At 41.5% G+C, this 144,179-nt stretch overlaps 1 protein-coding gene across 5 annotated transcripts; it reads right to left on the bottom strand.

Moving 5' to 3' along the window:
* Window positions 1–52,168: 52,168 nt before the first annotated feature.
* Window positions 52,169–116,319, bottom strand: LOC147434066 (homeobox protein HD1-like). 5 transcript variants are annotated; one of them, XR_015185235.1, is made up of 7 exons: window positions 114,842–115,152; window positions 114,026–114,502; window positions 90,593–90,713; window positions 90,119–90,315; window positions 89,923–90,054; window positions 52,474–52,599; window positions 52,169–52,400 (listed from the first exon to the last, which is right to left on the bottom strand). XR_015185235.1 is itself a non-coding variant. In XM_086489873.1 (7 exons), exons 2-7 carry the CDS (start codon window positions 114,359–114,361, stop codon window positions 52,315–52,317), a joined length of 993 nt encoding a protein of 330 aa, XP_086345999.1. In that variant the 5' UTR covers window positions 114,362–114,502; window positions 114,842–115,156; the 3' UTR covers window positions 52,169–52,314. The 5 variants fall into 5 exon arrangements, 4 of the variants coding, with proteins under 4 accessions (XP_086345999.1, XP_086346001.1, XP_086346000.1 ...); XM_086489873.1 differs by having other exon boundaries at window positions 52,474–52,594; window positions 114,842–115,156; XM_086489875.1 differs by lacking the exon at window positions 114,842–115,152 and adding an exon at window positions 114,587–114,795 and having other exon boundaries at window positions 52,474–52,594.
* Window positions 116,320–144,179: the final 27,860 nt, after the last annotated feature.

The raw sequence follows: 144,179 nt of genomic DNA, 5'->3' as shown, positions 1-144,179 counted from the left end.
CAACAACGGGAGAGACCCACTCTGAATTCTCCACTGGATAAATGAAAACTGCTGCTAGAAGCTTTCTTAACTCCTTGAGTAAAGCCTGCTCCTTGATGACTCCTAGCCTTCGTAGCTTCTGAGCCTTAGGTGTGGCCTCTGGCTTCAACTCAATTTTGTGTTGAACAGCATCTACTCCACGCACATCGGTGTAGTCTTTAGCAAAAATCCTAGGAAATTTCCTTAGCACACATTTGAACTCCTCTCTTTCATCCTTTGTAAGTGTTGTTGATAGAATACCTTCCAGCATCCCTTCATCTTGAACACCTTCGTTCTCTTGAGGACCTACCTCCTCCAAGCCTTGACAAGAGGTCTCTTGGTTGCTTGGCTTAAACCTTACCCCCATGACTTCGACGGAAGACTCCTCTTCAGTAATGCTGCCGCTACTTTCTTCTTCTGAAGTGCTATCGGTCCAACCTTCTTCCGTCTCACTTTGAGATGATTCTTCATGGAGCTCCTCTTGGCGTTGCTCCTTCATGTCAAAGACAACCTTCTTATGATTGTCATTCCTGCAAATTAATTTCCCACTCCACCAATCCTGCAAAGCTTGCATTTTCATTAGCCATGGTCTTCCTAGGATAAATGGATAACCACTTCCCTTGGTCGACATAACATAAAAATCCACCGCTTTCTTAATGCCAAAGGCCTCTACAAAGACATTTTTACAAATGCCTACACACCTAGCCTTGCTATGGTTTGCCATCTTGACTTTGATTTCAGGTGTCTCATGGATGTGCATGCCTAATCTTTGCATGAGTCCCTCTGTCATGATGCAAATTTGTGCACCCCCATCCACTAGACCTTTCCTAACCAATCTTCCTTTGATGTAACAGTCTAGCACCGGTGCAATGTCCTCATTCATTTCAGCTTGTGCAATTTTTACAACAGGCACACTCTCTTTTACCTTTCTCCTAGTGCTAACTGCCCTTGTTAAATCCCTCCTTACTTGTGGACATAATGCAAGAAATTGAGGCCATGAAATATCCGGACCCTTACCTCTCATGTCTTCCAACAAGTTGTACGGAGCCATACCATGTCCAAGAGGGAAGTCTTGGAGGTTGATACGACGTCGAGTCCTCTTAGTTTCCTTGGTCTCCTTTGTCTTTTTGCCTTGTCCATGGTCACTCTGTGATGTGACTCCTTCTTTCTCTTTACCTTTCCCTCGGCCACGCTTAATGCCATTGGCTTCCATGTCAACCTCATTTGAATTTGTCACCTCTACCACATGCACATTTGGATCTGGAAAAGGTGGAACTCCTTCTACCCCTTGTGGAGGTGGTCTTGGTCCATTTGGCCTTTGTAGAAGCCTTGGTTGTTGACCAGCTCCTTCTCCTGCATTCATCACTGGGTAATTCAAGTTAGGTCTCCCTGGCTCTCCACGGGGCCAAGGCCAATTATACATCCCATGTCCAGACTCTCCGCAATTCCAACATTGCAAGACTCTCCTAGTTCATGGCTCTCTCTCTTCTGACTTCTTTGCTTGTCCCTTTGGACCTACAGCTTGTGCAAGGTGAATTGACAGGCTACTTAAAGATTCATTAACTTCTCAATCACTTCAGCCGTTACCTCAGGAAGCTCCCTAGATGTTGATGCTTGTGACTTACCTTTGGGTCTAAGAACTTCTATTGGAACCTCTCCCCTTAAGCACTTGAGTTTCCTATACTTCTCAGCAGCCCTAGTTTCCGCTGCATCAAAAGTAGCAGGTGCACCCGCCTCAACTTTTACCTTAAGGTCACGAAAGAGTCAGGCTATGAACCTCTCCTTCTTTAAAAATTCTGCACCATCACCAGGGTTAGCAACATTTCGTATCCATAGAGCCCAAAGACGTAGAAACTCTTGCTTGTACAAGTAGTAGTCATCTAAGTCTTTTTGCTTATGAGAAACAATGTCTTGCCCTAGTTTTTGAGTGTTTTGGGGATCAAAGAAGTATCTCTTAAAAGGATTCAAAACCTGTGTGTAATTCCCCTTAACTTCCTCAGGCAAAGAGTCAAACCAAGTACTAGCATCTTTCCTAAGGACCACCTCAAACATTTCTACACGTTCTTGATCGGTTACTATCCTCTTGATACGGCAAGACATCTTGAAATTTGCTAAAAATAATTCTGCATCCTCTCCAGGCTCTCCAAAGAAAAGAGGATATCCAGACATTTGGCGTTGGCTCTCCATTATTATGAAAGATTACAGCACGAGTTACAATAAGGGATACAATAGAGATTTAGAACCACTCGCCTGCAAATGAAGAAGTAAGAAAATACCACTCTAGGTTTTCTTCTTCAGTTATCCAAGCTTCAATAAGGTCTCGATTTGTTTGATCAAAACAAAAAGGTAGACTATTGATGAGCTCTAAGAAGGGTTGAAATTCTTCAAAGCTAAGGCGATAAACAGAAATCTCTAGAACTTCATTTTCTGGATCCAAAAGAGCAACCACGTCCCAAGTGATAAATTGCACTTGCTCTACAATTCCCAACGCACAAGCGGTTTGTATAAAAACTAGATCTTCATGCTCGTCGAAGTCCGTGAGAAAGTAGCAATTGACTAGGAGCTCCTTTCCTTCGAGTTCCACACAGTCGGAGTGAGGCAACCTTCTCACAATTTCATAAAGAACATCCTCATCAAGTCCAATCAAGTTTGCAAGATTTAAAGACTCCACTTGTGCTACAAAATTCCTGGACAAAAACTCCTTAGGATTATGGTTAAATCATTCACAAGCATAAAGAGATTTACAATGTCTCTATGAACAAAGTGTCATAGAAAGTAGAGAAGGATGAGAATTTATACAAATTTGCAATCTTCTCTATGCTCTCTTTATTAAGACAAGCTCTGAATAGCTCCCTATCTCCTTTGTTGAAAGCGAAAGGAAGACTATTAATAAGACGCAAATGAGGGAAAAATTCACCAAATGTGAGTCTATGAAGCATGAACTCTGGCCGCAAGTTTCCTGAAGAGTCTTCCTCAACGGTGAAATGCACTCGCCAAACGCCGAATTTCACTCTATTTACCAATCTTAGGACACACACTAGTTGTATAAATGCACGGTCTTCCTTAGTGCCCAATAACAAGAGGAAAATGGAATCCACGCGTAGGACCTTCCGTCTTAACTTCACCACCCTCTTGTTATGAGGGAGACGCCTTACTACTTGCTCCTGCAACTCAATTGGTAATAGAGCTAGATCTCTAAGGATTGAACTTTCACTGCACACACATTCCCAGTTAGAACAAATGATCGTTTTTTTGTTTCTTGTAACAACTTGGACAAAGAAAAAACAAACATACACACTATTTTGCCGGGCTGCACTTCATTTTAAAATAAAATGAACACATGTACATCAAAAGAAGTGTGGTAGTTGATGAGAGGTAAAATGACAGGGTTTGGTGATGCAAGAATTTCTCCTACTCTTTGGGCACCAAACATGAACACCATACGTTGTTGAAAATGGATTTTCCTACTAATTGCAATGTTTATTCTAATGTGTGGAGTGAAATGGAAGGGGAAAACCTCTATTCCTGGGCCATTATCCATGGTCTATGCATGACCTAATGCTTAAAACAAAACAAAAATATAGACGTCCAAACTAAGGTCGTACCTAATAAGAGGCAAAATAAAAAAATTTACTGAAGCGTTTATCTCGGCCAACCTAAGAGGACCTAAAATTCTACGAATGACACGTTGAAATTGCAACTTAGTACTAACAATTATGTGTACCTTTTGCCTTGCAATGGGAATGAAGGGATCATACAAATTCTCGTGATTCATGCAAGCTACTTGATTATGCTAAAGGTTGAGCCTTCACAAAACATACACAAGCTTGTCCTCAGTGGGGGCACCAATTTGGGGCGGTCTAGGGCGGGTAACAAGAAGAGTGGCCTCCAAGCAGTCTTCTAGGCTCCCATGTTGCTCAATTGGGTTGGGGTTGGAAAAAACAACAAACACACACACAAACCCGCAACCTAACCCTACACAAATTTGGGGCACCACATAGTTTTGGATGCGAACTAGGACGCGTAGAGAGAGAGAGAGAGAGAGAGAGAGAGAGAGAGAAAGAGAGAGCTCGGGCTGCTTTGAAACGTATCGGCAATGATCAAGCAAACACAACTATATATTTAAGAAAAAGAGAGAAAGGGGGAGGGGGTGCTTGTTGCATTAATACCTTCTTACAAATCTGTTATGACAAATCAAAGTGAGATTAGTATTTGTTCAACATAGCTTGCGTAAATTTCACCACAACACATCACAAGAAAAGCCACCCCAATCACTGTCTTAAGGCCAGGGGAGTCCTCTCCACCCTGTCGCCCTCTTACAGTATGTGGGATTTATGGCTAGATTGATGACAACACCAGAGACAAGCTATCAAGAACTTAACAAAAAACACCAAGACACTTACGCATCATTGTTGTCCATTACTTCACGTTGGAAGGGAGACAAAATATCCAAGCTTAGTCCAAATCCACCCTCCTTGATTCAGCAAATGTTGGGCTTACACTAGTAGGAGAAATGATAGATTTCCTACTCTCAATTGAATTATCACTCTTTCTCTTACAATGGCATAGAGTTCCCTTGCTAATCCCCTATTACAACACATGCACATGCATAAGACAATGAGCTTCCACTCAAGAGCTCCTTCTAGAGAGGTTGAGCTTGGCTTCTCAAGCTATAGCATAGTGCTCTTGCTTATGGCTTTCCCCTTTTGTGCTAGCTACACCCTCCTTTTATAGCAATTTTGAAGGCTAGGGTTACTCCTCTAACCATGGTTGGGTTAGATTTTCAGCAATTTATCTAATTTCTTTTGCTTGGAATTATCAAGAAGTTGGTGGGGAAAGAGAGAGGAGAGAAATGGAGGTGATAGGACTTTTCATAGTGGGTTAGTGTTAGTATAGTTAGTATTAATTTACAAATGGAATTGGATACTTACAATGGGAGTATCCATGTAGGATACAAATAAGGAAGAAAAACTCTTAAGAGGTAAGAAAAGGTGGATTTCTTACAAGGTTGATGCTCCAAGTGTCTTGAGTAGGGCCAATTTTGAGGCTTGTTGACGGTCCACTAGCTTTGACGGTACATTTTTTCTCCACTCTTGACCTTCCTTGAGAGACAAGGTAATTGAAGCTGAGTAATCAACCACCATGATGCTGTCTTTTAAGAGAAGACGCTGAATTTTGTGGTTTTGTTTATAGATATGGGTAATTTGGAGGAGGAAAAATGAGACTAGGTGGTCAATTTTGGAATGAAATTGTGTGTGGGAGGTATGAGTTCACCATGGTTTCTCTTATTCTTCAAGGTTGAGGAGAAGGTGAGTAGGGTGCAAAGAGGAGTGGTGAGAGAGGTGGGGATGATGCGTGGAGAAGTGTGTGTGAAAGAGGAAAATGATAAAGTGGAAGAGAGAGTGTGCCTGCATAGCATGGGAAAACTGGGGTCCACTAATAAAATCATAGCTCACAGCTCGTAGCTGAAACAAATATGAGAAAATTTGAGGCAAAAGTTCAGCCCACGAGCTACAACTTTTGTGTGTATCACCTTTTCAAATTCGGAGAGCAAGTGACCTTTAAAAATTCAGCAAAACCGATCGTTTTTTTCCACTGCACAAGGTCTTTGTGGGGTCCTTCTTTGGATGATTCTTTTGAATACCTCCAAGAGTGAGCCCTCCATAGTGCATGTATGCATGCCACCTACCCTTGACCTTATTTGGTAGATCTATAATTGAAGATATTGTTGAGATCATGATATAAGTGAATAGTACAACTAAGAAAATCAAATATTGAGGGGTCTAAAAAATATGTACATGTCAAATATAAATAATATAAGTGGAAAAAATATAAAGGGGTCAAAAGAAATCTCTCTCATTATGAGGCTACCATAAAAAGATAAATATTTTTGGTGTTCTAATTTTTTAGAAAAAAAACAAAATAGATGTAGGAAGGGAATAATCACAATAGTGAAAAAATATACACACAAATAAAACTAGTTTTTTTGGATTTTTGTTGGGGTGGAGTTACACCAAATATAAGAGAAGCTTACATGAAAAAATTTCTATATGGAATAAAGAGTATGAAAAATAGTAAGAAAAATTGTGGTAATGGTGAGACAATGTACAGAGCATAAATAACACACACCTAGGTAAAAATATTTAAATAAATACCAAAATAATTATGAAAAAATCTTTTATTTAGGCCCTATATACAAAGAAATATTTACATACGCATGGGCCATAATATACTTATATTTTTTATATTTTTTATTTATTTTTGGCTCAACTAGCCCAATGACTAGCTAATTGAGGGTTTTTTATTTCAGTAAGGAGATATGGGAAAAGTCCCCTAACTCACACGCACCTATATACAGTGAAAGGGTGAGGGTAACCACAGTGTTTGAGTGATTTGATAGGGTGAGATAACTCACTATGGCAATTACAGAGAGCCGAAAAACGGCTATCAACATCTTGAAATTTGCTAAAAATAATTCTGCATCCTCTCCAAGCTCTCCAAAGAAAAGAGGATATCCAGACATTTGGCGTTGGCTCTCCATTATTATGAAAGATTACAACACGAGTTACAATAAGGGATACAATAGAGATTTAAAACCACTCGCCTGCAAATGAAGAAGTGAGAAAATACCACTCTAGGTTTTCTTCTTCAGCTATCCAAGCTTCAATAAGGTCTCGATTGTTTGATCAAAACAAAAAGGTAGACTATTGATGAGCTCTAAGAAGGGTTGAAATTCTTCAAAGCTAAGGCGATAAACAGAAATCTCTAGAACTTCATTTTCTGGATCCAAAAGAGCAACCACGTCCCAAGTGATAAATTGCACTTGCTCTACAATTCCCAACGCACAAGCGGTTTGTATAAAAACTAGATCTTCATGCTCGTCGAAGGCCGTGAGAAAGTAGCAATTGACTAGGAGCTCCTTTCCTTCGAGTTCCACACAGTCGGAGTGAGGCAACCTTCTCACAATTTCATAAAGAACATCCTCATCAAGTCCAATCAAGTTTGCAAGATTTAAAGACTCCACTTGTGCTACAAAATTCCTGGACAAAAACTCCTTAGGATTATGGTTAAATCATTCACAAGCATAAAGAGATTTACAATGTCTCTATGAACAAAGTGTCATAGAAAGTAGAGAAGGATGAGAATTTATACAAATTTGCAATCTTCTCTATGCTCTCTTTATTAAGACAAGCTCTGAATAGCTCCCTATCTCCTTTGTTGAAAGCGAAAGGAAGACTATTAATAAGACACAAATGAGGGAAAAATTCATCAAATGTGAGTCTATGAAGCATGAACTCTGGCCGCAAGTTTCCTGAAGAGTCTTCCTCAACGGTGAAATGCACTCGCCAAACGCCGAATTTCACTCTATTTACCAATCTTAGGACACACACTAGTTGGATAAATGCGCGGTCTTCCTTAGTGCCCAACAACAAGAGGAAAATGGAATCCACGCGTAGGACCTTCCGTCTTAACTTCACCACCCTCTTGTTATGAGGGAGACGCCTTACTACTTGCTCCTGCAACTCAATTGGTAATAGAGCTAGATCTCTAAGGATTAAACTTTCACTGCACACACATTCCCAGTTAGAACAAATGATCATTTTTTTGTTTCTTGTAACAACTTGGACAAAGAAAAAACAAACATACACACTATTTTGCCGGGCTGCACTTCATTTTAAAATAAAATGAACACATGTACATCAAAAGAAGTGTGGTAGTTGATAAGAGGTAGAATGACAGGGTTTGGTGATGCAAGAATTTCTCCTGCTCTTTGGGCACCAAACATGAACACCATTCGTTGTTGAAAATGGATCTTTCTACTAATTGCAATGTTTATTCTAATGTGTGGAGTGAAATGGAAGGGGAAAACCTCTATTCCTGGGCCATTATCCATGGTCTATGCATGACCTAATGCTTAAAACAAAACAAAAATATAGACGTCCAAACTAAGGTCGTACCTAATGAGAGGCAAAATAAAAGGATTTACTGAAGCGTTTATCTGGGCCAACCTAAGAGGAACTAAAATTCTACGAATGACACGTTATAATTGCAACTTAGTACTAACGATTATGTGTACCTTTTGCCTTGCAATGGGAATGAAGGGATCATACAAATTTTCGTGATTCATGCAAACTACTTGACTATGCTAAAGGTTGATTCTACAAAAATACACAAGCCGTCCTCCGTGGGGGCACCAATTTGAGGCGGTCCGGGGCGGGCAACAAGAAGAGCAACCTCTAGACACCCTTCAAGGCTCCCGTGCTGCTCAATGGGGCTGGGTCACAACACAACACAAACCCCCAGCCAAATCCCAACTACACAAGGGGCACCACCTAGTTTAAAAGCAAACTAGGACGCAAAAGAGGAGAATCGTTAGAGCAACCCACAAACAAGCAAGGAATTTACACTAACCCTAACACCAATGGAACACTCTCACACACTAAAACACGAGAGAGAGAGAGAGAGAGAGAGAGAGAGAGTGCTCGGGCTGCTTTGAAATGTATCGGCAATGATCAAGCAAACACAACTATATATTTAAGAAAGAGAGAGAAAGGGGGAGGGGGTGCTTGTTGCATTAATACCTTCTTACAAATTTGTCATGACAAATCAAAGTGAGATTAGTATTTGTTCACATAGCTTGCGTAAATTTCACCACAACACATCACAAAAAAAGCCACCCCAATCACTGTCTTAAGGCCAGGGGAGTCCTCTCCACCCTGTCGCCCTCTTACAGTATGTGGGATTTATGGCTAGATTGATGACAACACCAGAGACAAGCTATCAAGAACTTAACAAAAAACACCAAGACACTTACGCATCATTGTTGTCTATTACTTCACGTTGGAAGGGAGACAAAATATCCAAGCTTATTAGTCCAAATCCACCCTCCTTGATTCAGCAAATGTTGGGCTTACACTAGTAGGAGAAATGATAGATTTCCTACTCTCAATTGAATTATCACTCTCTCTCTTACAATGGCATAGAGTTCCCTTGCTAATCCCCTATTACAACACATGCACATGCATAAGACAATGAGCTTCCACTCAAGAGCTCCTTCTAGAGAGGTTGAGCTTGGCTTCTCAAGCTATAGCATAGTGCTCTTGCTTATGGCTTTCCCCTTTTGTGCTAGCTACACCCTCCTTTTATAGCAATTTTGAATGCTAGGGTTACTCCTCTAACCATGGTTGGGTTAGATTTTCAGCAATTTATCTAATTTCTTTTGCTTGGAATTATCAAGAAGTTGGTGGGGAAAGAGAGAGGAGAGAAATGGAGGTGATAGGACTTTTCATAGTGGGTTAGTGTTAGTATAGTTAGTATTAATTTACAAATGGAATTGGATACTTACAATGGGAGTATCCATGTAGGATACAAATAAGGAAGAAAAACTCTTAAGAGGTAAGAAAAGGTGGATTTCTTACAAGGTTGATGCTCCAAGTGTCTTGAGTAGGGCCAATTTTGAGGCTTGTTGACGGTCCACTAGCTTTGACGGTACATTTTTTCTCCACTCTTGACCTTCCTTGAGAGACAAGGTAATTGAAGCTGAGTAATCAACCACCATGATGCTGTCTTTTAAGAGAAGAGGCTGAATTTTGTGGTTTTGTTTATAGATATGGGTAATTTGGAGGAGGAAAAATGAGACTAGGTGGTCAATTTTGGAATGAAATTGTGTGTGGGAGGTATGAGTTCACCATGGTTTCTCTTATTCTTCAAGGTTGAGGAGAAGGTGAGTAGGGTGCAGAGAGGAGTGGTGAGAGAGGTGGGGATGATGAGTGGAGAAGTGTGTGTGAAAGAGGAAAATGATAAAGTGGAAGAGAGAGTGTGGCTGCATAGCATGGGAAAACTGGGGTCCACTAATAAAATCATAGCTCACAGCTCCTAGCTGAAACAAATATGAAAAAATTTGAGGCAAAATTTTAGCCCACGAGCTACAACTTTTGTGTGTATCACCTTTTCAAATTCGGAGAGCAAGTGAACTTTAAAAATTCAACAAAACCGACCGTTTTTATCCACTGCACAAGGTCTTTGTGGGGTCCTTCTTTGGATGATTCTTTTGAATACCTCCAAGAGTGAGCCCTCCATAGTGCATGTATGCATGCCACCTACCCTTGACCTTATTTGGTAGATCTATAATTGAAGATATTGTTGAGATCATGATATAAGTGAATAGTACAACTAAGAAAATCAAATATTGAGGGGTCTAAAAAATATGTACATGTCAAATATAAATAATATAAGTGGAAAAAATATAAAGGGGTCAAAAGAAATCTCTCTCATTATGAGGCTACCAAAAAAAGATAAATATTTTTGGTGTTCTAATTTTTTAGAAAAAAAACAAAATAGATGTAGGAAGGGAATAATCACAATAGTGAAAAAATATACACACAAATAAAACTAGTTTTTTTGGATTTTTGTTGGGGTGGAGTTACACCAAATATAAGAGAAGCTTACATGAAAAAATTTCTATATGGAATAAAGAGTATGAAAAATGGTAAGAAAAATTGTGGTAATGGTGAGACAATGTACAAAGCATAAATAACACACACCTAGGTAAAAATATTTAAATAAATACCAAAATAATTATGAAAAAATCTTTTATTTAAGCCCTATATACAAAGAAATATTTACATACGCATGGGCCATAATATACTTATATTTTTTATATTTTTTATTTATTTTTGGCTCAACTAGCCCAATGACTAGCTAATTGAGGGTTTTTTATTTCAATAAGGAGATATGGGAAAAGTCCCCTAACTCACACGCACCTATATACAGTGAAAGGGTGAGGGTAACCACAGTGTTTGAGTGATTTGATAGGGTGAGATAACTCACTATGGCAATTACAGAGAGCCAAAAAACGGCTATCAACATCTTGAAATTTGCTAAAAATAATTCTGCATCCTCTCCAGGCTCTCCAAAGAAAAGAGGATATCTAGACATTTGGCGTTGGCTCTCCATTATTATGAAAGATTACAACACGAGTTACAATAAGGGATACAATAGAGATTTAAAACCACTCGCCTGGAAATGAAGAAGTGAGAAAATACCACTCTAGGTTTTCTTCTTCAGCTATCCAAGCTTCAATAAGGTCTCGATTTGTTTGATCAAAACAAAAAGGTAGACTATTGATGAGCTCTAAGAAGGGTTGAAATTCTTCAAAGCTAAGGCGATAAACAGAAATCTCTAGAACTTCATTTTCTGGATCCAAAAGAGCAACTGTTGGGATTAAAGCCCAAGTGGCCTCTTATGCGGATATGGCCGCCCGCCCGCCTAACTCACTTACCTCTAACTCTTTGTATATACTAACATATTCTTTGTGAATACTAAGGATTTGGGAGATAACCCTTCTAACATCTCTCTGCGTACTGTACTGTGTAAGCTCACTGTGTGTGTGTGTGAGAGAGAGAGTCGACCCACGCTCCGCTCCGCGACTTCAATTGGTATCAGAGCCTTGGTTCAGTGCGGATTTGCGCAATCGCGCGCGCGCGCACTTTTTCGGCAGATTCTGGATCCGGAGTTCGAAAATTCACACTCGGCGTTCCGGGAGCGTTTCCAGCAGGCGACCTGGGGTTTTACCCCCCTTTCGAAGCCGTTTATGCCCTCAGAATTTCGTTCTGAGCACTACAGCAGAAGATAGATTTCAGCCGCAAAGAAATCCGTCTTGTGTAGATTGGCAAGCAGGAGGTGGTCGACATCAATATCGACATCGACATACATCACTTATTCGTCTTCAGAGCATCATCTATAGACCAGGTACACATATATATCATCAGATATATATATTGCAGTCTGCATTGCTACTTCTTGTGCTTGCCAGGTTCCAGGGGAGGTGTGGCCATACGACGGCTTGACACCACTGGCATGTATTGCAGATTGATGTACTGTGATTGTGGGTCTGCTAGTTGTGAGTCACGCTAGCAGACAGACCGCCGCAGCGGTCATAGGACAGTGATTGGTCTATTATAGGATGTATGCTAGTTCTGGGCAGTTTGCTGAGCCATCTGAGAGGGTCGTGTGTGAGGTTTTTTGAAGCCAAGCACTGGGGGCTGGGTTACCCAGTGTGAGGTGGATTAGGTTGCTGGAGTTCCCCTCTACACGCATCCTCTTCGGCGACTTTTATCCCTTAGGATGTATGACTTTGTGTAGACACTGGATTGCATCTTATGCGTCAGGCCGTTGAGGCATTGTTCAGGGTTCAGTCTTGAGACAGATACAGGTTCTGTCATCGCCCAGAGAGGAGACAGTGTATGCTTACAGGACAGCATATTACAGGGATTTTTTAGATTTGTCATTGGTCAGCTATTTATGATTGTTTCTTGAGCTATCTTTTGGTTCCCAGAGCTCAGTTTACAGGGGAGACTCTGTCAAAAATTTTCAAAAATACTGACAGTTCCTGAGGAGAGGTGTTCAGCTTGTTGATTATAGCTTGTTTACTGTGTACAGAGGCCAGTTTACAGGGGAAACTCTGCCGGATTTTTCTCAGGAGTAAACAGTTTGGCAGATATGGCATCTTCTCACAGTGAGACTCTTTACAACATAAAGAAGCTGGATGGCACAAACTTTCCATTCTGGAAGAAGCAGATTTGGCAGGTTTTGGTGCAGAAAAAACAAGTGAAGCCACTGAAGCTCAAAGGGGAGAGACCAGAATTTATGGCTCAAGATGAGTGGGAAGAGCTTGACGAGTTAGCTTGTTCCACAATCATGCTGACACTGGCAGAAAATGTTTACTTCAACGTAGCAGAAGAGACTACAGCGTATGGCGTATGGCAAAAGCTATGTGATATGTACGAGAAACAAAGTGCTGCTTCTCAGATTTACTGGCTCAAGAAATTGGTGGATTTGAAGATGAAGGAAGGGACAGCCATGTCAAATCATCTGAATGAATTTCACTCAATTTTCAGCCAGTTAACAGCACAAGAGATAGTCTTTCCAGATTCAGTGAAGGCTATGTTTCTCTTTCTCTTAATCACTTTGCCAGACAGTTGGGATACTTTTCGTACAGCGTTAAGTAATTCTGTCGCGCCAGAAGGTCTTACAAGTGCCAATGTAGAAGGCAGCTTGCTCACAGAGGAAGTGAACAGGAAGAACATTGACAAAGGCAAAGGCAATAGTGCTTTGGTCGTTCGAGGGAGACAACAGTTTAAAGAGAAGAAGGGTAAGAAGGCACAAAACCGAAGTAAGTCTCGTGATTCGAAGTCAAAGGATGACATAGAATGCTACCATTGTGGCAAGAAGGGTCACATGAAGCGAGACTGTACGAAGTGGAAACAAGAAAAAGGCAAAACAAAGAGTTCTGAGCAAGATGAAAAGAAGAGTTCAGTGAAGATTGAAGAGGTGAATGTCACAGGATCTGGTTCAGACAGTGATTCTGGTATAGCAGGTGGTGACATCTTCCTTACAAGCAATCTTGATTCTGTTTTCTTGACTGCAGAGGATGGACATGCTATGAGTGATTGGATTATCGACTCAGGGGCATCTTTACATGTTTCTCCGCACAAAGAGTGGTTTACATCATATGTAGCTACTAAAGATTATGTCAGACTTGGCAATGAGCAGGTTTGTGACATACTTGGAGTGGGAGATGTGCAGTTGAAGTTTCAGAATGGCTCTTCTTTATGGCTCAAGAGTGTCAGACATGTTCCAGCAATCCGAAAGAGCTTGATTAGTACAGGGAAGTTGGATGATGCGGGTTATGTGACAGTTTTTGGGAACAGCGCTTGGAAGATCTCCAAAGGTTCGATGACTGTAGCACATGGCAGCAAGTCAGGAACTCTGTACACTTTACATGTTTCAGAGGTTAAAAACCATGTAATTAATGTGATTGAGCAGCCAAGTGTGTCACTGTGGCATCGTAGGTTGGGACACATGTCAAAAAGAGGAATGGAAATACTTTCTCATTATGGTTATTTGCCTGGCTTTTCATTTCAAGATTTCGAGTTTTGTGAGCATTGTGTTTATGGTAAGCAAACACAGGAACCGCACAGATCAAAGAGGAATCGTAGGGACGAACGGTTAGCTCTTGTACACAGTGACCTATGCGGACCAATGCCTAGTTTGTCACTAGGGGGAGCAGCGTACTTTTGTACATTCATAGATGACTATTCTCGCAAAGTATGGGTTTACTTCTTGAAGCACAAGGATGAGGTGCTCAAGGTCTTTAAGACATTCTTGCAGCTGGTGGAGAATCAGAGTGGTCAGAAGCTGAAGTGCTTGAGAACTGACAATGGTGGAGAGTACGTTTCCAAAGCTTTTCAAGACTTTTGTCAAGAAAAAGGGATTAAGCGGGAACTTACTGCACCATATAATCCTTCACAGAATGGGGTTGCAGAACGTATGAATAGGACCATACAAGAGAAGGTCAGAAGCATGTTGTCAAATGCTGAGTTGCCTGATGGATTTTGGGCGGAAGCAGTGGCTACAGCAGTCCATTTGATCAACAGGTCTCCTAGTAGGGTTCTGGATAAGAGTGCAGTGGCCGAGATGCTATGGACAGGCAAGGCACCTTCGTATAAGCATCTCAGAGTCTTTGGTTGTGAAGGTTATAGCCATATTCCTAAGGAGTTCAGAAATAAGTTAGAACCAAAGAGCAAGAAGTGTATATTTCTTGGCTACGGAGAATCGGGCGAGATGGGTTACCGGCTTTGGGATCCTGAGTCCAGAAAGCTTATTCGTAGCAATGATGTGCATTTCAATGAAGCCAAGTTTCACGCTAAGCCAGAGAAGACAGAGGAGATCAGAAGAGTTGTCTTCAGGGAAGATGGACCTAGTGCTAGCACATCAAGACAGCATGGTCAGGCTCAGGAACAGCCTATAGTGGCTAGAGAGGCAGAATCAGTTGTGGTGAGACGTTCTGAGCGTGTCTCCAAACCACCTGATCGTTATGTGCCATCTCTAAATTATGTCATGCTCACAGATTGTGGAGAACCATCTTGTTACAAGGAAGCATTACAAGTGGTTGACTCGAAAAAATGGTAGTTGGCCATGCAGTCAGAGATGACAGCTCTGCATAAAAACCAGACATGGAAGTTGGTTAAATTACCACAGGGCAAAAAGGCTCTACCTTGTAAATGGGTTTACAGGTATAAGATCACCGCTCATGATAGTCAGCCAAAGTACAAAGCAAGGCTTGTTGCCAAGGGCTTTAAGCAAGAACAAGGCATTGACTTTGATGAAGTCTTCTCTCCAATGGTCAAGATGACTACATTGAGATGCTTTCTTGCATTGGTTGCTATATTGGATTTGGTGTTGCACCAAATGGATGTCAAGACAGCGTTCTTGCATGGTGATTTAGATGTGGAAATTTACATGCAGCAGCCAGAAGGGTTTGTTGAGAAAGGCATGGAACATTTGGTATGCCAGTTGTTAAAGAGTCTTTATGGCTTAAAACAATCACCGAGGGCATGGTACCATAAGTTCCACCAGTTTATGCTTTCTCAAGGCTACAAACGTAGTGAGTTCGATCACTGTCTATATATAAAGAAGGCTAAGGATGGCAGTTGGCTGATCCTTATTTTGTATGTGGATGACATGTTGATTGCCGGCAAACACTTGGAAGAAATTTCAGCTTTGAAGTCAAAGATGGCAAAATCGTTTGACATGAAAGACATGGGTGAGGCAAGTCATATACTTGGTATGCGCATTGAGAGAGACAGATCAAAGAAGTTGATTTGGTTATCTCAAACAGAGTATATTGACAAGGTTTTGCAACGTTTCAATATGGAGAAGGGAAAGGCATTGAGTGTTCCATTGCCACCATATGTGAAACTTAGCAAACAAGATTGTCCTGTGTCTGAGGAAGAAAAGGCTGAAATGGATAAGATTCCATATGCGTCTGCAGTGGGTAGTTTGATGTATGCAATGATTGCTACACGTCCGGATATTGCATTTGCAGTGGGAGTGGTTAGCAGATATATGTCAAATCCCGGCAAGAAACATTGGGAGGCAGTGAAAGGTATCATGAGATACTTAAAACATACAAAGAGTATGCGCATATGCTATGGTAGTCAGGATTTGAGTGTCAGAGGATACACTGACTCAGATTATGCAGGAGACTTGGATAAGAGGAGATCTACATCAGGCTATGTCTTTACATTGGCTGGAGGTGCCATATCATGGCGATCTCGATTACAAGATTGTGTTACGCAGTCTACTACAGAAGCTGAGTATGTTGCAGCAAATGAGGCATGCAAAGAAGCTATTTGGCTTGGTAGATTGGTTGCAGACTTGGGAATCAATGCAGATATGCCAGAGTTATATTGTGATAGTCAAAGTGCTATACAATTGGCAAAGAATCCAGTGTTCCATTCGAAGACTAAGCATATTGATGTCAAATATCACTTCATTAGGGAAGTACTTGAAGACAAGCAGATACAACTGCTGAAGATCCACACCAAGGACAATCCTGCTGATCTACTCACAAAGGGACTTCCAGGAGAGGGCTTTGTGCATTGTCGTGAGTTATTGGGCATTGGATAGATGGCAGCCATGTAAATCTTTGTACATTTATGTTCATAGATTTACAGTTACTTAAAGTGCCACATTGGACTTTAAGTGGGAGGTTGTTGGGATTAAAGCCCAAGTGGCCTCTTATGCGGATATGGCCGGCCGCCCGCCTAACTCACTTACCTCTAACTCTTTGTATATACTAACATATTCTTTGTGAATACTAAGGATTTGGGAGATAACCCTTCTAACATCTCTCTGCGTACTGTACTGTGTAAGCTCACTGTGTGTGTGTGTGAGAGAGAGAGTCGACCCACGCTCCGCTCCGCGACTTCAGCAACCACGTCCCAAGTGATGAATTGCACTTGCTCTACAATTCCCAACGCACAAGCGGTTTGTATAAAAACTAGATCTTCATGCTCGTCGAAGGCCGTGAGAAAGTAGCAATTGACTAGGAGCTCCTTTCCTTCGAGTTCCACACAGTCGGAGTGAGGCAACCTTCTCACAATTTCATAAAGAACATCCTCATCAAGTCCAATCAAGTTTGCAAGATTTAAAGACTCCACTTGTGCTACAAAATTCCTGGACAAAAACTCCTTAGGATTATGGTTAAATCATTCAAAAGCATAAAGAGATTTACAATGTCTCTATGAACAAAGTGTCATAGAAAGTAGAGAAGGATGAGAATTTATACAAATTTGCAATCTTCTCTATGCTCTCTTTATTAAGACAAGCTCTGAATAGCTCCCTATCTCCTTTGTTGAAAGCGAAAGGAAGACTATTAATAAGACACAAATGAGGGAAAAATTCACCAAATGTGAGTCTATGAAGCATGAACTCTGGCCGCAAGTTTCCTGAAGAGTCTTCCTCAACGGTGAAATGCACTCGCCAAACGCCGAATTTCACTCTATTTACCAATCTTAGGACACACACTAGTTGGATAAATGCGCGGTCTTCCTTAGTGCCCAACAACAAGAGGAAAATGGAATCCACGCGTAGGACCTTCCGTCTTAACTTCACCACCCTCTTGTTATGAGGGAGACGCCTTACTACTTGCTCCTGCAACTCAATTGGTAATAGAGCTAGATCTCTAAGGATTAAACTTTCACTGCACACACATTCCCAGTTAGAACAAATGATCATTTTTTTGTTTCTTGTAACAACTTGGACAAAGAAAAAACAAACATACACACTATTTTGCCGGGCTGCACTTCATTTTAAAATAAAATGAACACATGTACATCAAAAGAAGTGTGGTAGTTGATAAGAGGTAGAATGACAGGGTTTGGTGATGCAAGAATTTCTCCTGCTCTTTGGGCACCAAACATGAACACCATTCGTTGTTGAAAATGGATCTTTCTACTAATTGCAATGTTTATTCTAATGTGTGGAGTGAAATGGAAGGGGAAAACCTCTATTCCTGGGCCATTATCCATGGTCTATGCATGACCTAATGCTTAAAACAAAACAAAAATATAGACGTCCAAACTAAGGTCGTACCTAATGAGAGGCAAAATAAAAGGATTTACTGAAGCGTTTATCTTGGCCAACCTAAGAGGACCTAAAATTCTACGAATGACACGTTATAATTGCAACTTAGTACTAACGATTATGTGTACCTTTTGCCTTGCAATGGGAATGAAGGGATCATACAAATTTTCGTGATTCATGCAAACTACTTGACTATGCTAAAGGTTGATTCTACAAAAATACACAAGCCGTCCTCCGTGGGGGCACCAATTTGAGGCGGTCCGGGGCGGGCAACAAGAAGAGCAACCTCTAGACACCCTTCAAGGCTCCCGTGCTGCTCAATGGGGCTGGGTCACAACACAACACAAACCAAAACAACAAACCCCCAGCCAAATCCCAACTACACAAGGGGCACCACCTAGTTTAAAAGCAAACTAGGACGCAAAAGAGGAGAATCGTTAGAGCAACCCACAAACAAGCAAGGAATTTACACTAACCCTAACACCAATGGAACACTCTCACACACTAAAACACGAGAGAGAGAGAGAGAGAGAGAGAGTGCTCGGGCTGCTTTGAAATGTATCGGCAATGATCAAGCAAACACAACTATATATTTAAGAAAGAGAGAGAAAGGGGGAGGGGGTGCTTGTTGCATTAATACCTTCTTACAAATTTGTCATGACAAATCAAAGTGAGATTAGTATTTGTTCACATAGATTGCGTAAATTTCACCACAACACATCACAAAAAAAGCCACCCCAATCACTATCTTAAGGCCAGGGGAGTCCTCTCCACCCTGTCGCCCTCTTATAGTATGTGGGATTTATGGATAGATTGATGACAACACCAGAGACAAGCTATCAAGAACTTAACAAAAAACACCAAGACACTTACGCATCATTGTTGTCCATTACTTCACGTTGGAAGGGAGACAAAATATCCAAGCTTAGTCCAAATCCACCCTCCTTGATTCAGCAAATGTTGGGCTTACACTAGTAGGAGAAATGATAGATTTCCTACTCTCAATTGAATTATCACTCTCTCTCTTACAATGGCATAGAGTTCCCTTGCTAATCCCCTATTACAACACATGCACATGCATAAGACAATGAGCTTCCACTCAAGAGCTCCTTCTAGAGAGGTTGAGCTTGGCTTCTCAAGCTATAGCATAGTGCTCTTGCTTATGGCTCCCCCCTTTTTGTGCTAGCTACACCCTCCTTGTATAGCAATTTTGAAGGCTAGGGTTACTCCTCTAACCATGGTTGGGTTAGATTTTCAGAAATTTATCTAATTTCTTTTGCTTGGAATTATCAAGAAGTTGGTGGGGAAAGAGAGAGGAGAGAAATGGAGGTGATAGGACTTTTCATAGTGGGTTAGTGTTAGTATAGTTAGTATTAATTTACAAAGGGAATTGGATATTTACAATGGGAGTATCCATGTAGGATACAAATAAGGAAGAAAAACTCTTAAGAGGTAAGAAAAGGTGGATTTCTTACAAGGTTGATGCTCCAAGTGTCTTGAGTAGGGCCAATTTTGACGCTTGTTGACAGTCCACTAGCTTTGACAGTACATTTTTTCTCCACTCTTGACCTTCCTTGAGAGACAAGGTAATTGAAGCTGAGTAACCAACCACCATGATGCTGTCTTTTAAGAGAAGAGGCTGAATTTTGTGGTTTTTTTTTATAGATATGTGTAATTTGGAGGAGGAAAAATGAGACTAGGTGGTCAATTTTGGAATGAAATTGTGTGTGGGAGGTATGAGTTCACCATGGTTTCTCTTATTCTTCAAGGTTGAGGAGAAGGTGAGTAGGGTGCAGAGAGGAGTGGTGAGAGAGGTGGGGATGATGAGTGGAGAAGTGTGTGTGAAAGAGGAAAATGATAAAGTGGAAGAGAGAGTGTGGCTGCATAGCATAGGAAAACTGGGGTCCACTAATAAAATCATAGCTCACAGCTCGTAGCTCAAAAAATAATGAAAACATTTGAGGCAAAATTTTAGCCCACGAGCTACAACTTTTGTTTGTATCACCTTTTCAAATTCGGAGAGCAAGTGAACTTTAAAAATTCAGCAAAACCGACCGTTTTTATCCACTGCACAAGGTCCTTGTGGTGTCCTTCTTTGGATGATTCTTTTGAATACCTCCAAGAGTGAGCCCTCCATAGTGCATATATGCATGCCACCTACCCTTGACCTTGTTTGGTAGGTCTATAATTGAAGATATTGTTGAGATCATGATATAAGTGAATAGTACAACTAAGAAAATCAAATATTGAGGGGTCTAAAAAATATGTACATGTCAAATATAAATAATATAGGTGGAAAAATATAAAGGGGTCAAAATAAATCTCTCTCATTATAAGTCTACCATAAAAAGATGAATATTTTTGGTGGTCTAATTTATGAGAGTAATAAAGAATATATGTAGGAAGGAAAAAATCACAATAGTGAAAAAAATATATACATAAATAGAACTAGTTTTTTTGGATTTTTGTTGGGATGGAGTTACACCAAATATAAGAGAAGCTTACATGAAAATATTTCTATATGGAATAAAGAATATGAAAAATGGTAAGAAAAATTGTGGTAATGGTGAGGCAATGTACAGAGCATAAATATCACACTTCTAGGTAGAAATATTAAAATAAATACCAAAATAATTATGAAAAAATCTTTTATTTAGGCCCTATATACAAAGAAATATTTACATACGCATGGGCCATAATATACTTATATTTTTTATTTATTTTTATTTTTTTTGGCTCAACTAGCCCAATGGCTAGCTAATTGAGGGTTTTTTTAAGAAGATATGGGAAAAGTCTCGTGACTCATGCACGCCTATGTACAGTGAAATGGTAGGGATAGCCACAGTGTTTGGGTGATTTTGGTAGGGTGAGGTAACTCACTGTGGCAATTACAAAGAGCCGAAAAATGACTATCACCAGTTTAGTGATCCAAATCTCTTGGGCCTTTACAGAAGTTGTTTGTACACATGCAATGATTCAATGGTATGAACCTTGGTCAATTTAGAGCAGAAATTAATAATTGCGATTATTAACTCTAGGCTTGAAATGAGCACTTTTTTTGCAATTTTTTCAAAGACAGTATTTATATGAGCTATTTTAAGCCTATGAATCAAGTCAAAACTTAATTTGGCCTAAAATGTCAAGAAAAAGTAAATAATCTGAGTTTTAGCCAACTCTTGAAATTTTTATCTCGAAGTGTCTTTGAGCTTACCAACTCGTTTAGACAACTCTCAGGCTTACTCTCCAGTCGAATTGAGTGGTTTCGAGTCTTTTCAAGCTATTTCTAGCCGTAGACTGAAATTCTGCAACTTCTAATAACAACTCACACTTGATTCTTTCAGAGAGAGAAACGATCTAAAATCCACCTCGGATCCTACTTACCCTACTCCTAGATTCTCATGCAATGGGGTTGTGGAAAGTGTCCACAAACACTCGTTTTCTTGTGTTTTATATGTTTTCCAGCGCCTTGATCTTAAGACTTTTCTTGTCTACCAATCATTCTTAAAATTCTAATCTAATTCTACAATTCTACAGTCCTAAAGGTACTCAGCAAGTACGATTACTTCCAAGCTACCTCTACACAGCAAAAGACGACAATCTTAAGCTATGCGGTTTCTAAAAGAAAGTTTTGAACTCTATGCAAACCTAAGGAAGTTAAAGGACAACTACACAAGACGCTCATTTTTTCCCCTAGTTTAGGTCCCTTCGACTCCCGACAGCGACGCCAAATGTGGGACGCATGTCTAACCTCACTATCCTATCTTATTGCGGTATTAGCGAGAACCACGATTAATTTGTCAAACCATGGGATGAAGCTGACTCGATTAGTGCATAGAGGCGACAAGAGGTTGTCAATATCTCGGAAAACAACTAACAACTCTCATCTAACTCAAGATACACTCAAGTGATTGAAATCACCAAAAGCAAATCGCTCATCAGTAAACAAATCACATCCATTACAACATCAAATGACATCCAAACGTAACGAAACTTCTGGGAAAGTTTATAAGACCTAAGCACACATACTTATGGTCTTAAATCCCACTTTAGGTCAAGTTTCAAAATGGCGATTATTAACAGCATTGGATTTTTGACCTAGTCGTTTTTGACCCAAAATGCATCTAAATGCTTAGGAATGATGTCCCAATAACCCGCATATGTTTAGTTTTTTATTTAAAACTGTAAATTCCTAGTTATGATTAAATTAGGCCGTGGGTTGGTGACACCAAAAGCTACAAAATACTGTGAACAGCTTACGTCAATGCGTAGAGCTCTTACCTGCGGTTGCAATGCAACAAACGCAATTGCAATGTGACAACCGGAGAGAGAGTAGAAAGCCCGAGAAGAAGAGAAGTGAGCGTCGTTAGCTCACGCTGTGTATTTCTTCTCCAAAAACTTACAAAAATTGGCTTTTATACCTTAGCCAAGGTTTTTGGGTAGTCAAAACTAATAATCTGGAGTTCTACCAAAGCTGCAAAATGACTAACTGATACAATCTGTAAGGTTGTAGCCCCTGCTAATTAATTACAGAGTTTATCCAAGAAAATAGGAGTTACAATATTCCCGATTTATCAAAATAATAAATGTTTTACAAAGAGAACTCCAAAAAATGGTGTTCGTGTTAGCTTACTTCTAACAGCTCATTTAGATGCATAGGATGAAAATGGTACGAGATTTTGGCTTTAAGTCTTTGAAAAAGTAGATATAATGGAAATTTGAGATTTTGAGCACCAAATTGGTTCAAACTTGGCTAGTGGGCTTAGCACATCATGTACTTTGGATGTATGATGAAAAAATATCAAAATTCTTCCATTTTGGCTAGAAAGTAAATAATCGCAATTATTAACTTTTCTATCAAAATCAGTATTTTTTGGTACAAATTGGTTCTAGGCATTATATAGACCCTCTGTATGAGATATGAGGTGGATCAAGAAATGTGGTCCATAACCCAAAAATTGGCTTGCAAAGACTTCTTTGCGTTTTCTGGTAATTTTCCAGTTATAGGTGCTCATTTTGGCTCATATTTGATTTTTGGCATGTAATAGGTGTGTACACATGATAGGTGAGGTGATGATACAATTTTCAAGCAAAAATAGTGCAAAAATAAATAATCGCGATTATTTAAGGCAATCACAATTTTTTTTCAAAACTTAATTTTTTTTTCATAAACACAGTCTATACACCTAAAACAAGTCCTAAATTGAATTTGGTCAAGTTTGGACTTGTCGGCATCACTTTGAGCTTTGTTGACCCTGAAATCTCTGATTTTTGTTATACTGCCTGTTGAGTTGGTCAGTCAGTTTTGAGGCTTTGGACTTGTCCGCAATATAGTCGTGAAGCAACTCATCCAATTCAGGCTCATTCGGAGTCAGTTTGACCCCGTTTGTCGAATTTGATGCTTTGTAGCCTTCGAGCCATTTTCTGCTTTTCGAGGGCTTTGCTTGATTGATTTCACGAAACCAATCCTATACATGGTATATGAACCTCATAGGCAAGCTGTCTCTGGAGTCAGATTGGAATTTTGGCATCTATCAAAGACCTAGCTTTTCTATTGTGGACCCCCTCGACCCCTTTTAAATGGTCAAGTGATGATATAGAAAGGTTCTATTATGTTAGGGCATGCTACATTTCAAATCCCATCTGATTTGTTCGAGCTGGCAGGCCGCTATGATCAGTTTTTGGTCGTAAGTCTTCACTTACTGCTCAGATTCTAGGGTTTTAGACTAGCTACCACCGTACTAAATGGATCATTGATAAGTAAAGAACTTACCCCTCATGTCTCGTGTGAGACAGCGCTGAAAACGGGCAACTGTAGACTCCGGAAAGTATGCACGAAAGAGATCGAAAAGCTCTCTTTGCAAAGGTGACAAGTGGAAATGAGGTTGTTTTAGCCTACCTGGGATATGTATACCCGGACTTCCCGAACCATTTTTTCCCAGATTCCCCCTTAGTCTTACTAGGCCGTGAAATCTATGTTAGACTCAAAAATTTCCTCGATCGGATTCATGTAGCTCATTCTGCAGGAATTTTACAAAAGTAGGTATGGCCGCCTAATTTAGGCTTCCCGCTTCCATCTTTTGATTTCATTGAAATTTTTGTGCTTGTCTGCCTTGTCTTTCTGATCACCATCGTGTCTTCTGTTTTTCCATCTGAGCTTCTTTGCTATCTATTATTAATTTTTTCCCTGTTTATTGAAAAAATCAAAGAAAATAACAAAATGCTCTAAAAAGTAAAGTGAAAATCCATTGATAAACATAGATTTATTTTTTTTTGTTGGATTTATCCATTGTCAAGTCTCCATATCGAGAAAAATGATTAAAAATAACTAAAAAGGACTATTTTTTAATGATTTCTGATAGTATTTACATTATTTACACTCATCGAGAATTTATTATCAGTGAATTTTCCCTTCATGATAAATTATAAGGGCATTATTAGGTAATTTTGCAAAAAATCACACGTTAACATCGAAATTTTTCCTCCCTCTTCAAACATTGCCCTTAATTACTTAGTGCCCTTCCACTCCTCCTAGATGGCGTACTCTAGGATGACTGTGTGCATGGGTTGAACAATCGTGTCTATGCATAGCCGTGGTTGGCTCTACCATGCTTTGAAGATCAATGTGGTTCAAACCAATATGTTGTACAAGAGTTGGATCTTGAGTAATAAACTCAAGGGTTTCTAATGTCGAGGTTTGTTGTTGATGTCTTCCAAAGAACAAATCTTGTAGCTTGTGTGCTCTCTGCTTGATTGTGCCATCAGGATGCTTCAGCATGCTGATTGCTTGAGCTGTTGGTAGCACTTTTGTCTGTCGGAGAGCTTTTTCTCGCCATTGGTAGCTTGGTTTGCTTGGTGCTGTATGGTGTGGTGGAGTCTTTTGACACTTAACTCGCCATTGCTTGATTGGTTTTATGGTTTGTGGAGAAGATAAGTGCTCCTTTTTCTTCCAAACCCAATTCCTGTTAGGTTCCTTGTCCTGAGATGGTCATCTTTGTGTTTTGACCTTTGGAACCTCCTTTGGTTTTGTCGATGATGTTTTTGGCACCCAGATTTGATTCGGCTTGTATTTAAGCTGTGCTTTTGGTACCCATATTTGCGACTCCTTGCATGCTACTTGTAGCATTTGCTTGTCAAGGGGATGGACAAGATTGATTACTTCGTGGTTTGTTTGCTCTACTGCCTGCTGATTTCCTTTCCGTTCCTCTGTGCTTTGAGCAATTGGAACAATGAGTTATCCGTCTTTCCGTGATAGCTTGAGCTGATTCGTATCCCAATCTGGTACTGCCTTGTATGTTCGCATCCAGGGAATTCCAAGGATCATCGTCTCATTCATGTGTTCATCTGGTAAGCATACAAACTAATGAGGACGTGAACATCCATGTACTATCACGTTCAAGTTGACTACTCCCAATGTTGGTGTTGGGTTCTTGTTGCATCCTTTGATAGTCGCTATTCCTGTCCGTCAATGCTTGTTGCTTTCTTGTACATGGAATAACAGGTTGAATTTTCTCTAGCTCCTATGTCAACCAAAGCATTGGTGCTAGGATTGTTGAGTTGTACTTTGATGTGCAGGTCCATTCCATCTAACCAGTCATCATCTGCTGAAATTGCACCTTTAGGTAATTTCCATTGTCGATCATCTATTTCCAGAGTGTTGATGGGAATCAATATCTGTTGATTCCTGAGAGCAGCTTTCCGTTTGAGTACCCAAAGCCAAGCTTCCTCTTGGGCTTCATCAATAACCTGCTATCGTTTAATTCTCCTTTGCTTGGCTGCATGCATTCTTTCTAGCGATTCATTGATTAGCGGCAAATTATATTTCTTTAAACGGAATCCACTAATCCAATTAGCCATTGGTTCATCATCTAGGATGGACAACTTTACTACTCCACTTGGAGATACATCTTCAATAATAAACGGTCCGTTTCCCTTTTTATTAAACTTGGGAATGTATTCCTTAAGGAATAGATTAAAAGTAAGTCCCCTTTCTTGAAGATTTTTGTTATTAGATGGGAATCGAAAAAATGTTTTTGTTTTCACTTTTGTGCATAGATGTGAGCTACAGCAGTTAGCCTTTGCTCATCTAGATTTTCTAAATCTTCAAGTCTTTCTGACAATTCATGTCCAGTCCACTTAAGATTCTTAGCTACCCTTAATGTCAAAAATAGAAATTCTATCGACAGTATGGCATGAAGACTATAAACAAGGTTAAAGAGTGTAGCATTTAAAGCTATTTTGAATGAAACTCGATAAGCTCATAGAGTATCATGGAGATTCATTTTCCAGTCGGTCCTTCCTGAAATAGCCACTTTAGTCAGTACTGAGCTAAGAATTTTGTTCATATGCTCAGCTTGTCCGTTTTCTTGTGGGTGATAGGGAGCTAATTTGTTATGGATGACCATAAACTCATTAAGCAAATACTCGATTACCTCATTGAGGAAATGAGTTTCCCGATCACTGACAATTTCTATTGGTCTATATCTTGTGAATACATACTCATATAAGAATGCGGCAGTGGTTCTGGCATCATTCTTTTGACTTGCTTCAGTCTCGGCCCACTCGGTCAAATAGTCCGTAGCTACGATGATATATTGACTTTGGGTTCTATAAGCAGGTGGCTGTATCGGCCCAACAAAATCTATATCCCACTTTGCGAAAGCTCTAGCACCCATCACTGGTCTTAAGGGCATGCTATCTATGCGTGTTGGCATTTTTGCTCGTTGACAAGCATCAACACCTTCGAACATATTTTTTGGCGTCTGCAAAAAGTGTTGGCCACCATATGCCTGCCATCAAGATTTCTCTTGCGATGGTCTCACTAGAAAAGTGACCTCCAGCTAATCCAGCATGTGCTTGTTCTATAATCAAAATATACTCATCTTCATTTGCACAAAGAGGCAAATGTTGATCTTTACCTCTCCGATACAATTGGTTCCCAATAAGAGCATAGTCTCTTGCTTTAGTTTTAATTTCTCTTTCACGATGTTTACTCATATCCTCAAGAAATGTTCAGCTTGATAAGTAAGTAACTAGACAGTTACTCCACTTAGGAATAGGCAACAGTTGAAACAATGTTACATGAGGTATGGGTTTTTGTTTTGACATTGAGGAAAATCCTTTACAAATGATCGAATATCGCTCCTCATAGTCGGCCAAAATACTCCAAGTCTCAAGATTCACTGCATAGTTTGGTCTTCCGCAAAGTGAAGTCCTACTATGGTAATATGTGCTTGACTTAGGTACTGTTTTTTTCTTCAAGATTAATGCATAAGAGAAATATTACATCTTGATTTCTTTTGTATAGCCTACCAGCTAGTAATTGATACATAGTCGATTGTTCGATTAATCCGATTGTAATAGGAAGTGGTATTTGTGAATCCACTTGAGCTATTGTCATCAATGATACCATGTTTTTCGACAATCGAGGTATCATTTCCACGGAGAACAAGTAGGCATCTAGTACATTATCGTCTACCCCTTTAGATGATTCTCTTGAAAAAATCCTTGACAAATGATCTGCTCTTTGATGTGTAGTGCCCTTTTTTACAACCACAGTGAAATCAAATTCTAGAAGAATGATGAACCATCTCACTATTCTTCTTGTGCTGCATGGCTTGTTGACCAAATACAACAAAGCTTGGTGGTCTATAAAGAACACAAACTTTTTGGCTAAAAGATAATGTCTATACTTTTTAAAGATATAGATCATTCCTAACCCTTCTCTTTCAGTCATAGTGTAATTCTTTTCTTCCATATTCAACTGTTGGCTAGCATAAGAAGTAGGAAAGTCAATTTTCCCGTCTCCCGGTTGAGCTACTATACATCCTATAGCAAAATTGGAAGCATCTACATGTATGTGGAATATCTTATTCCAATCTGGTGCTTTCAATATTGGAGCTGAGGTTAGAGAGTGCTTAATCTTCATGAAGGATTCTTCACATGCCTCGGTCCATTCAAAGTGTGTAATCAAGCTATACATGGGTTTTGCAATTATAGCGTACATGTAAATGAACCGTCTGTAATATCCACAATGCCTCATGAAGGCTTGAACCCCCTTGAGTGTTGTTGGTCTAAGCAAATCAGCAATGACATGAATTTTTTCACTATCAATAGCTATGCCATTTTTAGACACTATATGTCCAAGAATTTTTCCTTGTCTACCCATGAATGTGCACTTTTCAGGATTAAAGCAAATCCTATAAAGTCTACATTTTTTGAATACCTTTTTGAGGTGTTCAAAATGATCAGCTGGATTGATGAATGTACGCATAGATCATCCATATACACTTCCAATAATTTCCTAAGATATTCTTTAAAAGCATGGCTCATCATCTTTGAAATGTGGCTGGAGCATTAGTTAACCCAAAAGGCATAACCCGATAGGCAAAAATACCCCGTTTTGTTGCATAAGCAGTTTTATGCTAATCTTTTGGGTCAACCAAAAGTTCATTGTATCTTGAAAATCCATCTAAGAATCTATAAGCTTCTTTTCCTGCAACTTGTTCTAAAACATGCTCAGTGATTGGAAAAGGAAAGTTGTCTCTAATGGTAGCTGCATTCACTTTTTTGAGATTGGCACACACTCATAATTTTCTATTCTTCTTGGGTACTACCACAATTGGAGACACCCAATCTGTGTGTTCAATTTTGTAAATGAATTCGGCTTCCTTTAGTTTTTCAATCTCTTTATTTATCTTCCTGGAAAATGTTTCATTATACGTGTATGGCCTTTCTCTACTTGGTTTCGTATCATCTCTCATGGGTATGATATGTTGACAAATTTTTGGATCAACACCCTTGAGATCCTTGTAAGACCAAGCGAATATATCTCCGTATTATTTTAGCAAGATTAGTAAGATCTCTTCTTCTTTCTCTATTAGGTCGTTTGCAATGTAGGCAGGCCTAGGTTTTTTCCCTGGTTCATCCAAGTCTATCTTTTTCGCATTCTCGGGCGCTTCGTAGGACTCGCCTTGTCTCTGTAATTCCCTAACAGGTTGTTCAACTATGATTTTTCAATCTTGGAGAGTATACTTTTTGTAATGGGAGGAAAAACTCATTACATCCTTACCATCCTCTTCCATGGTTTCCATTTTGGTCGTATATATCTCCTTTAGAGCTTTTTTTAACTCTTGATATTTCTTTTTTCGCTCAACTCGTGTCATGATTGGCTCCTTATCTTGCTTGTTTACTTGAGTATCACTCCTTGTTTTTCTCGATATTTTTGATATTCCTAGATTTTGTTTGAAGGATATCTCCAGTGATTTTGTCCTTGACACAATTATGTGCCTTTTCTGCATCAGGAATTGGGTTCTACCAGAGACTGATGGCATAGTTTGTGTTTTCACGTTTTTGGTGTCTCTTTTTCGTCTATACCATTTTTTCCTTCTTGATTTCTGGTTAGGAGAGTCAAAAAACTTTTCCACCCCTCCTTTCAAGAGTAGCTTATCTCTCACGTGATCTTTTTCTGACCCCGAATCTTTTGAGGTAGCTGAGTGTTTATCTAGCTCAATTGTTGCATCGTAGTAGAGGTCTGAAAAGACTTGTTGAGCTTTCATCAAGTCCTTGGGATCCTCCATTTCTTCTTCAATGTTGAGAGTTGAAATCATTTGGATGGGAATTATGTCATAGCCATCCTCATTGGAAAGTTGAGTAGGCATAGACGTTGGAGAGGGGGAATGGGGAACACACCCGACACATATGCAACTGCCCCTATATAGCTCAAGGTGTTCACATCACCCCTGTCCTCTCAAAAACACCTTCAAAAAAGATGATTCACACTAGCAGGGCCTCGCCTGCACTTCGCCCAACGCACAAACACTCTGCACAATCCTCAGAAAGCTACCACACAGATCTTGCCCGCTTCTGGCACTTCTACAATTCAACACCTCTCTCTTTTTCTCTCTCACACACACAGGGGGCCCGGGGGGCTCACACGCTCACTCACACCGGCACCACACACCTTGGAGACGAGCAAATAAGAAAGGGGGGAAGAGGGGAGAGACGACACCAAAACCGACAATGATAGCTCCTGCTTCAATGAAAAAACCCATGTACAAGACACGTACAGTCTGCTCTAAGCCGCACCATGGTCATCACTGTTTCACATAGAGGGGCACACACCTCCCTCCACATTCGCATCCGTCGGCACACACCTCGACGGCAAATCCACTGCACTTCGACAGAAGTCGCTTCTCTTGGCTTCGCTCGTATAGCAGCTTTGCGTCTTAGTAGCCTTCGTTAGCTGCCTTCTTCTTGAGAGAGCACTCGCCCTTTCGAGCCACTTCACAGATGATCCTTCATCATCAGGTGTCAGCTTCGATCGCCGAGCGCACGAAAAAACTTTTCTGCTTTTCCTTCTCTTCCTCCAACTCCTCCACAGAGCGCTCGTCGCTCCTCCGCTTCCTCTTCCTTCCTTCTCCTGACCAAAAAAAACTTCCCTTCTGTCGAAGGCCAAAACCCTCCTCTTTTTCTACCTCCCTCTTTCCCAAAAAAAAAACTCCTCCAAGCAATAGCGCTAGGCGCCGTTGCTTCTTAGCTCTCTCTCTCAAAAAGCCTTTTTGGCCTGCCGAAAGGGCAAAGGCTATAGAGATGCATTCTCTTTTTGCTGACTAAAATATAAAAAAATTGAGTTGTATTTTAAAGCATTTTTTGATAGTCAAAAATTGCTCATTGGTTGAAATAAGATAGTGGACACTCATTTTAAATGAAGAGTGTGTAACTCTAATGATGCATATGTCTTGAATTTTGAAATATTAAAGATTTTGGGTTGTCTCTAATGAAAAATACGTCGATTTAGTTTTGAGCCTTTTGGGGGTTGCTGAAGGATCCAATGTAGTCACTGGTATGTCAGATGTCTTACTGGATTGCCGGGACCTACTGGGGGACAATCTCATGTTTCTCTCAAAAGATCTTGAGGTAAGATTTTCCAAGATTAGATTATTGAATATGCTCGAAATTAGAGTTTGGCAGCTGGCTCCTCTTTTCTCGTGCATCCTCCATGACCAGTTGTAAGGTTTGTAAAAATTAAAAGGTTTTAACTTTTTGGTGATTGGTTTCTTTACTCCAGAGGACAGTCGTCGTCGTCGTCGTCGTCTCTCTGTGTCTCTCTCTCACTCTTGCGCGCGGGGCTGTGCTTTCTTTGTCTCTCATAAGAACATCAACTTATGAAAGACATCTCAGCATCTGCGCATTCTGATGCACTCTTCGCCCCGTGCTCATGCCATCTCACCTTCAATTGCAGTATTCACAACGCAGGTCTTCTTGGAGATTTCTTTTTTGGTGATGAACGTGGAACAGCCATTGCAGGGGTGAGGTCAAATGAGGAAGCTGAAGAGATGGAACCTCTCTCTCTCTCTCTCTCTCTCTCTCTCTCTCTCTCTCTCTCTCTCTCTCTCTCTCTCTCTCTCTCTCTCTCTCTCTCTCTCTTTCTCTCTCTCTAGCATGCTTTTGTTTCGTTTCTGACGATGTTGAAGGTGCCATTTTAAGTGCTTCGCCCCATTCTGTGCAGCTTGTGCTGCCACGGAAGCACGGACCTGAGTACAGCTGCTCTTTCCCCTGCCTGCTTCTCCCAAAGGCCTCTCCAAGAGGATAGCCTCATATGCTTCCAAGACGAGGTCTACAGGATAGCAGTGGACATGGTGTTGCCGGAAGCACACCGGGTGGACATCCTGGATTTCGCATTCACGAAGCTTACAGGCGATTACAAACGCAACATTCGGCCGCCCTTGATAAAGAAGCTCAACAAGGATATGATTAGTCACTTATATAAAGCGAAGCATGGCATAGCGATGGCGTGCGATTACTTGAAAGGGGCAGGCGACATGTGGAAGCAGATAGCGGCAGCGAATCTTCCGGGGTTGTGGGTGGAGGAGTCTAGGATAGAGTTGCAAGTGGTGCTGGTTTGGGCATTGTAGGACAGAATGTTTGGCACAGGAAAGGATGCGGAGTCGGCTCTCGACAGCGTGATGGAGTTGGGGAGGGCGTGGGCGGGGTTTCCATTGAATAAGAAATACCCCCTTTCTCCTCAAAGACCCTGCAACGAATATCATAGTGGTGGATACACTGGTGTTTTATAGCCAGCAAACGATCTTTGAGAGTTTGACGGCTCTTCATGAGCCTGATCGAGGCATGCAAATGGATAAGACTTCCTGGCCATGGGAGCCGGCGGGCCTGCTGCACTACGGCGATGCAGCAGAACTAGTAGCTCGTTATGCATGGCTTGCACAGAGAGAGAGAGAGAGAGAGAGAGAGAGAGAGAGAGAGAGAGAGAGAGAGAGAGAGAGAGAGAGAGAGAGAGAGAGAGAGAGAGACTCGAATATGTGCGTGTGTGTTTGTTAGCCTTGAGAACCTCCACACAATAATGGCGAGCTTGAGGTATGGTGACCCTACCTTGTGTATCACACTTCCGGTTATATTGTTGTCACAAGACACATGTAGTATGCATTATGGAAAGTTTTGGGCCTATGGCAGTAGTTGATCCGCCCAAGGCAGGTCAAGAGGAGGGGAGGGAAACGGCACGAAAGAAAGCTCCAAACAAATCGAGAGGAAGAGAGTAATGAAAACAGGCTAGTCACAAGAATCCGACTCAAATTCCATTTGCATTATGTTGAAGGTTGTTTGGTGGTAGACTTGTTTTGTGATGCTGAATGGACTAGGGAAATGGAAGAGCAGATTTAGATGTCATGGTCAGGTATGAAGTCAACAGCTTGTAGGGTTTGCATTACTCTGAACCATTCTCTCTCTCTCTCTCTCTCTCTCTCTGAACCATTCTCTCTCTCTCTCTCTCTCTCTCTCTCTCTCTCTCTCTCTCAGCACTTAGGCAATTGCATGCGGATCATTTCACATGGCAATGAAGAATGTATGCCTCTTCAAAGTGCCCATAGGGTATGGAAAAGGGTGACCATTGTGTATGGAAAAGGGGAGAATCAAGATAGGATTGAATATCCACCAACACCATCAAAAATTTTAGAGAGAGAGTCTGAGAGCTCTCTTTCTCTCCCCCCACGTGATTGGGTAGGATTTGGTTGCTTTTTACTGCTTGGCTCACAAGCACGGATTGTTTTTTAATGGTTCTACTTTGTAGAGTTCAAAAGAAAAGCATTGAGTCAATTTCAGCTTGCTTTAATTGACTCATTGCAAGTGAAAAATGTAGCATTGGAGTCTATGTATGTTGTGACTTGAAGTCCATGTATGTTGTGAGTCTTGATCTCCATAGTAACTATCTCTCCACTGACTCTCAACTTTGTTGAGTGCAAGGGTGGCATCAGAACTTGCAAAGATTTAATTTATTTTCTTCATTTTTCTTTCTTATATTTGCTCTCTTCGCTAGCAAGCCCAATGTTTTTGTCAACTTTTTGGTGGTGGATAAAAATGTATTCAAAGCAAATGGCTTCTACTACTTGAAGATTGGATCGAGTACCATAAATATATGAAGTATACAAAGCATCGATGAGTATATCTACCGGTTTTATCAATTTTCCCATTAGTTGCCTTTGTAGAATGATCTCTTGGTGTTTTCAAGTTTAATCGCTATCCCAACATTGGGTGTCATGTGCGCTTAATTCACGAAGACTAAACTGCCTAGTTTCAATGGGTTTCGAAAGGGCATCATAATGTTTCAAATTGGCATCGATATCTATGAGAGATTCGACAATGTGTGTATGTGTGCAAACTAGTTGGAGAGACCGTGTTTGAAACTTAAATTTTAGTCAAAATAACCAAAGTACCACTCTAATTTGTGGAAATTTCCAAAATACCCCTCAAATTTTAAGAATTCCCAAACGCCTCGTAGTATCTTGTCATAAATTCTTGAAATACCGTTCAAATTTTCCAAATTTTCCGACATGCCCTTGGTTGTGAGGTTCTCCAAAAACAAAAATTTTACAAATTTTCATAAGCAGACTGATTGTCTATCATACAAGATGTGAAAACTAGAATTTGGGTTGGTTATGAATGTTTTGAACATGAATTGCTTGATTGTTTTTAGACATAATTCCCTTTTCTGTGAGGTAATTTGTGACACTCAAAAACGGATCTCAATTGTCAAAATCGAACAAAGATTCGAAAATCTTGAACAATCCAACCAAAGTAGATACAAAGATATTTTGAGAATGTTAGAAATTCGAAGGGTGTTTTGGAAATTTCCACAAATTAAAGTGGTATTTTGATAATTTTCCCTGAGTGTTACTATAGTCTCTTCCTCTCGGCAGCAGGCCTTCTGATTTATCACTTGTTTTTTCCCTCCATGAGCCTTTGAGTTTACCTTTTGTTTTTAGCCCCCAAACTTCAGCCATTCTTTTCTTTTTTTTAACACCACCTTCCAGCCACTTCTTTCTTTTGCACTTATACCCAAGGGTTTTTTTTTTTCTATTCATTTCCTGTGGTGTCGATGCTTCTATGCGATCGAACTCGCCCAATGAGCTTCCTCAGTCATGCCGCATGGGAACTTCATCTGCTGCTGGCTCCGAACCATGACGCCTTGACGGCCTCAAACGGTGTGCCCCAAACATAGAAAAAAGCATCCGACCATCCACATTCGCTACCAACGGCCGACCTCGACCAAGTATATCTCCATGCACCAGACTTCGATTCAGGTGCCGTCGACTCCCACTAGCATCACATGCTACATGCTACCCACCAGACACCTGGCGAGCTCGAGAAACACCAAATAGTGAGTTTCCCAATGCGGCCCAACTGCCTCGAAACTGGCCCCTATCAAAACTCGACTGTCCATAACTTTCCATCCAGAAGCCCGATTTTCAATCCGAAAAGACCGGCGTGCTCCACAACTCGAGCACTTCCCGTGTATCATTTCACACCCGCCTTGACCAACCACGTGTGCCCGCCGAATCCGACGAGGATCTGCAAACGTATCCGCCTTCAACTTGCCATATCTAGCACATCCGGGCTCCGTTTGACGAGTTGTCTAGACGAGCTTCTAGAGCATCTCTAATACCACATTTCGGGGCACATTTCCCACCTCTCGAACATCGTGAGTTGTCGTCATCATTATCCCACTTTGGAGGCCCTCCTGGCCTAAAAAACCACTTTAAGCATACATTTCTGTTGCCACTGTCTTGCTGAGGTCTCCCACACTGGCTTTAGCCCTTTTCCATGCACTTACCATCATACACATCATTGCATTGCACACTTCCTAACACAGACCAACTTTGGTTGCACCATCATTGCCCACCCCCTTGTTGAACATTTATGTTCAACCAGAAACAGGCCTATTGCTCTAAAAAAACTGCCACACCAAAGCAAACTCTCTGCACATCACAAACCACCTAACATATGCACAAAACCTTGCATCTGCTACCCGCTGCCTTTGTTCATGCGGGTTGCCCAAACCCCTGCTTTACCTGCCATCATCCGCCTGGATCAAACAACTGACATTGATCCCGTCCATCCACCTGTAACATGCTCACACAGTGCCGCACCAAGGCACATATCCAACTGCATAGCCAAACTGCCAACATCATATCTCTACCACTCCCAGCATTTCTTGGCGAATTGCCCACTTGCAACAAAGCACTTCTAAGACCATCAAATAGAGCACCTTCATGCTCACCATCCTGCTCAATCAACACGCGCGATGTACCTGACCCCCCCTCCCATCCATATAAAGCTAGATCCTCATCCAACAAATCTTGTACCTGCTCAACAGGCCACTTCACAGCTGCGCTTATCAGCATACCCTTCAACCACCACTCACAGACCTCCTTAGAAAGCTTGGACACGGCCTTGGGATCCACATCACTTATCACCAAGTGCACTTGCTGCATACGAAGCACCTCTATCTTTGGCTCCACACTCACCTTCACACCTGCCATGTACTCAACTCCAACATCATCAGGATCTCCCTCATCAATCGGCCTGTCAAGGTCGATAAGCACCACTTGCTTGTCGGCTTCCATCACCTGCTCTTCAAGCATCTCTTCTAATGCTACATCATGCTCCATCAAGGAAGAGAGAAACTCGTTCTCTATCGAATTATCCTCATCTTGATCTTCATCCATAAGCAAGGTTGCTCCATCCCTTTTGGCAAAGTTTTGCACCTGTTGTACCACTATCGCACACTCCACCACCACTTTCATCAGCATGGCCATTAACATGGCACCGCACATCACCTTCACCTGCATATCATCAGCTGTAGACTCGGGCTCCTTCACTTAGTCTCCATCAAACATAGCGGTTTGCACTGCTCCTTGCTCATCACACACATTCACTGTATCTCCATCCACTTGCAAGAGATCAAACTCATCATACCTGGACTGAGACGACTCGTTCTCCCAACTTGTGTCAACATCCAAAGAGCTATTTTCACTTGGCTCAACCTCGCTCTCTGTCTCAAGCTCAGGAATCTCCCCTAGCTTCACCGCTTCGATCTCATCTACAAACCGCACCCTTTGACCTTTATCACCACTCGATGGAGCTTGAACCGCCATACCTTGACTTGGCAACACATCCTTTGCCTGATCGGGAACAACCTGCATATCTTCCACAATTGGAGCCGCTCTAGCTGGCATCCTCGGCATAGGAACCACCCTATCTCTCTGCAACCACATAACCCTCGGTTCCTCTCGCACATGCACTTCTCTTTGCACCATCCTTGGCTCGGCTACCACTGCATCAACCTGCTTTGGGATCACAACACCTAGCAAACCCTGTCTAGCTTCACGCTTCTTGAGAATCTTCTTGGTTCACCCTTTCGCTATAGCCACCGCTTCTTCATATGACACCGGGCCGTCTATCTCAACCTTATCATGCACTTCTTCATGCAGGCAATCCAAAAACTTGCTCAGTTTTAAAAACCCAACATTCTCAGCAGCAGTTACCTTTATTAGCTTCCCTCAAAGGACTTCAAACTCCCATAGGAACGCTTGAAAATCCGCTTCCAAGTCTTGCTTCAAATTGTCAAGCCTTCTCTTTACTTCATCCAGCTGCGCATCTGCTACATATTTTCTTCGAAAAGCCACTTCTAGTGCTTCATGATCCACCTTTTCCTCATTAGGCAGGCCATCGAACCATAGCCTCGCTTTACCACGAACCAGGAGAGGAAACACCTGTACCGCACCTTCTTCCCTCGACAAACCACTTTCCAGCGCGAACAACCCATAGTCTTGGAGCCAGGCTCCTGCATCTTCGACCCCAGTGAAAATGGGAAATCCCGTCCAAGCCATTACTTCTCTAGCAGCACCTGCTCTTCAAAGGCTGCACCTTTGGCATCCCCAAAATCACCGCTTTGACTTCAACTAGGAGCATCAGTGCGCTCCTCAGTGGGGGCACCAGAAGATGGAGAGGGGGAATGGGGAACACATTTGACACACACTCAACTGGCCCTATATAGCTCAGGGTGTTCACAGCACCCCTGTCCTCTCGAAAACACCTTCAAAAAAGATGATTCACACTAGCAGAGCCTCGCCTGCACTTCGCCCAACGCACAAACACTCTGCACAATCCTCAGACAGCTACCACACAGATCTTGCCCGCTTCTCGCACTTCTACAATTCAACACCTCTCTCTTTTTCTCTCTCACACACAAGGGGCCCGGGGGGCGCACACGCTCACACACACCGGCACCACACACCTTGGAGACAAGCAAATAAGAAAGGGGGGAAGGGGGGAGAGACGACACCAAAACCGGCAATGATAGCTCCTGCTTCAGTGAAAAAACCCATGTACAAGACACGTACAGTCTGCTCTAAGCCGCACCATGGCCATCATTGTTTCACACAGAGGGGCACACACCTCCCTCCAAATTCGCATCCGTCGGCACACACCTCGACGGCAAATCCACCGTACTTCGATAAAAGTCGCTTCTCTTGGCTTCGCTCGTATAGCAGCTTTGCGTCTTGGTAGCCTTCGTTAGCTGCCTTCTTCTTGAGAGAGCACTCGCCCTTTCGAGCCACTTCACAGACGATGCTTTATCATCGGATGTCGGCTTCGATCGTTGAGCGCACGAAAAAACTTTTCTGCTCTTCCTTCTCTTCCTCCAACTCCTCCACAGAGCGCTCGTCGCTCCTCCGCTTCCTCTTCCTTCTTTCTCCTGGCCAAAAAAACTTCCCTTCTGTCGAAGGCCAAAACCCCCCTCTTTTTCTGCCTCCCTCTTTCCCCAAAAAAAAACTCCTCCAAGCAATAGAGCCGGGCGCTATTGCTTCTTAGCTCTCTCTCTCAAAAGCCTTTTTTTTTTTCCCTCCATGAGCCTTTGAGTTTCCCTTTTGTTTTTAGCCCCCAAACTTCAGCCATTCTTTTCTTTTTTTAACACCACCTTCAAGCTACCTCTTTCTTTTGCACTTATACCCAAGGGATTTTTTTTCCTATGGTGTCGATGCTTCTATGCGGTCGACGCCAAATGAGCTTCCTCCGTCATGCCGCATGGAAACTTCATCTGCTGCTGGCTCCGAACCATGACGCCTTGACGGCCTCAAATGGCGTGCCCCAAACATAGAAAAAAGCATCCGACCATCCACATTCGCTACCAACTGTCGACCTCGACCAAGCATATCTCCATGCACCGGACTCCGATTCGGGTGCCGTCGACTGCCACTAGCATCACATGCTACATGCTACCCACCAGACACCTGGCGAGCTCGAGAAAACACCAAATAGTGAGTTTCCCAATGCGGCCCAATTGCCTCGAAACTGGCCCCTGTCAAAACTTGACTGTCCATAACTTTCCATCCAGAAGCCCGATTTTCAATCCGAAAAGACCGGCGTGCTCCACAACTCGAGCACTTCCCGTGTATCATTTCACACCCGCCTTGACCAACCACCTGTGCCCGCCCAATCCGACAAGGATCTGCAAACGTATCCCCCTTCAACTTGCCATATCTTGCACATCTGGGCTCCGTTTGATGAGCTGTCTAGACGAGCTTCTAGAGCATCTCTAATACCACATTTTGGGGCACATTTCCCACCTCTCGAACACCGTGACTTGCCGTCATCATTATCCCACTTTGGAGGCCCTCCTGGCCTAAAAAACCACTTTAAGCATACATTTCCGTTGCCACTGTCCTGCTGAGGTCTCCCACACTGGCTTTAGTCCTTTGCCATGCACCTACCAGCATACACATCATTGCATTGCACACTTCCTAGCACAGACCAACTTTGGTTGTACCAACGTATTCACACATACATCCATTGTTGCTAAAATTTGTGTCCACTCAAATGGCTCAAACAAATGCTTTGGAAAGGGTTCAGGTACATAGGCTTCGTCTGTGCAATTCTAGAATACATTCTTCTCGTTTTAAACTCCCATTTTCTGAAGGTCCATATATCCAAATAGGAGTATCATTGTTTAACCAGGATGGAAGCTTAGTTTCAGCCGAAGAGACTGAAGCAAACTCTTGTATGGGTGTTTTAAAGACATCTCTATAAGTGTGATCTTTTAGATTTACCCTTGTTATAGATCCCACTTGCTTCCAGTACAGATAAGTGTTTCCCCAATGTTGGATAAGTTGTACCTATCGCATGAAAGGTCTTCTATGATTTTGTAATTGAGTTTTTTCTCAAAGTCTACTATGGTAAAAGTGTGCTTATAGTCAATTCCACAGGAATTGACTATCAATTTTTCCAATAGCCCTAATGGTCTCTCAATGTGTCGTCATCTAAATGCAATTTCATTCGAGTTTGTCTAATGGCTGGATATCCCCAGGATTCCCATATTGCTTTTGTGGCTATGGCTATGCATGCCCCACTATCCAATATTTCCATGGTTTCAATGTCATTATATTTCATTGGAAGGGTGGTGTTTCCTTATTCACCTTCGCAGTATTCTCTGACTTTGCTCGTTGGAACAGATCGAATCTCTTTGTTGTCCAATTTGTGTCTTAATTTGCCCAAATTTTTTGAGATTAGCCCCTTTATCCCCACCTTCTCTCAGGGGTTTTTTATAGATCCTACCATAAATATGGTCTGAGTTTTAATAGTTCTCCCAAGGTAAGAGTGCATTTAATGGGTGTAGACATGATTTAATGAATTTTGTCTACTTCTAGGGTCTATTCGACTCTTTTTACTTGAGTGTTCTTACACACTATGGATTCATCTTTTTTATCTCCTAAGTAAGAGGGTAATTTTTTCAAGGTCAATGGTTTTTCGACATTCTTGAAGCTTCAGATCCGCAATCCCCATACAAGGATCGTACGTCCACGTCCATATCAGGAGGTTGGTTGTCTAACCAAACTTCCTCTATAGGAGCTAACTTTAGAGTTAAGCTCCCATCATTGATCTCTCTAACTTTTTTCCATAAGTGTCTAAGCAGCCTTCCTCTACAAATGGAATTCCGTCTAAGGCATCTTCGTTGTCCGACACTATAAGTTCTAGTTCTTTTGTTTCAAGGTGGGATTCTACCACCACTTCAGATTTTACTTTAGTTTCTCTTAACACAAGCTCTTCAAGTATTGTGATACTTTCAAGCTTGGGTTTTTGTTTTTCCAACATTTCTTGCGTGATTCTTACCAAATTTCGATAAGCTTCAAGCTTAGCTGCTTCCATATCTAGAGAGGGATAGTTTTTTCATTTGTTTTTTATGTTTTGGCCTGCTTTAAGTCCTGCTTGGTAAGCTTCCAAGGCTGCATTAATAGGCTCAAAAATTTTATCAACCAAAATGGATCCTCCAAATTTCACGGTTGTTTCCTTGATTTCACTTCCAGTTTCTTTCACCTTTTCTTGGAATAGCTTTTTTGCTTTCTCCTCGATTTCTACCTGTTGTTTTTGTTTTCTCATCTCATATCTTTTGCTTCTGTTTCTTTTGATCCTTTGAGAGGAAACTTTCGTATTTTTCAAATCATCAGAGGAGTTGTGTTTCTTTTTCTTAGCCTAGGCTCTATTAGATGAGCTACTAGGTATCACTTGGACAGCTTACTATTGTTTTATCCTTGTTTAAAGGATTTTTAGGACAATCTTCCAGAAAGTGTCCTCCCTTTTTGTAACACTGTATGCAATAGGCTTCAACAGGCTTGAGGTTTCTGTCAAGCTCTGGACATTCATTTTACCAATAATCATCTGCACCACAGTTTTGACAGTTTCCTGTTCTTGGCTTCATCATGGGTCTTACCATGGGAGATCTAACACCTTGATTAGCTATATAATACATTGGTGTGAGCTCTGGTGGAGCATAAGTTACGGTTTCTTCCATTGGTGGTGGATGTGAATTATACCAATCTCCCTTTACCATTACTATAAATGGACTAGGCTCCGCTTAGGGTGTAACAAGCACTAATGCTTATTCATCTATGACTCCTTCAGAGTGCATGTACTTTATAGGCACTTCATTATGTCCTGGGTACGGAGGTTGTTGACCCAACACGGGTTGAGGTCTTTCCATACGCATTGGTGGTCTTTGAGCTTGGGCCATATTAGGCTATGTGTACATGGGTTGTCCTTGTGGCCTCATAGGCACGTACTGAACATTCCCATCATACTTTAGTCGGAAGTAGCACTCCTGGGTCTCATGGTTGGTCCATTTACCCTCGATTGCACACCATTTTTGTGGCCTAATTGGTTGTCCCTGTCGAGGTATCCCTTTCCTTGGTCCCCTCATATGTGCTTTTTGCATGTTGTTCATCATGTCGTTCATTTTTTTGAGCATATCTTCTATGGCTGAAAGTGGTGCTGCAGACAACAGCCGTTCCCACTTGTGCTCGTTTAGTGGATGTTGTTTTGTCACTTTGGTTATCCTTAGGGACATCTTCTTTGTTAAGCATATCACAATTGTCTCCTAAGTCAATAGCGTCTGACACACACTCTTCTACGGTTGTATGCTTCTTGCTATAGAATATAGCATGAAGTTCTTTATTTAGCAGTCCCTCTAGAAACAAAGATACGAATTGTTCTTTTGCAGGTATCTCTAGCCCTTGGCATCTGGCAATGTATTGCTTCATTCGAGTTGCACAATATCTAAGAGACTGTTTAATGTTGTAGATTTGAGCTACCGTATTATGTTTGATACCTATTTTGGAACAAGAAGCTACAAATCCTTGAGCTAATGTGTTCAAGTCCATGATTGACCTTGGTGGAATGTTTTGGAACCATGTCAATGCTTTTCCTTCTAATGTCATTCCAAACCCCTCGAATTGAGCATCGAAATCGAATATACATTGTACTCTTAGCACTTGCTTAAAGCTGGCTAAGTGGTAGTATGGATCCCCTAATCCACTGTATTTTCTGACCCATTTCTGAAAATCAGCTGGTCTGACACATCTGTTTGGTTCAACTCCCGGTCTCCTGGTAGTGGGTCCTGTTTCGAGTCCTTCAAACCAGTCTGTTGGAAATAGTGACTCATCATTAGAAAAATTCGGAGGTCGTTTGAAGGGACTTGTAAGAAATTGTATTTCTCTCTCTAGAAACTTTTTTTAAAATGCACTTGCACCTTGTGAGTACGTCCAAAAGGACAACCAGACACTTTAAAAAGTAGATTTATATTCCCAATCGTCCTTGAAAACGGTCACTTTTTTATTTAATGTGAGTGTCTTTTTCAAGAGGCAGGTGCGGCGCATTCAAGGCAGCTTACGTGATCACTGAAAGTTGAAAAGCCACAAACTGTCAAATAGTGATAGATTTTGAAGCTTTTGACACCACCAATGCATCCGGAACGCCAAAATACCCTAAAAACGAATGTCTACTTGTCTCATTCCGACATCCGGAGAGGCAAAAATGTCAAAAAACCCCAAAAAATGGGTTTTTTATTTAAGGCGCGCGAGGAGGCATTCTAAAATGCTAGAATGCCCCTCTGCGCGCCATTAGTACATAGCTCCTTTTAGTGATTTTTGGACAATTATCTTTCAAGAAAGCCTACCCATGTTTTTCTATTGCACTTTTGCACCATGCTCTCTCTCTCTCTCTCTCTCTCTCTCTCTCTCTCTCTCTCTCTCTCTCTCTCTGTCTCTCTCTCTCTCTCCCTCTCCTTTCTATAGCTTAGCATATTTAAAGAGAGAGAGAGTGAGAGACTCCCGTTACTAACGGCGCGCGTGGAGCATGTTTTGACCTCAAAAAACACCTCCTCGCGTCGTTAGTATAAGGTAACAGAAAGACTCTAGCTCTCTCTCTCTCTCTTTCCCCGGCCTTACTTCCTCTCTCTATAGCACTCACACATACACACATAAACACATACACTGGTGGATGCACAGTACTAAAGGCGCGCATAGAGACATGCACACCGGTTGTGCCTCTCTACGCGCGCCTATAGTATAGAGAGAGAGAGAGAGAGAGAGAGAGAGAGAGAGAGAGAGAGAGAGAGAGAGAGAGAGAGAGAGAGAGAGAGAGAGAGAGAGGGGCTCTTTGTGTTTGTGTGTGTGTGTGTGTGTTATATTTGTGTGTCTGTGTGTTTGTGAGTGTGTGTGTCTCTGTGTGTGTCTGTGTGTGTGTGTATGTTATATTTGTGTCTCTGTGTGTTTGTGTGTATGTTATATTTGTCTGTGTGTGTGTGTGTGTGTGTGTGTGTGTGTGATCAAAATGCACTTTGTAGAATTGTAACAATGGGTGTGCGTGCTCACTCTTATAGATCCGAAATTATGATCTCTAAGGCTAAGATGATGAAGAAAAAACCTATGTGATAGATGGAAGCCTTTTTAGAGATTTTTTGACATTTTCCTCTCAAAAATCTCTCTAAAAGAGGAAAAAAGGGGCTTTTTACTAACGGCGCGCGATGAGGCATTCCAAAATTTTGGAATGCCCCCTCGCGCGCCATTAGTAAAATGTTCTTTTAGGAGTTTTTGACATTCTTTGCCTCTTTGGATGTCGGAGCTAGGCAATTGGACATTCATTTCTAGGATATTTGGGCGTTCCGGGCGCATTGACAGTATCAAAAGTTTCAAGATCTTCCACCACTTGATAGTTTTGTAACTTTTTGAATTCTAGTGATGACGTAAGCCGTATCAAATGCACCGCATCTACCTTCTGAAAAAGGTGCTCGCATTAAATGAAAGAGAGTGATTGTCTTCAAGGACCACTAGATTATTAAATGAGGAGAGGGACACCTTTTATATTTTTGTTAATATCAATCTATTTTTCTACGTAATGTAGGCTCTTCTCTCATTGGAGGAGCTTATTTTTCTCTCTCTTCCAAAAGGCCCTCCAAAAGACCTCCGAAATCTCCTAATGGTAGCCCTGGACTGGTCTTAGTATCACCCAATTTTCTTCTTGATGAGGTGGTTTCTGGTTTCTTAACATTACTCTCAGATGATCTATCACGGTGTTCATCTCTTGGAATTGTTTTTGGTCCTTGTCCCAATATCCAATCCTGCATGGAATACCCTTGGTATTTGGTTCTACCTCCTTATGAGTCATCATAACAAATTTGTTGTTATAAAAATCCCTAAACAATTAGTAGGTTGGTAGCTTTGTTGATCCCTTATCTTTGATCTTGAAGATATAGATGATCTTCATCATTGTTAGTTGTCCTGATTTGGAATGTAAAGTCCACAGAAGATCTTTTACGTTTCTATCCTCTCAACAATAGGCTCCGATCCTAGGATTATCAGTACTAAGCCATTTCAAAGGCTTCAAATCTACTTGATCGTATCCCTTGAATTCTAAGGTTGGTGGTCCTTCTTTCGCTGACATATCTGGGATTATGTTGTTTACTTCTAACCCCCATTTGTCTATCACGTTAGGGTTTTCAACTTGTGAATACTGAGTTTTGTTTCTGTCCATGTACATTTTTCCTTGTTTATTTGCCTTTATCTCTTCTTCGAACTCAATACCATGGTCATCAATGCGAATAGCATACTCCTTGTTATAAGAATCCAGGTAAACCTGAGCTCGATCCATGGCGATTAGTTTTATAAAATAAAAGTATATGCTTATAGCGCACTGTGGTTCTGGTCTCTGAGTGAGTTGAGTAAGAAGACATTTCAGATGTTGAGTCTGAGAAAGTGTCTCTGAGACTTCTTCAAGGATTGTGTACAAGGAATTGTCTTGATTCACACTGTCTTCGGTGGATACTCCATTGGAGGTTTCTCCAAATATGCCTTGATTTCCTTGTACACAACCAGATCTAAGGTTCATAAATATTGGTGAAGTCCTGGATAGAGTACTTACCTTTGGATTGACTTGTCGTCAATTTCTACTTGACTTGATTGCAACTTCTGTCGAACTACCAATTCCTCCTCTGCAACTTGATTCCTGTATACATTTGATAAAGACTGTCTAATTTTTGCTAACTATTGTGATTGGTCTTTGTGTATCACTTCAATCGAGCTATGGGAGTCAGCAAATGACTTTCACATTCGACTTTGGCAAAAATCAAAGGATTAATCTGCAACTTAAAAACTGAGGGAACATGTACCAATTTGGATCCGATTGAACCCAAAATTGCCCGGTGGCTTTGTATTATACTGGCCTATCACTACCCTAGTAAATAATTGCGATTATTTACTTTTGTCAATTTTTTACACTTTCTGGCTTGGTTTGACAAGAATACACTCTGTTGAAGTCCCTGGACAAGTTTCAACAAGTTTGGACAAAATCTGTTCAGGTTTACCAACTGTTTCGTGTCCGCAGACTCTGATTTCAAGAATCTGGCTTACGTCTCACTTTTGTGATCCAAATTTCAGCAAAATTGATTTGTGTGGTCTAATTGATATGCTTGACCTTGAGGTATACTCAAATTTGCAAAATTTTCAAGTTTTGAAGCAGATGTAAATAATCGTGATTATTTACTCCAGCTATATTTTTGTAAAATTTTGTCCCAACTTTAATACAGATCTGTTAAGCACCTCAAGTTAAGGTCTCTAGCCAAGTTTCATCAAGTTTGGACAAGTTTTGGTCAAATGGTCACAATTTTCAATGCAATGATCCAAATCTTACCAAATTTGGTTTGTAGGCTTACAACATGGTAAAACTAGTGGTATGCCAACTTGGTCAAAAAAGTTGAAAATTGGGGCAAATATAAATAATCGTGATTATTTACAACTGGCAACTTTTTGCATCTTTTTTGTCAAATGAGCATGTACACATGTTGATCACATCAATATAAGCCTATGAATCAAATTTCAACAAGTTTGGACAAATTTCTCCCCAACTTACACTCAAGATTCAGAAAGTTAGTAAAAACTTTAGTTTTTACCCTGTTTTTTGTCAGTTTGGTGATCCAAATCTTTTGTGTCTTTACAAAAGTTGTTTGTACACATGGAAGGAGTCAATGGTATGAACCTTGGTCAAATTTGAGCTAAAACTTAATAATCACGATTATTAACTTCAGGCCTGAAATGAACCAATTTTTGTAATTTTTCAATGGACAGTCTTTTTATGGTTTATTTTAAGCCTATGAATCAAGTCAAAACTTAATTTGGCCTAAAATATCAAGAAAAAGTAAATAATCTGAGTTTTGGTCAACTCTTGAAATTTTACCTCGAAGTGTCCTTGAGCTTACGCACTGGTTCAGACAACTTTTGAGCTTTCTCTCCAGTCACATTGAGTGGTTTGGAACCTTTTCATGCTATTTCTACCCGTAGACCTAAAATTCTACAACTTCCAATAACAACTCACAATCATTCTTTTAGAGAGAGCAATGTTCTGAAATCTATCTCGGATTCTACTTATCCTACTCCTAGATTCTCATGTAATGGGGTTGTCGAAAGTGTCCACAAACGCTCGTTTTCTTGTCTTTTATGGTTTCCTTAGCATTGATCTTAAGACTTGTCTCCTCTATCAATCATTCTCAAAATCCTAGTCTATCTCTACAATCCTACAATCCTAAAGGCACTCAGCAAGTATGATTACTTTCAAGCTACCTCTACACAGCAAAAGACGACAATCTTAGGCTATGTGGTTTCTAAAAGAAAGTTTTGAACTCTAGGAGATCCTAGAGGAAGTTAAGGATAACTTCACAAGACGCTCGTGTATTTCCCTAGTTTAGGTCTCTTCGATCCTCGGCAGCGGCGCCAAATGTGGGACGCATGTCTAACCTCACCATCCTATCTTATTACAGTATTAGCGAGAACCACGATTAAATTGTCAATCCATGGGATGAAGCTGACTCGACTAGTGCATAGAGGCTTTAAGAGGGTTTAAATCTCTCGGAAAACAACTAAGAAGTCGCATCTACTTCATGCTACACTCAAGTGACAGAAATCATCAAAAACCAATCGCTCATCGGCAAACAAATGACATCCAGATGTAACAAAACTTATAGGACATGTTTATAAGACCTAAGCACATATGCTTATGGTCTCAAATCCCACTTTAGGTCAAGTGACAAAATCGCAATTGGTGAATTTTTGGCTTAGTCGTTTTCAACCCAAAATGCATCTAAATGCTTAGCAATGATGCCCCAATACCCCGCCTATGCTTAGTTTTTTATTTGAAAGTGTAAATTCCTAGTTATGATGAGATTAGGCCGCAGGCCAGCGATGCCAAAAGCTAAAAAATACTGTGATGTGTTTACGTCAATGCGTAGAGCTCTTACTTGCGGTTGCAATGCAAGAAACGCGACTGCAATGTGACAACCGAGAAGGGAGTAGGAAGCGTGAGAAGGAGAGAAGTGAGCGCTATTGGCTCACGTTGTGTTTTTCATTATCCAAAAACTTAACAATAACTTACAAAAATTGGCTTTTATACCTTAGCCAAGGTTTTTGGTGGTCAAAACTAATATTCCGAGAGTTCTACCAAAGATGGATAATGACAGGTTGATACAATCTGGAAGCTTGTAGCCGCGGCTCGTTAATTACAGAGTTTATCCGAGAAAATAGGAGTTACAATATTCTTGATTTATCAAAATAATAAGTGTTTTACAATGAGAACTCCGAAAAATGGTATCCTTGTTAGCTTGCTGCTAACAGTGTGCAAGATAATACGGCTCTTCAAGATGTAGTTTCTTGTTGTGTATGCGGTCCCAATGCATACCACCTGCCTCTAATTACTAGTGTAGAGGTCATAACCACCTTCATAACACACACAAAGTGGTTGTGGTCATCAGCAAAGGACGGGGAAGGCAAGGCCAGGGAAATTGAGATAAAGCTTGTATCGTGGTAGGGACAAGGGGTTAAGCCAGTCATGAGCCCCATGCGTGCCTGGCTGATCATCTTGTATGTACTTGATCTCTCCACTTTGCAAGCATAAAAAAATGGGAGGGCTCTAGGTCCTCCCCTTTTTGTACACCAATACGACTATTTACAGAGGCAAACATTGAGGAGGTGATGTAATAAGGAGCACGTTTTTGGTAGAAATACACTTGCACGAGACGTAGATGATGAAGAACTCACTGCGAACATGCTTGTGGATAGCCTATGTGCACGAAAAGGGTAGTTTAATAGTTCCTTTTCTTATATGCAGTATTTAAGGCTAGCAACGACATATGGGGGTTGCTCACCAACTGGTTTACACCATTTCAGCATGTGCAAATCTATTCTGTTCCAACCTATTTCTGAATATGTATTAGTTCATATTTTCTTCGTATGTTTTTAAATTATCAAATTGTAGGAAACATATACGGAGACCTCATAGATCTATGTGCGCGCGCGCGCGGGTGTGTGTGTGTGTGTGTGTGTGTGTGTGTGTGTGTGTGTGAGAGAGAGAGAGAGAGAGAGAGAGAGAGAGAGAGAGAGAGAGAGAGAGAGAGAGAGAGAGAGAGAGAGAGAGAGAGAGAGAGAGAGAGAGAGAGAGAGAGAGGAATTGTATGGGAGACATTCAGTACAAATACTTACTGAGGAAAACATTGATGCTCTTCATCAATTGATGCAATACTTTCTCGAACAATGCTTGATGGTGGGCATCATTGGAAATTGATGATCATGATGATTTTAGTTTTTTACTTTAGATCATTTTATTTTTATTTTATTTGATCCTCTGCTGAAGCCTCCATTGATGTCATGGCCACCCTCCTAGACGTGGATGTCTAGCTCTCCCGAGCTCGAATTGTATATTGGACAATGACAAATGGGATGTAACTTTGTCTCTAGCTCTATATGACACAACTGGCATATTCGGGCTTTTGTTGGTGCTCTCCTAAATCTTCCAACCTCAATGACAATGTGATGGAGCTCTATCTCTGGCTCTATATGACACGATTGGCATATCCTGGCTTCTGTTGGTGCTCTCTTAAATTTGTCAGTCTCAATCTCTAGCTGATGTGATGATGTATGCATCTGACCAACAACACATTGTATCCATATAGGCCAGTATGATCACATATCCATCCTCTTTTAGTTCAAGAATTCTCTCTATAAAAAGCCATCCTTGTGTCCAACTCAGTGTATTGCTTGTATCCATGTGCTTCTGTTATTTAGTTGATCAAATCTTCACGTATAAGACTAGTGATCTTTTTCTATGTGAAAGAAACTGAGGGTGCATCCAAGGAGTACTAAATCTATCTATGTTAAATCCTTGATGAGATCTGCCCGTACTAGCATGGTGTGGGTCCCTGTAGTGCCGCAATTGTTGGGATGACTCAAGGGCTAGCCAAGCATATCTGTCTCCGACGAGGTCCCATAAATTATGCATGAAGGAAGTTGATCTAAGAAGGGCCTTAACTATGAGAGGGGGGAAACTAGCTCTGCTCAAATAATCTCATGTGGCATTGAGGACTTAGCCCAAATCATCCGAGAGATCATAGAGACTAGATGCCCTCTATACATCTCCATTCATCAATGCTACCAAATCTTCCATGGTGGTCCATTGAGGGTCCCCAAATTTGAACCCCATAGAAAATAGTTTCAAATATCCACTAGAGTGTCAAAAAATCATTGCTCTATTTGAGGTTCATGAGCCCAAAATACAATGTAGGATAAGGTTTGAAAGATTTTAGTTGTCTCCCACCTACCCCATTCATATTTTTGTTAATATCAACCTATTTTTCTATGTAACATTGGCCCTTCTCTCATTACAGGAGCTCTTTTTTCTCTCTCTACTAAAAGGCCCTCCAAAAGACCTTTGAAATTTTTTGATGCATCTCCCTCTCCCCCCCCTTCTCACTAGGTAAGAGGTCATTAAGATGTCTACGATTACCTTGTCCCCCTACGGTTTTGAGGATATAGAGTGTGCCCATCCTATTGGTCGGCCTCTAATTATCCTTATCCTCAAAGGACCCTATAGGATTCATATTTTTTCTAATGTTCTTGAACTTAGAGATGTGATTCTTTAGGAAGTAGACCAGTATAAGATCCTCTTGATTGAAGATATTTGTCAACACATCTGAGTCGAAGAAAAAATTGTGTTTCCTTTTCTAGAGCATAGATGTATGCAATAGTTGCTAGTCTTTGCTCATCTAATTGCTCAAGATTTTACAGTTGTGCCAAAAGTTCTATCACTGTAACGTTTTTTTGTATCCGCTGTAATGCCATTTTTAGAGATAATATGTCCAAGAATTTTGCCTTATCTAGCCATGAATACACATTTCTCAGGATTTAAGCAAATCCTATAAAGTCGGCATTTCTTGAAGACACACTTGAGGCTCTCAAAATGGTCTTCACTCTTGGATGAACGCACAAAAGCATCATCCATGTAAAATTTGAAGAAGCTTTCTCAAATTTCCTTTGAATGCATGGCTCATTAGCATTTGGAATGCTTCTAGAGCATTTGACAACATAAAAGGAATGAAAATATTCCCAATTCCATGTAAAAGCTATTATGTGTTGATCTTTAGGATCACTGGCTATATGACTGTAACCAGGGAATCCATCCAAGAAGTTGTAATCTTCCTTCCCAGCCACTCTCTCTAAAACATTGTCAGTGATAGGAAGAGGCCATTTATCTTGTATAATCATAGCATTCACCTTCTTGATGCTCACACACACACTCAGTCTTCCATTTTTCTTTGGTACCACCACAATTGGTGACACCCTCCTTGAGTTTTTCTTTCTTTTCCTTGATTTTTTGGAGAAATGTCTCATTATAGGTATATGGTATTTGTTTCCTTCTTACGGGTTTTGCAAGCGGGATGGGACTACAAGGTGGGGAGCATCCTCCCATTGTGAATGACCGTTGCCTTGTATGAGCATGTAGGGGGGGTTTTGTTTTTCTGCCAAGCCAAGCGTGGGAAGCTTAAGGTGTAGTTTCAAGTCTAACATATTATTTCCTAGTCTTGGATCAATTGTATCCATTTCGTGAAAGGTTGTCCCAAAATGATTCTGCTATTCAATTTTAGATAAAATAAAATATGGATTATTCCTATTGGTAATCAATTCCCACATGAACTGACAATCACATTTTCTATTAATTCCATGGATCGTTTAATGTGACCATCTACCAATTGTAGTTTCATTATTGACTGGCTAAATGCGGATCTTTCATGGTCTTCCTTGATTGCTTTTGTCATTTTATGGCAATGCATCCCCCATTGTCTAGTACAATCATGGTGGTTACATCACTATATTCCACAAGAAGAGTTGTGCTTCCTTCATTTCCTTCACAATAATCTCTTACCTTGTGCATAGGAATAGATTTGATAAGTTTTCTTTGAGATTCTTCTAAGCACAACTCTTTGGATTTTTCTTTTGTCATAATCTTGTTATCCTCAATTTCTCTTGAGTTCTTTGTAGATATTTCCATAGATATAATCTGATCTTCAACAACTCACCCAATGTTATGGTGCATTGAATAGGTGTTGGCATGAAAGACTACAAGTTTTCCTCATCTAGAGTATGCTTTGAAGTGAAGAAATAATTTAACATTTAGCATGTAGTACTTGAACTATGCCTACACTAAAATTAACTTATAGCTATAGATTGTAATAAGGAAACATATATTTTCTTCTTTGTGCTAAAACTATAGTGTAACAACTCCTACGTTCCTACCAATATAAAACGAAGGATTTAGAGAATTGACTTTCTAGTGTATTCTTCCATGGATGGATTCTTGACAATATCATGGTTGAAAATTTATGAAGGTATGTATTGTCTTCTTTTTATATGAAAGTCTTGAAAATATTAGGATAATTTATTTAGAGAGATATTCTACTTATATTCCCCATTTGGAAATATCATGCAAAAGGTATTTTGAAGTGATTTCTTTTAGTATTCCTCTAACTTTTACAAAAACATGCGGTGCTATCTATTTTTAATTTTTGTTTGGTGTTTGTTAACGAAAGTTTTAAAACTATCTCTCAGTTTGATATATTTTGGTAAATTTATGCTGACCAATGTTATAATAGCTAGGAATGTTGTAAAGAATTGACCATCATAGTACTAACCATAGGAATTTGGTAAATATTAGATGATAATATCACAACACTTTTGGAGTTTTCATGTGATAACTCAGGGTACTATTCATTAAAATAAGTCGATTTGCACAAGGATATATAACCCTAAATTAATATTTGTCTTACACATACACTACATATTATACTTGGGATCCTGAATTGTTCAAATAAAATGTGGAAGATATATTACATTAATCATGCATGGAATGTTGCTGCACTTTTGTAAAAGGCTACTGAGTGTCCACTACATCTGTGTCCAAAGTGAGTGATGTGTCAATTGTTTCAAATGTAGCATCTGCAAAAGTTCTCTCCTGGCCTGCAAAGGAGACATCTCAATGTAATCGTTTCATATTTGAGAAGTAATATACAGATTATACTGAGAGATCTACCTTCTTTATTAGAAGACATCATCTCACTTTGCCAATTTCTCTTTCGTTGATTGATAAACCAATTATTTATTTGCTTCAACTCAAGGCCAGTTTCTTCCATAAGTTGAGCCTTCTCTTCTTCCTGCACTTTTTAACCACATAAACATAGCAATACTTATTTTTTTTTCCACAAAGATTCATCATAGTAGATGTTACAAAGCCACTTTCAATTTTGTATGTCTTCTCTCAAAGACAAAGTGATGATTTTGTGACATGCTATCTCTCTCTACGCAACATTGGACACTAACTTGCAATGCAGTAATATTTTATGGCCAATCCCATGGATTTCCATAACTAACCCTCTCTTTGAATATATTACTCACGACACAATTAGGATGTACTTTACACTATTTATTTGCTAAGTCTACACTACAAACAGGTTCCCAGAAGGTTCTCAAGACATAAACTCCTAAGATTGCAAACTACAAAGAGTCTCAAGTGCAGCTATGGATGCTTACCAATCAGTAAATTTTGCAAGCCTCGGTGTACTTCTTCAAACTCTCTCTCTCTCTCTCTCTCTCTCTCTCTCTCTCTCATGAACCAATGGAGGAATCATTGAGGTACTCTTTCAAACACACAACACTTGCATGCATGTGGAGAAGTGTTTCTTCTATGATGGAGGATATTGAACACACATACATGTACATATGTACATATGTACATAGAGGAGTTTACAAACATAATCCCAGTTCCAATTTCAATGCATGCACACAAATATTTGAATTTTCATGACATACCCACATGCACACACCCTGAATCCAATGCATAATATCATTCTTGAAAAGCAATAACTCCTTGATAATGGAAGAGGTTGAAAACTTGTTTTTAAAAACACCCCATAATATTATTTTCAAAAAGATAATTTTTTTCTCACATGCAAGAAATAGCATCTATATACACACATACATGGATGAAGCATTACAAAAAATGTAATCTTGGCTTCTTGAAAAATTTATCTCCACATAAGCATGCACACTTACATGTTTCTAATATGAAGCAATTTCATTAACGTGATCACAAAAATGCAAACATGTTAATAATGTTGAGTGATCACTTTTTAAAACGATCACATAAAAAGTTCACGTGACCTTCCTACCAACCTACTGGAAACACCCAAACCGATAGTCTTGTCGGGATTTTCTTTATCCTAGTAGTCCCTTTAGGGGTTTGGCCATATACCAGCGAGCCCACCACAAAAAAAATAACCCGATGAGATTTTGTTGGGTTATTGGGTCACCATTGATCAGCTTAAAAGTGATCATGTAAAGTGTAATTATGTTAATATATATGAGAATAACACATGGTAATCACAAAACATTTCATGTGATCACATGATTATTAAATCCCTGCTAGTATGTACACAACTAGCCTTACACTCGTGTCAAATCCAAGGATGTTGAAAAAAGAATTTAGGCAATTCCTCCATGTCAACAATACCAAACAAGATGCAAGATATGACATTTAATCCTCAAGTAGTTTTACATTACATCCTCTATGCCCGAGGGATTCACTAGTAGTACTAAGAAGACATCACCTGCGTGGACCAAATTGCCATTTTACCCCCTATATAGGGTACCCTCCTTTATAAAATCTACCTTTTTGGCCTCATAAATCCCCCCTACAGTATACTCACGTGACACCATACGATAATCCTTAGTGAAGACCCCGGGCCTCTACGAAAGGTTTTTGAAAAAAGATTCTTTTTACATATATACAATGACTTCCTATACAACCATAATGTTATCAAAATTTGTGGCATATGGAATAAAATCCTCAAGTGAGACTCACCTAGAAGATCGTATGGTTTGCACAATTTCCTTCCCTGTTAAATAGCACTCCCACACAAAGCACTTTGCATATAAAATGTTCTACTCAATCTTTTGACATTTATAGCATATGGTAATTGTATCAATATGGTAATTATAGCATATGGTAATTGTATCAATATGGTAATTTTGACATTTTGACATGTATCATATTGGTTTGTTTTGGGTTAACAAATATCCCAATGATCCTACTTGTTTTGAGTCATCGGGTACTTTTTCTAAAATTGATTTTGCTTTGAAGGTAATCGTGTATACCTATTAATAAAATTAATAGGTATACTTCTCAATGTATAAATTTGGTTACGATGGAAGTTCTAACATCAACACGACAGATTTTCTCAAGGTAGCCTTGGTCGGGTAGTTTCTATATATTGATAAGTATAGGGTTTCTACATCAAACCATAATGTGTATTGGATAATATCCCTTGCCCACCTTGGATTTCAATGCATCATATCCTATTTTGAGGGTGTAGAGTTTCATAAGAAATTTATTGGCTTTGAGAAGAAATCATTTTCGTCTCAATCAAAATTTTTTTGCTCACTCTACCTATTTGTTTTCCCTTGTGAAAACTCCAATTTCAATTCCAAGATGCGCTCCATGCTTCTAAGTGAAAGCTATATGCAACAACGTAAGTCACTCACAACATTTGTGTATTTTGATCATGAACTCCTCATGCACTTTATGGTCATCTCTTGTGATTTAAGTATATAGTCTAGACTTTGAAAGCAGTCGTGGATAGAACTTGACATTACTGAGAAGCAGAGCACATATGATGCCAAAATTGACCTTCTTGACTGATTTGAGACCTACAAAGGTCCTTTATGGTCTTGTTTATCTCCATGGAAAATTTGGTTGCAATATAGTTAGCTCAAATGCTTGTTTTTAGATAAAAAAACACTTGGGGACCGATCAAACTAACTAGGCTCACCCAGTAGTGGGAAACAAGTTATGTAAGTGGGTCAATTCTAAGAAAACGTGAAAAATTGTCAAACTTAACTTTGGGAAAAAAACTCAAAACTTCATGGAAACATAGGCAAACCTTGATTATGCATGGAGCGTCCTTTTAAATTTTTGAGCTATTTTGGCATGAAGTCTGTATGCAAAACCATTGATTGAGACTAGATCCACATAAAAATGGGAATTCATCCGAAACACATCCAGATAAAATTTCAAGAAACAAAGTGGGTTTCCTAAGCTATTGGGAACCTTTGATTCAAAACTAGCCAAAAACTCCTTGGAATTTTTCACGTTTTACCTAATTTGGTATTTTCATCAAATTTGATATATTGTGTATATATAGACCTTCGAGAGTGTGCTTATTAACTTTCGTCAAATTTTGATCACAAACTCAAGACCAGACTTAGAAATTGCAATAGAAGTTCATAAACTAGAAGAAAATTTTTCTTTAATCAATAAAAAATCATCCAAACTAGTTTCACACCTGCTACAAATAACTTGACATTTTGATTAATTTTGTGTAGTCAAATTGTTCATGGCTGAGAATGTAAAAAATCACAAATTTTATATGTACATTGCATCAAAGTGCATACAGTTGACTTAACAACCTCGTATAGACATAGTTTTGTATGTCTTGTATTTCAAGTTTGGGGCCAAAAATCCCACTAGAAACCAAGTTACACGCAAAATAAACTCTTTTTTCTTCGTCTCAACTGAGGTCCTGAATCTATTTTGAATGTTGTTCAAGTGAAATCCAATGAAACTACTCTAGATTTTGATACAAAACTCCAAATTGAGTGACATATAGCTAGAAATTTTAAAATAGAAATCCCAAGAATAAGTATGTGTGACATTTTAAATTTTCTTTATGTATCAAAAATAAGTATCTCAAGACCTAAGGGCCACCAAGGCCTAGTCTAAAAACTCGACAAGGGGAAAAAAGGTTTTGTTTTCATTAGGCCAAGGTGAGCTAGTCAGATATTATCTTGAGAGTAATGAGTGAACCGTAGTCACAAAAAATTATCCATTACGAGGGTTTCTAAATTAACTAAGATTTAAGATAAGATTTTGGATTGAGTTTTTATATTAGATTCTACCTTCGAGATTACGGTAAAAAAATTAGAGTTAGATGAACGGTGAAAAGATCTACTGTGAAAAGATGTTAATAAGATGCTGTGAAATGCTACAGCTAGAGAAGAGGCAAAGGGGTTTTGTCCACTACATGCACTATCATGTAGACGTGGGTGTGTAGATTTCTTGTACCCACAAATATAGGCATTCACCAATAAAGACGCGATTATAACCTGGTGGTTCTGATCTCCATGCACCTCTAGACCAAGGTGTGCGGGGATTGGACATGACTAGACAATGTAAGGTAGTTTACATTGTGAACAAAGAGAGAGAGAGAGAGAGAGAGAGAGAGAGATAAAAGACGAAGAATGCCAATAGAAGATTAAATTTGTTGTCCAAGTTATAAGATTTTTACGCTCATTATGAGTAGTAACGAGGATGTAATTTTTTTAGGTCATATATCCATGGATGTGGATATGAAATCTCTTGAGGTTGGGAATCAAAAAAATCTAGGGAGTTACAAGAAAAACTTTAAAAATGCTATCTTCATATTTGTGTGCCCACGAAGAATAATCATTAGTTTGCAAAAGAAGAAATATGTTTAAATCCAAATAGTTTGTTGATGGTAACTTACATTTAATACTGTCAACATTAATTTGATGTACAATAATGGATGGGGAGTTGCTAAGGCTTAGACATCATCTACTCAGTGATTATCAAAATACTTTAGGAAAAATGGGGATCAAGGGTCTAACACAAAAAATCATATCAATAAGAAAACACCAGAGTAGCCTCCAAAGAAGGGGCATTTTGAACAACCATTAGGACTATTAGAGAGAATTGTGGTCAAATCTTTTGGTATTGACTACTGACATACCTTTGTAGTAGTTGATTTCGAAAAGAAATTAAAAATAAGGTTGGGGAGACCCTTTATGAGACAACTAAAATGATTCAAGACTATACTAGGGATATAATTACATATACTATCATATCAGCTAGATCAACCACACGAACTAGTTGGAAGACCATTCACACAAGGATGTATCAAAATTCCCAACATAAGAATTTGACACAATATCCACTACAAATACTAAGTTGTCATCCTAATAGACATGGATAAAGAAAATGAAGCATATATACCATAGTCTTTCCCAAAGTATCTTTTTGCTTCATTTGAACACTAGATTTGTAACATGACACTTTTCTGTCCTTGGACTCTTTTGTGTTTTGTTAACTCAGCAACTTTCAAGAATCGTTGCTTGAGATGCGAAGTAGCTTCTAAAGTGTCTTATATCCACAAAGCTAGCTCATGACCTGAAAAAAACTTGGATTTTTTTTGGGGCTAGTGACTTTATCTTAGAGTTTGGTTTGAATAGCATTTTTTTACCAAACTTGAGTCAGAAATTGTGTGTTGTTTCTGGCCAATTTTCATAAAATTGGCATAAGACCATCCTAAAACACAACTTAATGACCTTTAAAGTGCTACATAGATAGCATGGGTAATTGTCAAGATGTTTTCATGCTTCTAATAGATGGAAAGCCTATGTATTGGAAGCTATGGCCCATTCATGGAAAATTCTTTGTGCTGATTTATTAGTAAATATCTCACTTTGATGAATATTTTGGAAGTTTTTTTTATATCATAAGGCAAGTTGGAGTGCACTCATGGAGTGATTATTATGTAACTCTTTTGCCTTGAGTCTTGGGGCCCCTAGGACCCTAAATAGAAAACAATAGAGAGGTGAGAGTGATTTTTCATTTTATCAAAATCGGACTAATTTTGAGTTATGATCATGCTCTCTTCAAATTGCTAAATTTCACTCAATCAACGTGGTTTGTTTGGAGCTTAGGTCCAAATATAAGCATACAATCTCGAGTTGGCACCAACTGAATAGGTGTATGAGAGATAGAAGGCCACATTGTGGATGCCATTTTTTTCATTTGGGTTGTTTTTGTACTTCCCAAATGTGTTCCAAATTTGGACTTGATTCTTTTCGTGCCTGAACATAAAAGTAGAAAAACAAAGTGTAATATATGGAAGCACTTATAGTGATAATGATAGGTGTAGGCATAGAAATATCAATGATAGATCAATAGAATAAAGAAAATGTAATATTCTATGACCCAAAAAAAAAATTGGGCCTATAGCAAAGACATACATTGCTCAAAAACCCATTGATGTTTATAGGAAAACATGCTTGATCGCTAGAGAAATTTGTATATTGTGTAAAATGGGTTTAACAAGCAAACATGCTATTTTTCATCAATTTGAGCACTCTTTTGGCTTTGGAAGCTCCTCATGACCATATAATGAAGAGTTGTGAATGTTTCTTACTTCGAAAACCTTGAAAGGACACTTTTATGTCCTATTAGGTTACCAAACTAGCGTTATTCAAAAACCTTGCAACAATATTTGTTTATGTTTATTAGTCTACAACTACTAATTTGTGTGATACATTAGGATATCACATAATGCCTATAATGGTAGTAATTGTATATGAATCATCATCACAATGGGAAATTGCTCATATTTTATTCTTATGTTGGCGAGGGAAGTTCTTTAAACCATAGGCCATGAGACATGGAACAAACTAGGAAAAAAAAGTATCAAAACCAAAGAAAACAAGTTTTGAAGTCTTTTATGGATACACTACTTCTGTTTTTGGATCACCAAATGGTGTATTCAATGTTAATGATTGCATTATGATGCATAAGATCTATGGATGTTTTCAACAAACACTACAAGAGGTCACTTAAATTTCGATGCCAAATTATCGGCGTTAATCACAGGAGCCGATATATGTGTAGGTAAGTACGAAGGGAGATCAAATTTTTGAAAAAAAACATTTTTGAGTTTCGATGCAGATTACGATGTCTCTTCTGGCGCCTATATCGATGTCTCTTTCGATGCCTGTATAGATGAGTTTTTCGACGCCTGAACCAATACCTATACGACAAAACCTGCAAAAACATACCCTCGGGTCTTTTCCTATGCATTTCTCTAGTTTTTGTGCCTTTCCTCTTGCCCTCCTCCTCCTCACCTACTGTAGATCTGTTGCCTAACAACTTGCGGGAGGTGAAAGTCTTGCTTGTGGACTTCTCTCGCACCAAGGTTAGATTCTTTTCAAGTTTGCTTGTAGGTTTAGGGTTTAGGGTTTAGGGTTTAACATAGTGCATGTGTGTGTGCGTTTCTACAGGTTCAAGGAAATTTACAAGACCCTTTATTGCTCAACTAGACCGCATGTGAGTGCTCAAAATTTTAATGCATATTAAAATGATTTGTATATTGACAAAATAAAATTTCATGGTTTAAACTTTCAATGCTTTAAGTTTTTATACCATTTTGTTTAGACATAATGCTTTGGACTTCTTTTTTAAAACATATAGCTTGTGTTGTGAAATTATGGTTTGGAGTAATTTTATTTCGAAATTGTGCTTTGAAATTATGTTATGAAATTACACTACCATCTCGTCATGTTGTTTTGCAATTATGCTATGAAAAAATCTTCTTTTGAAATTATGTTTTGAAGAAATTTGGTTTTGAATTATGTCATTTTTAAAATTATGCGATTGATGAGGCTTAGGTTATAGTTTTTGGTTAGGTTTATTTTAATTATAGGCTAGGTTACGATATAGCTAGGTCATAAGTTAGATTAGCTATATGCCAGGCTAGGTTAGCTGGTCATAGGTTATGTTAGATTAGGTTTATGTAATAGGTTAGGTTAGGTTATATGCTAGGTTATTTTATAAGTTAGGTTAGGTCAGGCTATAGGACGTTAGTTAGGTTAAATTAGCTTAAAGGTTAGGTTAAGTAATAGGTTATAGGCTAGGTTAGCTAGATTATAGGTTAGGTTTAGGCAACAAGTTAGGTTATAGGTTAGGTTAGGTTAGGTTATAGGTTGTATATACGTAAAAGGTTAGGTTACGTTATAGGTTAAGTTAGCTAATGTTTAGGTTATAGGTTTGGTTCGGAAAAAAAATATGATGCTTCTAGTAGAAACATTGGAGGCCCATAACCATGATTTCAATAGCTTACAAATTTATTACCAAGGGTGAAAGCATGTTAACGTGTACACTTTTTCATGTCCACGACAATGCTAACTAGCAAATTTGACATATGCTAACTAGTACAATAACATGAGCTACATCTCCGAGATCTATAACGTATGAAATATCAGTAGAAATCTCTTGAAACAAGGAATCAAAATTACAACCTCCAATACATTTTGATATTATTTATAAAATTTATACCGGACGCACAAATTTTTTAAGATGTGCTAACTTGAAAGTGCTAACTAGCACAGAAAGCGCAACACGTTAATATGCTTTCACCCCCAAGTCAATTTCCCTAAGACTCTCTCTCACTTTGGAAAATGGTATCACTCCTCACCAACAAGGTTTCATCAAAGAAAGATCTATTTAAGATAACACCTTGACAGCTGCAATGGTTGGATTAGAATACACACCATTCACCATGCAAGATTGTGTCGGTTACAGGTTAGAAAATAGAAGAAAGTATGCAAACGGACTTCGATTATGTTAGGTTTAGGTTATAGGTTAGGTAGGTTATAGGTTAGGTTAGGTTATAGAATATGCTAGATTACGTTATAGGTTCTAGGTTATGTTAGGTTTGAGCTAGCGGCAATTTAATAGTAGAAAAAACGTATATAAACGGACCTCAAAGATGACTCGTATATTTCAAAACACACAAACAGATTTCGATTAGGTTAGGTTATAGGTTAGGTTTAGGCTAGATTATAGGTTAGGTTTAGGTTTGTGTCACAAGTTAGGCTAGATTATAGGTTAGGTTTAGGTTTGTGTCACAAGTTAGGCTAGATTATAGGTTAGGTTTAGGTTTGTGTCACAAGTTATAGGCTAGATTATAGGTTAGGTTAGAGCTAGCGACACATTATTAGTAGAAAAAACGCAAATGGACTTCGAAGATGACTAGTGTACTTTAAAAACCGCAAAGAGACTTCGGTTAGCTTAGGTTATAGATTATGTTAGTTTAGGCTAGGTTTAGGTTATATGTTAGGTTAAATTATAGGTTAGGTTAGAGCTAGTGACAAATTAATAGTAGAAAAAATGCAAACGGACTTTGAAGATGACTCGTATACTTGCAAAAATGCAAACGGACTTCAGTTAGGTTAGCTTTAGGTTTAGGGTTAGGTTAGGTTTAGGTTACATGTTAGGTTAGATTATAGGTTAGGTTTGAGCTAGCAGCAAAGTAATAGTAAAAATAATACAAACAAACTTCGAAGATGACTCGTGTCCTTCAATAAACGTAAACGGACTTCGGTTAGGTTAGCCTATAGGTTAGGTTTAGGTTTAGGGTTATGTTAGGTTAGGCTAGGTTTAGGTTATAGGTTAACACCGAGACTGTTTTTCAGGACAGTTTTGGGCTCTGTTGTTTTCTTTGTGCAGACAGCTTACCCGTGCATACTGCAGGTAGCAGGCACATATGAGGTGGATTGGTTTGCTTTGCTCAATTGTGAGCATTTTTAGTTGTTACAAGATCGGGTTTGACTCCCAGGTACAGGTTGAGTCTAGTACTCCCACAGGTGTTGCTACTTGCAGTTGAGTGGTTCTTCTACAGTGTTGTGGCTTGCATACATGGTCTTTGAGCGGGTAATGCTCTATGTATGCTTATGTGGTGAGCAGTAGATCTTGTGAGCAAGTGTAGAGGTTGGTTGTGGATGACATGTATGGTCACCTGTGGTACTCTTTGTGAGCATTTGCTGGACACAGGTTTGCAGAGCTTATGCATGTATGCTGAGTGTAGTTTGATGCGCATTGATTGCTCATTGTCTTGAGCTTGCAGGACAATGGTTATTTTTTGTTGATAGCCATTGTGCGTCGAAACTCTCGTGAAATTTTCCCAACAGTTTTATGCACATAAGTTGATGCGATCCAGGTTGTGATTACGATTGCACTCAGTGATTACGTGCGGTGTTCTCTGCAGGTGGAAGATTTGTGCGTGTGTATGCATTGGTACCGCACAGTGTGGTCTTGGTGATTAGCTCACAGATTGCAGTGTGATACTAGAGCAGGTGATGAGGCTTGTATTGACATTGCGGGAGCTCTATTTTGGAGTGTGTCTCACAAGTTTTACATTTTGTTTCTAGCCATATTTTTAGACAGTTTCCAGGTGTTGTTGGTGAGGCAATTTTTCTATCGAGCTTGCTACTTGTGCTCATGGCAGAGACAGGTGATCGATCAGATTGTGATCTCTCACAGATGCGCGTGTTTGATGGGTCAGACTTTGCGGCATGGAGAGATTGTATGCTTGATGCATTGACACAGCGAGGGTTGCATCGATCATTGAGTGGTGATGCAGGTGGACCTTCAAACATATATAACGATCAATGGCAGGAGCTAGAGGAGATGGCACTATCCACGCTCTCTTTGCACCTTGCGGAATCTGTATATGCTCTTGTTATGTATGAGACTACTTCAAGAGCACTTTGGCACAGATTACATGATATGTATGATAGATCTGAGTCATGAAGGACTCGTGTGAGACATGTACATTCACGAGTACGCCGATAAGTGATATGTTGGTATTGTGGTCATTCTGGACACGTTAGACGACGCTGTTGGTATTGTGGTCATTCTGGAGACGTTAGACGACCTTGTTTTCGTCGTATGAGACATCGTAAGAGACATGGCAGTCTCAGATATGTATGTAGTGATGCCATGGACTCAACTGCTTTGACAATTGAGGCAGATGTAGTGTCGGAGTATGCTAGTAACGAGGATGTCACTTTTACCTCGAGCTATGCACGAGATGCTATACATGTGGATAGTGCACTCCCTTCGCAGTGGTTGCTAGACACAGATGCTATGTTTCATGTCACGTCGCATCATGAATGGTTTTGTAGCTATTCTAGCGGGATGCTTGGCAGTGTATGTTTGACCGATGGATCGGTGCATGCGATAGCAGGTGCAGGAGATGTGATATTGTCATTACCGAGTGGTGCATCTTACTTGTTACGAGATGTGCGCTATGTACCAAATTTGACAGTGAGTTTGATCTCGATTGGTCAGCTTAGAGATTGTGGATGTCAGATTTCGCTTCAAGACCGAGATTTTGTGATGCATTTGGGTTCGCTAGTGATTGCGAGAGGTGCCAGGAGTGGTTCAGGTTACCCATTGCATGTGGATCACAGGAGAGACGGTGTTGTCTCTGTGATCATGCAGCGAGGTAGATAGTGAGAGAGCAGGCGAGTCTCTTTTGCTTGTGGGTTGCAGGATGCTTTGCATGGAGTGCAGAGTAGTGATCTCATTGTGCACACAGTTGGGGCACGACTTGAGCAGTCACACAGAGAGGTGACAGAGTCAGACATGCATGCTTTGCTAGTGACTGAGCAAAGCAAAGAGTCAGTTGTATGAGATACTTCTATGCAAGATAGACAGGAGAGCGGTCTTGCTCTAGTGAGTCACGACAGGAGGACGTTGTGCAAGAGTCTATGCATAAGGAGTTAGAGCATGAGAGCTCTAGTGAGTCACAGCAGATTGAGTGGTCATGTTTGCAGTGGATGATTGCAGAGAGGCTGAGATGTCAGCGATTATGCATTCATTCCTTTCTATGCTCGAGAGTGAGCATGGGGATATAGTTGTGCAGGATATGTCTTCCAGCAGACACCTAGAGCAACTAGTTTTCTCTGAGGTTGCACGACAGGTTGATGCGTCTTTTGCGGACAGTCACGAGATGCATGTGGCTGACACGCCTTATCAGTCAGAGATGCCTATTGCCAGGGATATATATGTTGATGCATGCTTCGTAGAGCTAGCAGGGCCCGCTAGCATTGCATCGGCATTCGGTGGTCTCATGTATGAGATGCTGATCTTGAGACCGGATATCGCAGCTGCAGTTGGGGTTGTCAGTTGTTTGTTGACTGATGATGGCACAGTGTACGAGGGAGATATGCATGTATTGCGTACATACTTGCAGTACGTGTGCGGTACGTCTGGTGGTGTATGGATTTACACGGGAGCAAGACAGCCAGATGCACACGATCATAGCCTGCCAGTGGGCATTGGTTGAGAGCGGTTTTCTCCCGCCTTTTGTAGTCTTTAGACTAGGTTCTCTTGCTTAAAAGGCACAGTCCCCTTTAAGTGGGAGGTTGTTGGGGTATAGGCGCCTGTGCCTTGCCCTGCAGCCCAGAGTCTGGGCACCCACTGACTTGTACACCTTATACATAGCATAAGTGTATAGGGGGCTGCTCACTCATTGAGTCTCCCCACCCATATCTGTGTGTGTCGTGTGTCTCCTTCTCTCTCTCTCACTCTCCGTCTGTGGTGCTCTCCGATCCCCTTCAGTTGTTGGGGTATAGGTGCCTGTGCCTTGCCCGACCGCCCAGAGTCTGGGCGCCCACTGACTTGTATACCTTATACATAGCATAAGTGTATAGGGGGCTGCTCACTCATTGAGTGTCCCCACCCATATTTGTGTGTGTCGTGTGTCTCCCTCTCTCTCTCACTCTCCGTCTGTGGTGCTCTCCGATCCCCTTCAGAGAGAAACTTGTTCTTTATTGCATCACCCTGGTCTTCCTCCATAAACATGGCTACTCTATCCCTCCTAGAAAAATTTTGCACCTGTTGCACCACCATGACACATCCCACCGCCACTTTCATGAGCACGGCCATTAGCATGGAACCACACACCAGTTTTACCTGCTTATCATCACTTGTAGGCCTAGATCACTTGGTCTTCATCATGCACATTGGCTTGCTTTGTTGCTTGCTCTTCTTGAACATTGGCTATCACTATATCATCAAACAAATAATAAGGCAACTTTACCTTTACTAGCTCAAGTTCCTCAAACTTCATCTCCTCACCATAGGATGTGGAGTCATGCGCTCTACCCTCCTCACTTGTTTCCCAACAAATTGAGCTTGTATCTTCTTCATCATCGGCATCATATACCGACTCCGTATCTCCATCTTCATCTGCCTGCTTCTCCACAAATGCTTGATCATCTCATGACTTTGCTCATTTTCTTCAGTTTGTTCTGAACCCTCGATATCTACAACCTGATTGCATTCTGCTACCTTTTCATGCAAACTTTCCACAAGAACAGGCTTTACCTCTTTAATTGCACTGAAACCTCCACATCTGCTACCACTTCTGCACCTTGGTTCACCTTAACATGGAGCTTCTCCTTGTTGAAAAGCTCACCCACCCTCGGCACATACATATCAAAAACTAGAAATCTCCAAGGAACATAACCAACCATAGGCCTTATCTGAACAGGCTCTGCACTTTGAACAGCTAGAAACCGGGACCAAAGAACATTGTGCTATCTCGAGAACATGCACATAATCTTCCGGCTTCAACACGCTCAACTCCAACTTTTGGTTTACCTTTCGGATCTTCATCTTTGCCAGACAAACCATGTCTTCATAGGTATTAGCATCGTCTTTGACCTTTTCTCTAATCCTTGGATGCAACCTCTCTAGCAACTTCGACAACTTCAAATATTGATTGCTTTTTACCCCATTAGCAACTTCTAACCGCTTCCAACAGGCTTCAAACTGCTCAATAAAAATGAAAAAAGCCTTACTCACATCCTGGCGTACCGCCTTCATGTTGGCACCAGCTTCTTCTACAGTAATCACTTCTCAAAACCGCTCCAAAAACTGACTTTTCAGCCTTTGCCATAATCTTTGATCATTGTTCTTTAAACCATCAAACCAAACCTTGGCCCATCCTTGCATCAACATTGGCACCGTCTGTAACTTTTTTGTATCCGGAAACATATGTATCGACAACAGCCATAACTCAAAATCTGCTAACCAATCCTCGGGGTCTTCAACGCCCATAAATATGGGGCCAAAACTTGGATCCACCATCTCTGCAAACTTCAAATATGACCATCGAACACTTCAACCATCAGCCAACCACTTTGTCGGCTGAAAAACACCGCTTCCAACCTCAAATTGGAGCATCAGACAGGTCCGTTGTGGGGGACACCAAAAGATGGAGAGGGGGAAAGGGGAACACACCCAACACACAACACAATGCCTCACTATAGCCAAAGGTATACACAACGCCCCAATCCACTAGAGTTCACCTTCAAAACTCGACACTACCCGCAAGCAAACCACCCCCTGCACATGACCATACGCACACACGCTGTGCAACGCACCAAACAATAGATCCAATCATTTTGAAGTCCCCAATTCATAGCCTTCCACATGCACACAGTCTCTCTCTATCTCTCTTTGCACAAAAAACCTTGGGGGGGCACACACATCGACACACGCCCAAAAACACGCACACACAAGCAGAGAAGAGAAGGGGGAATGATGCCAACAAACAACAATGATGGATTTTGTGCATTTACACAACCATGTACAATCGATTCTCTGGGCCAGCACAACCCTTGGCAAAAAAATAAAATAATGGTAGAAGCTCCAAGAGAAAAAACGTCAAATGGCCAAAAGCCACATTGGCAAAAAGCCGCACTGGCAAAAGCCCTTAAAAATTCACGTTTACATCCTTTTATAGGGTGGCTAAGATACCAAAAAAAGAAAAAATGAGAGCTTCTTTAGCTCATTCACTTCCACTTGAGCTCACATTAGAATTATCCTTGCATTGCACACACTTGGTTCACTTCCTTTTTGGAAACTATTGCATGGGGGGCACCTCCCTTTGTCCACCCAACTCGGCTGCCCCTTTACTCTTTGAACTCACCTCTCTCTCTCTCTCTCTCTCTCTCTCTCTCTCTCTCTCTCTCTCTCTCTCTCTCTCTCTCTCTCTCTCTCTCTCTCTCTCTCTCTCTCTCTCTCTCTCTCTCTCTCTCTCTCGCTCGCGTGCTCCACTCGCAGATGTCGCAAGACACATCCCGTAATACATGGCGGCCCTTGGTTGGCCCGCAGACTGTCTCTCTCTCCCTCTTTCCATTGGCGTGGGACTACCCGCTTTACTCTCTCTCTGCCTCACTGCTACATGTCGTGGGACACATCCCCTAACAAATGGTGGCCCTTGGTTGGTTCCCAGACTATCCCTCTCTCCCTCTTTCCATTGGAGTGGGACTGCCCGCTTTACTCTCTCTCTCTACTTGTCGCGGGACACACCCCCTCCCCGAGCACTAGCGATATTGCTAGTGAGGGGGGTGCACTTTGCTTTCAAAAAAACTTAGCCCATGAGGGCGCGGGAACCAGGCCCAATCGAGCGTAAGCCATGTCACCACACCGAGATACAACAGCCCCTCGACAGCTACTGCCGCACCCAGAGCCAGCCAAAACCCAGGGCCGCGCAGCACCAACACAGCACCCTAGAGGGCTGCCATTGCCAACGCTCAAGGAGAGCTCTCATTTCCTCATACACTCGCAATAGAGCTTCATGGCTTGGCTCTTATACCCCTGTCATTCGCCATCAAACCTCACATGTGGGACAACTTCCGGCCACATGACAACTTCCCTTGAATTGCCCCCTTGAACATTTGAAAAGCACATTTAATAAACCCCATTGAGTGCCTCTTTTGACCTGCTACTACAGCTCCCTACTCACATGTTCAATGTCCTAACCGTGAAGCCTGGCAACAAAAGCACATGATTAGCTACGCACTCCTCTAGATTTTATGCACTTCAAGATTCTTTGAGACCCCGAACGGAGGCTGCAAAAAGTGAGAAAATCATCTGTAACCAACTCAGAGCAACCGCACCCAACCTTCTGACTTCTATAACTTACCGCTCTTGCTCTGTTTGACAAGCAGTCAATTCTTGTTGGCTCTATACAGTGCATAGCACCTTCTCAAACTCTGTCAAGGCCCTAAAACCACCAGGTCATGTCACGCCTTCTGGTGCGATCAAGTGGGCACCAACCCATCCCATGGAAAAACTTCAAATGGCCATATCTTGCAATCCATAGCTCTGATATGCAATCTCAAAAGACGGGTATGCTCCATAACTCGACCACTACGCGCCTATACATTGACATCCACTTGGCCACCTGTCCCCAGCTGCCCTAGTTGGCAAGGATTTGCAACACACTGCACCTTCAAACTTCAATATCTTGGCCTCCGTGGCTCTGTTTGATGAGCTGTCTAGACTTGCTCCTTCAGCACTTCAAGCTCTACATTTTTAGACCCAAAGATTTCATCTTGAACCTCCTGTGTCTGCTCCTCAAATTAGCCCCTCTTGGAGCCTTTCTTGACCTATAAACCACATCAACCATACATATCCGGTGCTACCTGTCTGCCCTTGATCTTTCTAATTGCTCTAGCCCTTTGCCATGCTTCTGCTAGCCTGCACATACTTGCCCATGGCATCTTCTATGGTCGACCACTTTTGGCTGCACCACCAGCTCCATGTAAATCGGGTCCTCAACTGTTGTGAATTGATCATAAGGAGCTTGCCCTTAATGAAGTGCTCACTATATTATCATTTTCTGCTACACATAAATTATTAGTGCATTAAATGTTACATTGATATCATAGCAATTGGTTTGCCTTTTCTTGCTCAAGAAGAGAGGTCCTCAAGCTTGCTACACATGGTTGGTGTTATTAATTGCAAAAGACTAAGTAGAATAGTGATTTTTCATCCTTGAAGCACGCCTACTTTATGCAATTAACAGGGATACCATCGAGAACTCATGGTCTTCACAGAGATTAGGACCACAGGGTAATAATCTCGTCTTTACTATTTAATGACTATATATTAAGGTTGTTGAAGTCTATGTGTGCTTTTGACGTCCAATTATGTTATTTTACTTCGTATATCAATTTCCATTTGCATTTTGAAGTATAGAAAGCGCTTTGAAAGTTTGATTGGGTTTTTTCAATTATTTTCCGCTAGCTCTAACAACCTCACATTCTCTAGCCATGCCCGACCCCGCACACCTCGTTCTAGAGGTGCACGGAGATTAGGAACACAGGGTCAATGACTATATATTAGTGTTTTTGAAGTTTGTGTGCGCTTTTGAATTGCATTAGCGCTTTCCAAACCTATAGCTTAAACCTAACCTATAACCTATAACCTAACCTAACTTATCATAACCTAATGTAACCTATGACCTATAACCAAATTAAACCTAACCTATAACCTCACCTATAACATAACATAATCAAAGTTTGTTTGCATTTTTTGAAGTACACGAGTTATTCTTGAAATCCGTTTGCGTTTTTGCTACTTTTTGCCGCTAGCTCTAACCTAACTTAAAATCTAAACTAACATATAACCTAAATCTAATCTAACCTAACATAACCTAGAACATATAACCTAACCTATAACCTATAACCTAACCTAACCAAAGTGCGTTTGCATTTTTAGAAGTACACGAGTCATCTTCAAAGTTCGTTTGCATTTTAGCTACTATTAATTTGCCGCTAGCTCTAACCCACGTGCACTCTAAATCAGAAAACAATTCCTTCTACAAAGTCGTAGATCTTGAATCCAGCTCCATTTTGAACCAAAAAGTTTTGGAATCGGAGCTTTGTAGCTCAAGTTATGAGCAAAATAGTAGACTGCTGTTAAACTGCCAAAAACTGAACGACTTTCTTATGTGCTTCTTTGAGCTCATAGAAAGGCTCAAAGAAGCGAACTCACTTCCCACCTCGATGCATGAGCTGCATGTATCAATCTCACAATGCTTCCATGTCTATGGAAGCTCCAAGCTCCAATTTGTCGTCGATGTAGCCGTTGCAAAGCTTGCCGAGAAGAGGGAAGATGTTGTACACAGTGGGCTGATCTGTAGAGGAAATGTGGACTGATCTGTGAGAACTAGCAAGCTCCTGAGAGCTCTACAGCAAGCCTCTGTATGGCTGCGCACAAGCCTCCTCTATTTCTTTGCTCAGATCTGTGACCTCTCCGCCATAGCCGACGAGTTCATCGCGAAGCCTTCCATCTACGCTCTCACACCTGTCGCTCTGATACCAATTGAAGGGGATCAGAGAGCACCACAGACACAGAGTGAGAGAGAGAGAAGGAGACACACGACACACACAGATATGGGTGGGGAGACTCAATGAGTGAGCAGCCCCCTATACACTTATGCTATGTATAAGGTATACAAGTCAGTGGGCGTCCAGACTCTGGGCGGCCGGGCAAGGCACAGACGCCTATACCCCAACACTCTCTTCCTTGGTGGAGTATGATGCAACAAGAGAGAAAATGCTTGAAGAGCAGGTGATTGAAGTTGATAAGCAGGTGGTGTAGATCGACCTTGAAGGGCCGGTTGATGAGGAGGAGCTCGATGATGCTGGAATTGAGTGCATGGCAGGTGAGAAGAGCAATGTGGAGCCAAAGATAGAGGTGCTTTCTATGCAACCAGAGCACTCTATGGAGGGTGATGCGGATTCCAAAGCGGTGTCCAAGATTTCCAAGGAGGTTTGTGAGTGATGGTTAAAAGGGATGGTGATAGAAGCAAATGTGCAATGGGCCATTCAACAGCTACAAGATTTTTTGGAAGAGGACCTCACTTTACATGGCTGGGAGGATGGCCCACATGTGTCAAGTATGTTTTTGGTTGATGAAGTTGTTGATGTGTATGGGGGTGCTTTGTTGCGGGTGGGCAATTTTCCATTGAGTGCATGGAGTAGTAGAGGTATGTTGTTGGTGGTTTGGATATACAGTTGGTTAGGTGCCTTGGTGTGGCACTATGCAAGGGTGTTACAGGTGGGTGGAGGAGACCAATGTCATGTGTTTGATCCATGCGGAAGCTATGTGATGCAGGGGGTGGGGCAACCCACTTGAAGTTTTGACAATAGGCAGAATAAGACTATGTACATATTGTTTTGGTTTTATCATAGTGTGTGCCAGGTTTTGCAATTAGAAGTGGAATAAAGCTCTTTTTTGGTTGATCATAGAGCATAAATGCTCAACTAAGGGATGGGCAATGATGGTGCAGCCAAATTTGGTCAACCATAGAAGATGGCATGGGCAGGTATGTGCAGCCTAATAGAAGCATGGCAAAGGGATAGAGCAACTAGAAAGATCAGGGGCACACAGGTAGCAGCGGATATGTATGGCTAATGCGGTTTACATGCCAAGAAAGGCTCCAAGAGGGGCTAATTGGAGGATCAGACGAGGTAGGTTCAAGATGCAATCTTTGGGCCTAAAAATGTAGAGCTTGAAGTGCTAAAGAAGCAGGTCTACACGGCTCATCAAACAGAGCCACAGAGCCCAAGATATTGAAGTTTGAAGGTGCAGTGTGTTGCAGATCCTTGCCAAGTAAGGCAGCTTGGGACGGGTGGCCCAAGTGGATGTCAGTGTATAGCACGTAGTGCGCGAGTTATGGAGCATACCTATCTTTCCAAATTACAGATCAACGCTATGGATTGCAGGATATGGCCATTTGAAGTTTTTCCAGGGATCGGGTGGGTGCCCACTTGATCGCATCGGAAGGCGTGCCATCTGGTGTTTTCAGGGCTTGACAGAGTTTGAGAAGGTGCTATGCAATGTATGGAGCCAACAAGAATTGATTGCTCGTCAAACGGAGCCCAGAGCGAGAAGTTATAGAAGTTAGAAGGTTGGGTACGGTTGCTCAGAGTTGGTTACAAATGATTTTCTCACTTTTTGTGGCCTTGGTTCGGGGTTTCAAAGAATCTTGAAGTGCGGAAAATCTGGAGGACTGCATAGCCAATCATGTGCTCTTGTTGCCAGACTACATGGGTCGGCCATTGAACACGTAAGTAGGGAGTTGTACGTAGCAGGTCAAAAGAGGCACTCAAGGGGGTTTTTTAAATGTGTGTTTCAAATGTTCAAAGGGGGCAATTCAAGGGAAGCTTCCACGTGGCCAGAAGTTGTCCCATATGCGAGGTTTGATGGCAAATGACAAGGGTAAAAGAGCCGAGCCATGAAGCTCTATTGGGAGTGTATGAGGAAACGGGAGATCCCATTGAGCGCTGGCGATGGCGGCCCTCTAGGGCACTATGTTGGTGGCACACGACTCTGCAGGGGCGACGGCGCTGGGTCTTGGCGGGCTCTGGCTGCGGCAACTGCATTGTTGTATCTCGATGTGATAACGTGGCTTGCGCCCGACTGGGCCCGGTTCCCGCTCCCTCATGGGCTCAGGTTTTTTGAAAGCAAAGTGCATCCCCCTCACTAGCGATATCGCTAGTGCTCGGGGACGGGGTGTGTCCCGCGGACAGAGAGAGAGAGAGAGAGAGAGAGAGAGAGAGAGAGAGAGAGAGAGAGAGAGAGAGAGAGAGAGAGAGAGAGAGAGAGAGAGAGAGAGAGAGAGAGAGAGAGAGAGAGAGAGAGAGAGAGCAAAGCGGGCAGTCCCATGCCAGTGGAAAGAGGGAGAGATGGACAATCCTGGGACCAACCAAGGGCCGTTATGTGTTAGGGGATGTGTCCCGCTCTACAGGCAACAATGAGGCAGAGAGAGAGTAAAGCAGGTAGTCCCATGCCAGCGCGGCGGAAAGAGGGAGAGAGAGGCAGCCCAGGGGCCAACCAAGCGCCTCCATGTGTTAGGAAATGTGTCACACGACAGGAGCCACTGGAGAGAGAGAGAGAGAGAGAGAGAGAGAGAGAGAGAGAGAGAGAGAGAGAGAGAGAGAGAGAGAGAGAGAGAGAGAGGGTGAGTTCAAAGAGTAAAGGGGCGGCCGAGCCAAGCGGACAAAGGATAAAGGACAAAGGGAGGTGACCCCCATGCAATAGTTTTCAAAAAGGAAGTGAACCAAGTGTCTGCAATGCAAGGATAATTCTAATGTGAGCTCAAGTGGAAGTGTACGAGATAGAGAAGCTCTCATTTTTTCTTTTTTTAGTCTCTTATCCACCCCTCTAAAAGGATGTAAACGTTAACTTTTAAGGTCTTTTGCCAGTGCGGCTTTTGCCAATGTGGCTTTTGGCCATTTGAGGTTTTTGCTCTTGGAGCTTCTCCCATTAGATTGTTCTTTTGCCAAGGGTTGTGCTGGCCCACATAATCGATTATACATGGTTGTGTAGAGGCAGGAAATCCATCATTGATGTCTCTTGGTGTCATTCCCCCTTCTCTTCTCTGCTTGTGTGCGTGCGTTTTCGGGCGTGTGTCAACATGTGTGCCCCCCTTCAATAGCAACATCGCACATGCCGGACCTTATCCCAATCTCCATGCACCTCAATCCAAGGAAAAAAACTTGCAGGTCTTGTTGCAAGGATTGTCGTTGTTAAAGTTGTTTTGTCTATGATAGAACAAGCTTGTTGGGATGTAGAAGATGCACAGGCTCATGCATTGATTGTGTTGTCTATGAAGCGCACTAGTACTCCTCACATTCATTCAACGAAATCTATAAAACAAGCTTGGGATATTCTGGATGGTCTTTATGCAAGTCGTAATGAGGCAAAAGTTGCATTGCTGGCGTAAAGAGCTGGAGTCAAAGATTATGCATGAGGAAGATGATATGGGCACGTTCCTTGCCGGTGTCAAGGATATCAATGAGCAACTTATTTCTGCAGGTGAGGTCATTTCAAAAAATTTCCTTGTGCAGACTATTCTTGATGTTTTGTGAGAGTCTTACTAGATTTAGGCTAGTACTTGGAGACTTATGACCCAGGGAAATCCTGAAGTTGTCAAGTTTGATGCATTATACACATTACTGTAGCAAGAGTCGTTTTAAAAAAAAAACAGGACTAGATAGCGTGTGATTGAATAGGCCTTTATTGCTACTCAAAGAAAATGTGGTAACATCAATGCAACCACTTCTTATAATTCTTTTGTGAGTGGAAAATCACATGTTTCTAATGCTTTTGCTGGTAGCAATTCATCTAGAAATTTTAGTGATAAGAGCAAAAAGATGATGCGTTACGATTATTGTAAACTAATGATCACTTGATCAAGCAGTGTCCTAAGTTCAAGGCCAAAGAGGCTAAGAAGAAAGAGGGCTCCACTTCAATTTTAGCTATTGTTGAGTCTTCTATGAAAGAAGATTGTGATGCTGATGTTGATGCAAAATGGGGTGTTAATACAGAGTGTACCTATAATCTTGTTGTCCATGAAAGGAGATTGTGATGCTAATGTTGACGCAAAATGGGTTGTTAGTGCAGAGTGTACCTATAATCTTGTTGTCCATGATGCATCCATGTCACTTGCTGTAGATTCACATGTGGTATTTTGACAGTGGTGCTACAAAGCAAATTACCTCACATCATGATTTGTTAACCTCTCTTGAGTACGTGTCCCTCGTGGGAATTCAGTTACTTGTGCCAACAATGCCTCTTATTCGAATTAGGGAGTTGGTAAGATTGTTTTTACTGTTGCAAATGATAGTTCTTTCACACTTGTTAATGCACTTTATGTACCTCAGATCAAGAAGAATCTTTTTTCTGTATTTGCACTTTCTAGACTTGGACTTGAAGTCAAATTTGTGGATGATAGATGTACAGTACATGATCGCAGTTTTGGTGATGAGAATGTTCATCTGGCATTTTATGTCGTGGGTTGTATAATCTCACTTTGTATGACAAGTGTGGGTAGATTTTGCAAATGCACTTGTGGACTCAAAGGCTATTTCATATGCAAAATTTTGGCATGCACGTTTTGGACATCTAAATTTTGCCAGTTTGCTACATTTACAGAAATCTAATATTGTTGCTTTTTTGCCGCCTCTTGAAGCAACTATCAAAAAAAATTGTGAAGCCTGTATTTTGGGTAAGATGCAGTGTCTAAGTTTCTAAAGGATGGTTCAGTTAGGGCCACATGCAGGTTGTTTCTTGTACATAGTGATGTTTGTGGGCCCATGCCAACTCCGTCCTTGGGAAATTACCTTTACTTCGTGAATTTTCTACAGGCATATATGGGTGTATCCTGCTAAGGCAAAGTCCGAAGTTTGTATGTGCTTCAAACAATTTTTGGCTATGGCTGAAAATGTCTCAAAATGTACTACGGGCACCCTCCGTTCTCTGATCGAGGGGGAGAGTATATGTCTCATGGATTTAATGCAATTCTGGCTAGTCCTCAAATAAAACACCGATGTACAGTGCCATATACACATCAGCAAAATGGTGTTGCTCAGAGGATAAATAGGTCACTTACAAAAGTGGCACGATGTATGGTCAAAAGTCAAGATTTTCCACATTCGTTTTGGCTTAAGGCCTCATATGTGCCACATATGTACTTAATAGGTGTCCTACAAAATCTTTTCATTCTATGACTCCATATGAAGCATGGCATGATAGAAAGCCTTCTATTGAGCACATGTGTGTTTTTGGCTGTTTGGCTTATGCTTTGGTGCCACAAACACATCGCAGAAAATTGGATGATAAGGCTATGAAGTGCATTTTTTTTGGGTATAGAGCTGAAAGCAAAAGAATATAGGTTGTACCATCCACAAACAAAGTGTATCTTGGTTTCACAAGATGTCGTGTTTGTGGAAGATTTTGTTCAGCCCTTGCTGTCATGTACTAGAGACAATAATGTAAGCTCACATGACATTTATGACACTTTGTTGCCTCTTTTCAATGGTGAAAGTTTGATTTTTAATTCCAATGAGACAAATGTAGAGCCTATGGGGGTTTTTGAAAATGTTACAAATCAGCCTATTAGTGATGTAGATGTACATGATTTACATGATGAGGAAAGGGCTAAAAATGAGCAGGCTAGAGGCATGCCAAAATGGCTGGTGCATACATTGTGTGGTAGTAAATTGGATGCACCTTTGTCTACTCTCACTCGTTCAGGCTCTCGCCATGTATCTTATGCATCAGATTGTTATGCTTTGGCTGTGTCTAGCTTACATGATGTCTGTCTTTTGATGAAGCATAGAATTCAAAAAAATTGGATGGTTGCCATGCAATCAAAATATGATGCAATTATAGACACATGGACTTTATGTGATTCTCCTCCTGGCAAAAAGTCCATTGGTACAAAGTGGGTTTACAAGTTGAAACGCAAGCTAGATGGTGAGATTGATTGCTATAAGCTAGGCTTGACATGTTGCAAATGGTTATGAACAACAAAAAGGCATAGATTATGAGAGACTTTTTCAAACACTTGTCGTATGACTAATGTGCATTTTCTATGTGAATTGGCAGCTCATTTTGGTTGGGATGTACATCATTTAATTCCCGTGGGACATGTTTGGGACATCATGAGCATGATACTGTAATGAGTGGGATACTTGTGGCAAGGGATGGTGGGTCATTCGCTATCACACGTGTGAGCCCAAGAATTGATGCATGCTATGAAGTACTAGAAATGCAAAAGGGATTCTATATAAGTATGGAGAACTCTTTAGAGTCATTTTTACTTGTCGTTTCTTTATTTGGTCTTGGTATTGCATGTGTTGTCTCTCTCTGACAATCTCTACTTTGTGCAGTTCATCACCCTCTCCTTGCCTTTTCTTCAACTCTCTATATACAAGTTGATGGCACCAATTGTGGGGTATGCTAGTATGAAGGCTCTGACCCCCATTAATCATCATATGACAGGGGTGCGATAAAGATCTGGCTGGAATGTAAAGGCTTGCTAGAGAGTATATGCTTATCAATTGGGCACAGATACACCCTCATCCTCATACAGTTTTGATCTTGCAGGAGCTAGCAACCAAGGACAATCAAGGTATTGTTCACCTCCATGGTGAGCCTCACTAATTTTTCTCATCACAATTGGTGCAAGAGAAGTATTGCCTACCTGCTAGGGTGTCACTATGCCTACAGCGAAGATGACCATTTAGGACATGACTACAGCTGAGGAAAATTAGACAAGCAATTAGTTCAAATTTCATGCGTATAAGGATTTGGAAGTGAGAGTGTCCCAAACAGGATTGGGACATTTACCCTTCCGCCTACTACCCCACGATTTGACCAATTGGCTACAGCACTCACCCGTTTCCAGCAAATTGAACACACGTCATCTTAGTTGAGTGTTTGAATTAGAAAAATCGCTCTAGACCAAAGAGTGTTAGTGAGTTTCGACGAAAGGGCAGTCCTTTTTGGGACATTTACCCTTCCGCCTACTACCCAAAGATTGGACCGATTGGCTGTGACGCTCACCCATTGAGAGGTTTCCTGCAAATTAAACCCACATCATCTTGGTTGAGTGTTTGAATTAGGCCCTTATCACATTGGGGCACTCGGCAGCCTGCAATTTGTGAGTGTGGGCAGACAAGTGTGACACTACTTTTGTACACACACAAGTGGTGTCACACTATGTCATAGAGAAAATGTGTGTGCCTCTCAACAAAGAACTGGAGTTGGCCAAGTGGAAAGCTTTCTGGCTATCACATTGACGTGCAGAGTCCGAAACCTGTGGTGAGCACTCCCGCTATCACTTTTGTAGATGGCCTCCCAGTTTGTGAAGTTGGCCGGGGGGTTGAGGCCGACCCTCTGACACTCACGCAAGGCCATGTTTCTCTTTTTGCAGAGCAAATCGTTGCTTGCTACCTAAGCATGGCTAGCGTTTGCCCGTCCTAGTGTGACACACGCCTTAAACAGCCATCTATTGTCACGACAGCCCCACCCTGAGATTCAAATTTGAATATTCTGATCTCGAATGTCATCATTCCCGAGACCATTTGTGAATCTAGTAGCATACACACACGAGCCGGCGAGGAGAGGGCGCGTGTGAACGAGGCCAAGGTGGTGAGCGGAGTACAACTAGGGTGAATGCAGAGTCTGCTCGGGCGGCACAGGCGTACGGCAAAGCAATGTAGTGCACACAAGGGAGCTGGTGGATTCGGCCTTGGCACAGACATACGGCAGCGCAATGTAGTGCACGCAAGCGAGGGCTTCATGTGGATTTTGTCTTGGCACAGGCGTACAAATGCACCTGGTAGCACCTGCATCCATGTCTCCCTTGCCCTCAAGCTGTTAGATCTACCTCTTTACCAATATCGAACCCTGCCAACTCCTGCAGTCCGCTGGTCATATATCTCCCAGCTCCTCATAGTCTTACCTGTTCAAAACTTTAGGAGTTGTATTTGTCTTGCACTTGTCAACTTAGCAATGCTTGCAAGGATAAAATTTCGCGCTTTTTGCAACTCTGCTCATTGAGAGCCACCCCGTCTGTCAATTGTCTTGATCAGTCCCTTTCCCACTGCCAGTTTTCGGTAGTCATAATTTTTGGCCTAATAACTGTTTAGTATCTTGCCCTCGTGTTCTGAAGTTTTTGCAAAATCGAGCCCTGAGTTTATCTTTTTGTGCAATAGAATATGGCTGCGCAAGAAGAATCATGATTGCGCAAATGAACATAGAATGCTTGAATTTATAGTGGTAGCATGCTTTTGGAGAGGTAATGAAGATACCAGCATATCTCCATATTTCTCATGCAGGTTGTGCCTGCCTTCTCTTTAAACCTCAGACCATGCAGAGGATGGAGTTACCATCAGCACTCTTGAATGGCATGTGAGCTCTAGAGCATCGTTTTCTTATATGGATTATTATGGGTTGGGCTATTCTAGTTCGCATCGCTGAATTGAAGAACGCTCTATTTTTGTCTGCATCATGTTTCCTCTTTAGGCATTGGCTTTGAAGGCTTCTTTATGTGGTGCAGGTATGAGGTGTCTTCCTTTATGGATGCAGCAGCCTTCTCTGTGCATCCAAAGAGTTACTCCCTTTGTAGCTTGAAGGATTAAAGAAAATGATCTTCTTTATGTTGCCATCATGTTTAGAGGTAAGAAAAAGCGTAAATGCAAGTTTATGCAAAACATTCAGCAATTGAGTCATGTACAGTAAAATACTAGTTCAGCCTCTCAACATGCTGAATGTCAAGATCAATTACTTTGGAGGATCAGTGTGCTCTTATGGTTGGAATGTATGCTACTGTAGACCCACAAGAAGATTTAAAAATATTCTCATGTATGAAAACGGAGTCTTTTTCAATGTTTTTCATACAATACATAACATCAGGAGCTTCTACTCAAGAGGCTCCGCATACCTAGCTAGGTACGATTCGGGGCAGGGGACCGCCGGTTCCCGGTGGGGGGGCACCGCCGGTCCCATGCCCCCAATTGTACCTGCTAGGTATGCGGTGCCTCCCTCACAGAAGCTCATGATGTTGAGGTAAGCCACAATGTGGGAATTATTGTGAGAATTTGTCCAAAACTTCTTGTGAGAAGCTTTGGGAGGTCCTACTCGTCTTTATATTGTTCCTATTCCCAACGAATCTTGCCCCGATGTACCAACCTTCCTTGTATGGTTTGAATGTAGTTCTTTGAATGATTTTTGCTCCCTGTATAGAAATGCAATTATGGATAAATAGGAAAGAGTCTTGCCGAATTCTTTACTTTATAAATGGAGAAAAAGGCCAATTGCTTGGCCACTTCCTATTTTCTCCTCTACGGATATATTGTTCATGGTGGGGGATCTTTAGAGAAGGTCTTGAGTGTTTGGAAGGTTTTCTTGCGTGGGAAAAGCTTGGGTTATGTTGATGGAGGCATAGAGGTATTTTCGATTCTCGATGGCATTTTTTCTAAATGTCAGCAGCTAATACCTCTATAAAGTTGACGAGCACCGCTCGGCGGACTCTCTCTCTCTTTCGCCCCCCCCACTGAGCTCTCTCTCTCTTTTTCGCTCCCTCACTCTTGGCTTATAGCCTTCATCTCACAGAACGTGACACGTGTAAAGGGTCACTCCCTCCGCCATATTATGTTAGTAGACTTATAGCTTTCTTCTCGCAGAACGTGACACGTGTAAAGGGTCACTCCCTCCGTCATATTATGTTAGTAGACTTATAGCCTTCTTCTCGCAGAACGTGACACGTGTAAAGGGTCACTCCCTCTGGCATATTATGTTAGTAGATACATCTATAAAGATACCCATGCAAGCTTGGTAAGTCAGATCTTCAACTTTAAAACCTACCTAGTACCAATGGGGGTTTTGCTAGGGGGTAAGTTAAATGGCATATTATGTTAGTAGATACATCTATAAAGATACCCATTCAAGTCAGATCTCCAACTTTAAAACCTACCTAGTACCAATGGGGGTTTTGCTAGGGGGTAAGTTTCAACTGACCTACCAAAGGTACGTCTCATGTGAAATCCTCTAGAAACCGTTTTGTCAATGGTATGCATACCCTTGAATAATTCAGTGGATAGATTAAATCCCTCAATGTTACTCCTTATAAAGGTGAAATGGATTGCAAAGAGGTTATTGAGCATATAAAGGATGTATTTAATTATGGTGCTGAAGAGCACAAGATCGGCAACAAAATGTTTTAAGGATGGTTCCTAAGATTGAATTAGAAGGTTCATTTAATTCACATTTTCTTGCTAGATGGCTTCTCTTCATGAAGTTTATTGCCCAAAACAACTCCTTAAGCATGTTGCTTCATATTGCTTCATGAGGGCACCGGGATCATGTTACTTCATGATCCCGGTGCCCTCATGAAGCACATCATCTTTGAAGGTTCCTGGCTTTCCATCTCTCTTTTAAATAATAGTACTAGTGATTTGGATGCAAACCAAAATGGCTCGGTTTTGCAATCTATATCCTCCCAAGATCAAGTCATGTGTAGAATCCTCCAAGTCTTTTGAACCCATTTGCTGATTTTGGAGGCTAGACCCCACATGGTAGGGGTGCGATTTTTTAAACAGATAAAGGGTATCCTCTGAAGTTGATCTACAACCAGAGCAAGTGTCAGTGCAAATTCCTCTAGCACCAATCTTGTTCCAAGTGTGGATGGCTCCCATAGAGCCTTCCATGTACTCATCTTCATGTGGGTTGGCCATTTGATCTCTTAGATGGCATTTACACTCTCCCATTAATGCTCTTTTGACCAATTTTCTTGCCATATCTTAAAGAGTGGTGCAAACCATTGTGCTTTGTATATCATCCATTGTAGATATCTTGATTCTTGGGAAGCACAAAGACTTTGTCTTTTGACCAATGCTAGACTGTCCAATCCAATTTTGCATGCAGCACGATGTCAATAATCCCAACGTTTCCTTGGTTCTTGGGTCTTTCCACCCATTCTAATTTCCCTCATTTCCATGGAGTCGTGTCTTTTGTGTTGTTCTTCCGCAAGGATCATTTGGTATGTTTCAAAAATGCTTTCTGATCACATTTGTTCATTTTTAGAATCGAAGACATGAATGAGATATTTGGGATCTTAAAGGTGTTAATCTCAATGAATCTGCTATGAAAAGGGAGGAGATATACCCCCACCTTCGTATTTTACCATGGATCTTGCTTAGTACTTACAAAGTCGAATCCATACTTATCCAAAATATCGACCTCAAGTGAACGTTGAGGTGTCGAGACATACTGCCCTTCTCAATAACTCCCCCTGACCACTTGGTGGGGTTAAACGAGTCACTTTCAAAAAGTGATGTCAATCGTGTTCCCTTGATATTGCACTTTCAGCCAAAAGCAATAACAAATAATTGAATGATTTCAAAAGCTCTTCTTAGCATTTGTCGGTTAGCTTTTATAAAGAGCAGTGAGATGTCTTACCATGGAAGATGTTGACAACTAGATCTGTCGGGTTTTAAAGACTGTTTCCTACTAATCTTGTCCAAGGGGTCCACCCAAAGTGTAGCACATGGGGCTTTTTGAGAGGAGTTTCTTTAACTTTAAGGTTACATAATTACATTTTGGAAATTCAAAAAACGTTAGAGATCTATGAAGGAGATGGAAAAGTGTGAGTGCAAAGGATTTCAAATATATCTCTTTATGGAAGGCCCCACCTTCATCTGGCTTTTGACTTTCTACCTTTGTCTGTCTTTTCATTTCTTAAACTCACCCTTCACTTATGCACTTAACATGTTTTTTTTTAATCTTGAGATTGGGGAGACCTAAAGTTTGAAGAACTGCTAATCTATATTTGAAGGTACCACTAGATAAGCACGAATTAACTCTTGAGTCAAGTTTTTAATTGAACCATTTAGGCCGCCCTGCCAACTTTGCATTCATTAGTTTTCTTAGAATCTAAGGAAATACTTTGTTTCAAGTGATATAAAAGTTTGAATAGGAAAGCATGCATCCCTCTATGTGTATCTATTTTTGTTGGATTGTTCAAGGTTTTGTAATCTTTAATTTTTACTTGACAATTGAGATCTGCTTGTGACTACTCAGTGTGTAATTTGTCGCAAAATACCTTGCAGAAGAAAGCAATTATATATCTAAAAATAATGAGGCATTAATTAATTTCTTCGAGAGATTTCTTAGCTTTCAACACTATGCTCTTAGCTGCAACCAGTGCACGCGCTACCCCCGCCCCCGCACAGAGCTACAGCAGGAGCTTCTCTCTCTCTCTCTCTCTCTCTCTCTCCACGTGGGATGGCAGCCCTCGCAGGCATGCAATACCGGCCAGAGCTTCTCATCAGACTCCCATCCGCGCCCCTCGTGATCAAATCTCTCTCTCTCTCTCTCTCTCTCTCTCTCTCTCTCTCACACACACACACACACACACACACACACACACACACACAGGCATTCGTGCGATGGCAACCATTAGTGGCGCAAACCAAGCCCATCCAGCCACTTGCTGCCTGCTGCGCCTCTTCCCCTTCCCCTTTTTTCCCCCACCCTTCCCCCCCCCCCCCCCCCCCCCCCCCCCCCCCCCCCCCCCCCCTCTTTCCCTTCCCCTTTCCCCTTTTTTCCCCCACCCTTCCCTTTTCCTTTCTTCACCCCCCTATAATGACCTACTGCTCTACTTTTATTTTTCATTACATAGAACCTTCTCAAGATGCTTTAACATCTCCAATTAGCATATCCATGCAGGTCACCATTTAAAACCAATCTTAATGAGTAAGATTTGAACTCATCAGGTACATAGTATAAAACTCCACCTTAACCACTAGGCTATATGCCTGTGTTGGCCTCTGAGGCCCCTTTAAGCATTAAAAAAAAACAATACAAACCCCCCCCCCCCCTTCCCCTTTCCCTTTTTTTACCCCACCCTTCCCTTTTCCTTTCTTTACCCCCTTAAACTAATTAATGGGTCCCTAAAAAAGTCGTTTTGGGCACCTACTCGTGTTAGGGATGGTGCTTTCGACTTTGGCTTGTCACATTTGTTAGACGTCGTCTCACAATCATTAAGATGACACCTTCGAGACTCGAGTGTTACACTCGATGCACTTGCAAATTTCTTTGCAATAAGATTCACTTATAAAAAGCAAGCGAGCAAAGCTACATGCTAACTTAGGCTGTGATTGTGTTTGTGATTCGGCAACCTAGCTACTAATTTTTAAGGTTATATATCTTTAGAAATAAGATGGCCTAATTTGGTGGCTAGTGCCTAGACTTCTCATGTAGTTTGAAAACTATCTATCTTTGCTTTGGAAATGGTTAAGTTTCGGGTGCTTACCCTCATGTAGGTGCAGGTGATCGGCTGTGGTCAGAATGGATTTTGAGGGCGTTGCACTTTGTTGAAGCTTATGATTTGCTACTCCCACCTTGAGGGCACGAGCGTGCGTTTTAGGTGAAGCAGTAGAGCTCTCGAATCTGAGATCCCAAGCGTTGGGTTAATTACGCATAGACACTGTGTTGACTAATCTTTTGGTCAACGGGCAGTAGCCCGCTAGTTATGATTGGAGAACGTTGGCCGGGGCATGCATGCCACGATGGCAAGCACCCCGAAATCTAACCGACGCCCTTTGCTTTCACTTGAATCTATGATTACTTTATTTCTTTAAGCTACTTTCATTAATCTTTTGGTAGTTCCAAAATCCTTGGTGGCTTGGGATGTCTGGTCACACAAAAATGTCTATATTTTGGCCGATAGAATTTGCAATGTCTCTGAGTATGTGCCCTCAATCTTTTTTCCATTCGTTTTGAGAGATATCTTCCGAGATGCTGCTGTGGTTGGTGGGGGAAAAGCCAAGGATTGGACACATGCTGTATGTCTTAAGAGGAAAAAAAACGCTGCGTATGGCAGGTGTGGGGAGAGAGAGAGAGAGAGAGAGAGAGAGAGAGAGAGAGAGAAGAGAGAGAGATGACGTGTGTCAGGAGAGAGAGGCGATCTTTTGTGGTCGAGGGTCGAGGAGAGACACAATCGACACCGTCGGTGTGGCTAGGCGATAGTCCTGTCCAGGTCTCGCAAACACGTCAGTTCGCATGGCGCAGGGAGCGATGGTGAGCACGCCGATTGCAAACAGGGGACGATGGTGCAGAAGCAGTCGAAGCTACAGACCTCTGTGTGTGTGTGTGTGTGTGTGTGTGCGTGCGTGTGTGTGTGTGTGTGTGTGTGTGTGTGTGTCCTGTACTGCATGAGTAGGGCGACAACCCGAGCTGAGGTTCAAGGATGGAGCTGGGGCGGACGTAGGTTGCGTTCGTGGCGAAGCAAGCACCCGTCCAAGGCGGCAGCTGGACGCTTTTCCTTTTTGATTTGGGAGATTCGCGTGGAATCTAAGTGGTTAATTAATTAATGGGTGTTGAAAAAACCCAGTATGGCTAGCTAGTAGGGAGCCAAAACGTTGTTTTCACAAACTTATTAATTAATTAGTTTGGGGGGGAGAAAGGAAAAGGAAAGGGTGGGGAAAAGAAAGGTAAAGGAGAAAGGGTACGGGGCTTGGGGGGGGGGGGGGGGGGGGGGGGGGGGGGGGGGGATTGTTTTTTTTTAATGCTTAAGGGGAAACCATAGGGCAGCACAGGCGTATAGCCTAGTGGTTAAGCTTGAGTCTTTGTTCTCCTACATGCTGAGGTCAAACCATGTCCATTAGCAATGATTTTAAATTGTGGGTTGATTGGAGATGCTAAAGCATCTTGAAGAGATTCTGTGTAATGGAAAGAGAAAGTAGAGCCAGTAAGTCCAACCAATTTTGGTTTTGGTACTCATTAGAGGATATCTCACTAGATACCCTTTGTAAAAGGAAAAGGCTAGCTGGAAGGAAAACATAGAAAGTACGTTTAGGTGTCACATTTGGAGTTTATTGAAGGGAATCAAGGGGAGGTCCGGACACGTGGCTGGGAGAGAGTGGGACAAAAAATTACCAAAATACCCATCTAATTTGTCCAAATTTTGAAAATACCCTTTATCTATTTTGGTTCGATTGTTCAAGATTTTCTAATCTTTATTCCTTTTTGAAAAATATTATTGAGAATTTTGAAAATTTGAAGCGTATTTTGGGAATTTATGACAAAATATTGGGGTCAAGTGTGAAAGGGGGGTAGATGTGGCGTGGAGGAGAGGGAGAGACGATGGCTGTCAGACTGTGTCAGGCGAAGGCAAGTGGCATTACGAGGGACAGTTGGGCAAAAGAATCACAGTTGATTGGTATTTGAGCAAAGAAGGCGGAGAAGGAAATGCACTGTCTAAGGGCAAAGCTAGAGCGCGAGAGAGGTGTGGTCTCTGAGAGCGGAGGCGGAAAGAGGGGGACACCCGAGAGATGAAAGCGGGTAGAGAGAGAGAGAGAGAGAGAGAGAGAGAGAGAGAGAGAGAGAGAGAGAGAGTGGCGGTCGGTTGTTGGGGCCAATGGCAATGCACGACAGAGAGACAGAAAGGGGAAGCAAGAGGGGGAGATGCGAGGCCCGAGTGCAGGTGCAGAGGAGGCCATGGCGAACACATGCAGGTATAGAGGGAGCCATTGGACGTCTAAGCGCAAGGGCAAACAGGGTTTTTTGCTATCTGTCTTCTATGCTTATCAAGTGGTGAACTCTGTGCATCGCAAAGAGAGAGAGAGAGAGAGTGAGAGAGAGCCAGGGTGCAGACGCAGATGGCTCAGGTGCAGGCAACTATGGCGAGCATGGGCTACTGTGTGCAACGCGTGATGGCGAAGTTTTTGCTTTGAGTTCCCTAGAGAACTAATTAATGGTTTGCTAAGTGTTTTTGACCCAGTAGTCTAACAATCCTGAAACCCATTAATTTGTCTCTGAGATTCCTCGAATCTCAAGCTGGGAATCTGAGGACTAGAAAGGAAAAGTGTTGGTCCTCACTCATGCGCCTCCACCGAGGCTCGCTGGCTCTCTCTCGCCATCGCCATGAGACATAACCTACCCCTCAATCTCTCTCTCCCCAAGAACGAAGGAATTGCGACCATCTCTCTCTCTCTCTCTCTCTCTCTCTCTCTCTCTCTCTCTCTCTCTCTCTCTCTCTCTCTCTCTCTGTGTGTGTGTGTGTGTGTGTGTGTGTGGACCCCATCTCCCTGCGCCACTGCGCTGCAAAACCCCTCCCGAGTTCTGTACGGCCTCTACACTCCTCCATCAAATCCGAATTGCACATGCATTTGACAACTCCCTATCAGCATCAGATTCGCCCTCCGTGCATCTTCTGTAGTAGACGAGAGAGAGAGAGAGAGAGAGAGAGAGAGAGAGAGAGAGCTCCCCTCCCCCCTGTTCGGGCACACACACCCACTGCCTTTTCGACTCATCTCCCTCGGCACTCCTCTTGCAGGCGGGCAGTCCGATTGGAGAAACACACTCTGTGTGTGTGTGTGTGTGTGTGTGTGTGTGTGTGTGTGTCTCCGCGTCCTCCCCCTCACACCTAGAATTGAAGGCTCTCCGTGTGGCCCACGCTCCTGGTTCTCTGTCTCTCTCCGCCGTCGTGCTGACGCAAGGTACTAACCACGACGTGTCTGTTTCTCTCCCCCTTCCACGTGCCATGCGCACCCCCTTTCAGTCCCAAATACATTTTCCAAAAAATAAGGGAAGACTTGGCAAGTAAAGATAACGACACTAAAACTTGTGTAAGCCATTACATTATATTCGCTAATGGTTTTTTTGTGTAAGGTGTTCAATCTCAATAGTATAATACGAGATCTTTTTTTTTTTTAATAGCAAATCACACTTTCCCATGCGAAGCATCACAAATCGTCCGTCAGCATATTTTACAAATAGAAAATGTGAGATCGACTTAAAAATACTTCTTTGAGAAGTTGATAAAAGTAATACATTTTATACTATCCTTTATAAGGATTCCTCATCCTTTCCCATCCTCTCCAGGAATCCTCTATAGATTCCTTCTGATCAGTCTTTTTTCCAAGATCAGCCACTACCTACATGCACCTATTGGGTCTACGTCCTTTTTTAAAGGGAATCTCGCTAGATCTGTTCCTTTCTTCCTCCCCAAAACAGATAAAATAGCCTCTCTCTCTCTCTCTTCTCTCTTCTCTCAACCATCGCCATCGCTGCGCTACCTGCATAGCAACTGCTCAGCACCATCTCCATCGCTCCCCTGTGAGCCCTTCTTGGACAGCAGCTCCTCAGCACGATCTGCAACGCTGGCCTGCCTGGACAGCAGGTGCTCAGTACCATCTCTAGTCAGGCGCCCGGCGTAGTCAACCGCGCAGAGCGCCCAGCCTGAAAACTCCAAGGTCGTCTCCAATGCGAGCGACGCTCCCGTCTGCTCTTGGGCACCCTCGTCGTTCAACTTATCCAACCCCATCACAAAACCATCACAATGCGCATGAGAGCCATTACAAAATTGGTCTCTCTCCCTCTATCTCTATCTGCACTTATGTCGACGCATGGCAATTGCATTCCAACGAAGGCGAAAAAATCTATGTCGTTGTTGCTGTCTCACGGCCAGTAGCACAGATGTCTCTCAAAAATTCACTCTCTCTCTCTCTCTCTCTCTCTCTCTCTCTCTCTCTCAACACGTCTCGAGTTCAACTCTCCTTGTCGTTTAGATCTTTAAGGTTTCTTGGATAGTTTCCCACGACGTTAATACTTCTTCTTCCACCGGGCAGGTCCTCTTTTTTTCCCCTCACAGCCACAAACAACATTGTGTGACCTTGCTAGATGCTTACAACCAGTGTTCGGGAAAAATGTGTCTCAGCTTAATATTGAATTCAAAAAATGCCACTTGAGGGTGAGGAGAAAAGGAAAAATTCCGCCCCATATCAGAAAAAAATAGTATAGAAACCGAAAAAGTAGACCTAATTTTCTAAAATTTCCTCTTGGCAAATTCAAGAAATAAAATTTTGTATGTTTTGAAAAATGATTTTTCGTGAACATTGCTTACACTGGCTTTTGTACAAGGCGACATCTGTAATGAATGCACGTTGCAAAAATTTAGCTTTACGCTCTTTTTTGCAGTAGCTACAATCCATACGAGTAATCGCTCGAAGTGCTCCAAGTGTGAAGCGAGACTTCGACTCCTCAATTTTGCAGCACTTCGAGCTGCTCTAGCCACTTTGTGGGATGAGGCTCTAAAACACTTAGCTTTACTTTTAATCCCTTAAAACAAAGGTATCTCCTTGGATTCTAACAAAATTAATGAATGCAAAATTGGGAGCACCTACTAATTCGGGTCTACTTTCATCGAAACGAATAAATTAGTGCTCTTGATTTCGTAAGATTCTCTAGACCATCTAAAAATTTCGAAGCAAAAGTCGATAGTTGTAGCCATCATCGTCTTACAAAGCTTCGCTCTATCGCCACGGCAAGCGCTCGTTTTGCCTGTGCTACTCATGTCGCTCTCTATCAAAGAGAGCATTTGCCTCTATCTTAGCACCTTTGTTCTCACGTGTCATCTCCCTCCCTAGCTCCCTAGCTCCACAGCCTCATCGCCTCGCCACCTTCAGTGTCACATACACCACCTCTCTTTCTCACTGGCTTTGTGTCCACCTTGAGCCCACCCTAAATAGTGAGGCAGATGAGAGAAAACTACTGTCCACCTCTTTCCTCGACACCAGATGCCTCCATCGTGATGCACATGCGCTACTCTATAACACACACACACACACACACACACACACACAGACCCTTGCAACTTCACTTGTGCAACATTCCTAGATAGTGAGGGAGAGAGCAAAGAGACACCACAGAGATGGATGGTGACCATACGAGAGAGAATTTTATAAGATTCTCAACAACATTCAATTTTCAAAATGTGTACTGCATACGCATACTAGACCTACCCTCGTCACTATATGGCACGGCTCTGGGTCAGAGGGGATCTAGGGCCCAAATTTGGGGGCACGAGGCGGCTTTAATCTCAGCCATCGGATCACGCAATGAACTAGGGGTGGGTGAACTGAGGGTGAACTAAGGGTGAACTAACGATGAACTAGGGGCGGGTGACCTGGGGGTGAACTAGGGGCGCCTAAACTAGGGTATGATCATGTGCCATGCCAACATGGATAGCAACATGCGCTAGCGGGGTGGTAGGACATTCGTGTGGCAATCGAGACGTCTGAGGTTCGACTCACACCTCGCGAGGCGAGTGAACTAGGAGTGAACTCGGGTGCCATTTTTGCCTCGAGTTCACCCCCAGTTCACTGTGTGATCCGACGGCCAAGATCAAAACCGCCTCACGTCCCCAAGTTTTGGCCCTAGATCCCCCCTGGCCAGAGCCGTGCCATATAGTGACGAGGCTAGACCTACCGGGAGTCACATACTCTTTTATCAACTTCTTTGAGAAGTTGATAGAAGTAACGGATTATATAATGAGTTCTACTAGGAGCTGCATGCTCTTGAGATTAGACACGTGCACTCTCACACTCACACAAAGGAGAGAAACTTGAAAGAGAAGAAGTCGTGTAGGAACAAACCCAAGAGACGTCCAGATATGTTTGATGAGCATTGAACTCAGGAATCAACACGAGCGAGAGAGAGAGAGAGAGAGAGAGAGAGAGAGAGAGAGAGAGAGACGGATTTAAAGCATTACAACCTCCACATTTTGAAATTTATATTGAAAAATTTAGACGATTGTAGTGTAAAAACCTTGAAATGTAGTAAATTTACCTCTAAAAAATATTGAAATATTGAGAGAGAGAGAGAGAGAGAGAGAGATAGAGAAAGAGAGAGTACGGTGGGGTACGGCCAATGAGAATGAGAAAGCCACCAGTCCTTGAGTTGGTGTGTAGTGTCCTCCGGTAGCTTACCCGCCCGACGCTTGCGTAGGATCTCATCCCGCACCTCCTTCAGCTTCGACGTATAATCCTGCAGCACCCGTTCTCTTAATCGCATGCATAATCAAAAACCCTTCAGAGAATGCATTGCATACCTCTTTGAGCTCTTGCTTCAATTCTCGCCTCACGTGCTCGCGTAGACTCTTTTGGATGTCGTGAGGAAGAAAGGCATTAATGCCTAAGCGCCCCAAGTCATTGGGCATGTGCAGGTTCATGCCTGAGAAGTACTCCTCTTCTGCATGCGCCATACTCGAAGAGGCGCTCTCTTCATATCCTACATTGGATGTCGCTCCTGCACGCACCAAAAGAAACAAAAAATCATTGTTGTGGTTGCATGCTCAGCACTAGTGGTTCCATTACTCTTTCAAAATGCAGATAAACATGGCCTAGTGGAGGAAGTAATTGTAAGACAAGACATGATCCGTTGGAGTAGGATTGAAATTTTCTCAAGCCCACACACAAAGAGAGAGGGGGTAATGCTAACTTCACCTCTTTGAGGTAAAGTTATTTGAGGGAAGGGGGATAACTCAAAAACAGTTACCCCCTCAGGTGGACGCCCCCTCTAATACCTGTCAAATTGAAGAGCGCCCTCTCTATCTCTTGGCACGCCGTGATTGCCTCAGCCGCCTGCGTTTTGAGATGCTCTTGTAGTTGCTCCTTAAATGATTGCAGCAACAAAATGTACTCCACCTGCCACAATTTCCTCCACATGTTAATTATAGGTTCATCTAGACTCTAGAGTCCAATAGGTTACATAACTAAAAACACATGCATTAGCATTATCTCATGGTTACACAAGCCCCGGTTATGATCATTCATGTATAGCTAAATAATATAACTCCTGCAACTATCCCATTAAAATTGGCATTGTTTTAAAACATCTTTGCATCGTTATATATGACAAATGATTGGTGCACTTGTGACCACGGAGGACGCATAGTTATCATTAAAAGTAATTCATAATTATGTCTAGTGTGAACATTATTTGTTGTCTTATACATTGTCACCTTCTATGCCACATTTTTTACAAAACCTTATTCAACATCCTTGCATAAACTTAGAGCTTGCCTACCTCTTTTCTAGTGACGTGAAGATAATTTTTTGCTCTTACCACTAATTCCACTAATCCTTTTGGAAAGTTTTTTTTTTTTTTTTAATGTATTGTGGTGGGCACCCCCAATTCACACAAACAAGCACAAACACTTTATCACCTATAGTAAATATCAACCAATCCATGCACTACAGACAATAACTTTGTATAAGACATTTAAAATGTATCCATACATTATTGCTACGTATCCTTGATTTGTCCTCTAGAAAGTAAGAGAAAATTGTAGATTAATTCTAAGGTTTGAAAACAAAATGCAGTTGTATCTCATCTCTTATCATAACTAGAATAGCTCTATGAAATGATATTAATTTTTCCAGTTGCTCTAGAACTAAACGTGACCATTGATATGATACAATTAATCTTTTATAGTTTCTCTAAGGTTTCTTAACCATATCTACATATAAATAAAAAATCGTTGAAAACAAGATACACACATTCGGATATATATTGCATAACATGGCCTATCTTTTTGGTTTAAGCATATTTGGGTAATGCATAATATGGCCTGTCTTTTAGATAATTGGATTAGAAACAATTAAAGAAAAATAGCTCAAAAAACAAAACATGTCATTAATATAATTAATATAATCCATAAGATGATAGTTCTCAAATCTTCTTCAAACGTTATCGTGCGATGGCACGTTCATAATATGAAATTAAAGTATCTACCTCATTCTTAATGTTTATGATGTGTCGGACCGAATGCTACAATGTACATAGTGTGATATATGCGAAAATGAATGTCACGGTTGTAGTCGTGTACATACCTTATCGGGTGGGCGATGCCTTACACGTGGCACCATGGAACGTTTTTTCACATAAATATATGCTTAATTTGCTTTAGGAACGTACAAATGTCAAGTGTTTCAAAGTGGCACACTCGTTTTGCTTAGAAAGTTCAATGCGGGCAATCTCGACCAAAAATAGCAGGTTTCGTGTCCTAGCGTGAAAGACGTATCCAAAGTACTTACCAAGTGGGAAAATGAGGTTCACCATGAAATTTGAGCCCAATGGGATTTTTCCACAATTTCAAGGATTTCTTCCAGCTCGTTTGGGCTTTTTACGAACAAAAAGTGACATTTTTGGGTTGAAAATGGCTAAAAATGGTCCAAAATAGCCTTAAAAATGCTCAAAATTGCTCAAAATGCCACATCAACGATGCTGGCATTGTTTCTCGAGTTGTGTGGGAATTTTTAGAGCCAAGAATGAGCTCATTTGAGCACATGAGCAAGGAGATACAACCATTCCTTTACAGGGTGTTAATGTAGTCCCGTGCTGCTTCCACTACATGGTTGAGGTTGTGAGGCCTCCAATTAGGGTTTCCCCTCCTCAAATAACTACTTGGGCTTCTCCAATGAAGTACTGAAGCTTCCATTAAATGGTCACGACGAAGAATCAAAGCGTAAATTTAGGGTTTTTAACAGGTCGAATAAGCACTGCATCTGTGCAATTGGGAGCACCTAATCTTCACACACACAAGAGTTTTGAGTTAGTATTGGTTCTTTTTCAAAGTGGAGCTTTCATGGCTGGAGTTTTGTTCTTTTTTAGTGTGTTTTTGGCTTCAAATCGTCTACGCCTTGCTTAATTTTGCTACGAATCCTCACAGTCAGAGGCCCGACGCTTTCCTAGTCGCACTGCGCACTTCTTGACACGTTTTTGGTGAACCTGACGCGAGGTAGGCTAGGGTGAGGGTTTAAAATCTTCATTGAAGGTCTCAAAAGAAAGTTTTAAAGCTATGGAGCAACAAGAACAACAAGGGGTTCGGTTTGATCCAGTCACAATGCAAATGTTTCAAGCTTTTGCAGTGTTTATGCAGCAGCATCAAGCTGCAGAAAGGAGGAAGCTTTCCTCAACCAAAGCGCTTCAATCTGTGGTGAATAAATTGGACCAATTTAAAGGTAAATATGTAACAAAGTATCTTTGTGGATACTATGTAAAGGAGATGGAGCTTCATCGAGTGCCCGAAGCAGAGATGGTGCAAAGTTTTGAACTTGTTGTGGTTCTCGAGATCAGAGAGCATGTAAGGGGAATTAGAAATGAGCATGGGGAAACTTGGGAAGCATTCAAATTAGCCTTGAAGGAAGAGTATTTCATGGAGGACTCCGAAAGGGTAACAAAGAGGACTTTCTTAGAGTGGGTAGCTCGGCCAAAAGAGGGGCTCTCACCTACCAAACTGCTAAGAGAATTCGAACGCCGTTATGATCAACTGTCAAGGACTGAAAAGGCTACGCTAAACTCAAAGAAGACAGAGCTCTTGTTGCAGGCAGGAGGTAAAGAGATTCAAGAGAATTTAGAGCTACTACTTGAGGATAAGGATGCAAAACAGGGTTTAAAGACCGATTGGAATGAGATCGAAGATGCCATTTCACTACTAGCTAAGCGACAACGATGAAGAGACAAGATGATAGTCAACCCTACTCAATCCCCAAGTGTTTACGAGAGTCCTATAAAGCCTGTGATTGTGGTTCCAAAGAGTGACAAATCCATCCTAGATGATATTGTCAAAGGAATGCAAGAGCTCAAGTTAAAGCTTACAAGGCTAGAAGAAAAGGGGAAACCATCAGGTCAATCTACAGGGCAACGACCGCAAACCAGAGAAGGCTTTGTCAATAGATGTATATGGTGTGATAGTACTGACCATGGAAGGAGGGATTGTGAAAGTTTTAAAGACGCTTTGACAAAGGAGCTCGTTTTCTTTAAATATGGAAAAATTCACTTAAGTGAAACAGGTAAGCTCTTGGGAACAAACTTTGGCAAAGGCGGGATGAAGAAGCTAGTTGAGGGCATGGCTACTAGCCATGCCATCTCGATGGTTGAGGCAGCCGCCTATGGATTGAAGGTGGATCCTATTAAGAAAAAAGGATCATTCAAGGTTGGAGAAGATGAGTCCGATGATATTGGAGAGCTATGGCCATGCGCTATAGAGTCTGCTATGAAGGGTAAAATGACTACAGAGGTTTTACATGAAGCTGGAGATTGCATTCGGCTTGAAACAGGTTGGAATGACCATGTGGACTCTTTGTCAGTGCATGCATATATTGCCAAATGTCAAGCAAATGAGGGCATTGTTGAAGAGAAACGTAGGCACGAGAATGGGGATGAAGGACCTTCAAAGCGGGCAACGAGGAGTGGAGGTAGAAATTACACAGTGCCTCCTAGATCACCTTCCCCGCAACAGATGCCTATCCCCGAAGTTCCTATGCAACAAGCCTCTAAAGAAAAGAAGAAGGATGCAACAAAATCCAAAGCAAAGGGTCCGGCCTACAAACTCCAATTCGATATAGAGGCAACAACGAGGATCTCAAAAAGGTTTTGGAAGAGAGGATTCTAAACAGTAAGGTGGAATTTACGTTGGGTGAGGTCCTTGGTATAGCAAAGCGGGAATTCCATGAAGAAATAATTGATATCATAAAGAGGAAGCGGCAGTCTCTTACTGAATCTATCCATGTACAGGGTGAAGAAGATACTTTAAATGCACAGGGTGTACAGGTCTATGGCAAACAAGGTGATGAAACTATTGTTGGATGCTACAAGTCTAGGGGAGGAGTAAAACACGTTCGCTTTTTGGATGATGAAGATGAAGTGGAGACCACTCACAAGAGCTACTACTTGAATAGTCACTAGGCAAGAGCAACTACTGAGACGCTGGTAAAAGTGGGAGACTTGGAAGAGCCATACATTGCGTTGATAGATCATGGGTCAGAAATTAACCTCATGTCAAAGAGTCTTTATCAAAAAGGAAAATGGCCAATTGATATAAATCATGGATGGATGATTCATGCAGCAAACAACTCATCACGGGAGCTATACGGAGCTTGTCCAAATGTTAAGGTGACTATATGAGGTGTGAAAGATGACCAGAATTTCTTTGTACAAGAGATGTCTACATATCCTCTTATCCTTGGACAGCCATACATCGCTACTACTCGCATGGAAACCAAGGTGATGGATGATGGGTCAGCTTATGCAAAAATAAGGAGCAGGGATGGGAAGCATGCAGTACAGTTCCTTACTGTTTGTGTGGACCATGAAAGGAACCGTGAAAGTCTTAGAGAGCAACCCTTGCCAAAGACGAACAAAGAATTCAAGGACTACATGGATATGAGGGGTTTTGGCCATGTACCATTGTAGAGCGGGATTGCAGTGGTACAAGAAGAGAAAGGTTCTCGCATGATGTATATGCAAAGGATACATTTTCTACAGGTTTTGTAGGATTATCAGACTATGGATCTATTGCTTTTACAGAGTGTGAGGACTTAAAGCGAGGTGAACGACAACATGTAAATAGTGTACAAAGAGGTTTGAAGATGAATGGTTTGCTAGAAGATGATGAATGCATTGCAGGTGTGTTTGATGAGTGTTCTTTTGTGGATACTATGCAAGATTTGGAGTCTTTAGTGGATTACAATTTGCATATGGGAAGTGAGGTCGTGAAAGTATGCTCAATAGACATGTACAAAGTCATTGAGGATTTCAAAAACCCTCAAAGTGTTGATGTACGAGTGGAGACTAAGTATAAGTCCGTGGCAAAGAAAGTGAAACCAGTGGCATTACCTCTACCAAAAGACTGCACAAATAAGATGGAACAAGCTGCTTTGCAACCTATCCTTCGTGACCCAAGAAAGATTGGACACAAGTTCACAAAGGATTCTTTGAAAGAGTTAAAAGTTGGTTGCGAGGACAGTTTGACAAAAGCTGAAAAGATATGCTTTGAAGACATGCTTGCCAAACACGGAAAAGCTTTTGCATTTGAGCCTTATGAGATAGGGTGTGTTGATCCATCCATTGTTCCTCCTATGGTGATCTTCACTATCCCTCATGTACCTTGGAACTTGAGACCTATTCCTGTTCCAAAGGCTCATTTGCCAAAACTCATTGAGCTGCTTAATGAAAAGATCAAGATGGGTATCTTGGAGCCTTCTTGTGCTCCGTATTCAAACAGGTGGCTCACAGTTCCAAAGAAAAATGGTTCTTTACGCTTTATTCAGGATATGCAACCTGTAAATAAGGTGACAATCAGAAATGTGGGTATAGGGCCAATTGTCGATGAGTTTACAGAGGCATTTGCAGGAAGGGCAATATATTCTATGGAAGATTTGTACTCAGGGTATGATCAGTTCCAACTATCAATGGAAAGCAGGGACCTGACTACCATGAGGACACCCTTGGGTTTAGTAAGGATGTGCACCTTACCTCAGGGGGCAACTAATTCAGTTGCACATATGATGAATGGTATGAACAACGTCATACGTGACTTCATACCTCAAACTACAATGCCTTTCCTTGATGATATGCCAATCAAAGGATGTGATGTAAGTGATAAAGATGTGGCTCTAGACTCGAGGGGGTGCCAAAACTATGTGGCAACCCATATCAATGATTGTGATAATATCTTGTCAAGGTTGGAAGAGGTGAACCTTACCTTGTCTGGCCAAAAGTCAGTGTTTGGTGTGAATGAAGTTCTTATTGTGGGACATATGTGCAGGCCATATGGTAGAAGGCCTTGTCCTGCAAAGATTGATGTAATCCAGAGAATGAAAGAGAAATGTATAAATGTCACTGAGGTTCGAAGGTTCTTGGGTGCATGCATGTTTTATGTTATCTAGATTCCCCATTATGCACATGTAGCAGAGCCTTTGTATCAGCTTTTGAGAAAGAACAAAAAGTTTCAATGGGAAGAAATGCATACCCATGCCATGAGGAAATTAAAGAAGTTGCTGCTTGTGTCTCCAACTTTGAGAAAAGCAAACTATGAATGTGGAAGATATGTAATTATGACAGTGGATACTAGCCCCATAGGAATTGGATGGGTGATTGGGCAAGATGATAATGATGGCAAGCGATATGTGGTGAGGTTTGGAGCAAAAGTCTTAAGTGCTCATCAACGCAACTATCCACAGGTAGAAAGAGAGTTATGGGGAGTAGTCACAGCTTTGAAATGTGACAAAGAGTACTTGATAGGAGCAAACGTAATAGTGGAGACTCATTGTCTGCCCCTTCTTGGAATGATCACAAGTTGCTCAACTCCTGACATTGCTATGTTGAGATGGATTTGCTACATAAAGTCCTTGAATCCAGAATTTAAGCATATTGCAGGGAAAGATAATCCAGTTTCAGATATGCTTTCAAGAGCAAGGTATGAAAAAGAAGAAGACATGGTTGTCGAAGGCGATGATGTAGGCACACAGTTCTATAGTATCTCTCATGCCAAGGGCAATCATGTTTTTCTGCCAAATGCACTTGAGTCATTTACAGAGGACCTATATCAAGGTGACTGGTTGCTCATTGGACGCTATTTGAGCACTTTGAAAAGGCAAGAAGGGGTGATTGATCAAGAGTTCAAAAGAATACATAGGAAGGCCTATGGATACTTTTTGAAATATGGGTACTTATGGAAGCGTCCAAAACAAAGAAATGGAATGCCAATGAGAGTTGTGAATGATAAGGACGCTCAAAATGAGCTTATGAAAAAGTTTCATGAGAGTCTTTATGCTGGACATAGAGGTGTATGGGCAACCTTTAATACAATGAAAGAGAGGTATTGGTGGAAAGGTATGTATAAAGATGTATCTCACTTTGTGGAATCATGTGAAAGCTGCCAAATGTATTCAAATGTACGTCATCGTGATGGGTTGCACCCTACTTACCCATTGGCCATGCATTACAAGTGGGTAGTAGATCTGGTTACAATGTCATTGGGTTTATGGCAAATGAGATACATAGTGCTTGCACGAGAAGACTTAACCAATCAAGTTGAAGGTCGTGCTCTAAGAAAAAAAATCACAGAAGGGGTATGTAAGTTTCTCTTGGATGATGTAATTAGCCGTTATGGTTGTGTTGGGAAAATAACAGCGGACAGGGGTGAGTTGGATGCTGACAAAGCAAGGGATTCTTTCTCTAGGTTGGGCATTAAACTTGCTCTCACTACTGCATATAATCCTGAGGGAAATGGTAAATCGGAGCGTGGGCATCCTCCTATCATTAAAGCTTTAGCTAAGGCTTGCAAAGGTAAAATGGGAGAGTGGCCTAGGTTGTTGCCTTATGCTTTATGTGCTGATCGTACAACTCATAGCTCAGTTATTGGTTATATGCCTTTTGAGTTGATGTATGGTCAGAAACCTATAATGCCGATTGAGGATCTAATTCCCACATGGAATGTATTGCCTTGGGAAGATGGAATGATTAGGGAAGACCTTCTTGCTTTGCGTATACAACAGTTAGAAAGAAGGCCCCAAGATATTGAGATTTCAGTAGCATGATTAAAAGATGCAAGGTTAAAGAATAAGGACAGATTTGATAAGAGGCATAGGCTCATACCTAAAGCTATTCAGGAAGGTGATTGGGTGTTGGTGTATGACAATAGTCTTGAAAACCAACATTCAACAATAAGAAAGCTTTCAAAGAGATGGTTTGGTCCTTATGTGGTTCAGCATGTACATGGGAATGCAACTTATACCTTGCATGAACTAGACGGGACAAAAATGAAGATTCCCATTGCAGGGAAAAGAATCAATTTATTCAAAAGAAGAGGTGATACAGATCCCTTTGATTCATAGGAAGGTCAAAATGAAGGCTCTGATGACAATGCTATGGATGTGGATGAAGAACAAGAGGATGATGCATTAGATGTCATTGCAAGTGATGACAAAATTGATATGTATATTGACTTCAATGAAGACAGAACCTGCAAAAGATATGTGTGGCACACGCCAGAGGATGTGCAGGTTTAGAGGGGGTGGATGTCGTGCGATGGAACGTCATAATGTGAAATTAAAGTATCTACCTCACTCTTAATGTTTATGATGTGTGGGACCAAATGCTACAATGTACATAGTGTGATATATGCGAAAATGAATGTCACTATTGCAGTCGTGTACATACCTTGCCGGGTGGGCGAGGCCCTACACGTGGCACCATGGAATTTTTTTTCACATAAATATATGCCTAATTTGCTTTAGGAAGGTACAAATGTCAAGTGTTTCAAAGTGGCACGCTCGTTTTGCCTAGAAAGTTCAATGCGGGCAATCTCGGCCAAAAATAGCAGGTTTTGTGCGCTGGCGTGAAAGACTTATCCAAAGTGCTTACCAAGTGGGAAAATGAGGTTCAACATGAAATTTGATCCCAATGGGATTTTCCACAATTGTAGGGATTTTTCCTAGCTCATTTGGGCGTTTTACGGACAAAAAGTGACATTTTTGGGCTAAAAATGGCCTAAAAATGGTCAAAAATAGCCTTAAAAAATGCTCAAAATGCCACATCAACGATGCTGGCGTTTTTGCTCAAGTTGTGTGGGAATTTTTAGAGCCAAGAATGAGCTCATTTGGGCACATGAGCAAGGAGATACAGCCATTCCTTTACAGGGTGTTAGTGCAGTCCTGTGCTACTTCCACTACATGGTTGATGTTGTGAGGCCTCCAATTAGGGTTTCCCCTCCTCAAATAACTACTTGGGCTTCTCCAATGAAGTACTGAAGCCTCCATGAAATGGTCACGACGAAGAATCGAAGCGTAAATTTAGGGTTTTTAACAGGTCAAATGAGCACTGCATCAGTGCAATTGGGAGCGAGGCTACACCTAATCTTCACACACACAAGATTTTTGAGTTATTATTGGTTCTTTTTCAAAGTGGAGCTTTCATGGTTGGAGTTTTGTTCTTTTTTAGTGTGTTTTTGGCTTCAAATGGTCTACGCCTTGCTTAATTTTGCTACGAATCCTCACAGTCAGAGGCCCGACGCTTTCCTAGTCGCACTGCGCACTTCTTGACAACGTATCTCCAATATTAACACTTTCAAATAGGCTAACCGTCAATTGACTTTTGAAAAAACCCCATGTTTTCGCATTGACATAATACCAATGCTAATAAATATTTCATACAATGTACCTACATTTGGATATTCTCATGGATGTGAGTTCTTACATTTGAATATTGCAAGATTGGGGGGCTTGTAACCCAAGACCTCTATTTATATTGAAGCCTAAGGAGGTTAAGAACCTTCTAGGTTTTTCCTTCTAGAAACTTCTAGCTCTTCTAAAACTTTGTAGATTCTTCTAAGTACTTCTAGAATCTTCTTGATACTTTTATAACCTTCTAAAATCTTTTAGATGCTTCTTGAACCTTCTAGAATCTTCTTCAAGTTTTTAGAACTTTCAAAACCTTCTAGATTATTCTAGAAATTTCTAGAGCTAGGCCTTAGCCCACATGAACGATGCTCAATCCATACCATGAAGCTGCCACCATATGGTCGCTTATCTTGTTTGGAAAAACAGGTTTGCGTGTGTATGAGATTGCGGCTTTCAAATGCTACAAGTTGGTCGTATTCATAGAGAACAAAACCCAAGGCATAGTTGTTGACATCCATTCCACCACAAATCCTAATGAAAAACACAACCGACAACCATGTGACTATCACAAGCTAGCATCAGCCTCCACATGAGAATCTATGTGTAGATCGCAATAAGGAAAGAACGACTTAAGTTATATTCTCACCCTCAACTTTCATATGCCCCCCTTGCTCCCTTCTTTTGCTAGTAGCTCCCATACCAACCTATGCAAGAGGGTAGACAGTGTGTCAGGCTAGGCCATCACGGCATCATGAGCTATGTTTGGCCAGTGTGAACCAACCCTACATGTGGATGTTCCCTTAGTTGAAGGGAGGTTAAGGAGAGTATGTGGTTGAGAAGTTCTATAAATACGACTGATGTCACATTTGTAATCCATCTTGTGTGATCACCACACTTGGACTCTCTAAGCCCTTGGTAGCTCTACCCACACACCGTCTTGGGTGGGCTTGATGGTATGGAAACTAGCCCTTGCAGAAGAGGCTATACCATTAGTTGTAGGGTCCCAAGCTCAGGGGTGACCCCGTATCCACTTTATGGCTAGGAGGTGAGTCTAAAGTCTTCTCTATGTGCTTGTCTTTGTGTGAGTATGGCTTGTGTCATGTCATGTATGCATGATATATCCGACAAGGGACTAACATTGGTATCAAATGTTTAGTTTGGTTGAGTTGACATTGCGCACATTCTCGCACATACTTCTCAATGAAAACTTTCATGTGTGATCAATAGAAGTATCGGCTTAACTAAGGTCAAAGTACGGTGTATGTCAGGGTGTCCCACGCTTGGAGCATCATAACATTCAAACAAAATTTTCTTGCAGATACCCTTATCAATGGGCAGAGAACTTTTCCTTGCTTGAAAAGTAACCCACCATGAATGGAATACTTTTTCGCTACCTTTCTTTCTATAGCCAACTGAAGGGCGTCCGATGAACCGTGAGTGCTTTTCGAGCTACGTAGTCCTTGGACTCACTGCACCAAATCCCACCTAAGTGAGGATGTGTCTAGCAATGTCCCTTGAGAGAAAGATAGAAATTAGTCAAGATTTTAGTGAACAAAAGAACATTCACCTCCGAGATCTAGCTAAGGGTAATCCTTGTTGTCACAAAAGTGCCCAATCGAATGGAAATCATAGCATCAATTCTTTTTTTTAATCCTCGAAACAAGAAGCTTTGTGTGATGAGTTCCTTGAATTCGTGCGACTGAGCATCCAAAGTGTTCTTTCCCATATCCAACTTGATGGATTCTTGTAGCACTTGATCTTGTCCACTTGCACGGAGTGAGCACAAAAGGCTGACTGAAAAGCTACCCAAGTTTTTGGTTGAGGGTGCAACCATGTCCACCATGTATAGGCCTTGCCCTGCAGCATGACTTGTGCCTAACCTATACATTGGGTTTTGATAAAATGATACAAATCAAAGTAGGCCATCCATTTTGCCAACCAAGAGTTGATGACGGTCTCTTTGCACTCCTTCCTTTCCCCTTTGAAGGGGTCGTCATCGAATTGAAGAGACAAAGTGTCCATGGATATAGGTGGAAATTGAACCAGCATGTTGAAAGTCTCCAAGATTGCTCATGCATCTCCTCCGATTGCCATTGGAGAATGGCTATGAGAGAGAGACACTGGAAGCGGTGGAAGATAGAGAAAGAGAGCTTGCCAAACGATTCCCCTGTATGTGTGTGACTTCATGAGGAGAAACTTGATCTTGTTCACTTTCACAAAAGGCTGACTGGAAAGTTGCCCAGGTTGTCGATAAAGCATGTGCAAGGCCTTGGTTTTGTGGACAAGTTCCTTGAATTTGTGAGAGTGAGCATCCAAAGCGTTCTTTCCCATATCCAACTTGAACAGATTCTTGTAGCACTTGATCTTGTCCACTTGCATGAAGTGAGCACAAAAGACTGACTGAAAAGCTACCCAAGTTTTTGGCTGAGGGTGCAACCCTGTCCACCACGTGTAGGCCTTGCCCTGTAGCATGACTTGTACCTACCCTATAAATTGGGTGTCGATAAAATGATACAAATCAAAGTAGGCCATCCGTTTCACCAACCAAGAGTCGATGATGGTCTCTTTGCACTCCTTCCTTTCCCCTTTGAAGGGGTTGGCATGGAATTGAAGAGACAAAGTGTTCATGGACACAGGTGGAAAGTGAATCGGCATGGTGAAAGTCTCCAAGATTGCTCATGCATCTCCTCCGATTGGCATTGGAGCATGGCTATGAGAGAGAGAGAGAGAGACATCAGAAGCGGTGGGAGATAGAGAAAGCGAGCTTGCCAGACAATTCCTGTGAATGTGTGTGAGTTCATGAGGAGAAACTAACATTTCCTCCATGGATTGAAGTGTGCTAGCGATGTGAATCCCATGCTAAGATGCATCATGTGATGCCATGGTGTGTAGAGCGTGATATACGAGAGTATGTAGTAAAGAATCGCGTAAAATGATAGTAGATATAAAAGAACATATAAGAGAAAGCAAAAGATAGAGTGGGATAGAGAGAGAGAGAGAGAGAGTTGTGTGTGGGTGAGAGTTTGCAGTGAGCAAAGCAATCACACTCTCACTCTCCAGCACCTCTTTATAGATGGAATGCTTAACTGCCCTTGATGCTTAACCTCCTTAAGTGAAAGCTTATTAGGAAACTTTTTGCGGGGAAGCTTAACCACCCTTAATGCTTAACTGGCTCAAGGGAAAGCTTCCCAGGAAACTTTCTACGGGAAGGCTATACTGCCCTTGATGCTTAACTGCCTCAAGGGGAAGCTTCTAGGACTCTTTTTATAGGGAAGCTTTTAGGACTCTTAACCGGTCTTGATACTTAACCACCTCAAGGGAAAAATTCCCATGAAATTTCTCAATTATGGCACAAAAAGCCTTCCAAAAAAAAGACCTTTCTTGCTCCCTATTATCCATGAACTGCTTGCAAAATAAACATACTTGAGGATGTAAAATCCCTCTTACCATGATGCGCATGTGGAGGGTACTACCATGTCCTAGGGTCGCAGGCTCTCAAGGACACCCTCACATGAACGATAGCCAAGAGATAAGCTAAACTTGTAAAATACACCTAACAACCTTGTGATTGTCACAAGCATCAACCTCCACATTCAAGAATCCATCTACAAATCAAAAAAAGGAAAGAAAAAATTATGATAGATTCTCACCATTGACTTTCATGTGCCCCCCTTGCTCCCTTCTATTTCTAGTAGCATCCCATACCAACTCATGCAAGAGGGTAGAGAGCCTTTCAGGCCAAGCCATCACTATCTCATGTTCTCTAATGATTTTGTTCACTTTGGCATGGTCTATGTATGAGCAGGAAGAGCCTCAAATGCCAATGTTAGCCCTTCATCGGATCCATCTTGCACACATGGCAAGACACAAGCCTTACTCACACAAAGTCAAGCATAGAGAGCAGACATCAGACTCACCTCCCAAGCATACAGATGATGCGGGGTGACCCTTGAGCATGGGAACCTGTAGCCAATGAGCTAGCCTTTGCCACAAGGGTTGGTATCCCATACCATCAAGCCCACACCAGGTGGGTGTGTGGGTAGAGCTACCAAGGGCCTAGAGTCCAAGCGTGGTGATCACACAACATCTCTTACAAATGAGAACTCCGTCCTATTTATAGGCCTTCTTAGACTCCTTTCTTAAACTCATTTCAACTAAGGGTTGTTCATACGTAGCATTGGTTCACACTGGCCGGACATAGCTTAGACGCCCATCTTGATGTTTAGGGACGTAACACTTCTAACCTTATTTTTAATTGATGTGTTCAGCAATGTCCTTGGTTATGAAACTAAGGAAATGTCTATTCAATGAGCATATTGTTTCCTAGATAGCACTTGACTCAGGGTGATGATTCCACTTGATCAAATACTCGGGGTAAGAAGCCTTTCAAGACCGCTTCACCCTTTCATCCAAAACCACTTTTGGTTAAAGTGGAATATAACGAGTTCTATTCTCCAAAATTGAGGCTTCCTTCAGAGGAAGCACTTATTCATCTTGTCCCAACCGCTCCGTTAAGGATAGTAATGCCAGAAGATAGATCCATTTTGTAGGAGATACCGCTAATCTTCTAGATAAATAGGAATGGTCAACAATACCATGAAGATAATTTTGAGCATTGAACAATACAGCTCGTTTTAAGATCCTTTGGTACCTTAAGGTACACCCACATCCCCACCTCAAGATCAAGAGGTTGGTAAGCTGGTTAGCATAAAAGGTGGCCTAAATTTGGGTGGTTTTTATGCTTTCCTTTGCAATCATGAGCATTTCCTGCATGTTGTGCAAGAAATCGACCACGGATTGCATCTTCTGATCCCCTTGATTCTAGTAGCAATCGATTTTTTGGCTCATAACCGTACCTAAACATGAACGGGCTATACCTATATCCAAGTGCTTAGTACTATTATAATAAAATTCAATTTACGAAAGATAAAATTTCAAATCAAATTGATGAGGGGAGACCTCGGGGAGACATAGGGAAGTTCCTCCTTGATAAGAGTGATCGGTCCACTCATTGATTTTTGGATGATCCGATGATCAGATGCACAAGCGGGTCTCTAGCTTTTGGAAGATCGCTTATCGCCAAAAACTACGAGTGAACTTGGGATCACAATGACTAAAAATTTCATCCGGAAAATGATGTTTCTCGTGCCAAGGATAAAAATAAGAATTGATGCTATGATTGCCATAAGACTGGCCACTTTTGTGATTACAAGGATTTCCCTTGGTAGGATCTTGAATGCTCTTTTGTTCACTAAAATCTCGATCAATTTCTATCTTTCTCTCTTGGCAACATTGCCAGACAGATCTTCACTTTGGTGGGATTTAGAAACGAGAGTCCAAAGAAGGACTACCTAGCCTAAAAAGCAATGGCGGTCCGGACGTCGGCTGGCTAAGGGAGAAATGTAGCAAAAAAGTATTCCATTCATGGTGGATTGATTTTCAAGCAAGGCAAAGTGTGTGTCTATTCATGAGGATATTTGTAAGAAAATTTTGTTTGAGTGTCATGATGCTCCAACCATGGGACACCCTGTCATACACTATACTTTGGTCTTAGCAAGCCGGTACTTCTATTGGCAAAGCTTTCATTGATAAATATGTGCAAGAATGTTCACAATGTCAGCTCAAGAAAGTTGAATGTCAAAGGCATGACGGGATCTTATATCCTCTTCTTATTCCCAACAAGAAATGAACCAACATTTCAAATTCTATGGATTTTGTCGTTGGATTGCCTTGGACCAATCCTAGCCATAATACTATTTCGTTCGTCATTGTTCGACTCATAACTATGGCATGATTTATTTCTATTGGCACCATCATGGTTGTTGATAGGCTCACAAAGATGGCACATTTCATCCTAGCAACCAAGCTAATCACTAGAGAAGGAGCAACAAAGATCTTCCTTGAGAATATCTATCGCTATTATGGACTTCTAGATGACATTGATTTAGATTGAGGGCCATAATTCATATCAAGATTTTGGCTCGAGGATTGTCCAAGATTCTAGGAGTAAATATTAATCTCTCTTCAACTAATTATCCTCACAGTGATGGACAATCAAAGAGGGTGAATGAAGCTCTAGAGGAGTATCTTCGATGCGTGCGATCAACTACCATCAAGACACTTGGGTAGAGTTTCTAGCCCTCATTGATTTTTCCTACAACAACACTATTCATGTTTCTACTTGACATATTCCATTCTTAGTCCATTATGATTAGCACCCAAGGATGAAAGTTCACATAAATCATCAAAAAAAGAATCTGATTGTCACACATTTGGCCACACATCTACAAAGCATTCATAAATAATTGACATTGAATATCTTGAAAGCTCAACAAATGCATAAAATTAGTGCCAAAAAAAACATTAAATACAACATCCATCATATGAGATTCGAGATCAATTGTGACTTCTCCACCATGATATTCTTTGTTCATCTCATCCCTTCCCAAAAGTTGGACTATCAAAGACTTGGACCATTAAAGATAATTGGCCAAGTGAATCCAATCACATACCGTCACCAATTGCGATATTCTATGAACATCCATCCATTCTTCCATGTTTCACTTTTAAATTCTTGTTATTAGTGCCACATTCCTAGGAGATGCCCACAACTACCGCCGGCCGTTCATAGACATCAATGGTCTTAAAGAATATGAAGTCGATCAGATCCTTGACTTCAGTACCTCGTGAATTGGAAAGGTTATAATACAAGCAAGCAAACATAGGAGCTTGCATCTAACCTCCATCGAGCACTGGCAAAGTTTTGAGTTTCATCAACCATATCCATCAAAAGCTTACCCCGACATCAAAAGAGATAAACGCTCCTCGTAGAACACGTCATTACTGAAGAAGGGGGTATTGTCATGGATGCCAGTTCTTAGAAGATCTCTAGAAAGTTCTAGAAACTTGAAGAAGATTCTAGAAGATTCAAGAATCATCTAGTACATTCTACAAGGTTTTAGAAGTATCAAGAAGATCTTAGAAGTAGTTAAAAAGAATCTAGAAAGTTCTAGAAGCTTGAGAAATAGTCTAAACGATTCTAAAAAGAAGAAAATAGAAGGTTCTTAACCTCCTTAGGCTTTAGTATAAATAGAGTTCTTGAACTACAAGCCCCTCAATCTTGCCAACACCAGCTGTGAGGCTACTTTGAGGTAAGTCCACTTCCAGTTCTTGTCGTCTTTGAGCCCCATTCTTGTAATCAAATATTACCTTGTACTCTGGTCTTGTAACCCAGGTTTTTTTATCAATTTTTGAATGAATTATTAAGTTTTGTAATCAAGATTAAGTATTGTAATCAAGTTCCAAGATCTTGTATATTATGAGCGCCTCCTCTCGCTCTTCTCTATCTCAAGACGCGCTCATAACAGTAGGTTCTAGATGCTTCTAGAAGGTTCTAGAATCATCTTCAAGTTTTTAGAACTTTCTACAACATTCTAGATTCCTCTAAAACTTTCTAAAGCTCTTCTAAGAACTCACATCCGTGATAGATATTGCATAACATGGCCTACCTTTTTGGTTGGAGGAGGAACAATTCAAGAAAGAGTAACTCACTCTCAAAACAGAAAACATATCATGAATATACTCATTAAGAAGATAATTCAACACTCCTTTAAATGTTACTCTCCACTACTAGCCCTTTCAAAGCTTATGGACAATAACAACCCAACAAATTTTAACAAAATACATTCTTTATACTATATATGATACTGATGCTAATAAATATTGATACTATATTGACACTAATATCGATGTCATTCTATGAAAAAAAAAATCCTTTAAGAACTCATTTTAAGCTCACCATTAAAGAGCTCGAGGTATTGGCGTCCTTTTTAAATCTTAGACAACTATAAAAGGCTCTAGTGAGGACCCAATGAGAGTGAAAATAAGTAAAATTAAGGAGTAGAAGTTCTCATAAGGTTGCAATTGTGAGGTAGCTCCTAATCTCAATCTGCTATTAACTTTGTGATTGTTTTTACATGCAAATCTCATTGGATATTTGTTTAAATATGTTTAACATAGAACAAGTCATATAGAGCTTCTTGGTCTAGAGGCCAGTACTACAGGGTGGAGCAAGTTGATAATAGGTGTTGTAGTTTTGACCATGGAGCAGTGGATGGCTTTGAACAAGCTAGTAATGATTCTCATTAGATATGTACCATGTCGTAGAGCAATTGTGTATTTCAAAACGTTGCAAAAATAATGAAAATGTAGTATAGGGGGTTCATCTTGGAGATATTTGATGTGCAATAGCTCAAGGTGTACATGGGCAGTCATGATGCAACAATCTATAGAGGAGAGTTGGGACTTCTCGAAGTAGACTCAAAAGGAGAACTACAGTGATTTTTAAGACACTTTTGTCCTTCTTTAGCATTGCAAATAAGTATGTTTATTCTTGCTTTAGCTGATATAGCTACAAGATTTTGATGGAACTAGTTGACACTTAATTTGCAACTAATTTTGTATCCCAAGCGGATGAGCTCTTGAATGAGGGTGTTAATATATATCTAGATGGATATGTCCTCCTAAATGTAGAGATTTATGTAGATTTATGCCAAGATAAGAGGACGCTTCATCAAACAAATCATTGTATTTTTAGAAAATTTGATCCTAAATAACTAGACATATTAGAAAAGCACAAAGGCATCCTACCAAAAAAATTAGCATCATTGTATATATAAAATTATGTGTTTTTAATTGATATTAAGTTACCTTTCAATGATTTTCTCTAACTTTATTGTAGTTTATGATGTTTTCTCAAAGTTAACTTATCCATGCAAGTCTCTCGTATAGTCTTACATCATCTCTCTTACACTTTTTCTCCTTCATACACAAACATGGAGATATCTTTCTATGATCATACTTTGACACGGTTGGCACAACACTCTTCCTGGAGTACTGATCTTATCTAGATACTAGAATGCCATCTCCATCATAGAGGGCATCCTCGTAACACTATGAGTCGTGGAATATATCAAATCAACGCAATGTGAGAAATCATGACCTTAATGCTTTAGCAATGGTGGGGAAGCATGCTGTGGTGTGGTGCCATTGATATTGCATCCCAACCATAAAGTCATAAAGGGCCTATATCATCACCCTCCCCTATTAGTGCACAACCTATTCAAATAGCTTTGTCATTCAATCTGAGGTTACTACAACAATTGCACACTTTAGTTGAGATCTCCATTCATACGCAATGCTCTTTATTGAAAACACTCTTATTATTAAGTGTGAATTGTTTTTAGATCTATAATTTCTACTTCTATACTATGGCGGTTAATGGTTTGATTGGCAAATTCACTCAAGAAGGTATGTTGTCCTCTTTGTTATGGCTGATGGGTGAGAGAACCTTACTCAAAAAATTTATGGAAAGTAGCAATGCTATCAATTTTAGCATTTATAGTCCACAAATCCTCAATATCCCTATTAGTGTGATATAATGCTCATTTTTACAATTAATAAATACTACTTGTGATAATGAATCATGATGCTTATACTAATCCAAATAGCAATGTTGATATTGAGGGTTTGACAATGAAGTTAGTATTTATATGTGATCATGATGCTTATAACGCTTCTAACACTATGATAATCTTGACAATCTAACAACAACCTTATTTTGTATGGTTTAGTAGCATAGAGGGAAATAATGACCATGTGTTAATGCATCACAATTTCCATCCAAGCTAGAAGGGGCCCTTGTGATACACCTTCTCCTTAGTTGCACTTGATTGAGGATCAAGATTCAAAATTATATGTTGTGGGGTTTTTTTATCAATAAGTCCCTTCATGATTAAGAGTAAAGACTCAAGACCCTCTTCTTATATAATGTCATCTACTTCACAAGTTACTTTATGCACCTTCATATATGATTCATTTTATGGGAGCAAGCATATTTTTTTATGGAATGTTATTGTTGCAATGTCAGAAATGATACACCATTCCAAGTCTAATCCATGCATGGTTTTTTGAATTTAAATGTTGATTAGATTAAATAGGTTTAAAAATATCCAATCAAGGATGCGACAACCATCTACAGCCTAGATGCAAAATAGAATCACTTTGTTAAATCCCTGGTTATCCTATCAACCATATTTAGCTATCTATCTCGAAGCTATTGGAAATAGGGTTGCAAAAAAGTACACAAAGATGAAGAAAATGATTAATATTATTGAGTACTGTTCTAATTAAAAGATAAGACTTTTCCTAAAATGATGGATGCATATACAAAGGTAACAGGAAGAAAACCTCCAAGTGAGGAAAAAAAAATATTTTCGTCTTAGCAGTACCATGGTATAATGATAAAACCCCCTCTGCGAGATGTGGTCAACGTGAGACCCCGGGGAGGTAACCTAATAAAAATGTAACCTATCACGTAAGTTCAACAAAAGGGTATTTAAAGTTCTTGAAACTTACAGAAATATATATACAGAAGGGCATTATTTTTTCAAAATTGAAAAAAACTTACACATTTTAAGAAAAAAAAGTACATTATATTCTTAACAAAATTCACAGATAAGGGATTTTACAAACATGTTTTGAACACATGTGATATGGTAGTGAACCCCTCGAGCATGAGACCTGACACTTATGTGTAGAAGAGTATCTGACCTACTATGTGATCCCAAAGCTTAGAGATGAGTTTACACATAGTGAACTCCCCGAGCATGAGACCTGGCGCTTATGTGTAGAAGAGTATCTAACCTACTATGTGATCCCAAAGCTTTGCAAAAGGCTACAAAATTTTTCAAGGAAAAACCTTTGTGAAAATATTAACAAGGTTGTCCTATGTAGCCACGCAAGAAGTTGACCTCTTTTATAGTACTCCTTGACAAAGTACCTATGTACCTAAATTTGTTTCATTCAAGCATGGAACATACACTTTTGGCAATTTTCGATACGCTCTAGTTGTTAGTAAAGAGGACGGTGCACTATTATCTAGTACTCAGCTAAGTCTCATAAGACACGAGCCAAATGTACTCAATTGTAGCTATGAGAGATACCCTATCGACCTTGCTTACAACAAGAAGTGACCATTGTAAGCTACTTCTTTGTTAACCAACATATTTATCATTTGTTGATCATGAAACATAAATCACTAGTAGATATGTGTATCATAGAGGCTAGCCCAATCAAAGTGTAACAAAGCATGTAGATTTGGTAACTTGGATTATTGTATGCTCCAAAAGTTGAGTTTGAATATTAATCTTTCTCCTCATTAGCCATTTGAAATTTTTGAGATGCCAATGCTACTCATTAGTTTAAACATCTCTTTTATAGAAAAAAAATTACGTATTTTATTTCTCAAATACTTGCATATGTACGATATCTCCAAATCACAATATGCATGTTGATCATCAATTGCATATTAAGTATGAGCATGGGCATGATATACCGATTAACTATGACAATATATAAAAGTTTTTGAACTCCTCTCAATTTATGGTAGGTTTAGAAATAAGAATACTTATTTGGTTGGTCTATTTTGTGGGCATCTGAATAGATATTAGTACTTCTAAAATAATATTTAGTTTTCTAAAAGCATTGCTATGCACGTGGATATCAGCGTAGTACATATACAGGTATATACTTGGGAGTATACCCACATAAATCGTGACAACCATGTTATAGCCATGAAAGTATATGCTCCACCAATATTGTCTCTCTCCTCTTTAGTTTTTTAATTTGTGGCTATGCTCCCTATTGTGGACTTACTCCTTTATAGTGATTAGCTTCTGCTGCTCTACAAGCTATTGTGATTTCTTGCATAAATTGATTCTATTGGAGAAAAATATCAGAAAATAATTCATCGGTACAATTCTACTTGAGGATGGTATGCTTGTGGTGTTTAAGAGCAAGAAGCTAAAAAGAGCTCAATAGAAATGTTCTCCTTTGAGAGAGCTATATGCCATAAGTTAAGCTTTACAAGAGTGGTCACATTATTTGTGTGGTACAAAGTTGAGATTGTGTTTGAGTGTGAATATCAAATGATTTATGTCTCTCATAAATAAGAAGAGTAGAAAATGCCCGGAGGGTCTATCTTTCAAAAATACATATAGCACGTGCATTCAAAAGGTATTTTTAAAACCCCTCTACACACACACACTTCATCATGAATTAAAAGACCCCTCTTCCTTCACAAACCTTGTTTTTTTGAATTTTTTATTTTTATACCCCTCTTGTACATGTAATTCTATAACTCTTTGGTATGTAAAAATCCCCTCCATATGAACTCACATGCTACACCTGCATATTTTGAGGTGGACCCCTCGGGAGAAAGGGTTAGGCATTCAATGATTCTTCAAGAGTATGTTCGTAAGCTATATTACTATAAAGAATATTATAATGTGATAGAAAATTCTCTATGTAGGATTCCAAAGGTCGATTATCGTAGCTTCATAAAGTTGAAGAGTAAGCTATTGACACTTATTTAAGCTTTGCATCCTAATCCCTTTATCACACATCCTAGTCTCTTTATCACGATCCGTATGATTCATGGAATGTTCGAAGCGAACACTCATCAAAAGCTTCCTACATCACGGACGTTTAAGAGGTTACTCGAAATACGCCAATATACATGCTATATTTACATCATGGCTCTATTGAAAAGATCCCTACCTCCTACAATGTAGATATAAAAGTATACATTTGTGGCTATTAATAATCCTCTCTAGTTAACTCACATGATATGATACACATGTTGCAAAGTGACCGCCCGACAATATAATGGCATTGCCTTCCAGTTATGATCTTGACCTTTCCATGCTTATGGAAGCTGGTGATGATTTTCTTAGATTCTTCTTCAGGAATCATGGATATCAAAATTATGCCATGATCATCATGCAATCCATTCCCACTATCACAGACATCCACTACCAAGATTTTGGACATAAGCTTCTTCTATCCATGTCAAAAGTTTACTTGAGACTCTTGCCAAAGTATAATGAATGCTAGTAAGATCACTTTCCCAAGCTTTCCTACTTCAATCACCATGTTGAGCACGAGCCTCTAATGGAGAATGTCCACAAATATACCTTGGAGGGAGGCCAAGTTCTAGAAGATAATCTTTTAGCCTCGCCATTAACTCCGAGTCTACTTATATTGAGCACCTATCTGAAATATATTCATGTTCTTATGAATAGATAGATTTCACTTCTTATACACCTTGAAGGTCGTTCAAGAACCAAAAGATAATGTACACCTCTACTTTGGAATCTATTCGTGTACTATCAATGCACACTGTAGTGTAGATACATACGAACACATAAAGAGGCACTTGCCAGATAACATTTATTCGATGGTGGCTCTGTGTATGACAGATATGGCAGGAACGCAGTCACATCCAGATAAGTGATTGTATTAATTACATATTAATTGTATGCTGCAATCTTCTCCCACTACTTCTACAGCTATCTTGGAGGCCATGTAATTGGCTCTCTGAGACCGTCTAATAGGCCTAATCATGATCCCTTTTCATGCTGGATTCCTCCAACTCCAAGGAGCTCAAGCGCTCTCTAGACTCTCTCCCTCTCTCTCTCTCTGATCACGAGCGCGCACACACACACACACGCTATTCTCTTTGAGGCTCTCTCTCGCATCTGGCAAAAGTACCCTATCTCGAAATTTTCATTTCCTTGTGGCAGAGGAGAAGCTCAGCTAGTCTTGTCACTTCTGCCTCGAGAAGCCCGAGAACAGATTCCTTCCTTCGCTAATGGTACAGTACCTTCGTGATATTCCGGTACCACTTGTACAGTACAAAATCTATTTTGCTGAAAGGAGATTCCTCCCGCCGCCCGCGCTAGCTTACCCGATTAAAGGACCCGTGCTCCCTAATTCCTCCGCGTCCTTCATTTTCTCTCTCTCTCTCTCTCTCTCTCTCTCTCTCTCTCTCTCTCTCTCTGCGCCCACGCACACCGTCACTTAATATAGCAGTATTAGTATTATATAAAGTAGGCATTTATAATTCGACTGCATGTCATGCAGAGCTCTGTTGATATCTATTGAAGAGCATAAACGAAACCTTTGTTCAATTAGAAGGACGCCGTGCATACCATGAAGTAGTCGAGCTCCTGGTCGTGGGTTGGATGCGAGGTGGTCTGCAGGTGATTGACCAGCGCCAGGTACTTAGCGCCCACATGGCTGCGATTAGCGAGTGCAGAGTCGATGACATGCTGCTGATCCAACGGGGTAGCAACGCGTAGGCATGCCACGTGGGCGGCTAGCAGTTGCTGAAAAAGAGGGTGGGAGATGATGGCGCCTTTCACATGGGCAGAGTATTGACCGTCCGGGCCAAACAGCTCCTCAAAGGCGCTCTGATAAGCGGCCGTGCTTGCAGGAGGTGGCGCGGACGGCGGCTCCTCCCTAATTTGATTGCGGGGATGATACATAATAGCAGCTCGCAACGAATTCTGCTACTGAGAAACTGCCTTTGTATGGCGGTGCCCGAGCGCTGCAGCCAGTAACCGAAGATCAGAATAACGTAATAATATTGTATGCTCCCGCTCTTCTTCAAATCCCAAAGTGGTTTCCTGCAAAAACAGCATGAGAATCTTGCAGTGAGCCCACGTAATTAAACTCGATAGCACATCACAGCAGCCAAAGGGTTAGTAAACCTTAATTTTCTCGCTACCATATTCAAATGCTCAGAGCAGAGTCCGAATGCCATCCCTTTAAATATACAGAAGACGCTCCGGAAGAGCGCTTAGGCAGATGAAGAATGACGTCCTAGAATGCATTATTGTTAGAAGAGCTACAGAGCAGAAAGACTATCTCACTAAAGTGACCTTAATGAGTCCCCCCTTTTTGCCGTGTTAGTTATGAGTGCACACGCTCTTTCCCAAAGCAAAGGCATTCGCCTGAGTCCTTACCGTGTGTGTGCGGTTAGAGGTTTGGAGCCCACGTTGCTGAAGAAGACTTGCTGGGGGAACCGGCAGCAGCACCAGCATTTGCACGTGTGCCGTCCTTTTCAGATCCAGGTGCAAGCATGCGCACTCGGACTCGCCATTGCCTGCAAGTGCTCCGTTGGGTCCATTTTTTATTCTGCTCGCGCTAGCTAGCTATATAGTAGTTTCCTGGGCCTAGCTATATTGTGCAGGAATGTAATTGTATAGGCTTTTCCTTAAAGTAGCCCTAAAAAGAGTGGGAAAGCTCGTGTGTGTATGAAAAGAGAGAGAGAGAGAGAGAGAGCGAGAGAGAGTAGAGAGAGAAACCAGGCCATGGCTGGGTCGACGAAGGGGGTGTGCGCGTACATGCAAAAGCTGGCTCATCACAAAAGAGCCGCGCACAGAAGAAGGTGGGGTTCATGAAGTGATAATCTGCAAAGGCAAAAGCTGAACGCGACTCCATGTGAAGAGACTCCCATTTTCTTCTCCTCCTCACCTTGTTTCTGCGCTTCTCTCCTTCTTTTGCCTTCATCGGTATCTGGCGCAGGTACAGAACCCTAATCTGCATCTCTTTGTACTGCTTGCAAATCCGGTTTGACCTATTATGGTTGCCACACATTGTGTGAAATGGTCTACGTCGCTAGTGCTATGATGGGACTACTTCGATGGCAGAGAACGGTGTGTTTGTGATCAGAGAGAGAGTGTGTGTGTGTGTGTGTGTGTGTGTGTGTTTTGTGTGCACGAGACAACCGCAGCAGCAAATAGCCCTGTGGATTTTACGCTTCATGTCTTATCAGAGACGGCCATGTTGAGTCCTTGCCATATTGCATGTGACAGGAGAGGGAGAGGGAGAGAGGGTGTGTCGCTAGGTGAGAGGCGAGGACGCAAGGAGGCTATGGGAGAGAGGGGGAGAGATAGTCCTGGAGTACAAAGCTACAGAGAGAGGGTGGTGGCGAAATGCGAAGTTTACGCTGGTTGCGGGGATGCTAAAGCTTCTTTTTCCATCATATGCGTCCTTGATTAGACATCCCTCTCTCTCCTACCTTTCTCTCTCTTCTTAACACACAAGGAAGGGGACTATGCGAGCACAAAAACCAACCCAAGAGAAGCTGCCAGAGTATCAGGAGCTCTCTCTCTCTCTCTCTCTCTCTCTCTCTCTGCATGTATATTTGTGTGTGGGCTTCGGGGCTGCCTCCTGCTGGGTGCAGGCATAGCCACCTCGCCGCTTATTGTACGTCCCGCTGCCAGTACCTGCAAGCTGGAGATCCCTCGACACCACAAATATAAGAGCATGCTTCAGCTTGGCATTGCGCTAGCCAACAAAGCGCCGGCTCTACTGCATCTGCAGGCTTGATCACTGTGCAACTTGCAATCGCTCTCAAGGGCCTTCGTATCTTCTGCAGTCGATTGTGCAAAGATCCACTCACCACATGCCGCTGTCTCGTTCTTTGCGATCAGCATCCCTCGATTTCATTAGGAACGCTACCTCTTTGCTATGCAGCCAGCCCGAATCCCCAACCTCAATGATTCATGCGCCACATTTAAGGAAGCTCGACGATAGATAGTATGGGACACTTTCCTTAACTAGAGTGTTTCGTTAGCTATGTTCCATAGAATTGAGATTGAACAAAATATTGAAAACTAAAAGAGAGAGATCAGAGATTTCATGAAAGAGTGTTAGATTTTTTTACCTGAGAGTGTTTGGGATACTGATTGTAGTGGTTCAGTGGTGTACCTCCACAGAAATTGGTTATTGATCGTAATGCTTCAAAGGGGTACCTCGTCAAAAACCACAAGGAATGTTAAAGAGTTTTGTCAAGCTCAATGTTCATAATCATACAAAATGTCAATGTTATTGTTTGTTGTTCCATTTTTATGTCTCAAAAAAAAAAAAAACATGCAAGTCTCCTTGCATGGGGGAATTTGCACAATCTTCCCCAATTTTTATAATACGAGGAAACATGTCATTCCCACGGCAGCGTGCAATTTTCAATGCGTTCATTAACTGCATTCTCAGTGTCAAAAATCAAAAAATGATAGTGCTTACTCACCGCGTGATTGAATGTCTATCGCCAATGGACTTCCTTGCATCAACGATGTTGGGCATCTGTTGCACTTAACCCGCTACAAGAGATGACACCCCAAGGAGGATACCCTTCAAGAAGTTTTTGTGCTATTGTGAGGACACCACATTTTGTATACATATCAATCAAACCACCACCAACCATGAAATTATACTCCCAACAAACGTTGACTAGAGATCATATCGTGAATTCTAATATCTATGGCTACATACGTGATTGCATCTGCTGACACGCATATCTTTCAGATTCTTTTGTAGGCGTAGTTGATTGTATCTTGATAGAGACCCTTCCTATGATCTTGTGGCGGCGTTCTGCACAACAAGCTGCTCGGGGCGCTTTTCGTGCGTTCTGAAGAGCACCATATGTGATGTACACATACTTTTATGCAAGCCGACATTTTTCTTGTATCGCTCATTGGCCTGCTTGTTGCGCACAACGATGAGTGCATTAAGGAGTCCACACCATAGATAGAAAGATGAAAATAGCCTAGAGCTTTCCGCGCTTGCTTACGGTGCATATCCCGCTACCAATGCATTGAAAGAGACGCCATTCCCATCATTTAATGCATTCGACAGGCAACATTTCGGGCAAAATGGTCATGTAGAACATGCCTATGTCATATTGCATCTTTGAAATTAATGTAAGTTCCTCACGTGCCCTTGCTTGACGTAACTGGATACAAAAGCACTCCAAGAGACTTCTGTTAGTGAGCAACCGTCACTTTTCTAAAGCGCAACACACGTGTAATACTTATCGACAAAGATTGTGCCAAGCGCAACATCTTATTTCAACAACCTCTGAACAATAGTTAAAAGCAGATTTTTTGTGTCCGTATCAGCCGCTTGCATAGAGACACATGCCTTCAATGTGGACACGTAGGTGTTACCATATGGAGAGAGGCCCACATCGACATCTTGTGTAGATATATATGCCTTCAAGATGCACGCGTATGTGATTGCATCTGGAAGGAGGTCTTCACTTCAGATCTGCTGGGAACAGTCAAGAGCTTTTTGTCCCTGCTCCTGTTGCACGTATCTTGCAATCAATCCACTCCAAGAGATGGCATCAGGGATATGAAGCTCCTCAGGCACGTTTTGTGCTTTCTGAAGTGCATCACATTCAACATACATATTGACCAAGGCATTTCCAAGCACGAGAGTTTTTTGCAACAGCCCTTAACTAACAATAGCAGAGCAAATTTTTAAGCCCATATCAGCATCTTTCATACAGCCACATTCCTTCCAAATGCACGCGGTGTGTGATTGCATCTGGAGAGAGGCCCCCACTTTGCATCCGTTGAAAAGAGCCGAGAGCTTTCTGTCCCTGCTCTTGTTGTGCGTATCCCGCAATCAAAGAGACTTCATTCCGGACATGAGGCTCCTCATGCACATTTTGTGCTATCTGAAGTGCACTACATTTAGCATACGTATCAACCAAGGCATTGCCAAGCACGACAATGTCTTGCAATAGCCCTTGACTAACAATATGAGCATGAATTTCAAGCCCATGTCAACTGCCCACAGCTTCCGGCGGGGCCCATGTCAGGCATATCCTACAGTCATAATGTTCCAAGAGACAACATCCTGCACCACATTTGGCATAAATATCGACCAAGGCATTGCCAAGCACGGCAATTTTTTTCTACAACCACTATCAAAGAGAATTTTGAAGCCCATATCGACATCTTGCGTACAGCCACATTCCTTCAAGATGCATGTGTGTGTGATGCATCTGGAGAGAGGCCCCGCTTTGCATCCACTGAAAACAGTCGAGAGCTTTTTGGCCCTGCTCCTGTTGCGTGTATCCCGCAATCAATGCACTCCAAGAGACGGCATTCGTGAGAGAGACCCTGCCTGTGATTGCATCTGTTGTCCTGCATGCGTAGGTGATTGCATCTGGAGAGACCCTGCCTGACATTGAGACAGGAAGCTCCTGAGGCACATTTTGTGAGGCCCTCTCTTTGCATCCAACAGCCTCTGACTAACAATATAAATGTGAATTTTTGTGCCAATACAAGCTTGTGTAGAGCTACATGGCTTCATGCATGCATACATGATTGCATCTGGAGAGATGCCTTTACTTCCCATCTGCTAAAACAAAATAGAGCTCGTTGGCCCTGCCCTTGTGGAGTAAATCATTCGATCAACGCATTTCAAGAGTCCACACTCAGGACATAAAGCTCCTCGAACACTTGCGTAGAGCCACATGCCTTAACTGAATTTGAAGAGATATACTTGCTTTGCATCCGCTGAAAACGACCTAGAGCTTTCTTGCCTTGCTCTTGTTGCGCACATCCTGCAATCAATGCATTCCAAGGGGCGACATTCTGGACAGAAAACTGCTCTAGCACTTTTTGTGCTCTCTCAAGCACACCACATTTGGTATACATATCGAGCAAGACAGTCCCAAGCATGCCATCTTCTTTCAACAGCCATGTTCTTGTTGTGTACATCCCGTAATCAATGCATTTCAAGAGGCAACATTCCGGACATCCCTTCATGCATGCATACATGAGTGCATCTAAAGAGAGGCCCTTACTTCGCATCTGCTAAAAACAAAATAGAGCTTGCTGGCCCTGCCCTTGTGGATCAAATCATTCGATCAATGCATTCCAAGAGTCCACACTCAGGACATGAAGCTCCTTGAACACTTGCGTAGAGCCACATGCCTTGACTGAGTTTGGAGAGATATACTTGCTTTGCATACGTTGAAAACGACCTAGAGCTTTCTTGCCTTGCCCTTGTTGCGCACATCCCGCAATCAGTGCATTCCAAGGGGCAACAATCTGGACAGAAAACTGCTCTAGCACTTTTTGTGCTCTCTCAAGCACACCACATTTGGCATACATATCAACCAAGACAGTCCCAAGCATGACATCTTCTTTCAATAGCCATGTTCTTGTTGTGTACATCCCGTAATCAATGCATTTCAAGAGGCAACATTCTGGACATGCCTTCATGCATGCATACATGAGTGCATCTGGAGGGAGGCCCTCGCTTCGCATCTACTAAAAACAGAATAGAGCTTGCTGGCCCTGCCCTTGTGGAGAAAATCATTCGATTAGCGCGTTCCAAGAGTCCACACTCAGGGCATGAAGCTCCTCGAACACTTGCATAGAGCCACATGCCTTGACTAAATTTGGAGAGATATACTTGCTTCGCATCCGCTAAAAACAACCTAGAGATTTCTTGCCCTGCTCTTGTTGCAGACATCCCACGGTGCATTCCAAGGGGCGACATTCTGGACAAAAAACTGCTCTAGCACTTTTTGTGCTATGTCAAGCACACCACATTTGGCATACATTTGACCAAGACAGTCCCATGCATGGCATCTCCTTTCAACAGCCATGTTCTTGTTGGGAAGATCCCGCGATCAATGCATTTCAGGAGGCGACATTCTGGACAGGAAGCTCCTCAAGCACTTGCGTACAGCCACATGCCTTGATTGAATTTGGAGAGATATACTTTCTTTGCATCTACTAAAAACAAGACAGAGCGTTCTGCCCCTGCTCTTGTTGCGCACATCCCGCAATAAGTGCATTCCAAGAGGCGACATTCCGGACAGAAAGCTCCTTAAGCACTTTTTGTGCTCTCTCAAGCACACCAAATTTGGCATACGTATTCACAAAGAGAGTCGCAAGCATGACTTTCCTTGCGTAGAGCCACATGCCTTCAAGATGCGCGCCTAGGTGATTGCATCTGAAGAGAGGCCAGATGCGAAGCATTCCAAGAGTCCACACTCCAAAAAGGAAGCTCCTTGAGCTCTTGCGTAGAGCCACATGCCTTCAAGATGTAATCATAGCCTTCAAGATGCAAGTATAGGATGCTGAATTTGGAGAGATACACTTGCTTTGCATCCATTGAAAGCAACCTAGAGCATGATACGCTTCCCGAAGAGCATCGGACCAGCTATGGGCTTATTAATTCTCTCACCCATGTCAATGGCGTTGCAAAAGGTCAATGGCCTTCAAGGTGCAAGCATATGCATTCAGCAGCCTCTGACTAACAATATAATTGTGAATTTTTGTGCCCATACAGGATTCTTGCGTAGAGCTACATGGCTTCATGCATGCGTACATGATAGCATCTGGAGAGAGTCCCTTGCTTCGCATCTGCTAAAAACAAAATAGAGCTTTTTGGCCCTGTCCTTGTGGAGCAAATCATGCAATCAATGCATTCCAAGAGTCCACACTCATGACATAAAGCTCCTCAAGCACTTGCGTAGAGCCACATGCCTTGAATGAATTTGGATATACTTGCTCTGCATCCGCTAAAACCAACTTAGAGCTTTCTTTGCTCTTGTTGCATACATCCCTCAATCAGTGCATTCCAAGGGGCGACATTCTGGACAGAAAACCGCTCTAGCACTTTTTGTGCTCTCTCAAGCACACCACATTTGGCATACATATCGACCAAGAAAATCCCAAGCATGGCATCTTCTTTCAATAGCCATGTTCTTGCTGTGCACATCCTGTAATCAATGCATTTCAAGAGCGACATTCTGGAAAGGAAGCTCCTCAAGTACTTTTTGTGCCGATATCAGCTCTTGCGTAGAGCTACATGCCTTCATGCATGCGTACATGATTGCATCTGGAGAGAGGCCCTCGCTTCGCATCTGCTGAAAACAAAATAGAGCTTGTTGGCCCTGCCCTTATGGAGAAAATCATGCAATCAGCGCATTCCAAGAGTCCACACTCAGGCCACGCAGCTCCTCCAGCACTTACGTAGAGTCACATGCCTTGATTGAATTCGGAGAGATATACTTGCTTTGCATCTGCTAAAAACAACCTAGAGCTTTCTGCCCCTCCTCTCATTGCGCACATCCCGCAATCAGTGCATTCGAAGGGGCGACATTCCGGACGAAAGCTCCTCAAGCATTTTTTGTGCTTTCTCAAGCACACCACATTTGACATACATATCGACCAAGACAGCTCCAAGCATGACATCTTCTTTCAACAACCCTGTTCTTGCTTTGCACATCCTGCAATCAAAGCATTTCAGGAGGCGACATTCCGTACAAGAAGCTCCTCAAGCACTTTTTATGCTTTCTCAAGTGCACCACATTTGGCACACATATCAACCAAGGCAGTGCCAAGCACGACATCTTTTTTCCTCTGCAACAAATTTCGCTAACTACCTCCCTACCACCATCGATTTGCAACATTTGCATGCAAAGAAAACTGCCATTTAGGTTTCCAGCAATACCATCTTCTTGCTCTACAATTGCAGCAACAAATACATAAACAGAACCCGCCTCAGCGTCAGCATGCCTCATTGTGTCAGATGTACCAAAGGTGATTTGCATCTAGAGAGAGGCCTTCGCTTCGCATCTGCTGAAAACTTCTGACGACATAGCTTTAGACAGCGTAGCTTTTTTTTCAACGCTGGGGGATTTTCACGGCGTAGTTTTTTTAAGAGCTTTTCATTGCTGGAGCCACGTGGGCTAATGACAGGCCAATGATTGAGAATTTCCCACTACGCTAACAAAGTAAAGAGAAATCTTTGAGCCTCAAGATTATAGATTTTTTTTTTCTATTTTTAAGGAAAAGGGGACCTAATTTGGGGGTCCAATCAATTTTATTGCTTTAATAGAATAACCTTGATAATATGCGAAGCTGCAAGCAAGCGTATGCAGCAAGAGTATGATAGATGATGCGTGACAGAGACACTACAAAGGTGCTTTGTAAGTAGGGACGCCTGCAAAATCTACGAGCATCGCTTAAGCGTCACTTAAAAATTTGTCCCAAAAAATAATAAATGCGTTCACTATGGGAGAATGCTGTTGTTACCGCACAGCATTACCGCATAAGAGGAGAGAGAGAGAGAGAGAGAGCTTCAAGAAAGAGAGAGATTGTATGTTGCAGCCTCAATGGCGCGTTTTCCGTTTTTTCCGCGAGCATTACCGCAAGTATTACCACACATATAGCCGCCCATATTACCGCAATAGAAAAATTCTCCACGCGGCCCAATTCTCTCCCACTTTTCCCATTCTATAAATCCTATTCTATTTTGTTAGTTTTCAGAAATTGGTACCCCCTTTTTGCATGGAGTGTAAGAAATCCCATTCTCATTGGGATTTTTAGTACCTCTCTTCTCTTTGCTTGCCTCATCTATTGGTATGATTCTCCTACTCTACTCATTTGTACTCCTTGAGATTCTATAAACAAAAATATTTTGTTTCCACCTCAAAATCTTATGTCAACTATGCATTCATATGGAAATGGCAAGCGAACGATGATCAAAATTGTATTGTCTTGCGTTCATAAACAAATAGCCCTTTTGTACAGCACAAGTAGAGAAAGAAGACAAAATCCAAAAGATATTTATTAATTTTCATCCTCCAAGAGATCTCTACAAGTGCTTACATCCATGTCCAACCCCATGGTAGCTAAATCAACAAATAAATCTATTGATTCATCCTCTATAGCCTCTCCTATTGAATCATCATCATTCTCTCCATCCTCGTCCTCCTCCTCACTATGGTTGGTTATTGGGAATGGTGGGTTCTCCTCGACCTCAACTGCATCATCGTCATTGGCGTCTTCTTGAGTTGGTATGGTGGGATCTGCCAAAGTCTCTATGTTCGTATCTGCAAAGATAGATGTGCTCCGTGGTGTGACTGGAATAACATACCAAAGTCGTCTTCGATGACCGCATGCATTATACACACACACACACTAATGCAAGCATTAGTTAGTTTTTACACACTAATTTGTTTATAGAATCTCAAGGAGTACAAATGAGTAGAGTAGGAGAATCATACCAATAGATGAAGCAAGCAAAGAGAAGAGAGGTACTAAAAATCCCAATGAGAATGGGATTTCTTACACTCCATGCAAAAAGGGGGTACCAATTTGCTCTATGGATGGCTTTGAACAAGCTAGTAATGATTCTCATTAGATATGTACCTTGTCGTAGAGCAATTGTGTATTTCAAAACGTTGCAAAAATAATGAAAAGGTAGTATAGGGGGTTCATCTTGGAGATATTTGATGTGCAATAGCTCAAGGTGTACATGGGCAGTCATGATGTAACAATCTATAGAGGAGAGTTGGGATTTCTTGAAGTAGACTCAAAAGGAGAACTAGAGTGATTTTTAAGACACTTTTGTCCTTCTTTAGCATTGCAAATAAGTATTATTTAGTGTGTAAAAACTAATGCTTGCATTAATGTGTGATTGTGCACAAAATTAGTGTGTAGAAACTAATGCTTGCATTAATGTGTAATTGTGCACAAATTAATGTGTTTTCACACACTAATTTGTGCACAATCACACACTAATGCAAGCATTAGTTAGTTTTTACACACTAATTTGTGCACGGAGTACAAATTAATTTTACACACTAATTTGTTGTTTGCTCTATGACCGCATGCATTATACACACACACTAATGCTTGCATTAATGTGTGATTGTGCACAAATTACTGTGTTTTCACACACTAATTTGTGCACAATCACACACACTAATGCAAGCATTAGTTAGTTTTTACACACTAATTTGTGCCCGTGTGCATGCATTATACACACACCAATGCTTGCATTAGTGTGTGATTGTGCACAAATTAGTGCGTTTTCACACACTATTTTGTGCACAATCACACACTAATGCCTGTATTAGTGATGCACACACTAATACCCGTATTAGTGTGTGCATGCCCGTATTAGTGTGTGCATGCACACACGCATTAGTTAGTTTATTTGTGTCCAAGCACACACTAATGCAAGCATTAGTGTGTGTGTGTGTGTGTATATAATGCATCCATTGTGCACAAATTAGTGTGTTTTCACACACTATTTTGTGCACAATGCATGCATTATACACACATACACTAATGCAAGCATTAGTGTGTGATTGTGCACAAATTAGTGTGTTTTCACACACTATTTTGTGCACAATGCATGCATTATACACACACGCATTAGTGTGTGATTGTGCACAAATGAGTGGGTTTGCGCACACTAATTTATGCACTATCACACACTAATGCAAGCATTAGTGTGTGCATGCATTAGTGTGTTTCCACACACTAATTTGTGCCCAAGCACACACTATGTATCCATTTAGAGTGTGTGCATGTGTTAAAAAGCACACACTAAGGCTAGCATTAGTGTATGCTTGGGCATGTATTAGTATACCAAAACATACCTCCATTAGCATTAGCATACCCAAACATACCTCCATGTGGGTGTGCGATGAAGTTGATTGAGACCCCAATGGTCACCGATAAGCCCAATGGTAGATTAAGGTCCAACACACACACACTAGATTAATTTCTTTGCCACACACTAACGCACACACACAATAGATTAATTAGAAGCACACACACACACACACACACACACTCTAAATGGATGCAAAAAAAAAAAAGCACACAAACCATTTCTTAAATAGGAGATAAAAGGAATCCTATGCAGGGAGGAATCCTATGCAATAAAGAATCTCACTTTGAATAGAATCCAATGTTAATTAGGGTCCCTTTTTTTGTGAAATTGTAGGATATGGAATTCTCTTCCATGCCCAGCTATCGATCCATAGAGGACTTTCTCGCTGAGGGCCTCTCTTACGAGGACGCTTGTGATGCTTACTACTCGCAGTCTTCCTCCCACCAGTCACAATCCACCTTCGGCTTTCGATGGTTCCGAGATGCAGTACACGACCCCGACCTCGAGAGGGCATACCGCGCCCAGGCAGAGTGGCTATCCTCGCAGCAGAGTCTTCGTGGGCGGTACACACCAGCACAGTTGGTTGCCTATGGGCTCTCACCGCTTGCGACACCGGGCACCGGCACTTCGATCGTGCAGAGTGTGCCTCCCAGTGGGCCTCCCTCCACCTTACCCTCGACTTTCACGTCACCCGCAGCTCCCTTCACCTTGCATTCGCAGCAATCCACGCCCGCACCGTCGAGTTATTCGTTGCCTACACCACCCAGCGGTTCGAGTTCGGGCCAGCGCTCTTCGGGAGGCCAGCACTCTTCCCATAGTGGTGGCTCACGCTCTCGTCAAGGTAGTGGCTCGTGCTGCTTTGGTGGTGGAGGGGGCAGTGCTACAGATTCACCTCCTCCTACACCCCGACCTCCTCGCTCACCCCTTGGAGCTCCACATGAGGATGAGGACCACGATGCACCCGCCCCGGACGCTCATGGCTACTACTATTATATACATCGAGGGGGGGAGGTGGATCTAGGTTCCTCTTTGGGGAGGACATTTCGAGGGCACTTTAACCAGCTAATCCACTCGACATACCAAGATTTCTTTAAATCTTTCAAAGATCAGGACCCAGCCGACTTGACGTACATTCACACGACATTGCTCATGCGGTTCTCTAATCCGGAAGTGGAAGAGTTCTCCAGGCAGTGGCTCGAGGAGTACGTCAAGAATTTCTTGAAAAATAAGAATTCCAGTGTGCGGAGGGCGGCAAAGCGAACATTTGAATTTGAGGGTCACAACTATCGCCCTGGAAATGTTCACGACGAGGAGTGGGAGAAAGCCCAGGGCGAGCTGGAGGACGAGAGAGCGACAGGTGCTAGGGCGCACACTCGACAGGTGGAGGCTAGGGCGTAGCAAACGCCCACGCATTACAGCTCGGGCGGAAAAGCAGCATGGAAAGATAAATTTGTGAGTGCACGTATTTTCATTTGAATTGATTTAATTTGTGGTAATAGGGTTAGGTTTGTGATATTTTTTAATTGATATACAACAAAATATTACTATGACCCGCCCAAGTCGAGAGATCCAGAGATACAGAGAGAGCCACTCCGAATATCAGACATGGTGCTGGTTGTATGAAAACAAAAAAAATCAATCGCGAAGAATTTGAAAATGCATGTCGTACACTATAGCCTGTAAGTGTGAACTTTTTTTAAAAAATGAGTGCATGCAAAATTATGTATCCATTTGTATTAATTAAAGGTTTTGTTGTTTTTTTCTTTTCCAGAGTCAAGGAGTCCCTCGAGAGGTCCCAGGATCCGAGTAGCTCAATCCTCCAAGTGTTTTTGGGCCCGTTTTCTTTTGGCCATAGTTGCATAGCCCCCATGTATCGCCTATTTGGGCAATTTCGTAATATCCAATATAATTAAACACTTTATTTTGGCCCAAAGTCTTCTTTTGGCCACAGTTGTACAGCCGCCATGCATCGCTTATTTGGGCAATTTTGTAATGAACAGTTTCTCCAATATAATTAAGCATTTGATTTTGGTCCAAAGTTTTTGTGCAATGAAATTGTTGCTTTTTTATTTATTAAATGTATAGGAAAAAAAAGGCAAATGACCATTTGGATGGGTCCTACCAAGGACCATCCAAATGGTCATCTGCTTTTTTTAAAAAATACTCGCATGCGCGGTAATGGTGGCGGTAATACTGGCGGTAAGTCACGCGGAAATAAGCGCAGAAATGTAGCCGAGCCGATTACCACGTGCATTGCTGAAGGACCATTACCGCGAGTATTGACTCAAGCATTACCGTCCCCGAGATTTTTTGACTTCAACTTTTCCTTTGTTTTTGTGCGTCTATCTGAGCGGTAATGTTCTCCAAATGTCACAGTGGTTATTATACACATCGCTAAATGCATCGCACATTGCGACACTCATAGTGTCTCTTACAAACTGCAAAACATCGTATAAGCGATAGCGTCGCTCACGTGATGCGAAAAACTTCAAAGAAAATGTCCAAGTTTATCGCTGGAGCAAAGAATCTCCTCTGTAGTGCAGCGATTCGGCATGTCCCCATGCCATCGCTCTTCAACGACCCCATCTCTCCTTTGTGAGGCACAGGCGTTGTGAGCGGGGTGGAAACACACACAACGCCTCTATAATGACCCGACACACACTATTGGGATAATACACACACACATTATGGGGCACCACTCGGCTTACACAACCAGCCTGCCCGAGACAGGAAACACACAGACAGAGTGAGAAGAGAGAGATTTTCCACTTGCCCACTCAACACTCACACATACACACTCACACACACACACACTCTCAATTCAGCTCAAAGGAGGCAAATTGTTGTTGTTTAGACTCAATGAAGCTCAGCCCAACACCAATGGGGCAAATAGTTTACACAGTATGGAGGAAATACACCAGATACAACCACAAAGTTAAGTAGAGGCTTCACTCACCGGAGAAGATTACACAGAAAAACATCAGAAAATCTATGAGAAATTTGGCAAAATGGACAGTTCCATTGCGTCCGGAACACCCAAAAACCCCACTCTACAATGTCACAGTGCTCAAATCCAACCTCGGATGAGGAGTTTAGGGCCAAAAAATGCTCCAAAAATAGCAAAAACACACTTGTGGATGTTCCTCCTCTCTTCTCCACATTTTTTTCTGGTCTTCTCTCTGATTTTTCAGTTCCCACACTTAGCTTTATTAGTTGGGCACCCGTGGCCTTTTAGATGACCTTAAACGGACCCTGAACAGGCCAAAAACTGACCTCGCAGTGCATAGTTGTCACCTTTTTACATCATCCGCACACCTGGCACTCAGCTTTTCCCAATAATGCATCCCGCAACCACGTGAAGTGGCCCCAAAAATTGGTCCTCATGATGACCTTTCTGCATAAGTATCACAAGAAAACACCCACGTCGTGTCCATACTTCTCCGCGTGCAAGTATTGACCCCATTCGCCCTCCTGACGCCACTAGATGCCATCTGACGCACCTGCTTACCTCATGTCGTCGGCCCGCAGATAGATTCCTCAAGAATTTTTACGCGCTACCAACTCCTCCTTATTGTAGAAAAAACACACTGGTACTGATAATAGTGAAAATCGTTGCACTATGTACACCCTGTCCTACCTGTACACACGTGGGCCCCACGTAACCATCTGGCTATGGAAATTGGGCAATCCTTTATTTGATGCACCATGCATGTATATGTACATATGCGCAATCCCTTGCTGCAAAAAACTCCTGACATAATTTACCCATCCCCTAGTCTGCTAGATCATTCATGATCAGCAGCAGCAAAGAGAGATATGAGACTCGCCGCATCACAGGTCTCCTCATCCCTCACCAACACTGCTTGATCCACAGACAGCTCATCTTTCTCCACCATCATCAATCTAGCATGATACAATTTAAGACCATCCAGATTAGCCAACTCATATGTACCATTTGGAAAACACTCCACTACCTTGAAAGGGCCTTCCCACTTTATCTGAAACTTCTTTTGGAAGGTGTTGTCCAGCTTACTGTTGTAACGCAAAACTAAGTCATGCTTCTTGATACCCTTACTTTTGACCTTTTCATTTATCTTTGCCAAAGCCTTATCCTGCATCTGCCCATAATGCTCCAATGCGCTCATCATATCCAACAGGACCTCTTGTAACTGCAAGAGCCTCTTTTTGAATGCACCACTAGGCAGCCCAAGCAACTTCTCTACCATCTTGACCGCAGGCAACTCTACCTCCACAGGCAATAGTGCTTCCTTTCCATACACCAAATGAAATGGAGTAAACCCTGTACCTGTCTTCACCGAAGTACGGTAAGCCCATAATGCACTAGGCAATTCCAAATACCAATTCTTTCCTTGGTGCTCTGTCACTTTCGAAAGAATCTGTACCAACTCACCATTGAATCTTTCATTTAAGCCATTACACTGTGGGTAATAAGGAGTGGTATGCTGGTGCCTAATCTTCATCTTTGCACATAAGAAGTTTAGCAGTTTAGCTCTAAATCCTGGCCCCGTATCTGAAAGTAGCTCTAATGGCACCCCAAACTTGCAACATATTTCATTATATACATATTTTGCCACATCCTTTGTAGTGATCTGTTTTACTGCTATAGCCTCTGCCCATCTAGAAAGATAGTCCACTGCCGTCAAAATATAGCTTTTGCCCCTGCTTGTGATAGGTAACGGGCCTATTGCATCAATCCCCCACTTTTCAAACACATCAAACGCCATAATCGTTTTCCGTAGCTCTGGCTTCAACACTCTCTTCCCAAATGCTTGACACCTATTGCAAGACCTACACCAATGGTGAACATCCTTGTGCAAACTAGGCCATACATACCCCTCTTGCAAAATCTTATGCAAGGTGATCTTTAGAGCAAAATGGCCACCACATGCGCCTTCATGATTCTCTTCCAACACTCTGTAAAGCTCCTCCCGCCAAGGTACACGTCTCAACACGAGATCATCCCCTTTCATGTAGAAGACATCACCAATCAATTTGTACCTATATGCTCTACGCACAAAACCTTCTCAGACTTCTGAATCTACTTTGGAATGATTTCTGTTAGCAAAAACTCCTCTTCTTGAGCCAAACTTTCCCGACCATGATAAAGAGGTAAAGGTGGTCCTCAACACAAATAGCTCCCCAATCATGCCTTGAGCTGCTTCATGTGCCTCTCCATTTATAGCACGTTCAATGTGTCTGATGCTCCATGCTTCGAACTTTTTTAACAAGCCTTTAATTCTGAAGCACATTTCCTTCAATGAGGTGTTCTTGCTCTTCCACAGACCCAGCACTTGCTTCACCACTAACAAGGCATCACCTTTTATGCTCAACCTTCGAACCCCATGCTTCAAAAAAATGTGTAATCCGGCTTCCAGAGTAGCATATTCAGCCTCATTCTTACTATGAGCATCCAATTTGAACCCTCTCTTGCATACTAGCTTCCCCTCTGGATCATAAACTGCTATACCCCCTGAACCGCATCATGGCTCTTTCTTTATGAACCATCAAAGAACAACACATGTGCATTGCTGATCTGTGGCACTTCTTCAACTACCTTTCTCACCACCTCTTCCTTAACAATAAGGGGATTCTCCTTGTAGGTCAATAAATCAGCTAGGGTAGCCCTTGTACTATCTTCCACTAGAAAAGAGAACTCAAATTCTTGCAGCTCAATTACCCATTTCTTGACCACATTTGACATGTTAGTGCCATTAATTAAATGTGGCAAAAAGGCATAACTCGTCAAGAAAATAAAAGGCCGTGGTAGCAAGTAATGACGAAATCGTCAACAAGAAAATATTACACTGGCCATCACTAGCTCTACTTCCAAGAACTTTCTCTCCGCTACCAACTTCACTCGGCTTGCACAATACACTGGCCTCATATAATGGCTGCCCTTCCCCTTTTGCAATAGAATGGCTTCAATGGCATCATCTCCTACTAATGGATTTACATAAAACACTTTCTCCCAATCAGGAGCCTGCATGGCTGACAGCCCCCCTAACACCTCTTTCACCTCTTGAAACACTTCTTCACACTTGTCATCCCATTGCAATGGATCATGCTTTGCCACTTGTTGTAATGGAGAAAGAAGCTGCGAAGACAATGGAATAAATCGTGCCATGTACCTCACTTTGTGTATAAAAGTTTCGAATTGCTTCGTACTCGTAGGTGATGGAAGAAGAATAATAGACTTAACCTTGTCTGGATGAGCCTCAATGCCATTTTCTCACACCATATGGCCCAATAACTTCACCCTTGGTTGTGCTAGATGAAAATTTTTTGGATTTAGTTGTCCTCCAAATTCATCATATCGAGCCAATACCATCTGCAACTTCTCATGGTGTTCAGCCCTACTGCTATAAACACAGAAGTCATCCATAAAAGCTTTAACACAACTACCAATGAATGGTTCCAACACCCAATTTGCTCTCTCTTGATAGAAGGAAAGTCCATTTGACAACCCAAATGGCAATACTGTGTAGCAATAGCAGCCCCATGGCGTAATAAAAGTGGTCTTTGTGCGGTCTTTAAGATCAATCTTCAATTGAAAATAGCCCGAAAAACCATCACACACACTGTACCTCTCATAACCTGCCATTGAATCCAAGATCTGATCGATGAATGGAAAAGGATATGGGTTCTTCTTAGTGGCTGCGTTTAAGGGTTTAAAATCTACACAAATTCTCCACTTCCCATCCTTCTTTGGACTGACTACAACTGGACTCACCCATTCTGTGGTCTCCACAAGGACTATGAACCCTGCCTTCAACAACTTGTCCACCTCTTCTCGCAAGGCTTCCATTTGCTCTTGACCCATCCTTCTTAGCCTTTGTCACACTGGCTTAGCACCTTCTTTCAGCTCTATATGAATCTCTTCGCCCTTGAACCCTCTGATCTCTTCATATGAAGTAATGAACAAATCAGGAAAACTAGCCAGCATGTGCAAATATATATCCTTCTCCATAGTTGAGAGGTCTCCACTGATCATTTGTGTCATCAATTCCTGCTTCTTTGACAACTCAACCTTGGTTTGCATCAGCCCTTCAATCACTTCATAAGGCCCTTCACTTTCATCTTCAACCTCATTCGCAAATGCAACTAAACCAAACTCCTGGATTTCTTTGTCCATCAAAAGAAATGCAACATCATCATCCTCATCACTGCTAGTAGTGCTATCATTGTCCTCATCTGTCATCGTGGAAGAGTCTCCATCACTAGACTCATCCTCATCTTCATAAAGCTCCTCTAATCGTTTCCTTGTGTCCATATTATAAAGCTTCTTGGTACCTGTCTTTCCATAGAGGCTAATCGTACCATGTCGCCAATCTTGAACAGCTCCCACTGCACGTAACCATGGTCTGCCCAGTATAATAGGATATGCTCCCAACCCTGCTGGCATCACATGAAAATCAACCACTGCCTTTGCATCATATGCCTCCACTTCTAAGCTCTTTACAACACCCAAGCATTTTACTTTTTGATGGTTTGCCAATCTGATCCGAAAACCTGACACCCCAGCCACTGTGAGACCCATCTTCTCAACGCATGAGTGTGTTATGACGCATATTTGGGCTCCACCATTCACATAACCTTGTCCCAAATTTTTCCTTTTATGCCACACATCTACTATTGGACAAATGTCTGGTAGCTCATCTATTGCCAACACCTTTACTGAACCTCTCTCTGGCTCTTTCTCCATTGGGTTAACCATCCTCTTCCACTGTTGCTTTAGCTTAGGCACCATCTCTATAAGCTGCCCAAAAGTAACATCTGCCTTCCTGCTCATCAGATCCTCCTTCAAGTCATAGCTTAATTTCCCATCCCCTAGTGAAAAATCTAAAACATGAAACTTTCAACGATCTCTCCTTTTCCTCTTGACCTTGACATCCTCGCCTTCATGGCTCTTTCCTTTCTTCTTACTAGGACCGGGGGCACTTCTTCCTTCCTTATCCTCTGTGGTCCTCTTCCCAATAGGCATCACTAATGTATCCTCTAGCTTTGATGCCTTCTCCAAGGTGACTACACTTAGCACTTTTGTCTTTCCCTTTTCCTCTTCGGTTAATTCACTGGTTCCTTCATCTCCCTTAATTTCGATGCCATAATCATTTGACCTAGTTAACACATGTCTTGGCAATGGATACATGTCTCCCCCCATCCTTGGTGGCTTATCACATTGCGGGCTGATGTGACCCAACTCTCCACAATTGTAACATGTGGGCGTCTGCCTCCAAAACCTACCATTGCTTTGTCCAACACCATTCCTAGGCCTTTCTTCACCTCCTGGCTGATTTGCAAACCTCCCTCGACCTCGATTATCTCCCACTTGACCTAGCATGTTTAGGCTGAGATTCTTCATCAAATCTACCATTTGCCTCATGTCTTGCCTTAGCCCATCATCTTGCACTGCTGTAGTGACCACTGCTGGCATAACCTGAGTAGTAACAGGAACCACTGGTTCGTGATGAACCCCTGGCATGTGACCTTGTAAAGAGTCCATAGGCTGAAATTCAGACCTCATGGGCAAAGACTCCACCCCTAACTGGCTCATTTTCCTCAACTTCCACTCTTTGTTCCTTGCTACCTCTAGTGCATCTTCATATGTCCTAGGCTTCTTTAGCTCCACTCTCCAACGTATATTCTCCCAAAGACCAGTCACACTACAAGAGGTTGTGTGCTCTTGTGACGCTGTTAGTGATGGAAATACATTGGGTTTTTATAACCCCCGGCGTCGCTAAAACCGTCGCTACGAGAGCGTCGCTATAGACGTCACTATAGGCGTCGCTATATGCGTCGCTATATAGCGACGCATATAGCGACGTTTACACAGAAGACTATAGCGACGCTACAGAGCCATAAATAGCGACGCTTATAGCGACGCCCGAGAGATTTTTTTTTTGGTGACAGGGCATTGAATGCCCTGCCACCCATCAACCATATTGTACTTGATTCACTTTTTAAAAAAAGTGCAAAGGTAGATAATAGACCCAAAATAGTCACCCACAAGACGCATTGTTTGCAAAATTGACAATTGTACACATCATAGGCAAAATGAATTGATTGGCAAATGTAATAATGACAATTGTACAACATCATAGGCATAAAGAATTGATTGGCAAAAGGAACTGCGGTGACAAATGTAATAATATACATGGTTCAAAAAGACGTATAAAATCCGTCTCATGATACATAAGCTATGAGAAACCCTAAACTAATGCTATCTAGCTACGGCTAAACTGACGTCGTCTAGTCAGACGTCTCATCACGTCCAAGCGGCGTATCTGTCGGATTCTGCAAAAAAAGACAATAAGACAGCTTTCAGTAAGTATAAACATATATCGACATTTATAAAACAATACAAAAAATGAAAAAGAGTAAACCCTAATACTAACCATGCCGCCGCGAGAACTGAGAATGTCCATCAGGGCGTTTAAGCCCTTCCTGCCTGCGTACTCGCGCTCGTACGGTGTGGGATCACGTCCTGTCATCGACCACTGTCAAAACATACAAAGATTTCCTTATGTTAGAACTAAAAAACTCATAAACCCTAAACTATCGAACATGCATAAAGAGCAATGTGAAAACACTTACAAAATCGGCCTCAAATGATGCCCATCCACCGCTCCCCAAGTGGTGCGAGCTCCCTGCCTCTACTCGCGCTCTGGCTGCATCCTTTTGTTGCTTCCACTTGTCGGGATTCTCGCGCGCTGCTTTCTTCGCATTCTTCCAATCTTCTTTGGCCAGCCAATCTGGCCTGTTCCACCCATTCTTAATTGCTTTTTGCACTTCGAAACGCTTGTGTTTGCAGTATTCGCGCATTCGAATCTTCATCAGGTCTTCATTGAAGCGTTGATCCCGTGTTGGAACGAGAAACTCATCATGAAGTATGCTGATGACTCTGTTTTTTAAATCACTTGGTACTTCACTCCATTTGTTTAGTATGTAGTGTCTAAACAGCTGAGAGCAAAGACCACGCATGCGCGAGATCACCTTCTTGCCGTCATCATCCATGATGATGCCGCCGCTAATGTCGACGGAGTAAGGCAAGCCCTCTGGCCGGTGACGCGTGAACCTGGGTGTCCCGGCAGGGGTCTCTAGCGGCGTGTCGATGGGGGTACGGACGTCAGGTGTCTCCACCGGCGTTTGGGCCCCGAAGCGAGGAGTGTCGAGTGGGGTGGCTCCTGGCGGAGTAGGTAGAGGTGTGTAGCTTCTAGGAACAGTCAGCCGTGCAAAACCTGGCGTAGATGGCGATGCTGTGGCTGGTGTGGGGGCGGGCAAAGAAGGGGAGGGTAAAGAGCCTCTTCGAACACGAGGCGGTGTGGACTCTGATACCAACCAACCTTCTGCCACTCTCCAATGTACACTAGGGACTCTCCAATGTACACTAGGGACTCTGATACCAACCAACCTTCTGCCATGCTACCCTCCGGACATGCCTTTTGACGCACATATCCCTTAAGCGTTTTCATGAAACGCTCTAAGAAGAACATCCATCTGGAATGAACTGTGCCAGCTATTTCCACCTCATCAACTATGTGAACAAGAAGATGCACCTGAATGGTTAGCATTGTAGTAGGAAAATGTTTCTCAAACATGCACACAAGCTCCGCAGCATTTAGTTTGGCGAATGGTATGGAGTCTACGTTGATCTCCTTTTGTGAGATCCATTGCACCAGCTTTGCAAGTTTGTAGATTGTGTTATGGATGTCGAGAGACAAACATCCCTCAATGGCAACCGGTAAAATAAACTGTAAAGTATGTGCAGCAATGATATTAAAGTCCACATTTTATGCAATGATATTAAAGTCCACTATGAACGTACCTGACACATTTTATGCCAATCGTGTGACTTCAAACCGGTAAGCTTTCCTTCTTTAGTAAAACACGTTCGGAGCGAGTGCATTACGCCAGTGGGGGTCCGCAAAGATCGAATGGTCTCTTTTACTTTGCGTTCTTGGGCTCCTGTGAAAATCCATGGTGCTTTAGGGAGTTTTATCGATCCATCAGACGCTGTTTGCGGCCAATATTGCTCCATACGATCCACATTTCTAAGGTCAACTCTGGCTCCCAAAGTATCTTTCTTGCCGGTCAAATGGTCCCATAGTAGATTACCCACATTCTTGAATATGTGCATTGGATCGAGCAAGTGATTGATCATGAGTCGGGGCCAGTATGGTAACTCGTACCATAGAGATAGTCTCTTCATCCCTGGAGGCAATCCGTCATCGCACATCTCCTTCTGCTCTAACCATGCTTGTGTAGACATCCTTGGTGGCTCTCTTCCCAAAAAGCCATCGCGTAACACATGATTCTCTGGAAGATACGCTTGATGACCTTCGTAGATTTGCTTCTTCAGTGAGGGTGCCCTACGTGCATTCAGTTTAGGTCCACATGTGACACATGCTCTGTATCCGCTTGTTTGAAGCCCTGCATGTATACACATGATAATAGATCAACTATGGGAAAAAACAAGATTTACAGTGTCTGAGTGAGGAGTGTCAATAGATCACCTGAGCATTCTGTTAGCCGGGATAGTCATGCATGGTCCACATTAGAATGCCTCTGATCAAAGCATTCCGTCGTCCTGTGTGTCGGCTCATATCCACCACCTCTATGCCAATCCACAATTGTTGTAGCTCTTCTAATAGTGGACGAAGATACACATCCATATTCCCCACTTTATATCGCCCTGGCACAATCAAGCTTAGCCATAGGTGCCCCTTCTTCGTAGTCAACCACGGGGGAATGTTGTAGTTGACGATGACAACGGGCCATACACTGTAAGATGTTGATCTTTGACCAAATGGATTTACGCCATCCATAGCCAGGCCTAAGCGCAAATTTCGAGCTTCCCTGGCAAAATCCGACCATGTTCCATCTATATGTTTCCACGCTACGCAATCTGCAGGAATTCGTAGCACACCATCCGAAGATTTATTCTCCTCATGCCATGATGCTAGGGCGGCCATGGACTTACATTCGAAGAAATGCTTGATGCGAGGAAGCAGAGGGAAATGTCGCAAAACCTTTTGTGGAATTTTTGTCCCGTGGAGATCTACTCGATATCTTTCGGAATCACATTTCGGACACTTCTCCATGTCTATGTATTCCCCTCTGAAAAGAATGCAGTCATTAGGACAAGCGTGGATAGAATTGTAATCCATCCCCAAGTTTCGCAAAATCTTTCTTGCTTCATCTCGGGAATCTGGCATCACATTGTCAGCTGGTAGTATGTGCTCTTTCAGTAATCTACACAACATAAAAATATGATACAGTCGTGTAAAAATCTATCAGATCATTATACATTTAGAGTTCTATTAAAGTAAACTAATTGTAATAGATCACCTGAAAAGCGCTGTGACGCTAGTGTCACTCCATCCAAACTTTGCCTGCATGTTGAGAAGAACAAGGAGTGCTTTCAATCTAGACATACGTGCTCCATTATACAATGGCGTATCGGCTTCACTTTTCATATCATCATAGATAAGCCTTTCTGAATCCATGATCGTCTCGATCATTTCATCGATCTCGGGCTCAAACATTGCCTCGTTGGGAATGTGCTCTGCATGATCATCCCCCGAGCTGTCAGAGGCTACATCTTGTGGCCTCACATATGCTGCTTGACCAAAGCGCCTGCGAACTCGTCTATTGGGTTGCAAGATTGCTGCTTGTTGGCCAGCTTCAGAGTCTGACGAGTTATAATTGGCAACAACTCGATCTATAATAGATGGATTGAACTCGCCAAATTCGCGAACGTGCTGCAAAGAAACACGTCTTGTCCGTCGCACAGCATGCTTGCATTGATTACAAGGACATAAGACCCTCGTTGAGAGATAGGTGTTTCGGTTGGACGGTCCCACATCCTCGTCGCTACTCATAATGAGGATAAAAACTTATAACCTGGACAACAAATTTAATATTCTATTGGCATTCTTCGTCTTATCTCTCTCTCTCTCTCTCTCTCTCTCTCTCTCTCTCTCTCTCTCTCTCTCTCTCTCTCTCTCTCTCTCTCTCTCTCTCTCTCTCTCTCTCTCTTTAAAGACCATATTAGGTAAAGTGGGAAAATCCCAATTCCCAGGTTGGACAACTTTCAATATATCATGTATAAAATATAGAGATTTTGTCAAAAATTTGAGTTTTCTTAAGGTCTCATTCCACTTTATGCACATACAATACACAATGAAAACAACTAAAATATCATGGTTTCAATCAATTGGATTATTAGGAGAGGAGCATATTGCATCCATTATCGTTGTCTATGTTCTACTGTCCTACCTACAACTTATCTCAACATGGAGAGCTTGGTTTCTAGGTCCACCACTTGTCCAAGTTAATGTAAAAGTGACTCAAGGTTCACAACTTGTGAAAGCAAGGATCCATTGAGGAATACAATCCACTTGGCTATTTTTCCTTAATTTATTGCATGTGACATTTAAGCAAGGTCCACTTCTAATCTATAACTTCTTAATTTGAGGCATGGGGCATACATAAAATATGTAGCATATGCTCTATTGCCTCATAGGAAGGTTGGTTTCAAGGTGCACTTATCCATGCTAGCCTATCTTGGAGAAATGATGGAGCTTGCTTCTCTCCTTGTTTCAATGGAGACTAGCTTGGACAAGTGGTGGACCTTTGCTTCTCTCTATGTTTCAATAGAGTTAGCTTGGACAAGTGGTGATCTTGGAACAAAACCCCATGTAAAACATATCATGGGTATTCCAAGTGATTAGAAAGATTACCATTTAAGATATAACCTTATAGGTTGGACAACTAGATCTTGGCTTGGAGAAATGGTGGACCTTTGATTCTCTCCATGTTTCAATGGAGTCTATCTTGGAGAAATGGTGGAGCTTGCTTCTGTCCATGTTTCAATGGAGCCTAGCTTGAATAGTTGGTGGACCTTTGCTTCTCTCTATGTTTCAATAGAGTTAGCTTAGACACGTGGTGGATCTTCAAAATAAACCAACTACTATCAATGTTGCCTAGCTTGGACAAGTGGTGGAGTGTTTCTCTACTCCATGTTTCAATGGATCTTAGCTTGGACAAGTGTTGGACCTTAAAACAAAAACCCCATGTACAACATAGAATGGATTTTCTAGATTTCAATGGAGTCTAGATTTAACAAATGGTGGAGCTTGTCTTCATCCATGTTTCAATGAAACTAGCTTGGACAAGTGGTGGACCTTGTAACAAACCCTCCCATGTACAACATATCATTGGTTTTCTAAGTGATGGGAAGGAATACCATTCAAGATATAAACTTATAGCTTGGATAAGTAGTTGACTTTAAAACCAAATTCATCATAATACAATGAAATACAGGTCAGCCAATTCCTAAATCTTGAGACCAAACCTCCCATGCTATTAGAGATAATATATTGGATAAGTGGTGGACCTTCTATTATTTTCCCATGCCTAGTTTAGACAACCGGTACACTTCGCAGCTATAAAGGTTGGACGAGTTGTGGAGCCTTGTTTCTATCCATGTTTTAATGGATCCTAGCTTGGAAAAGTGGTGGACCTTGGAAAAAAGCTTCCATGTACAACATATATGAGGTTTTCCATGTTTTAATGGAACCTATCTTGGACAAATGGTGAAGCTTTCTTCTCTCCATGTTGATTTTGGAACTACCTTAGACAAGTGGTGGAGCTTTTCTTTTCTACTCTTCATAATACAATGAAGTATATGTTGGTTACATGGTGAATCTTAAGGCCAAACCTCCCATTTTACTAGAGATGATAGGTTGGACAAGTGGATCAACCTTCTATCATTTCTCCATGACTATATTGGACAATTAGTAGACATAACATCTCTCTATGTTGTCTAGAGATGAGCTTGGACAAGTGATGGACCCTGCTTCTCTCTTCCCTTGGTTTACTAGTTTGAAGACTCAGTATATATACTTTCTTAGATCTAGCTTGAACAAGTGGTGGACCTTGCATCCACAATCTTAATTCAGTACAAAAAAGTATATGAAAAAATAACATAGGAATCTTGGTTTGAAGGTCAAGCAATTAGGTTCCAAATGCACATAATAATATATTTTCCACCCATATTAAAAGAAAGTTAAATATGTTATTACCAAATTGACAAAGGTAACGTCCAAGAATTATATCTTTCCATCTTGTCAGATCTAAATCTTCATCAAGGCGACATGCATGTATACATCAACTTTCAAGCCATTCAAGAATACATGCACTTAGATTCCATAGTTTTGTTTTCAAAGTCTTTTAGGTTCTAAAACTCTTTCACATAAAGTATGTAATGACAAAATTCTTGAAGCAAACATTTGTGCCCAAGAAAAAGATCCCTCTCACATATTTAAAGTCCATGAATTCTCTGATCCACACTTACAAGTTTTATTTTGACATCAAACATCAATTCTTTCATAGTTCCAAATAAATGCAACCTCGATATGAATTGACAAAAAATGAATTTCTTTTACTATATGACCCAACATAGGCCCCAATCAAATAAAAAATGAGTCCCCAAAATTTGGGTGCACTCTAGCAATACATCAGAGTCCCCTTACAATAGGATGCACTCCAATAGTACATTGAAGTCCCCTTAGAGTAGGGTGCACTCCATTCAAGTGTTCATAAAATTGACACACCTTTTTTTTTAAAAAAAAGACTATATCAAATTATACAAATGTTGAAAGATACACACTAGAATAAAAAAAGCATCTTATAGCCATATTTATTCAATGCTTTCTTGTTGACAAGTACACACCAAGGACATAATTTGTCTCAGAATCACTATAATGATTTACAATTGTGTTGTATGTATAGACTCTCTTATCTCTTGCATACAACCATCCTACCAACCATGGAATTATGGTTCTCTGCAAGAAGTTTTGAAGTTGCTCGGAAGTTTGCCTCCACATCTTTGGAAATATAAGATATGTCCCTGGCATGTTCCACATCACCCTATATGGAGTGTCATCAAAAATTAAGGTATTGTTTGCATCCAAATCCTCAAATATCTTCCAAATATCACTCAGATTTTTGTGATAAACCCTTGTAAATCCTAACATGATATTTGGATTTTGGCAATTTTTGTTACTCATAAACACCTTGAACTTGGTATACTGCTCAGGAAAACACTTTTGTGTGATGCGTTGCACCCTTGTTAAGTTATAGCAACTCCATATCCATAGCTCAAAGTATTCACACAAAAATCCAAAAAACTTTGTGCGTCTGGTCGCACCACATGATAAACTTCATCTTTGTCCTCCACAAGTCGCATGTGTTGAGCCCAAGATGGCATAGAATCTCCATGTTTCATTTCAACTGTCTTGAGAAGTAACCCCTCTAGATCCAAGATAAGTACTCTTTTGATGTCCTTGAAAGCAAGTGGTAGGTGATAAGGAGGTGATTCATTCCTTGGACAAGGTCTTGGAGGAGGTTGGATGGGTAATTCAATAGTTTTCTTCAATTTATGCCAGCATATAGCCAATCCATTTTTCTGTAATGATTCTGAAATTAAAGAACAAGAACACTTAATGCAAACACAACAATAGACATGAGTTTTACATTGTCTACCCTAAGGTTTTATTAGATACCAAAATCCATCTATGATCTACTCATTAATAGAAAGAAAGTCAAATTAAAATCCTGACTCTTTTTTATGCTACACTCTCTCTTAGTCTCAATACCATGGAGTTCAACTAGACTTAAGTCAACTAATAACTACTACTTGTTGTTAAAGGTATTCTTGAAGTGTATAAGGCTTAACCAATGCTCTAGTGTAGAATGGGTATTTAGGTCTCAAGGTCTACCACTTATCCAAGCAAAGATCCATTTAGATATGGAAACCCAATTTTTCTTAATATAATGATATAGAGTGGACAAGTGGTGAATCCTGAGACCAAGCCACTCATGCTACTAGGGATAATAGGTTGGACAAGTGGTGGACCTTGAATGTAAACCCCCCATGTACAAAGTATTAGGGGTTTTGGGTATTTCAATGGACTCTAGCATCTTGGAAACATGGTGGAGCTTACTTCTCTCCATGTTTCAATGGAGTCTATCTTGGATAAATGGTGGAGCATCATTCTCTCCATGTTTCAATGGAGCCTACCTTGGACAAGTGGTGCACGTTTGTTTCTCTCTATGTTTGAACAGATTTAGCTTGGACAAGTGGTGGACCTTGGAACAAAATCCCCATGTAAAACATATCATGGACATTACAAGTGGTGAGAAAAAATACCATTCAATATATAACCTTATAGGTTGGAAAAGTGGTGGACCTTAACACCCAATTATTATTAATATAATGACATAGAGTGGACAAGTGGTGAATCTTGCGACCAAACCTACTAGGAAAAGTACGTTGGACAAGTGGTGGACCTTGAATGCAACCCCCCATGTACAAAATATTACTCATGCTACTAGGAATAATTTGGTATTAAGGTCCATGTTTCAATGGAGCCTAGCTTGGAAAAGTGGTGGACCTTTGTTTCTCTCTATGTTTCAATAGAATTTGCTTGGACAAGTGGTGAACCTTGGAACAAAACCCCCATGTAAAGCATGTCATGGGCATTACAAGTGGTGAGAAAAAATACCATTCAAGGTATAACCTTATAGGCTGGACAAGTGGTGGACCTTAGCACCCAATTCCTCTTATTATAATGACATATAGTGGAAAAGTGGTGAATTGTGAGACCAAACCTACTAGGGATAATAGGTTGGAGAAATGGTTGACCTTGAATGTAAATCACCCATGTACAAAATATCATGGGTTTTGCGTATTTCAATGGAGCCTAGCATCTTGGAGACATGGTGGAACTTACTTCTCTCCATGTTTTAATGGAGCCTATCTAGGAGAAATGGTGGAGGTTCCTTCTCTCCATGTTTCAATGGAGCCTAGCTTGGACAAGTCGTGGACCTTTGTTTCTCTCTATGTTTGAATATGGTTAGCTTGGACAAGTGGTGGATCTTGGAATGAAACTCCCATGTAAAACATATCATGGGCATTTCAAGTGGCGAGAAAGGATACCATTTAAGATATAACCTTATAGGTTGGACAAGTGGTGGACCTTAACACAATATAATGACATAGAGTGTACAAGTGGTGAATTTTGAAACCAAACCACTCATGCTACTAGGGATAATAGGTTAAACAAGTGGTGGGCCTTGAAATAAAACCCCCTAGAGTGTTTCAATGGAGCCTAGCTTGGAAACATGGTAAAGCTTGCTTCTCTCCATGTTTCAATGCAGCCTATCTTGGATAAATGGTGCAGCATCATTCTCTCCATGTTTCAATGGAGCCTAGCTTGGACAAGTGGTGGACCTTTGTTTCTCTCTATGTTTGAATAGAGTTATCTTGGAAAAGTGGTGGACCTTGGAACAAAAACCCCATGTAAAACATATCATGGGCATTACAAGTGGTGAGAAAAAATACCATTCAATATATAACCTTATAGGTTGGACAAGTGGTGGACCTAAACACCCAATTATTCTTAATATAATGACATAGAGTGGATAAGTGGTGAAATTGGGACCAAACCTACTAGGGAAATAGGTTGGACAAGTGGTGGACCTTGAATGTAAACCCCCCATGTACAAAATATCACTCATGCTACTAGAAATAATTTGGTATTAAGGTCCATGTTTCAATGCAGCCTAGCTTGGAAAAGTGGTGGACCTTTGTTTCTCTCTATGTTTCAATAGATTTATCTTGGACAAGTGGTGTACCTTGGAACAAAACCCCATGTAAATCATGTCATGGGCATTACAAGTGGTGAGAAAAAATACCATTCAAGCTATAACATTATAGGTTGGACAAGTGGTGGACCTTAACACCTAATTCCTCTTAATATAATGACATAGAGTGGACAAGTGGTGAATCATGAGACCAAACCTACTAGGGATAATAGGTTGGACAAGTGGTGAACCTTGAATGTAAACCCCCCATGTACAAAAAATTATGGGTATTGGGTATTTCAATGGAGCCTAGCAACTTGGAGACATGGTGGAGCTTATTTCTCTCCATGTTTCAATGGAGCCTATCTAGGAGAAACAGTGGAGGTTCCTTCTCTCCATGTTTCAATG

This window comes from Adiantum capillus-veneris, chromosome 19, assembly GCF_014529385.1.
Source record: "Adiantum capillus-veneris isolate H3 chromosome 19, ASM1452938v2, whole genome shotgun sequence".
Classification (NCBI taxonomy): domain Eukaryota; kingdom Viridiplantae; phylum Streptophyta; class Polypodiopsida; order Polypodiales; family Pteridaceae; genus Adiantum; species Adiantum capillus-veneris.
Note: the sequence above shows the minus strand (reverse complement) of the source record. Positions and strands in the feature narration are given on the sequence as shown.

Bases quoted from the DNA above. Each gene is read 5' to 3' on its own strand.
- LOC147434066 (XM_086489876.1), bottom strand. From the start codon at position 114,361: ATGTATCATCCCCGCAATCAAATTAGGGAGGAGCCGCCGTCCGCGCCA. The intron at 90,714-114,025 runs GTATGCACGGCG...AAATTGTGGCAG, and splicing joins AGGAGCTCGACTACTTCATG to GTGGAGTACATTTTGTTGCT. The intron at 90,055-90,118 runs GTATGCAATGCA...CGGGTGCTGCAG, and splicing joins TGAAGCAAGAGCTCAAAGAG to GATTATACGTCGAAGCTGAA.